This window comes from Bubalus kerabau, chromosome 4 (genome assembly GCF_029407905.1).
Source record: "Bubalus kerabau isolate K-KA32 ecotype Philippines breed swamp buffalo chromosome 4, PCC_UOA_SB_1v2, whole genome shotgun sequence".
NCBI lineage: Eukaryota > Metazoa > Chordata > Mammalia > Artiodactyla > Bovidae > Bubalus > Bubalus kerabau.
The window spans coordinates 121,879,846-122,024,024 of record NC_073627.1 but is presented as its reverse complement, the minus strand read 5'-3'; the positions used below and the strand labels follow the sequence as shown (position 1 = coordinate 122,024,024).

The following is a 144,179-nucleotide window of genomic DNA, read 5'->3' as shown; positions in this document are numbered from 1 at the left end:
AATCCAATGGATGTTGGCAATTTGATCTCTGGTTCCTCTGCCTTTTCTAAAACCAGCTTGAACATCTGGAATTTCACCATTCACATACTGCTTAAGCCTGGCTTGGAGAATTTTGAACATCACTAGCATGTGAGATGAGTGCAATTGTGTGGTAGTTTGAGAATTCTTTGGCACTGCCTTTCTTTGGGATTGAAATGAAAACTGACCTTTTCCAGTCCTGTGGCCACTGCTGCATTTTCCAAATTTGCTGTCATATTGAGTGCAGCACTTTCACAGCATTATCTTTCAGGATTTGAAATAGCTCAGCTGGAATTCCATTACCTCCCCCAGCTTTGTTCATAGTGATGCTTTCCAAGGCCCACTTGACTTTGCATTCCAGAAAGTGTAGCTCTAGGTGAGTGATCATACCATTGTGATTATCTGGGTCATGAATATCTTTTTTGTATAGTTCTTCTGTGTATTCTTGCCACCTATTAATATCTTCTGCTTCCATTAGGTCCATACCATTTCAGTCCTTTATTGAGCCCATCTTTGCATGAAATGTTCCCTTGGTATCTTGAGAAATCTGTAAGCAGGTCAGGAATCAACAGTTAGAACTGGACATGGAACAACAGACTGATTCCAAATAGGAAAAGGAGTACTGTATATTGTCACCCTGCTTATTTAATTTATATGCAGAGTACATCATGAGAAATGCTGGGCTGGATGAAGCACAAGCTGGAAGCAAGATTGCCAGGAGAAATATCAATAACCACAGATATGCAGATGACACCACCCTTATGGCAGAAATCAAAGAAGAACTAAAGAGCCTCTTGATGAAAGTGAAAGAGGAGAGTGAAAAAGTTGGCTTAAAGCTCAACATTCAGAAAACTAAGATCATGGCATCTGGTCCCATCACTTCATGGCAAATAGATGGGGTAACAATGGAAATAGTGACAGACTTTATTTTTTTGGGCTCCAAAATCACTGCAGATGTTGACTGCAGCCATAAAATTAAAAGAGGCTTACTCTTTGGAAGAAAAGCTATGACCAGCCTAGACAGCATATTAAAAAGCAGAGACTTTACTTTGTCAACAAAGGCCTGTCTAGTCAAGGCTATGGTTTTCCCAGTGGTCATATATGGATGCGAGAGTTGGACTACGAAGAATGCTGAGTGCCGAAGAATTGATGCTTTTGAACTGTTGTGTTGGAGAAGACTCTTGAGAGTCCCTTGGACAGCAAGGATATCCAACCAGTCCATCCTAAAGGAGATCAGTCCTGAATATGCATTGGAAGGACTGATGTTGAAGCTGAAACTCCAATACTTTGGCCATCTGATGTGAAGAACTAACTCATTGGAAAAGACTTTGATGCTGGGAAAGATTGAAGGTGGGAGGAGAAGGGGACGACAGAGGATGAGATGGTTGGATGGCATCACTGAGTCGATGGATATGAGTTTGAGTAAACTCTGGGAGTTGGTAATGGACAGGAAGGCCTGGCGTGCTGCAGTCCATGGGGTCACAAAGAGTCGGACATGACTGAGTGACTGAACTGAGCTGGTGAGATTACTTGTACCTCCACCTCTCGACCACTGCTACCCTGAACACTAAATGAGCCTGCCCAGTGCCACCACTCTGGTTAACCGAATGGCTCCTGATCAGTCTAGTTCACATTCTTGATTTGTTCTCAGACATTCATTCATATAACTCCTTGGGACTCATATGTACTCTACCCCACCACTCATTACACCCTTCACCCCCATCAGAGCCTCTGAGGACCTCCACGTTACCCAGAATGCCTGTGATTGATCTCTGACTGTTGCTTCCATTCTTCCCTTCACTCTATCCCAGGCTGTGGTTTCTTCCCTAATTTTACTGTTTCTTTCTGGCGGACTTCCTATGAAAGATGCTTTCTATGCAATCTCCTTGTTACTAAAAACCCCAGCTACCACCAGCCACTCTGCCTTCCTCCTGGATGCACTCCATTTAAGCAGGTTCCTCTCTACTCCTGATAACCCCTAGTGGGGATCAATCCAACCTCAGTTTGGCAGTCCAGTCTGACAGCACCCTTTATATAAAAAGCCTGAACAGAGACTTCCCTGGTGATCCAGTGGCTAAGAATCCACCTCCCAATTTAGAGGACAGAGGATTGATCCCTGGTCTCAGAAGTTTCCACGTGCTGCTGGGCAACCAAGCCAATGAGACACAACTACTGAGTCTGTTATCTACAGCCTGTGCTCCACAACAAGAGAAACCACCGCAATGAGAAGCCTGCACGCTGCAATTAGAGAGTAGGCCCTGCTCACTGCAACTAGAGAAGTGTCGTGTGCAGCAACAAAGATCCAGTGCAGCAAAAAGCAAATGAATAGCACATTTACTAAAAAGACATAAACCAAACATTAAAAAAGTAGAAACAGAATGTGCAACAAACAATATTCCCATGGCTGGTTTTAGTTAATTCATTCACCATGGGCTGCAGGGTCAAGAGAACAGACAGAACAGTGGACCAGTGTCCTTTTCTGCCTGTTCTTATGGTCATAGAACAACCAATGCTAACTAACATTTTCAATTTGGAGGAAAGAAAACCCCAAGAAGTCAGCAGCCGTGATCTTAATAAAGTGTATTTATCAACATGGAGCTTCCATATAATGTACTAGCATTATTCATAAGGGAAGCAAGGCTACAAAAGCAGTGGTGAGAGGAAATAAGTATTTTAAAAGAAGCTTTCCCCAACATATAAAGTAAAATCATGAATATTAAAATATTTTATTGTCTATCCTTTTTTATAAATTTTAGAAATGGCATTGTCCCCTTTTAGTATCCATATTAATCCATTCCTTCAACAGTAATTTACTGAGTCCCTACTGTGTGTTTGGAATATCTTTAATACTATATAAATAGCAAATGCTAAACAAAGTAAGTGAATCCAAATATTTATAAAGCTTTCCTTTGCAGAGTAAAATGCTTATCTTAATTGCCAAATGGATACATGTTACACTGTTTTTCTATTTCTCTCCAACTCATCTGAATATTCTCTATTGTCCAAGTGGCCACATCCTTCATGATCATCTGCAACATTCCTTTCCTCTTCTTCCATTCCTTATCACACCACTGCAAGACATTAACATAAGTCACTAAGGATTAGTTTTGATGCCAGAAGTCACTCTCCTGTGAGGTGGGCTGGAGAAGGGATACAGCATTCTTTCAAAGTATGGGGAGAGAGACTTCCTCATAGACGATCCAGAATCCAGATGGAATTCCAGACGGAATTCTAAAATATGATGCTGTTAAAGTGCTGCACTCAATATGCCAGCAAATTTGGAAAACTCAGCAGTGGCCGCAGGACTGGAAAATGTCAGTTTTCATTCCAATCCCAAAGAAAGATAATGCCAAGGAATGCTCAAACTACTGCATAATTGCACTCATCTCACACACTAGCAAAGTAATGCTCAAAATTCTCCAAGCCAGGCTTCAACAATACCTGAACTGTGAACTTCCAGATGTTCAAGCTGGTTTTAGAAAAAGCAGAGGAACCAGAGATCAAATTGCCAACATCTGTTGGATCATCAAAAAAGCAAGAGAGTTCCAGAGAAAATTCTACTTCTGCTTTATTGACTATGCCAAAGCCTTTGACTGTATGGATCACAACAAACTGTGAAAGATTCTTAAAGAGATGGGAATACCAGACCACCTGTCCTGCCTCCTGAGAAATCTGTATGCAGGTCAAGGAGCAGCAGCTAGAACTGGACATGGAACCACAGAGTGCTTCCAAATTGGGAAAGGAGTACATCAAAGCTGTATATTGTCATCTTGCTTGTTAAACTTATATGCAGAGTACATCATACTAAATGTTGGGCTGGAGGAAGCCCAAGCTGGAATCAAGATTGCCAGGAGAAATATCAGATACACAGATGACACCACCCTTATGGCAGAAAGTGAAGATGAACTAAAGAGCCTCTTGATGAAAATGAAAGAAGAGAATGAAAGAGCTGGCTTAAAACTCAACATTCAGAAAACCAAGATTATGGCATCTGGTCCCATCACTTCATGGCAAATAGATGGAGAAACAATGGAAACAGTGACAGACCTTATTTTCTTGGGCTCCAAAATCACTGCAGATAATGACTGCATCCATAAAATGAAAAGATGCTTGTTCCTTGGAAGAAAAGTTATGACCAACCTAGACAGCATACTGAAAAGCAGAGGCATTACTTTGCTGACAAAGGTCCATCTAGTCAAGGCTATGGTTTTTCTAGTAGTCATGTATGGATGTGAGAGTTGAACTATATGGAAAGCTGAGTGCCGAAGAATTGATGCTTTTGAACAGTGGTGCTGGAGAAGACTCTTGAGAGTCCCTTGGACTGCAAGGAGATCCAACCAGTCCATCCTAAAGGAAATCAGTCCTGAATATTCATTGGAAAGACTGATGCTGAAGCTGAAAGTCCAATACTTTGGCCACCTGATGGGAAGAATTGACTCACTGGAAAAGACCCTGATGCTGGGAAAGATTGAAGGCAGGAGGAGAGGGGACGACAGAGGATGAATTGTTGGATGGCATCACCGACTTGATGGACGTGAGTCTGAGTAGGCTCCAGGATTTGGTGATGGACAGGGAAGCCTGGTGTGCTGTAGACTATGGAGTCACAAAGAGTAGGACATGACTGAGTGACTGAACAGAGTCCAGAATCCAGGTCCTAATCAAGAACTATGGACAAGCTTCAAAACTGCCCCATGCAAAACAACTGCACCCTAAAAACAGGAGTAGTAGAGTTTTGTATTGTAAAGTGCTGAAGCTTTCAGAAAGAACTCAGAATTAGACCAGCTCTGCAGAGCTCAGAGATCAACAGGATGGCTTTTCCTCTACATTTGATTTGTTAGAAACCAAATCCAAGGAGATTTTATAGCCTTTTAGTGCTTATAACTCCTTTCATTCTGTCCCTGTTTTATAGCCCTCCTCGCTGAGACCATAATGCACAGGGGAGACCTGCCAAGATGCCTGAGCTTATCCGTTGTGTGCGTCTGTTGACAGGAATCCATTCAGTTGTCAGTTGCCACTTTTGCAGGAGGAGGAGTGGTGACTTTAGGAGATCAGGCAGCCTGAGGTGATGAGAAGAGACAGGCTTCAGAGCCCAGAGACTTGGCACCAAATCTATGTAACCTTTACCTGCCACCTCTTACAGCATTTTTATCGCACTCGATTTGCTCCTTTGCAAAATGAATAGATAATACTGTGCATCTCACAGACAGCTATGGGAGCCTAATGAGGCACCACATGCTCTTGTCAGGTGTGCTCCGCTAGGTTTGTTTCTGTAAAGGGGAGCTAGTAATAGGACCTGCTTCAGAGGGTTATTGTGAGCAGTGAGTGAGTTATTATGTAAAGTACTTAGGATAGCACCTGGGGTGCACATTATGGGCCCCATAAATACTATTTTAATTAAGTCGTATCAGGACATTACCACCATCGTACTCCTCCTCTGTTTGGGATAAGGACTTCTATTTTCTGAGGGATTTTTAAAAAATTACATGGTACCTAGTACATTGCAGACCTCATGTTTTCTCCCCATAAAGTGACCCAACTGATTTAGTGAGTTTCAGTTTGGTCCATGGCACCTGCTGCTCACTAAACCAGCCTACTTGAGTCAGAACATTCATTAACCCCCAGACTACTCAAGCAGCTCATTTTGCTTTGATTCAGTAGCTGTGGTTTTTGCTATTTATGGGCTGTTTACTGCAGATTGAACTTTCGTGTAAACTATTAATATAAAGATGGTCATCTCCATGGTGGGACCACAAAGTATTGAAGGTCTGAAAATACCTCCTCAAGCTCTGTCAAAATGTCCCAAATTCTCAGCATTAGAGCCACAGTATTGGGATAACAAGAATGTGTGTTAGCTGGAAAAGGACAGAGAGTCAATGTTCATAAACATGTGTGTAACTTAAAATTTCCTTCTTAGAGAAGGTGGCTGTCACTCAGCCCCTAGGGATTGGGATATAGGACAGCTATATTTTGAAAGGAAGTAGAGATCCATGGTTGGCTACAGTCCATGGGGTCACAAAAGAGTTGGACATGACTTAGCAACTAAGCAACAGCAACAACAGTAGGTCCATGGATTGGCCAGGGAGGGGAAAGAAAGAATTAGTCACTCAGTTGTGTCCAACTCTTTGGGATCCCATGGACTGTAGCTCACCAGGATCCTCTGTTCATGGGGTCTCCAGACAAGGATACTAGGATAGAATACCTATCCTTTCTCCAGGGGATCTTCCTGACACAAGGATTAAACCCAGGTCTCTTGCATTGCAGGCAGATTCCTTACTATCTGAGCCATAGGGGAAATCCCAAGGGAGGCCTGGGTAGAATACCAGGCTGGCGTGGGGAGGAGAGCATGATGGGACCCATTGGCAATGGGGAACATCAAAGAGCAGTGGGAAGCCATTGCCAAAGCCAACTTTTGAAGCCTCACTGGGCCTCAGTTTGGCCTTAGCTTTAAGTCAGTACATTGTACATATAGTCTATTCAATTTGTACAGGCTGACATGCAATTCTGTGTTCTAGTTTCCAGAGGTGAACACAGAAAACTTAACCAGTCTTGATGGACCCAGATCCTCTCTCTCCTGCTTTCACCTCACATGCTTGTCTTCTATCTCTTCAGTGGTTTTTGTAAATCACAGATCTACTCCTTTTAGAAAGAGGCCAGGAAAAGAAAAGAAAGGAATAAGATGAGGCTCCTCAAGTCAGCTTGAATGCCTGGGTCTCATCACTTCCTTCTACCCCTCTGTCTCATGGAGAGTTGAGTCTCAATGTGAGAAACCCTGCCTGGGCCAGACTTAAGCAAAGGCAACGTAGGCAGCTGTCTGATATTCAACTTTGGGGTTCTATCCACATTTACTGGGCTTTGACCATCTGCCAGGTGATGGTCAAACACATCTGCTGATGTGTTCTCACAAACATCTTTTGTTTCATCCTCATAATAGGCCTGAGGCCACAGGAAGTGAACTGCCTCCCTCATGGTCACACAGCTACTATGTGAAGGTTCCAGGTTGGCCTGACCACAGAGGCTTTGACCTTCCTTAAAAGTGGCAGGTGTGGCATTTTCTGGGTGGCGAGAGTGAATCTCAGGGGGAGGTGAGGGTCTGAAGAATGTGAAAATGGAAAAATTCTTGAGGGAGCTGTAATCCTCTGAAATGAGACATTAAGCAGTGAAGGTTTGGTTGAAGTTAGATTAGCAAAGTTTCTTGACTTTTCTGTAATTCTTTTGCTTAGTAGTAGAAATAGACAAAATGGTGAATGACCAAAGAGTTAGGATTTGTATAGAAATATGAGGTCAAGATGAGATTCATAAGCAAAATAATTGGCAAATTTCAAGGAATTGGACTTTTTTTGAGTCTGAGAGAGTGAACAAGACAGAAATTAAGGAGGTGCTGGTTGGAGAAATAGAATTTTGAGTGAATATTGGACTCCAAATGTGGATTTACCAGTGAGCAACTTTCATGGTACAGAAATCACAGTAACTAGATTTCAGGACGATGACAAACTGAGAGGTCAGGATGCCGGGGGAATTGGCCATGTATTGATAGATAAACTGAAACCGTGGTGAATTACAAGCCAAGTAGAAAACAAGTCAGAAACTAAAGACATTGCTTATATTTCTATCACATATTTCATCCACTCTAAGAAATACATATCATTTTCTTCAAGAGAAGCAGGACACATATAGCAGCTTATTTAATGTTGGAATTCTACACTGTCAATTATTTAGGTTTATGTGATAGCCACAAACACATGTATCCCTTTCAATATTTACACAGCATCCCATGTATCTGAGGTGAACAAAGGATGGTATTGTTTAGGTCATTTGTATCTAAACCTCTTTGTTAGGTAGACCTAATGTCTCTGTTATCTACTATAAGCTGATGACCTAATGCTTACTTATCTATTATGAACTAAAGCTGTTCACACAGATCATGTAACTTTTGAGACTTGGAGTTGATGAATGAGGTATTGTCTTTTTCTTTTCTTCTTACTAGAAACTAACTAAACCTTGTTTCTTTCATCACAATTAAGCTACAGATTTAAAGCCACTGACTAGAATATGCATGCAGATTAGTATTTGTAGTACCATCATAATTATTTTTCAAATCTATACATAAAGACTAGAAGGAATTATGTAAAAATACTAATAAAGTAGATGAGGATAGTAGACTATTACATAAATTTTATTTTCTTTAACAACTTTTAGATTTTTAAAAAATATTTTCTATAATGGCAGTGTGCTATTTTTATAACATCAAACCAGCAGCATTTATACATGATATATAATAAATGTATAAATAAGATACTTTCATTTTCATGCAGATTCATTATGCCTTGCAAAGGATGCTATCAAGAATTAAGATGCTGTTCAAGTATGGAGATTCCTTTAAAAAGTAGGAATAAAACTACCATATGACCCAACAATCCCACTATTTGGCATATACCCTGAGAAGACCATAACTGGAAAAGACACATGTACTCCAGTGTTCATTGCAGCACTATTTACAATAGCTAGGATATGTTAGCAAGTTAGATGTTCATCAAAAGATAAATAGATTAAGAAGCTGTGGTACATATATACAATGGAATATTATTCAACCATAAAAAGAAACACATTTGAGTTAGTTATAGTGAGGTGGACAAACCTAGAGCCTATTATACAGAGTGAAATAAGTCAGAAAGAGAAAAACAAATATATATTAATGCATATATGTGAAATCTAGAAAGATGGTACTGATGAACCTATTTTCAGGGCAGCAATGGAGATGCAGACATAGAAAACAGACTTGTGGACACAATGTGAGAAGAAAGGGGGGATGAATCGAGAGAGTAGCATGGAAACATATAAAGTACCATATGTAAAATAGATAGCCAGTGGGAATTCAGTGTATGACTCAGGAAGCTCAAACCAGTACTCTCTGACAACCTAGAGGGGTGGGATGGGGTGGGATATAAAAGAGAGTTTCAAGAGGGAGGGGGTATATGTTTACCTATGGCTGGTTCATGTTGATATGTGGCAAAAATCACCACAGTACTGTAAAGCAATTATCCTAATTAAAAATAAATTAATTAAAAAATAAGATATTACTCAAAGAAAAGGAATCAGAACCTATTTAGAGCACTTGCTGGATTAATAACTAGTCCTTCAGGGTGAGACTGCATATGGGAAGAGTAGCCAGTAAATCTTCTCTCACTTGGTACATGGTGCCTCATTTGGAAACATAAATGTTTGGGAATGACACACCTTTGCAAGCAGATGAATGATCTGAGACAAACCTCTCATACAGTGGAGCATCATCTCCCTTAATTAGGCTCTGATTCAATATGTTATCTTAGAGAATTAGAACTATATTCAAAACTATGTTATGGGTTGAATTGTGTTGCCCCACTGATCTAATTCCTGGTACCTGTGACTGTGACCAGAGAAGGCAATGGCACCCCACTCCAGTACTCTTGCCTGGGGAATCCCATGGACAGAGGAACCTGGTAGGCTGCAGTCCATGGGGTCGCTAGGAGTCGGACACGACTGAGCGACTTCACTTTCACTTCTCACTTTCATGCATTGGAGGAGGAAATGGCAACCCACTCCAGTGTTCTTGACTGGAGAATCCCAGGGACGGGGGAGCCTGTTGGGCTGCCGTCTATGGGGTCGCACAGAGTCGGACACGACTGAAGCGACTTAGCAGCAGCAGCAGCAGTGACTGTGACCCTACTATCTCTGCAGATGCAATCAAGTCAAGAGGAAGTCTGTCAAATGAGCCCTAGTCCAGTATGACTGGTGTCTTTATTAGAAGAGGGGAAGACACACAGATATATAGACACAAGAGGAGAGAACACCCTGTGATGGAGGCAGAGATCAGAGCACTGCAGTTACAAGTTAAGGAGCCCCAAGGATTGTTGGCAAATGACCAGGAGCAAGAGACGGTTTAGAGAAGATGCTCCCCTATAGGTTTCAGACGGAGCATGGCCCTGTCAATGCCTTGATTTTGAACTTCTAGACTCCAGAACTGTAAGATAATACATTTCTGTTGTTTTAAGCTATCCAGACTATGGTACATTGTTAGGTGAGACCTAGGAAATTAAAACATTATGAAATTACAATGGCTTATTTAGAACCCCAGATATTTATTTGATAAAATTATTCTATATCTCTGCTCAAAACTTTGATGCTTGCAAAGGTGTAGAAAGGAAATATTTAAATGAACCAGGAGTCTGCTAAAGATATTAATAGTGTTGCTGTAAGTGTCTATGTGGATTGAAATATTTAAAATAAAATAGGGTTTCAAAATCTAGGCCCAAAATGCAGTTAACCAAGATATTGAATGGAAGAAAACTCACTAAATTAAAATCAAGTGATGGGTAAATCATATTTTATATGGATAGAAAGGGTCAAGTTGTGAGCAAAAGGAAAATAACCTGGAGAAACACCCCAGAGACTAGGTAAGGTAAAGTTTGATCACAGGTAGCTATCATGGTGTCAAAGAGCTTCCAGTGATTACTGGGACCAAGATGGCAGCTTCCACTTCTAGTTCTACCTCCAGCCTGATTTCCGTCAGTGGTAGGCTACTGCCAGGAGCACTGTGTGGAGCAAGATTCTAAGGCTGACTTTAAGGATGGAAAGACAGAGTGCTGAGATTGACTGTTAATGTCTGCCATGGATATGGTGTGGGGAAATGATGATCAAAGGGCTACAATATATTTAAGTCTGTTAGGAGTTATTTCGGAGAAGGCACTGGCAACCCACTCCAGTACTCTTGCCTGGAAAGTCCCATGGACGGAGGAGACTGGTGGGCTGCAGTTCATGGGGTCGCTAAGAGTTGGGCATGACTGAGCGACTTTACTTTCACTTTTCACTTTCATGCATTGGAGAAGGAAATGGCAACCCACTCCAGTATTCTTGCCTGGAGAATCCCAGAGAGAGAGGAGCCTAGTGGACTGCCATCTATGGGGTCGCACAGAGTCGGACACGACTGAAGTGATTTAGCAGCAGTAGCAGGAGTTACTTTATCAGCTAAATGATCACAGATCATGTCTTATAGATGCACATTTAGACCCTGTTACATAGTGTCTCTTGACAGAACTGGGAACCCTTCAAGACCAGGGCTTTTTCACAACTATATTATGGTAAGGGAGAGAAATAGTTAAATATAATCTCTTGAGTGAGTTAAAAGAAATAAAAAAAAATTAAGATAATTCCTTAGGGTTACCTTGGTTTTTGAGTTTATTTAGATGCTGGTCATTTTTTTAAATGAAAAGTAATAGACTAGGGTTAATAGTTGTTGAACTATTATTGAATTGTTGAACTTCTAGAACTAACAACCAAAAAAGATGTCTTTTCATTATAGGGGACTGGAATGCAAAAGTAGGAAGTCAACAGATGTTCTGCTCAGGCTCCAGGCAGCGTCTCTGCCCATGGCTGCCACCACCATCCTAGACTGAGTGTCGTGAGCAGCACTTCTCCAAATGGCCTGGAGCTGAGATGTCAGTACTAGGAGTTCTGGCCCCCAGTGCCTGGGGCAAGGCGTCTACAGGCAGCCCTCTATGAGCAAGTGAACGGGACTGAGAGCAAAGGACTAAAAAAGATGTTTTATCAACAGTGCTGTATAGAAGGAGAAGTCTTGAGACTACTGTAAAAATAAGACTGAAAATCAGAAGCAGGAGCCTTAAGTCCAATTTCTGAGAACATCATAGAACACCTGACTCCAGGGAACATTAAGTGATAGGAGTGCATCAAATGCCTCCATACCTACACTGAAACCAAGCACCACCAAAGGGCCAACAAGTTCCAGAGCAAGACATACCACTCAAATTCTTCAGCAACACAGGAACACAGCCCTGAGCTTCAATATACAGGCTGCCCAAAGGTACTCCAAATCCATTGACATCTCATAACTTGTTACTAGACACTTCATTGCACTCCAGAGAGAAGAAATCCAGCTCCACCCACTAGAACACTGACACAAGCTTCCCTAACCAAGAAACTTTGACAAGCCACCGATACAACCCCACCCACAGCAAGGAAACGCCACAATAAAGAGAACTCCACAAACTGCCAGAATACAGAAAGCCAACCCCAAACTCAGCAATATAAACAAAATGAAGAGACAGAGGAATACCCAGCAGATAAAGGAACAGGATAAATGCCCACCAAACCAAACAAAAGAGGAAGAGATAGGGAATCTACCTGATAAAGAATTCCAAATAATGATAGTGAAAATGATCCAAATTTTTGAAATAAAAATGGAATCACAGATAAATAGCCTGGTGGCAAGGATTGAGAAGATGCAAGAAAGGTTTAACAAGGACCTAGAAGAAATAAAAAAGAGTCAATATATAATAAATAATGCAATAAGTGAGATAAAAAACACTCTGGAGGCAACAAATAGTAGAATAACGGAGGCAGAAGATAGGATTAGTGAAATAGAAGATAGAATGGTAGAAATAAATGAATAAGAGAGGAAAAAAGAAAAATGAATTAAAAGAAATGAGGACAATCTCAGAGACCTCCAGGACAATATTAAACGCCCCAACATTTGAATCATAGGGGTCCCAGAAGAAGAAGACAAAAAGAAAGACCATGAGAAAATACTTGAGGAGATAATAGTTGAAAACTTCCCTAAAATGTGGAAGGAAATAATCACCCAAGTCCAAGAAACCCAGAGAGTCCCAAACAGGATAAACCCAAGGTGAAACACCCAAGACACATATTAATCAAATTAACAAAGATCAAACACAAAGAACAAATATTAAAAGCAGCAAGGGAAAAACAACAAATAACATACAAGGGGATTCCCTAAGGATAACAGCTGATTTTTCAATAGAAACTCTTCAGGCCAGGAGAGAATGGCAAGACACACTTAAAGTGATGAAAGAAAATAACCTACAGCCCAGATTACTGTACCCAGCAAGGATCTCATTCAAGTATGAAGGAGAAATCAAAAGCTTTACAGACAAGCAAAAGCTGAGAGAATTCAGCACCACCAAACCAGCTCTCCAACAAATGCTAAAGAATATTCTCTAGATAGGAGACACCAAAATGGTGTATAAACTCGAACCCAAAACAATAAAGTAAATGGCAACAGGATCATACTTATCAATAATTACATTAAACATAAATGGGTTGAATGCCCCAACCAAAAGACAAAGGCTGGCTGAATGGATACAAAAACAAGACCCCTATATATGTTGTCTACAAGAGACCCACCTCAAGACAGGGGACACATACAGACTGAAAGTGAAGGGCTGGAAAAAGATATTCCATGCAAATAGAGATCAAAAGAAAGCAGGAGTAGCAATACTCATATCAGATAAAATAGACTTTAAAACAAAGGCTGTGAAAAGAGACAAAGAAGGGCACTACATAATGATCAAAGGATCAATCCAAGAAGAAGATATAACAATTATAAAATATATGCACCCAACATAGGAGCACCACAATATATAAGACATATGCTAACAAGTATGAAAGGGAAATTAACAATAACACAATAGTAGTGGGAGACTTTAACACCCCACTCACACCTATGGATAGATCAACTAAACAGAAAATTAACAAAAAGACACAAACTTTAAATGATACAATAGACCAGTTCGACCTAATTGATATCTATAAGACATTTCACCCCAAAACAATGAATTTCACCTTTTTCTCAAGCGTACATGGAACCTTCTCCAGGATAGATTACATCCTGGGCCATAAATCTAGCCTTGGTAAATTCAAAAAAATTGAAATCATTCCAAGCATCTTTTCTGACCACAATGCAGTAAGATTAGATCTCAATTACAGGAGGAAAAATATTAAAAATGCCAACATATGGAGGTTGAACACCACACTGCTGAATAACCAACATATCACAGAAGAAATCAAAAAAGAAATCAAAATTTGCATAGAAACGAATGAAAATGAAAACACAACAACTGCAAACCTATGGGACACTGCAAAAGCAGTGCTAAGGGGAAAGTTCATAGCAATACAGGCCTACCTCAAGAAACAAGAAAAAAGTCAAATAAATAACCTAACTCTACACCTAAAGCAACCAGAAAAGGAAGAAATGAAGAACCCCAGGGTTAGTAGAAGGAAAGAAATCTTAAAAATTAGGGCAGAAATAAATGCAAAAGAAACAAAGGAGACCATAGCAAAAATCAACAAAGCCAAACGCTGGTTCTTTGAAAGGATAAATAAAATTGACAAACCATTAGCCAGACTCATCAAGAAACAAAGGGAGAAAAATCAAATCAATAAAATTAGAAATGAAAATGGAGACATCACAACAGAAAACACAGAAGTACAAAAGATCATAAGAGACTACTATCAGCAATTATATGCCAATAAAATGGACAGCGTGGAAGAAATGGACAAATTCTTAGAAAAGTACAACTTTCCAAAACTGAATCAGGAAGAAATAGAAAATCTTAAAGACCCATCACAAGCATGGCAATTGAAACTGTAATCAGAAATCTTCCAGCAAACAAAAGCCCAGGTCCAGACGGCTTCACAGCTGAATTCTACCAAAAATTTAGAGAAGAGCTAACACCTATCCTACTCAAACTCTTCCAGAAAATTGCAGAGGAAGGTAAACTTCCAAACTCATTCTATGAGGCCACCATCACCCTAATACAAAAATCTGACAAAGATGCCACAAAAAAAGAAAACTACAGGCCAATATCACTGATGAACATAGATGCAAAAATCCTTAATAAAATTCTAACAATCAGTATCCAACAACACTGAAAAAGATCATACACCATGACCAAGTGGGCTTTATCCCAGGGATGTAAGGATTCTTCAATATCTACAAATCAATCAATGTAATACACCACATTAACAAATTGAAAAATAAAAGCCATATGATTATCTCAATAGATGCAGAGAAAGCCTTTGACAAAATTCAACATCCATTTATGATTAAAAAAACCCTCCAGAAAGCAGGAATAGAAGGAACATACCTCAACATAATAAAAGCTGTATATGACAAACCCACAGCAAACATTATCCTCAATGGTGAAAAATTGAAAGCATTTCCCCTAAAGTCAGGAACAAGACAAGGGTTCCCACTCTCACCACTACTATTCAAATAGTTTTAGAAATTTTGGCCACAGGAATCAGAGCAGAAAAAGAAATAAAAGGAATCCAAATTGGAAAAGAAGAAGTAAAACTCTCACTGTTTGCAGATGACACGATCCTCTACATAGAAAACCCTAAAGACTCCACCAGAAAATTACTAGAGCTAATCAATGAATATAGTAAAGTTGCAGGATATAAAATCAACACACAGAAATCCCTTGCATTCTTATACACTAATAATGAGAAAATAGAGAAATTAAGGAAACAATTCCATTCACCATTGCAACGGAAAGAATAAAATACTTAGGAATATATCTACCTAAAGAAACTAAAGACCTATATATAGAAAACTATAAAACACTGGTGAAAGAAATCAAAGAGGACACTAATAGATGGAGAAATATACCATGTTCGTGGATTGGAAGAATCAATATAGTGAAAATGAGTGTGCTACCCAAAGCAATCTATAGATTCAATGCAATCCCTATCAAGCTACCAAAGGTATTTTTCACAGAGCTAGAACAAATAATTTCACAATTTGTATGGAAATACAAAAAACCTCGAATAGCCAAAGCAATCTTGAGAAAGAAGAATGGAACTGGAGGAATCAACCTGCCTGGCTTCAGGCTCTACTACAAAGCCACAGTCATCAAGACAGTATGGTACTGGCACAAAGACAGAAATATAGATCAATGGAACAAAATAGAAAGCCCAGAGATAAACCCACGCACCTATGGACACCTTATCTTTGACAAAGGAGGCAAGAATATACAGTGGAGAAAAGACAATCTCTTTAACAAGTGGTGCTGGGAAATCTGGTCAACCACTTGTAAAAGAATGAAACTAGAACACTTTCTAACACCATACACAAAAATAAACTCAAAATGGATTAAAGATCTAAACATAAGACCAGAAACTATAAAACTCTTAGAGGAGAACATAGGCAAAACACTCTCTGACATACATCACAGCAGGATCCCCTATGACCCACCTCCAAGAATATTAGAAATAAAAGCAAAAATAAACAAATGGGACCTAATTAAAATTAAAAGGTTCTGCACAACAAATGAAACTATAAGCAAGGTGAAAAGACAGCCTTTAGAATGAGAGAAAATAATAGCAAATGAAGAAAAAAAATAGCAAATGACAAACAACTAATCTCAAAAATATACAAGCAACTCCTATAGCTCAATTCCAGAAAAATAAACGACCCAATCAAAAAATGGGCCAAAGAACTAAATAGACAGTTCTCCCAAGAAGACATACAGATGGCTAACAAACACATGAAAAGATGCTCAACATCACTCATTATCAGAGAAATGCAAATCAAAACCACAATGAGGTGCCATTTCACGCCAGTCAGAATGGCTGCAATCCAAAAGTCTACAAGCAACAAATGCTGGAGAGGATGTGGAGAAAAGGGAACCCTCTTACATTGTTGGTGGGAATGCAAACTAGTACAGCACTGTAGAGAACAGTGTGGAGATTCCTTAAAAAACTGCAAATAGAACTGCCATATGACCCAGCAATCCCACTGCTGGGCATACACACTGAGGAAACCAGAATTGAAAGAGACATGTGTACCCCAATGTTCATCGCAGCACTGTTTATAATAGCCAGGACATGGAAGCAACCTAGATGTCCATCAGCAGATGAATGGATAAGAAAGCTATGGTACATATACACAATGGAGTGTTACTCAGCCATTAAAAAGAATACATTTGAATCAGTTCTAATGAGGTGGATGAAACTGGAGCCTATTATACAGAGTGAAGTAAGCCAGAAAGAAAAACACCAATACAGTATACTAACGCATATATATGGAATTTAGAAAGATGGTAACGACAACCCTGTGTGTGAGACAGCAAAAGAGACACAGATGTATAGAACAGTCTTTTGGACTCTGTGGGAGAGGGAGGGGCAGGATGATTTGGGAGAATGGCATTAAAACATGTATAATATCATATAAGAAACGAATCGCCAGTCCAGGTTTGATGCAGGATACAGGAATCTTGGGGCTGGTGCGCTGGGATGACCCAGAGGGATGGAATGGGGAGGGAGGTGGGAGGGGGTTCAGGACGGGGAACGTGTGTACACCCATGGCAGATGCATGTTGATGTATGGCAAAACCAATACAATATTGTAAAGTAAAAAAAATAAATAAATAAAATAATAATTAAAAAATAAATAAACTTCATATGGTTTTTTTTTCTTTCTTTATTAATTAAAAAAATTATTATTATTATTTTACTTTAAAATATTGTATTGGTTTTGCCATATAAATATAAAAAACCTCACATATGCAGATGACACTATCCTTATGGCAGAAAGTGAAGAACAGCTAAAGAGCCTCTTGATGAAAGTGAAAGAGGAGAGTGAAAAAGTTGGCTTAAAACTCAACATTCAGAAAACTAAGATCATAGCATCTGGTTCCATCACTTCATGGCAAATAGATGGGGAAACAGTGGAAACTGTTGCAAACTTTATTTTTGCGGGGCTCCAAAATTACTGCAGATGGTGACTGTATCCATGAAAATAAAAGAGGCTTACTCTTTGGAAGGAAAGTTATGACAAACCTAGATAGCATACTAAAAACCAGAGACATTACTTTGCCAACAAAGGTCCATCTAGTCAAGGCTATAATTTTTCCAGTAGTCATTTATGGATGTGAGAGTTGGGCTGTAAAGAAAGCTGAGTGCTGAAGAATCGATGCTTTTGAACTGTGGTGTTGGAGAAGACTCTTGAGAGTCCCTTGGACTGCAAGGCGATCCAACCAGTCCACCCTAAAGGAAATAATTCCTGAATATTCATTGGAAGGACTGATGGTGAAGCTGAAAGTGTAATACTTTGGCCACCTGATGTGAAGAACTGACTCATTTGAAGAGACTCTGATACTGGGAAAGATTGAAGGCAGGAGGAGAAGAGTTGACACAGAGGATTAGATGGTTGAATGGCATCACTGACCTAATGGACATGAGTTTCAGTAAACTCCGGGAGTTGGTGATGGACAGGGAGGCCTGGTGTGCTGCAGTCCATGGGGTCGCAAAGAGTCAAACACGACTGAGTGACTGAACTGAACTGAACTGAACTCAATAATTGTTGGCATTTCCTCTGTTAATACCTATGTTCTTATTTTTTTTTCTTTTTTTGGGAAAAATCACATAAATGGAAGAGCTTGCTCAATTAATTTGGATGTGTTTAACCATGAATATGGGAAGCCAGATTATATGGAATACACGGTTGGGATTTGTTTACGACATACACGTGGTAGCAGTGTGTCCAGTTTTTTTTTATTATATTATCGAGGAAGAAAGGAAATATTCTTTTGACTGGTGCCTTGTAAATTGAAGCTCTAACATGGAAGATCAAAGTGAGAATTAATTCCAAAATGTCAACCTAACAGGGGTTAAGGAAGCAGCTTATAGATCTCTTAACATGAGCAGGCACACAGACTCCTATTTCTTGGTGTCCTGAGTACAGGCATTTTGTGCCAGGGTCTGGTGTAAGCTTGGTGGTTGTGGTATCAGGGTGAGACCCTTCCCAACTCCCTTCCACTCTACTTTTGTGGAGTAGTTCAAGTTTGAGAGGAACTTCATCAGTGGGGGATCAGAAAGACTGGATGCTAAACAGACTTAAGGGACAGGTGTTTACAGTAACGAATGGAAAAACCAGTTATGCCATCCATGGAGACCACAAGAGATGTGTGAAGTTTCAACATCTCCTATCACAGGGAAGATACCTCGAGTCTTAACTAGCAATTTCCAGTTAACCCAGAATGCTCATGGAGACAGTTTTGGAGTTTACAGAAGACTATATTTCTGTTAAAAGACTTGGGTCCTTTACTACCTAGTTTGTCTCTGTGGGAGGATTATAATTTCTGCTCCACTGGTATGTCATTTGGCATTGTGACGTGCTTTGACCAAAGGTCCAGGTGTGAAAGTGACATGTGACACCTGTGAGTAGAGACGCCAAGAGCATTTTTGGTTTTGCCACCCCTCTTTCTTCTTGGTCTTGAGCCCAGCATGTCCCAGGTAAGGGCTTCTCCTTCAGACTCTGTTCCCAGACAAGGATGGCATGAAGTAGGGTTACAGCCAACATGTGACATTAGTGAGTGAAAATTTAGCCTTTGTTGAAGTAAGCTGTTGAAATGATGGGTTTATTACTACAACCCAACGTAGCAAAGCAAAGTGAAAATGAAAGTCACTCAGTCGTATCTGACTATTTGCTACCCCATGGAATTCTCCAGGCCAGAATACTGGATGGGTAGCCTCTCCCTTCACCAGGGGATTTTCCCAATACAGGGATTGAACCCAGGTATCCTGCATTGCAGGCAGAATCTTTACCAGCTGAGCCACAAGGGAAGCCAAAGAATACTGGAGTGGGTAACTTATCCCTTCTCCAGGGAATCTTCCCAACCCAGGAAACAAACCTGAGTCTCCTGCTTTGCAGGTGAATTCTTTACCAACTGAGCTATGAAGGAAGCCCCACCCTAGCATAAGCTGACTACAACACCGCTCCACAAGGGCACATACCAATTAAGGTAGTTATGGACTATCTCCCATTCAGTTCAGTTCAGTCACTCAGTCTTGTCTGACTCTTTGCGACCCCATAAATTGCAGCATGCCAGGCCTCCCTGTCCATCACCAACTCCCGGAGTTCACTCAGAGTCACGTCCATCGAGTCGGTGATGCCATCCAGCCATCTCATCCTCTGTCGTCCCCTTCTCCTCCTGCCCCCAATCCCTCCCAGCATCAGAGTCTTTGCCAATGAGTCAACTCTTCGCATGAGGTGGCCAAAGTTCTGGAGTTTCAGCTTTAGCATCATTCCTTCCAAAGAATACCCAGGGCTGATCTCCTCTTGAATGGACTGGTTGGATCTCCTTGCAGTCCAAGGGACTCTCAAGAGTCTTCTCCAATACCACAGTTCAAAAGCATGAATTCTTCCGCACTCAGCCTTCTTCACAGTCCAACTCTCACATCCATACATGACCACTGGAAAAACCATAGCCTTGACTAGACGGACCTTTGTTGGCAAAGTAATGTCTCTGCTTTTGAATATGCTATCTAGGTTGGTCATAACTCTCCTTCCAAGGAGTAAGCGTCTTTTAATTTCATGGCTGCAGTCACCATCTGCAGTGATTTTGGAGCCCCCAAAAATAAAGTCTGACACTGTTTCCACTGCTTCCCCATCTATTTCCCGTGAAGTGATGGGACCAGATGCCATGATCTTCGTTTTCTGAATGTTGAGCTTTAAGCCAACTTTTTACTCACCTCTTTCACTTTCATCAAGAGCGCAGTGGCTGCCACTGTGCACAGAGCGCAGCAGAGAGGAGCTACCCCACGTCCGAGGTCAGGGGCAGAAGTCGGGAGGACCCCATGCCCGAGGGGTGGCAGCAGAGAGGAGCTACCCCGCGTCTGAGGTCAGGGGCAGCGGCTGAGAGTGCCAGGCTGCGACAACGCAGGAGCAGCTGAGAGGAGCTACCCCTGCCCAAGGCTAGGGGCCGCAGCCGGGAGGAGCAACCCCACATTCAAGGAGCGGTGGCTGCGCAGGCGCCTGAGGGCCTAGAGGAGCTATTCCAAGTTCAAGGTCGGGAGGGGCGGCAATAAGGAGATACCCCTCGTCCAAGGTAAGGAGCAGTGGCTGTGTTTTGCTGGAGCAGCCATGAAGAGATACCTCAAGCCCAAGTTAAGAGAAACCCAAGTAAGACAGTAGGTGTTGCAAGAGGGCATCAGAGGGCAGACACACTGAAACCATAATCACAGAAAACTAGTCAATTTAATCACACTAGGATCACAGCCTTGTCTAACTCAATGAAACTAAGCCATGCCCTGTGGGGCCACCCAAGACGGGCGGACATGATGGAGAGGTCTGACAGAATGTGGTCCACTGGAGAAGGGAATGGCAAATCACTTCAGTATTCTTGCTTTGAGAACTCCATGAACAGTATGAAAAGGCAAAATGATAGGATACTGAAAGAGGAACACCCCAGGTCAGTAGGTACCCAATATGCTACTGGAGATCAGTGGAGAAATAACTCCAGAAAGAATGAAGGGATGGAGCCAAAGCAAAAACAATACCCAGTTGTGGATGTGACTGGTGATAGAAGCAAGGTTGGATGCTATAAAGAGCAATATTGCATAGGAACCTGGAATGTCAGGTCCATGAATCAAGGCAAATTGGAAGTGGTCAAACAGGAGATGGCAAGAGTGAACGTTGACCTTCTAGGAATCAGCGAACTAAAATGGACTGGAATGGGTGAATTTAACTCAGATGACCATTATATCTACTACTGTGGGCAGGAATCCCTTAGAAGAAATGGAGTAGCCATCATGGTCAACAAAAGAGTCCAAAATGCAGTACTTGGATGCAATCTCAAAAACTACAGAATGATCTCTGTTTGTTTCCAAGGCAAACCATTCAATATCACAGTAATCCAAGTCTATGCTCCAACCAGTAATGCTGAAGAAGCTGAAGTTGAACGGTTCTATGAAGACCTACAAGACCTTTTAGAACACCCAAAAAAGATGTCCTTTTCATTATAGGAGACTGGAATGCAAAAGTAGGAAGTCAAGAAACACCTGGAGTAACAGGCAAATTTGGCCTTGGAGTACAGAATGAAGCAGGGCAAAGACTAATAGAGTTTTGCCAAGAGAACGCACTGGTCATAGCAAACACCCTCTTACAACAACAACAAGAGAAAACTCTACACATGGACATCACCAGATGGTCAACACCGAAATCAGATTGATTATATTCTTTGCAGCCAAAGATGGAGAAGCTCTATACAGTCAACCAAAACAAGACCAGGAGCTGACTGTGGCTCAGACCATGAACTCCTTATTGCCAATTCAGACTTAAATTGAAGAAAGTAGGGAAAACCACTAGACCATTCAAGGATGATCTAAATCAAATCCCTTATGATTATACAGTGGAAGTGAGAAATAGATTTAAGGGACTAGATCTGATAGATAGAGTGCCTGATGAACTCTGGACTGAGGTTTGTGACATTGTACAGGAGACAGGGATCAAGACCATCCCCATGGAAAAGAAATGCAAAAAAGCAAAATGGCTGTCTGGGGAGGCCTTACAAATAGCTGTGAAAAGAAGAGAAGTGAAAAGCAAAGGAGAAAAGGAAAGATGTAAGCATCTGAGTACAGAGTTCCAAAGAATAGCAAGAAGAGATAAGAAAGCCTTCCTCAGTGATCAATGCAAAGAAATAGAGGAAAACAACAGAATGGGAAAGACTAGAGAGCTCTTCAAGAAAATTAGAGATACCAAGGGAACATTTCATGCAAAGATGGGCTCGATAAAGGACAGAAATGGTATGGACCTAACAGAAGCAGAAGATACTAAGAAGAGGTGGCAAGAATACACAGAAGAACTGTACAAAAAAGACCTTCATGACCCAGATAATCACGATGGTGTGATCACTCACCTAGAGCCAGACATCCTGGAATGTGAAGTCAAGTGGGCCTTAGAAAGCATCACTATGAACAAAGCTAGTGGAGGTGATGGCATTCCAGTTGAGCTATTCCAAATCCTGAAAGATGATGCTGTGAAAGTGCTGCACTCAATATGCCAGCAAATTTGGAAAACTCAGCAGTGGCCACAGGACTGGAAAAGGTCAGTTTTCATTCCAATCCCAAAGAAAGGCAATGCCAAAGAATGCTCAAACTACCCAACAATTGAACTCATCTCACACGCCAGTAAAGTAATGCTCAAAATTCTCCAAGCCAGGCCTCAGCATTACGTGAACCATGAACTTCCAGATGTTCAAGCTGGTTTTAGAAAAGGCAGAGGAACCAGAGATCAAATTGCCAACATCTGCTGGATCATCGAAAAAGCAAGAGAGTTCCAGAAAAGCATCTATTTCTGCTTTATTGTCTATGCCAAAGCCTTTGACTGTGTGGATCACAATAAACTGTGGAAAATTCTGAACGAAATGGGAATACCAGACCACCTGACCTGCCTCTTGAGAAATTTGTATGCAGGTCAGGAAGCAACAGTTAGAACTGGACATGGAACAACAGACTGGTTCCAAATAGGAAAAGGAGTACGTCGAGGCTGTATATTGTCATCCTGCTTATTTAACTTCTATGCAGAGTACATCATGAGAAACGCTGGGCTGGAAGAAGCACAAGCTGGAATCAAGATTGCTGGGAGAAATATCAATAACCTCAGATATGCAGATGACACCACCCTTATTGCAGAAAGTGAAGAGGAACTAAAAAGCCTCTTGATGAAATTGAAAGAATGAAAGAGCTAGATGTCTACAAATTAACTGCGGCTCCAAACTAATGATTCAATGGATGAATACATTTGAATAGAAATTCTGAAAGTAAAGAATAAGCCAAAGAAGTGAAAATTGAATGTAGGGAATAATTGATAATATTATTAATAAAGGATCAATACTAATCTGTCAGAGAAAAAGAGAAAGAGAGAGAGAGAAAGCAATAATGCTTGTTTAAGTGAATTATAGAAGAATTTAAGATGGGTTGGCTTAACAATGGCTTGTTTTACAAAAAGACTGGAATTTAAGCATGTAATCACCAAATTAGTTGGTGAATGGGATAATCATTTCATTTAAAGAATGGATGAATCCAGTTATTGGGATGCTATAAATGGGAAGTGGGGCAAGAAAGAAATGTAGGAGAAAGAAAATATGAGATGATAACTGATTTATAGGAGAAATAGGGGTTGAGGCAAATATTTGGCTGGTGAGAAATAAGGCAAGACTCAGTCATACAGATCAGAATGAAACCCAATCTCTGAGCTACTGAGATTTTGAGCTTAGAGCTGAACTGGGGGTTAATTGCATCAGTAGTAAAGCCATGCAGTACCAGCTTTGTATTTTCCCTCCAGAAAACTACATGGAGTCTGGAGGGGTCAGAAGCTGCAGACAGAATGTAGATAGTTCTATCTGGGTAGGTTATAGGGTGGAATTACTATGCTCTGATGTTTGTGATAGAATAAAGGAGCAGGCCAATAATTATCTCTGTCTTTTAACAGATGTAAAAAATTGTTTTCTGTCTCCCTAACTTTAGACATGTTTCCCAAAGCTGGAGCTCCAATACTTTGGCCACCTAATGTGATGAGCTGTCTCACTGCACAAGACCCTGATGCTGGGAAAGTTTGAGGGCAAGAGGAGAAGGGGGTGACAGGATGAGATGGTTGGATGGCATCATCAACTCAGTGGACGTGAGTTTGAGCAAACTCTGGGAGATAGTGAAGGACAGGGAAGCCTGGTGTGCTGCAGAATTCATGGGGTCATAAAGTCAGACACAACTGAGTGACTGAACAACAACAACAATCCAAAGCTATAGAAATTCTGAACGTAAAATTCAAGATGGCTGGTTTGTAGGATAGCTTTTCCTGTAATTTACAGACTTCTAGAGCCAAATAATGTGGTCTAATGTGCCCCCATCAAATGAATGATCAGAGCTTTTCATAACACAGAGTTTTTTTTTTCTTTGTATTTCAGCATCAGTGGGGATTTACAACTGGTTAGTCTGAATTAGAACTGCATTTAAACTCTTACTGGAAGGATCAATCACATTTAAAGGAAACGGTGTGGCAGAGAATGATATCTATCCCAATATCCATACTTCTCTTCATCTCATTGTTTAATCAAATTTTTAATTTTAGCTAGAAACATAGCCACCTAGAGCAAAGGCAATATTTCCCTTTCTTAGGGTTTGATGTGGGCACCTGGCTAAATTCTGGGCAATAGAATGCATGAAGATGGGACATCTGCCAGTTCCTAGGAATAAAGGGACATTCCTCTATTTTTCTTTTCCCTTCTGCAATATTTGCTGGCTGGACTGGGACAAGGGATAAGCCAACTTGGACCATGCAGTTGAAGGCAGTGCTTTAGGGTAATGGCAAAGAAACAAGATTGAATAGCTGAATCCATAGCCCAGTTAATATCAGTGGCAAATCAGTATTGGAGAAGGAAATGGCAACCCACTCCAATATTCTTGCCTGGAGAATCCCAGGGAAGGGGGAGCCTGGTAGGCTGCTGTCTATGGGGTCACACAGAGTTGGACACGACTGAAGCGATTTAGCAGCAGCAGCAGTAGCAGCAGCAGAAGGTTGAAGCATGCTGCTACATGAGTTAAAAAGTTAGAACTGACTTTGGAGAGAAGGAGACACAACTGAGTATTTTGTCTTCTCAATCAATGAGGAGAGGGCTTCCCAGAATTCCTCTGCCAAGAGGATTCCCAAGAATCCACCTGCCAAGCAGGAGACATGGGTTTGATCCCTGGGTCAGGAAGATGCCCTGGAGAAGGAAACAGAAACCTACTCCAGTATCCTTACTTGGGAAATCCCATGGGAATAGGAGCTTAGCAGACTGTGGGATTAGAAAGTGTCAGGCATGACATAGCGACTAAACAACATCACTGAGGAGTGGACAGAGGAAGGATGTTGTCCTATTCACTGTTTCCTGCTGCAACCACTCCATTCCTGACCATCATCACAGAGTTGTATTTGCCTTTGTAGGAGGTCTAAACTGAATTTCATTATCAAACTTCCCATCTCTTTAGGTTGATTGGAGCCTGAGGCATTCACCCAAACTTGCCCGATTCTCTGTTACCACTGCCCTCATAAGGAAGAATTACTGACCCAATATATACATGTCTGCTTCTTTCCCCTCCTCTTCTCCTAGTTAATTACTCATCACAAGTTAGCTTAATTTTCCACAAGGAAGCCTTCAATGATTAAGCCTAGACTCCTGCTATGTGTTCTTAAAGTAAACCCTACTTCTCCTATCATAGCACTAATAGAACTTTAAAATAGCTCAATCCTTGAAGGGGTGATACACTCCACAGAGCATAGATTGGATCTATCCTGCTCTCCACTGAGTCTCTAATACCTAGTGTGGTACTTTCCCCAGGTGGCACAGTGGTAAAGAATCTGTCTGCCAGTGCAGGAGATGCAAGAGATGCAGGTTTGATCCCTGGGTTGGGAAAATCCTCTGGCGTAGGAAATGGCAACCCATTCCAGTATGCTTGCCTGGAGAACTCCATGGACAGAGGAGCCTGGAGGGCTATAGTCCATGGGGTCACAAAGAGTCAGACATGATTGAGCACAAGCACACCAGTGTAGTACTTACACATTTGTGCACATTGTTTGAATGAATGATTGGATAAATCAGATGGCTGGCTATAAAGTATGTAATGGCTAAACTCTTTTAGATTCTTCCTGGCAGTCAAAGTTCTTATGATGCATCTTAGCTCCCCCAAGGTAGTTTCATGTCATGCTCTACCTAGGAAAGATCTATTGAAAAACTCTGAGCACAACTCCCCTTCTACCTTCTTAAAGAAAACTTAACCAGTCTACTGTCCCACCCTTTCAAATGCTTAAGTAAGTAAGTGAAGTCGTTCAGTCATGTCCAACTCTTTGTGACCCCATGGACTGTGGCCCACCAGGCTTCTCTGTCCATGGGATTCTCCAGGCAAGAATACCGGAGTGGGTTGCCATTTCCTTCACCAGTGGATCTTCCCAACCCAGGGATTGAACCCTGGTCTCCCACGTTGCAGGCAGATGCTTTAACCTCTGAGCCACCAGGAAAGCCCAATTTGTACTAATGTGCTGAGGACTGTTGTTGTTGTTTAGTTGCTAAGTCGTGTTCAACTCTTTGCAACCCCATGGACCCTAGTCTGCCAGGTTCCTCTGTCCATAGGATTTTCCAGGCAAGAATACGAGAGTGGATTTCCATTTCCCTCTCCAGGGGTGCTGAGGGTTATAAAAGGCAATTTAGGCACTACTAGGCTAATATTGTTTTGCCAGTTTTGAATTTTGACTGAATAGCTTGACAGTGAAAAGATTTGAAAAAAGTGACCAAGATTTAAAGATATGTCATTTTCATTGGCAGTAGTAAGCTGCACCATCATCTTTCATTTCCCAAAGATTCTAGAAATATAATTTTCAATATTTTCATTCTAAAAGGCTATTTTCATTCTTCTCAGAAGTACTGAGGAAGGGAAAGATTGAAATAATGCTGGAATCTCCTCTTGGGCTCTGATGAACTTTCTTGTTTGTTTGTTTAGCAAGTGGTATGTATAATTTCCTAGCTTGGCTCATAAAATCTGCCTTGTGTGCTCCTCCAGACTCTTCTCCTTCCAGTTGTCTGGGGTGGTAACCCCACTTTCCCAACCCAAAAGTGGCCTTAGAAGCCATGCATTCAACATGGGAGAGGTGCCACCAATCTGGATTCCTGAATTATACCCACTCCCATGTTCACCTCTGAAATGATGGCAGAAATTCTACATGCGTCTTGTGTTTCTGTAGATTTCTAAGCAGAGGTACAGTCAGTATTTTTTCAAGATTATATTTTTTAATAAATCCTTTTATTTCAAGGTAATTGAACATTCACATGAAGTTGTAAGAAGTGATATAGAGAGACCCCACACACTGTTTACTCAGTTTTTCCATGTAGAACCATGGTGCATATCACAGCAAGGATACTGACATTGATACAACTGACCCATCTCATTCATATGTCCCCAGTTTTACTTGTACTCATTTGTGTGTGTGTGGGTGTGTGTATTTCATTCTATTCAATTTTACCGAATTAGTAGGTCATGTAGCCACCACCACCTGTCAAGATAACAGAAGCAGTTCTATCATCAAAAAGATCCCTCTTGTTGCCTTTACAACTCCATTCCCTGTCTTCTCTCCTCCAGCCTAAAACCTAGCAATATGTTTTCCATGTCTACACTTATGTTGTTTCAAGAATGTTACACAAACTGTAATTGTACAGTATGTAACTTTTGGGGATTGATTATTTTTGATTCAGCAAAATTTTCTTGTGATATATCCCAGTTACTGCGTGTATGAAGGGTTTGTTCCTTTCTTATTGCTGAGTAGTGTTCTAGAGTATAGATATATATCAGTCTGTTTAACCACTCACCCATTAAAGAACATATGAGTTTTTTCAGTTTTGGCTATTAAAAAGAAAGCTGCTATGCACATTCATGTACAGGTATTTGTATAAATGTAAGTTTTCATTTCTCTTGACTGTATGCCAAAGAGTACAACTGCTGACTTGTATGGTATAGTTAGTTTTGCAAAAAATTGCCACATTCACTTTCAAAGTGGCTGAACCACTTTGTATTTCTACTAGCAGTGTATGGGTGATTCATTTTCTGCATTTTTGCCAGCATTTGGTGATACCACTATTTTGAGTGTTAAGCATTCTGTGATATCTCACTGTGCTTTAAATTTGCATTTTCCCAGTGGCTAATGGTGCTGAACATATTTTCATATATTTATTTGCCATCTGTATATCCTCTTCAGTGAAATTTCAGTTTGTGTATTTCACTCATTTTCTAATTGGATTTTTTTTTTAATGACTGAGTTTTGAGAATTCTTTATATATTCTGGATACTAGTCCTTTGTTGGATATATGATTAGCGAATGTTTTCTCCCAGGCTTTAGCTTGTTTTGTCATTTTTTTATATCTTGTTTTTTTTTACAAAAAATTTCTTAAAATTCTCTTTTAATTGAATGAATGACTTTAAAAGAACAGAGATGATTTTAGGACACTTCTGTTCCAAATAAGCCAATTTTAAGGTATATAATGAAAACAGTATTATTGCAATTGTACACATTATACCCTTCACTTAATCAACTTCATTATATTTTGGAGATACATAATTGGAAATTTTGAATGACTTCCCATTACCTACAGGCTAAACATTCCATCCCCAAACTGAAACACTAGGTTTTTTTTTATAGTACTCATTAATCAGATTTTTTTTTTCCCTGCTGTCCTCTCAACACATTGTGGGCCTTCTGGACATCTTATCTTTTGCTACTATCATTGCCCTTGCCAAACCTAACTCCCACCTGTGCTTTGGGAATGAGTGCAATGGCCTGAAGTAGAGGTGCAGGTGGATAGGGAGGAGAAGAAGAGACCCATGTGGGTTTCTGGTTAAGAACTAGATTTGCTGATCCAAAGAGAGACTGTCCCACCTGAACTCAGGAAATGGTTTTAGAGGTAAAATGATGAACCAAAGTTCTGGGAGGAGGCCTGATTGACCAAGTGGTTTTGGGCTATGGGAGGTTATCAAGAAATCTCTTAACAAGAGAAATTAGGACATTGCACTGAGAGAAAAAGCGACACACTAAGTTTTTAGCTCTGCTTCTCTCACCCTGTCTTTCCTTTCTTGGATGTTGAGGCCTCGGCACAGAGCAGGCTGTGGCATCTGCGCTGCACACTGGTCCATATGCTCCCCCATCCTCCCCTTTTGAGGATTCCTTAAATCCCACTGCTCCTGCATCTAGACAGCTGTTCTCAAGCTCTAAGCCAGCTATAAGCAAGGCACAGAATACTCTCAACTTATTCATTTCTCTCTCTTCCCCTTTTCCACTCTAGAGGTAAGCAGTATTGCTTTTGCCACTCTCTAGGTCTATTACAATTAATAGGATGGCCTGAATTGACCTCCTACTAATAACTTTTGAAAGGTGACAACTCCCTTTAGCCTCAATCGTCTATGCATAGAGCAGCGCATGGCCTATTAACGCAGGGATAATGGAGCTACAGATCCGAATCACACCATAATCCTAAAGTATCCCTCAGATGACATACTCTCCCAACAACAGTTAATGCAGGGAATTATTACAACAGTTAATGCAAGCCTGATCCTCAGTTCAAATAACCAGGGGTCATACTAGCATCCGTTGTATGTATGTATGTGCATTCTCATTCATGTCTGACTGTTTGCAACCCTAAGGACCCGCCAGGCTCCTCTGTCCATGAAATTTTCTAGGCAGGAATACTGAAGTGGGTTGCCATTTCCTACTCCAGGGGGTCTTCCCAACCCAAGAATCAAACCCACGTCTCTTTTGTCTCCTGCATTGTCAGGAGGATTCTTTACCACTAATGCCACCTAGCAAGAGTTACTGGACAAATAATAGATTTTTATGATGCTTTTAGACAAAAATTTTTCTTTTCTATTTTTATTGTTTATTTCCTCCCCATCTCCCCCAGTCCTGGTCGACATACCTTTCTCTTTAAACAGAAACTTAAGTCTGCCATTTAATAAAATCCTAATAATGATCCTTCTTGAAAGGACAAGGGCTAATAATCACTTCTCATTTAACATTCCAGTCACGTGATAATAAAGGAGAATAAATCAGTTAAACAGCAAGATACAGCACAACTAATTTTCATGTAAAAGGGGGGTGATTGCTTTTTAAAATAAACCATTGTGATTTTTTAAAGCTGTTCAAGCCCAAACATCCTTGTCTATCAGTTTATGAATTATTAATATAAAAAAGAAGAGAAAAGAGGCTTTCTTTCTCTAAATATCATCTGTTAAGCCACCAAGGCCTGAAGAGGCTCACACTGATTTCTGATTTACATAGTCCCAGTTGGAAGTTAATGACGACCGCTGAGCCACCTTTCAACGTGCAGATAAACCTTCATGTATTTAAAAGCAGGGAATCTGCGCTTGTTCCTGGCAAATTATTCATCTAAGATCTGAAGTTTCTGACACCGCCTGCGTCAGATAAACTGTCACCCAAATTGCAAACTAATTAGTGATTCAAACATTTTCGAGCTGATTGATGACAGAATAATTTACGCTTGTTTCTCAGTTTCCAGCTGGCACGGGCTGCTGACTGGAGCCCTAATTAACGCAAGTACATCAGTCATGTTCTGCCAAGGCAGCACGTACAATTAAAAGGCAGTTTAAATGGAATATCACATTAAAAAGGCTGGGAGATGCAAATGTGAGGAAACAGCGCTTTAGGAAGAAATGACAACAAAAACCCACAAACCAAAACAGAATGGAAAAAAGATTTTTTTTAATGGAGAAGTAAATTGTACTCTGCATTGAGAATTTAACAAAAAAATAACTGAGAGGAGCCAGACTGGGCATACTAAATATTTTTGTATTTAAGGAATTTTATTGAGATGAGTGTTTACTGCTCTTTTTAGTGCCAACAGTTCAGATAATAGCCTTTTGAACTTGTTCTTGGATAAAAGGGGCTTCCTCCTCTTCCTTCATTCTCAGCCATGTTTGGATGGGTGGGATTCCCTGTAGACCTCGAATTGAATTGTTCTGGTTCCTGGAGCCATTCCAGTTGTGTTTTTCAGGCTGTGCTCATGCTACTTTTGCATTGATGGCCCTGGTGTCTGCTGATCTCCTTGCACTTTGGTCTACCCCACACCCTAGACACTTAGGACTGCTTTGCATTATGAGTATTTTTTTAAAAATATACTTTTTTTTTTAGGGTCACAGAAAAATTGAACAGAAGGTATAAAATTCCCAGATACCCTCTGCCTCACTGCATGAATAGCCTCCCACACTATCAATACCTATCATCAGAATGGTACACTTTTTACCACTGATGAACCTATACTGACTGACACATCATTATCACCCAAAGTCCATTAGAGTTCACTGGATGTTGTACATTCTGTGGGTTTGGACAAATATACAGTGATCTATCTCTCCATTGTAGTAGCATACGGAATCGTTTCAGCTGCCCTGAAATTTCTTTGTGCTCTGCCTATTCGTTTTTCCTTCCCTCCTCCCTCCTGGCAATAACTGATCTTTTTATTGTCTCCATAGTTTTGCCTTTGCCAAAATGTCATATAATTGGAATCATACAGTATCATACATTTTCAGATTGTTTTCTTTCATCTAGTAATATACATTTAAAGTTCCTCCATGTCTTTTCATGGCTTGATAGCTCATTTAGTTTCAGTGCTGAATAGTATTCCATTGTATGAATGGACCATAGGTTTATTTATCCATTCACCCTTAGCAATTCTGAATAAAGATGCTTTAAACATGTGCATGTAGGTTTCTGTGTGAACATAAGTTTTCAAGTCATTTGCGTAAACACTAAGGAGCACAACTGCTGGATTTGTTCATTTTTAACATTCACACACAGGGATTTCCCTGGAGGTCCGGTGGTTAACGGTCCATGCTTCCGCTGTAGGGGATGTGGGTTCTATCACTGGTTGGGGAAGTAAGATCCCCCATGCTAAGTTATGTGGGCAAAGAAAAAAAAGTTTTTTTTAATGCACACACATTATTCTCTCTTTGAGATAGTAAGCTGCTCAAGGGCAAGGAATATGTATCATAGCTCTTTGTATCTCTTTGCATTTTCAACAGAGCATGGTAAGATGTTTTGTACAGAATAATAATACCACATGATTTTATAATTTCTGGTTTATAAGCTTCCCTATCGCTTGTCCATCTCCTCCTTCTTTCTTATATTTCATGATCATTTTAACAATCCAAGGGTACAATTCATACAATCATACTCATAACAATTTGTAGGGTATTTTATTGCTTTCTATTTTTGATAACAGAGAAGGCAATGGCAACCCACTCCAGTACTCTTGCCTGGAAAATCCCATGGATGGAGGAGCCTGGTGGGCTGCAGTCCATGGGGTCACTAAGAGTCGGACACGACTGAATGACTTCACTTTCACTTTTCACTTTCATGCATTGAAGAAGGAAATGGCAACCCACTCCAGTGTTCTTGCCTGGAGAATCCCAGGGATGGGGGCACCTGGTGGGAGGCTGTCTATGGGGTCGCACAGAGTCCGACATGACTGAAGCAACTTAGCAGCAGCAGCAGCAGCATTTTTGATAATGAGATAGATTCAGAGGTTAAATAAATTGCCCAAGACCACATAAGGACTTAGTGAGAGATCTGGGCCTCTTAACACTGGCTAGATAGCCTCTTCTAAGGCTGAAGATTTCTCTTTGCACTCCTAATGTTCTGAGGATTTGGGGCTGGTAACTGGATGGGAAAACTGTGGAAATAGTGTCAGACTTTATTTTTTTGGGCTCCCAAATCACTGCAGATGGTGATTGCAGCCATGAAATTAAAAGACGCTTACTCCTCGGAAGAAAAGCTATGATCAACCTAGATAGTATATTGAAAAGCAGAGACATTACTTTGCCAACCAAGGTCCGTCTAGTCAAGGCTATGGTTTTTCCAGTGGTCATGTATGAATGTGAGAGTTGGACTGTGAAGAAGGCTGAGCGCTGAAGAATTGATGCTTTTGAACTATGGTGTTGGAGAAGACTCTTGAGAGTCCCTTGGACTGCAAGGAGATCCAACCAGTCCATTCTAAAGGAGATCAGCCCTGGGTGTTCTTTAGAAAGAATGATGCTAAAACTGATGCTAAAGCTCCTTTTTTCTTTCTTTCCTATCAGTTCTGTTTTTCTGGAGGACCATGAATAAAAGACATCAATTATATATCAAGAAGTGCTTAATGAATTATGACTGTGGCAGGTGTTAATAAGGGGGGAGTGCAGTGACAAGGTAAAATGTGAAAGAGGTGTTTAGTCTGCTTGCATCCTGAGAAAGTTACTTTTCAGCACAGACCTGACAAAGGGTGTAGACTGAGGCAGGAGCACACTCCAGGGCTCCGAGTGATGGTCTCTTAGTTATCATGTTTGGAAGGCAGTTCATACAATGAGAGAGAAGTAGGAGATGACTAATCATGGATTAAAATTTCAAAAGCTATTGCAGAGTTAGTAATTCCTTAAGCAGGAAGTAGGTAAATACCAGTTTGAGGCCTACAGATCACTTTATCTAAAAATTCCAAGGCAAGGACATGTCATGGCAACTGGCTTCTTTAGGTGGACTCAGTTCTGAATGGACAGTCTAGTCAGGATCTCCTGAACATCACGTGCTACATTCTGCCTAGTGTCCTATTGTGTGCAGAGAGTAGAGAACCCACTGCAACCGTAAAGGGGAGTGACTGGTTATTTTAGCCTTAAAAAAAAGATTATATAAAATGCAACAAGCAAATAGAAAAAAATTTTAAAACCCATAATAAATAGATATTTACCAGTCAATAAAAAATGTTATAATTTTGCCACATTTACTTTCACTCTTTCTCTGTTTTAAAGAAATAACTATAAGATTTTAGCTAAGGTGCAACACCCCGTATATGCCCTTTCCCTCCCTTTTCAGAGGGAACTTTCATCTAAACCTGACATCTATGTTTTTCTAACATTTACTTAAACTTAAATTTATAATTTTACTATATAAAAATGTTCTTGAACATTTATAATTCCAGATATTTAAAAATTTAAATAAATGGTATGCTACTGGGTATTCTTTTTGCAATCGCTTGTTAATTCATCATCATGTTTTTGAGATATATCCAAGTAGAAGTGGTCAATTCATTTTAACTCATATAATTTTACATGTATGAATAATCCCTGGTTCTATTATCCAGTTCCCTACTAACAGAGGCTGTTTCCATTTTTCTCTGTTAAAAACAGGGCTGCAGTGGACATCTTTGGACAATCTCCTTATGCTCATACGTGAGAATTCCTGTAGGGTACATTTCTAGAAATGGAATTGCTGGGTTGTAAGAAAGTTATGACCAACCTAGATAGCATATTCAAAAGCAGAGACATTACTTTGCCAACAAAGGTCCGTCTAGTCAAGGCTATGGTTTTTCCCGTGGTCATGTATGGATGTGAGAGTTGGACTGTGAAGAAGGCTGAGCCCCGAAGAACTGATGCTTTTGAACTGTGGTGTTGGAGAAGACTCTTGAGAGTCCCTTGGACTGCAAGGAGATCCAACCAGTCCATTCTGAAGGAGATCAGCCCTGGGATTTCTTTGGAAGGAATGATGCTAAAGCTGAAACTCCAGTACTTTGGCCACCTCATGCGAAGAGTTGACTCATTGGAAAAGACTCTGATGCTGGGAGGGATTGGGGGCAGGAGGAGAAGGGGACGACAGAGGATGAGATGGCTGAATGGCATCACTGACTCGATGGACGTGAGTCTGAGTGATCTCCGGGAGTTGGTGATGGACAGGGAGGCCTGGCATGCTGCGATTCATGGGGTCGCAAAGAGTCGGACACAACTGAGTGACTGCACTGAACTGAACTGAAGATGTGTATGCAGGGAGCCAGCCTGCCTTGGAACTACCAAATTATTTTCCAAAGTAGCAATAAAAATTACACGCCCACTAATAAGAAAGTTCCTGCTTTACCACGTTCTCACCATGATTTGAGATTTTCAGATTTTAAAGTGTTGCCAGTCATTTGGATGTTGAATGAACTCGTTATTGCTTTAACTTGCATTCCCATTTTCACGTGTTTATTGGACATTTAGATTTTGACTTTGGTGAACTGCCTCTGCCTATCCTTTTTCTATATTCTTATTAATAACTTACCTTTTTTAGATTGGCTTGTAATTCTGTATCTATTCCGGACACTAATAGTTGAGGAACAAATATTTTCTTCTAGTATATAATTTGTCTTTTAACTTTATTAAAAGACTTAGGGTATAAACTACTGAATTTTTACCAATCTCATGGAGCATATATTTTCATGAGTAATATTTTTCAACATCATTTTCTTAGGGGTTTCTATAATTGGTCCTACAATGTTTACACACCTAAAATGTTTTGTAATTTCTATTCTGGAGGAGGGTACAGCAACGCACTCCAGTATTCTTGCCTGGAGAATCCCATGGACAGAGGAGCCTTGTGGGCTACAGTCCCTGTGTTCACAGAGTCGGACACGACTGAGTGACTAACATACAAACACATACATTTTGGAACTGCGTTCAACATCAATTAAAAAAGAAAATGAATTTTGTTCTTTTAGAGAAGAGGTCAACAAAATTTTCTATAAAGAGCCAGATAGTAATTATTCTAAATTTGCCAACCCAGTGGCAACTACTCACTTCTGCTCCTGTAGTGTGTGAGAACATCCAGACCATATGTAAACGGTGAGTGTGGCTGTGTACCAATAGGATGTGGGCAGATTTACATTAAAGTCATTGCTTTAGAGTCACATATTAATTTTGATTAGTAACTTTACTGCTTTTTAAACAGATTTTTGTAGTTTGATTAAATCTTCAGTTACAAAATTTGGCATCAAATTTCATTCGCTTGTTGCCAATATTCAAATTCATCCTGGACAATAAAGAGCCACCTCAACTGAGAACATGAACTTTAAAAATAAAGTAAGATAGTATCCAAAGGAAATAAAATCAAATAGCTGGAAATATTTAAGCTGCTTCAATGGAATCGTTTTTGGATCTTTACAGCTGACTAAATTCTATGGAAATCTCAGTGAATAACACATTTAGGATGCCAAATCTCAGTGAATAACACATTTAGATAGAGGGGGCCAGAGGGACATGCGCTGCTTCATGCTGTCACTTAGGGATCCAGTTTCTTTCCCTTCAGAGGCTCAGTCACCTCTTAGATGGTTTGAAGATCTTCAGCAGATTGTCTGTCTGTGGTCAACAGTTCAGGAGAAAGGCAATATGGATGATTGTGCAGAGGGTTTATTGGCTGACCTGGTGGGGAATGGTTCCCTTCTGCCCACATTTCATTGGCCAGAGCTCAATTACATGGCCGCACTTAGTTGTAGTGGATGCTGGGAAATGTAGTCTAGTCATAAGGATAGGCAGGAGAAGAAATGGGTTCAAGGTGAACATCTAGCCAATCTCTGATATATCCTTTCACGTATGAGTACAGGACCTTTGAAGGGTAAAAGTTATAGAGAACATGTGTGTGTGTTTAAATGGATATATTACTATATAACCACATTGTAAAACTAATAAATGGTCAAGAGTTTAAGTACTAAGGACCAGATTAACATGTACGCCTGAATTTTGTGATGAAAATAAATGCTTCATTGGTTTGGCCTGCTGCTGCTGCTGCTAAGTCGCTTCAGTCGTGTCCGACTCTGTGCGACCCCATAGAAGGCAGCCCAACAGGCTCCCCCGTCCCTGGGATTCTCCAGTCAAGAACACTGGAGTGGGTTGCCATTTCCTTCTCCAATGCATGAAAGTGAAAAGTGAAAGTGAAGGCGCTCAGTGGAGTCCGACTCTTCGTGACCCCATGGACTGCAGCCTACCAGGCTCCTCCGTCCATGGGATTTTCCAGGCTAGAGTACTGGATTGGGGTGCCATCGCCTTCTCCGTGGTTTGGCCTAGTGTGTGCCTAATGTAGGAAAGCAAGTAATGTATTACTGCCAGATTTTTACCTCGTGTCCTTCTGAAAGGGAGTCAACATTTCTAGATGTTTGCTGCTGCTGCTGCTGCTAAGTTGCTTCAGTCGTGTCCGACTCTGTGTGACCCCATAGACGGCAGCCCACCAGGCTCCACCGTCTCTGGGATTCTCCAGGCAAAAACACTGGAGTGGGTTGCCATTGCCTTCTCCAGTGCATGAAAGTGAAAAGTGAAGTCGCTCAGTAGTATCCGACTCCTAGCCACCCCATGGACTGCAGCCTGCCAGGCTCCTCTGTCCATGGGATTTTCCAGGCAAGAGTACTGGAGTGGGGTGCCATTGTCTTCTCCGTCTAGATGTTTACCATGACCAATTTAATCTTAGGCAAGAATGACATAAGGCAAATCTATAACTGACCAATGTTATTTTATGAAGTTTGCCAGAACTATTCTCAGGGTGAGATGCATGGAAAAGAAAACCAATTTTTCTGGGCAATATCTGACTTTGAAGCTGGATAACCTTATTTTTGGAAGTAGGTGATTCATGTGCACTAGGATAAAAATATTTCTACTAAAGATCTCTAGAAGATTCTAAAGTAGAAGAATCAGAGGATTTGGAGTCTAAGTTTTAGTTTCTAGCTTCTATAAATAAAAAGTATCTGTGGGTAAGTTTTCTTTACTTTCTTTAAGCTTCAGAGTGTTTTTTTTTTTTTTTTTTGAAAATGGAGATAATATCCACGTTGAAGGGCTATTGTGAAAGTTAAATTAGAAAATGCAAATGGAAGAAGGATTCTATCACAGGTCCTTTCTCTGCCTCTACTACTAGCTCAGTCATTGACTAGTTGTCTGAACTTGGGAATTATCTTTACCTTTCAGGGTTCAGTATTTTCATCCATAGAATGAAAGCATTAGATTATATAGTGTCTAAATTCTTTTGAGCTCTAAAGTTCATGGACAGTATATGAGAGTTTCATATACATGACTTTGGTGCAATTGATATATTTTGGGATAAAAATAGAATTTTGAAAATAAGGTCACCCCTGAAAAAATGCCTTTTGTGATCTCTCATGTGTATGTATGTGTGTGTGCATGTTTGAGGCAGAGTAAAGACAGACAAAGGGCCCAATGTGTACTAACCCTGATTTTTAGTTATTATATAAAGTAGGATGAGGATACAAGATAGACCACAAGCCTCCATCTCCATGCCTTTTTATATCTTCCCCTACTTTGAATATTCACTGAACTTGAACATCTTTTACGACACTGATCTTGGTTAATCTGTCCTCAGAATACTTGCACACATCCTATTCCTTTCCTGTATTGTACTTTCCTGAAGAGCAGAGTCTGTGTATCATCTGGTCACAGTAATAGATCCTTCCACAGTGACTGGTATAATTGGGTTTGCCAAGCTTTTTCTGTAAGGGGCCAGGTAGTAAATTTTTGGCTTTGCAGGCCAAAACTATTGTCACAGATACTCTGCTCAAAGCCACAGGCAGTACATAAATGAATGATGATGGCAGTGTTCCAAACAACAACAACACAACAACAAACACCCCTTATTTATGGACACCGGAATTTGAATTTCATATAGTTCTCACAAAATAGTCTTCTTATTTTGATTTATGACTTTTAAGCTTTCAAAAATGTAAAAAACATTTTGAGCTCTTGGGTTGTGTAAAAACAGGCAGCAGGCTGGATTTGGCCCACAGGTGATAGTTTGCTGACCTCTGTTGCAAGCTGTAAAATCTTAGTGTTCTGCTGAATACAATTAAGTATGGATTTATGTACAATTTTTTATTTTCAAAAGATGACATGTAAAATGATATTCTTTCCCTATCCTGTTAGACCCAGGATTTCTTACAAGTGACTCAGATATCTACAGATTATTAACCTAAAGATCCAGGATTTCTTACACGTGACTCAGATATATCTACAGATTATTAACCTAAACAGAAATAGAAACAATAGTTTCATATAATTTTTGCAAACAATAAGAGCAATTACCAGTGACTGTAATAAGCTTTTCTCATGAATATAATGAGAGTGGGTGTTGGGTTTAGCTTTTATGTAGCTGATTAAGTGAAAAATATTAATGTTTATGACAAAAGAGAAAGAGAGTAGACTTTGGTGTCTAGAATAGAATCCTAGTTCTACTTCTTGCCAGCTGTGTTCTTGGGAAAGCCATTTAACTTTTCTGAGTCTCTGTTTCCTCTTCTGGCATGTGGGTATAATAATACCTTTCTTACAGAATTGGTTTGAATTAGAGCTAATATATGTGTACATCTAACAGTTCCTAAAGCATGGTTCATTTTTAACAAATATTACTTACCATCCTTATTCTCTCTTCTGCTCCTTCTGAAGAGATCCCAAAAGTCTGAAACATCTTTGTACAATAAGAACAGGTATTGAGAATTCCCCATGGATATTTGAACCTAGAATGCAAACATGGGAGTGTTTCATGACTTTGTTTTTACAACTTGCCACCCTATGCCACTCCATCCAAGCAGAGCTTGGCACTGGGGTAAACTGAATAGAAACACCACACCCATGCTGTAAACAAGTTAATTTGGAAACAAAAGCAGACGACCTCTGTTATGAACAAAGTCTTGGTTCTCATCTATTGTTAGTTATTAGAGAATTTCTTGTGCCCAGGAACTTTCTGCTTTTGCATTTCATGGGGGAGAAAAAAAAGGAAATTAAAGAGAATGCATGATTGATACAGGAAAATGCACTAAATGAGTAATCTATAGTGTCTAGAAAAGGCTATGAAAACTTTGAGGTCAAAGTATACTCCATTGATTGGGGATATAAATCAATTCTTCACACTTAAAATTAAATTATTAAAGGCAAACCTGTCTTGAATTGTGATTCAGCCACCAAGCATCCACTCCATTCAACTCTCTACTTAGCTAAATTGCAAATTCAGTTGCTGAGGGTTTACAGGGTGGGGGTGATTCTGCGAGGGAACAGCTGCTTTAACAGCAGGTTGTGGGAAATGCCACCACAGGAGGGTCAACCTAGATGACTTGTCTAGGTCAAAACGCAAATCAGAAAAAAAGCCAGCTTGACTTATAGATGGAGTCAATTTACTCATCAGAATGTACAGTACTGGCTATAGATTTAAAACATCTGTGGCCAAACATTTTGATTTATTAATTGCCCAGTTACAAAAACATTTTTCCTGAACCCACTCAGAGTATCTGGTGAATGAAATGTTTGCTGCCTACATTTACTGTGCCCTCTTTTGGACGGACAAATATGTTCTATTTTTTCTGTCTTATAGGTTTGGGTTTATTTCAGTCGCTCAGTCATATCTGACTCTTTGCGACCCCATGAATGGCAGCACGCCAGGCCTCTCTGTCCATCACCAACCCCCGGAGATCAGTCAGACTCACGTCCATCGAGTCAGTGATGCCATCCAGCCATCTCATCCTCGGTCATCCCCTTCTCCTCCAGCCCCCAATCCCTCCCAGCATCAGAGTCTTTGCCAAGGAGTCAACTCTTCGCATGAGGTGGCCAAAGTACTGGAGTTTCAGCATTAGTATCATTCCCTCCAAAGAAATCCCAGGGCTGATCTCTTTCAGAATGGACTGGTTGGATCTCCTTGCAGTCCAAGGGACTCTCAAGAGTCTTCTCCAACACCACAGTTCAAAAGCATCAATTCTTCAGCGCTCAGCTTCCTTCATAGTCCAACTCTCACATCCATACATGACCACAGGAAACACCATAGCCTCGACTAGATGAACATTTGCTGGCAAAGTAATGTCTCTGCTTTTGAATATGCTATCTAGGTTGGTCATAACTTTCCTTCTAAGGAGTAAGCGTCTTTTAATTTCATGGCTGCAGTCACCATCTGCAGTGATTTTGGAGCCCAGAAAAATAAAGCCTGACACTGTTTCCGCTGTTTCCCCATCTATTTGCCATGAAGTGATGGGACCAGATGCCATGGTCTTAGTTTTCTGAATGTTGAGCTTTAAGCCAACTTTTCACTCTCCTCTTTCACTTTCATCAAGAGGCTTTTGAGTTCCTCTTCACTTTCTGCAATAAGGGTGGTGTCATCTGCATATCTGAGGTTATTGATATTTCTCCCGGCAATCTTGATTCCAGCTTGTGCTTCTTCCAGTCCAGCGTTTCTCATGATGTACTCTGCATAGAAGTTAAATAAGCAGGGTGACAATATACAGCCTTGATGTACTCCTTTTCCTATTTGGAACCAGTCTGTTGTTCCATGTCCAGTTGTAACTGTTGCTTCCTGACCTGCATACAGGTTTCTCAAGAGGCAGGTCAGGTGGTCTGGTATTCCCATCTCTTGAAGAATTTTCCACTGTTTATTCATGCACAGATGGGCTCGATAAAGGACAGAAATGGTATGGGCCTAACAGAAGCAGTAGATATTAAGAAGAGGTGGCAGGAATACACAGAAGAACTGTACAAAAAAGAGCTTCACGACCAAGATAATCACCGAGAGCCAGACATCCTGGAATGTGCAGTCAAGTGGGCCTTAGAAAGCATCACTATGAACAAAGCTAGTGGAGGTCATGGAATTCCAGTTGAGCTATTTCAAATCCTGAAAGATGATGCTGTGAAAGTGCTGCACTCAATATGCCAGCAAATTTGGAAAACTCAGCAGTGGCCACAGGACTGGAAAAGGTCAGTTTTCATTCCAATTCCAGAGAAGGGCAATGCCAAAGAATGCTCAAACTACCACACAATTGCACTCATCTCACATGCTAGTAAAGTAATGCTCAAAATTCTCCAAGCCAGGCTTTAGCAGTATGTGAACCGTGAACCTCCAGATGTTCAAGCTGGTTTTAGAAAAGGCAGAGGAACCAGAGATCAAATTGCCAACATCTGCTGGATCATGGAAAAAATAAGAGAGTTCCAGAAAAACATCTATTTCTGCTTTATTGACTATGCCAAAGCCTTTGACTGTGTGGATCACAATAAACTGTGGAAATAGGTTTGGGTAGAGTTTTGCAATTTATAGAGCACAATTAATTTCAGCTCAATAGATGTTTATTTAGCATCCATCATAGAAAAAGCAAGAGAGTTCCAGAAAAACATCTATTTCTGCTTTATTGACTATGCCAAAGCCTTTGACTGTGTGGATCACAATAAACTGTGGAAAATTCTGAAAGAGATGGGAATACCACACCACCTGATCTGCCTCTTGAGAAATCTGTATGCAGGTCAGGAAGCAACAGTTAGAACTGGACATGGACCAACAGACTGGTTCCAAATAGGAAAAGGAGTTCATCAAGGCTGTATATTGTCATCCTGCTTATTTAACTTCTATGCAGAGTACATCATGAGAAACGCTGGACTGGAAGAAACACAAACTGGAATCAAGATTGCCGGGAGAAATATCAATGACCTCAGATATGCAGATGACACCACCCTTATGGCAGAAAGTGAAGAGGAACTCAAAAGCCTCTTGATGAAAGTGAAAGTGGAGAGTGAAAAAGTTGGCTTAAAGCTCAACATTCAGAAAATGAAGATCATGGCATCCGGTCCCACCACTTCATGGGAAATAGATGGGGAAACAGTGGAAACAGTGTCATACTTTATTTTTCTGGGCTCCAAAATCACTGCAGATGGTGACTGCAGCCATGAAATTAAAAGACACTTACTCCTTGGAAGGAAAGTTATGACCAACCTAGATAGCATATTCAAAAGCAGAGACATTACTTTGCCAACAAAGGTCCATCTAGTCAAGGCTATGGTTTTTCCTGTGGTCATGTATGGATGTGAGAGTTGGACTGTGAAGAAGGCTGAGCGCCAAAGAATTGATGCTTTTGAACTGTGGTGTTGGAGAGGACTCTTGAGAGTCCCTTGGACTGCAAGGAGATCCAACCAGTCCATTCTGAAAGAGATCAGCCTTGGGATTTCTTTGGAGGGAATGATACTAATGCTGAAACTCCAGTACTTTGGCCACCTCATGCGAAGAGTTGACTCATTGGAAAAGACTCTGATGCTGGGAGGGATTGGGGGCAGGAAGAGAAGGGGACGACAGAGAATGCGATGGCTGGATGGCATCACTGACTCAATGGACGTGAGTCTGAGTGAACTCCGGGTGTTGGTGATGGACAGAGAGGCCTGGCGTGCTGCCATTCATGGGGTTGCAAAGAGTTGGACACGACTGAGCGACTGATCTGATCTGATCTGATGGGTTGAATTGTGCCTTTCCAATTCAAGCTCTAATTCCTAGTACCTATGAAAATGATCTCATTCAGGCATAGGGTCTTTTCAGATGATCAAGTTAAGATTAGGTCATTAAACTGGTTCCTAATCCAGAGAGGGAATTTGGACACAGATATAGATATGGGCACGGGGAGAACTCCATGTGATCACAAAGGCAAAGGTTTGGGTGAAACATCTACAAACCAGAGAATACCAAAACTTGCCTGCCAGCACAATACCAAAAGATAGATATGAGTTTGAGCAAACTCTGGGAGATATGAAGGACAGAGATGCCTAGCATGCTGTAGTCCATGGAGTCACAAAGTGTCAGACCTGACTTAGCAAATGAACACCACCAGAGAATAGGTGGGGGCCATGAACAGATCCTCTTTCACAGCCTTCAGAAGAACCAACCCTCCCAACACCTTGGTCTTGGACTTCTAGCCTCCAGAACTGTGAGACAATAAATTGTTCTTGTTTAAGTCACCCACTTGGTGGTACTTTGTCACAGCAGCCCCAGCAAGGTAATACAGCATCTATGTGATGATACACACAATATTCCTGTGTCATCATTGCTCCAATTCTGAAAAAGGTGGTGGAAGAGACTGGATAAACCACTATAAGTTTTGGAAGAAAGACAAAAGCAAAGATGTATGCTCTTTAGTCTTCAATAGCCAAGGGGGTTTTAAAGACTATATCCAAATATATACAGAAGAGTATTGAAGCTGAGGATTCAACTGATATGACAGCATAGCTTCTTAAAAGTTTAAAAGTAGGTAAAACAGTAGCAGTGACCAAACCATTGTTTGATCAGGTCACACTCACAAGACGGAGATGAAGGCAATAGTTGTTTTTGACCACTGATAAAGAGTAAGAGAAAAACATTTTTTCATAGCTCTAATCATGAAACCTGGTGGCTCAGATGGTAAAGAAGTGGCCTGGAATGCATGAGACGTGGATTCAATCCTTGGATCAGGAAGATCCCCTAAAGAAGGGAATGGCAACCCACTCCAATTTTCTTTCCTGGAGAACTCCATGGACAGGAGCCTGATGGGCTACAGTACATGGGGTTGCAAGGAGTTGGACAAAACTGAATCACTAACATACACATACCTCATATTATGTGAATCAATTTTTATTCCTCTAAAAATTGTAGTTAATAGTATTAAGCATATTTTTATAATCAAGAAGATACTAAAAGAACTCACTTGAGACTTCCCTGGTGGCACAGTGGACAAGAATCCACCTGCCGATGCAGGGGACACGGGTTCAATCCCTGGTCCAGGAAGATTCCACATGCTGCAGAGCAGCTAAGCCCATGTGCTACAGCTTATGAGCCTGTGCTCTAGAGCCTTGGAGCCACAACAAGAGAGAAGCCACTGCAATGAGAAGCTCACACACCACAACAAAGCGTAGCCCCTACTTGTTGTAATGAGGGAAAAGCTCACATGTAGCAATGAAGACCCAGCACAACTAAAACAAAAGAACTGCTTGAATTAAGATGTGCTTTTATCCATCACTGTACATCATGCCTTCTGCATGTGTAACTTGATTGACCTTTTCAAAGAAGCAGATTCTTGTTGCATTAACATGGGATCATGCCCACCCCCCTTTCTTTTGCCACCGATAGCTTATATTTCAAATTCCCGATACATTTCTGTGGAAGCTACAATTTCTGGAATCAGGAGTTAGGTTCTCAGGTAAAGGTGCAGAAAAATTGACCTCACTAAAATACAGAGCCCTAGTTCACATGATGGAGTTGATGGTCACAAAGGAGATGACAGCCAACATGGATTTCCATGGATTCATAGTCAAGGGTGTCTGGGGACCAGGCGTTCTTTTCTATCACAGTCAAATTGGTAAAGCTGAAGAGGAAACAGGAGGATGACCCCAACTTTCTGTTAACTTCAAATCAATTGTCTTCCCTCTTGAACTCTTGCAATTTCACTGACCAGCAAGTCTAACCTGCTTGAGTTTCTGTGTTTTTGTTTTTAGAACTGTTTTTCAGAGTCCACATTGAAACAATGACAGAGCAGGCACCTATTCAGAAGAGAGAAAAAAGATCACTCATGATTCTCAAGAGGCTTGTTTGTCCAAGTCTACAAGGCTGATGAGGTGTTTGCCTCTGAAACACTCTGCAGTAGCCAAGGGCTGTGAAATGTGACTCATAACAGCACTTGAACTCTGGCTCACCGGTGCACAATGCCAACATGTTTCCCTCTACAAGAGGGAAGCACGTGGAGCTGCTGCAGCCAGGCTCTCCAATTCCACAAGCCCTCTTCCTTTGCATTACAGATGATTTCAGCATTACTGGCTGCTCCTCTGGGCAACTGCACTTCTACGGAGCATGCTTTAGGGATGGGGTTTTTGTGTGAAGCAAGATGGAAAATCATGTATTAAATAAAGTTAGATAGAGAAACATGCAAAAAAAAACAATTGTGAACCAGCCTAACCAGAAAGCACAGAGTTTTTTCCTTCTAAAGCCATGTGCTTTAGGGAATCGATCTTAAGAAGGTGAGTTCTTCTTTGGGGCAATTACCTGCCCCACCTTGTTGTCCTCACTGTGTTTACAAGCTTCACCTGTGCTGACTCGTGGCTGCCAGAGGCAATTTTCATAATGCTTGTTAAGTCACTTACGTCAAAGCCTTTGCCAGTGGCAGCTGATTGTCTCCTCTGTATGTATCTATAGTGCCCTGTTAGCATAGCTGGCTGTCTTTCCTTCTGCCACCTCAGTGACATCCTGTAATCTGCATTAGGACTCATAACTGCTACTCACTGGAGCTTTGATTCTGAAAATTGAACTCACACGGTGATGGTACTTGTATGCCAACCATAACTCTATTGTAAGTGTTTTGAAATATGTTTTCTAAATGTTTTACCAATAATAAAAATGCACACCATTTGAAAGTTGCTCTTTAATCAATAGTATTTTCCTGAGATACAATCACTAAAGTTATGGCTTTTCTTTTTGACTTAAGCCATTTTCTCTAACTTTCAATGAACACTGGGGGGGAAAGTGTATATGAAATGGGCAGAGTCCACAAATAATTCTTAAGGAATATAGTATAACTAACTTTATTTTACAAAGATGGGGTGCTGCATTAAAACCAGAGGTTTTTCATGTTGATGTTTGGTAGAAACCAACACAACACTGTAAAGCAATTATCTTTCAATTAAAAAACAAACAAAAAAAATCTAGAGACTTTATCCTTTTGCTGAAATGAAAGATTTGTGTGTATAGAGGGGGAAATACATGACTGAATGAAGGAAGGAAGGAATGAGTTAATCTAAAAGTGCCAGCTTGACCTTCTATAGAGCTTGGTTTAAGTTAATATTTTTGAAGTTGCTTTAAGTCTTTCAAGTAATCCCTAGGAGGCTGGTTGATGGTGTTAAGTCCTAAAGTATTCTGGCGGTACTCAAGCACTGATGTAATTTCCATAGTCTACTACAAATTGTTGTCAGGATAGGAACTCACATGGAGGAGCAACTTCTATCTTCCTTCCTCTGTGAGCTGAGGTTATGAGCTGATGACATTGGAAACCGCATGACCTTGGAGAAGTCCTTAATTCTCATAAATGTACAAGAATGTATCAACAAAGAAAGACTGGTTTGAATGTGTTAAAAAAAAAAGACTGTCTTCAACCATGTTATTTTGCAAATAATTAAATTTAGAAGAATATATAGTTTCGGAGTGGTTGTTTACAAAATAAACAGTGCTTTTCCCTTTGTTTTTCCCCCACTAGTGTGTGTTTGTAGACACAACTGAAGTGCCTGCGTATGTGGCTCGCTGAGAAGGAGGCAATGGCTGATGGTGAGAGGGCTTTAAGTGTTTATTGCTGTGATGATAGACTAGCACACTTGAAGAAATGGTTTACTAAAGAGACCCTCCTGGCTGGAGAGAGTGGCTGCACACGTTGTGTGGGGCACACCTGATCCATTACTCTGACCTGGTTCTCATGCCAGAAAGATTGTGATCTACCCTAATTGTCTGGGGAGTTTGGTCACCAAACCACTAAGTATATCTTAAGGGTTTTGATGTTCAAAAAAAAAAAATAGTGAAATTAGGTATACTGTTTCGACAAGATCACCAAACTTTATTTTAAACTGTTATAAAAATCCATACATATAAGGGAACCAAGAAAGATGCTTTCATAACCACAAAGCTGAGGGAATGATAGGAGCGGGTGTAAGTAATTGAAGATAAATCCCTGGTATGTGCATACACTGAAGCCAGTTTAGAAGGAAGCTAACAAAACTTGTCTGTTCTTTGTGTCCTGAAAAATTCTTAAGATGCAACAGAGCGATGGCAGCTTTGTCAGAGGGAGGTAAAAATGGACAACTATAGATTCTTCACCAAGTGTCTAAATACAGTGCTCAGATTTCCACCTATCAACCAGAGGAAATGAATAACTGAAATCATATTATCCCTATATTTTCTGAAGTTAAACCTGTCAACATTACTGTCATTGACAATGTTCCGACTGAGCTGGAAAGAGAGTTTTGGCAGTTCACAATCTGTTAGCTCATATTTCCACACTTTTGGGAAAATGGCCTCAATACTTCAAGACCCAGGATACCTGGATTGTCAGGGAGAAATCAGGGTCAGAAGTAGAGCCACTGATCTAGTTCTTTCAAAGTTCCAGAAGAAAGACACAGCACATGGTGTCACCAGATCTGGTCAAGGAAAAGGAACAGATCTGATCTAAATAAACTTGTAAGTCATGTTGCATGCATAGAGTATGTTTTTTACATGGAGAACTGTTTGATGTTCATTTATTTGATGTCTATTTATTAAACACTATTCCATGCACTCTTCTAAAGGTTGTAAATTTAACAGTGAAGAAGCACATACCCTACTCCTTCGGAATTTACTTTCATATTTTGTGTGGTGTGGGGACAGGAGGAGCAGAGATGATATGGACATGTATGCAAGCTAAGTTGCTTCAGTCATGTCTGATTCTGTGTGACCCCATGGACAGCAGCCCACCAGGCTCCCCTGTCCATGGGACTCTCCAGGCAAGAATACTGGAGTGGGTTGCCATTTTCTTCTCTGTGGACATGCAACTCACAGGGAAAAAATAAACAAGCTACTTCAGATTGTAATAGGTGCAAAAAGGCAATAACAGATTTAGCAGAGAGCGATTAGTGAGATAATAGTTCTTCAGAAAGAAAATAGAAAAGCCCCCTTTGAAGAGGTGGCCTTTGAACTCTGACATAGGTCACTGTATAAGTACACTGGACACACACAAACATACTTGTGTGTCTAAGCCTTTAGGGATCTTATTATAGTGAAATCAGTCAGTGATAAGCTTGATGTACCAGGGAGCTAAAGTTGGATATTTTGTTTGAGGAACTAAGGGCTGAAGCAGTCATTTCTTTGATCTTACTTTTGGTTTTATGCATAATTTATGTATGTACCCAGGGAAGTATTTAATGACCATGTTTTAAACATGAACATAGGGAATTTTGTGACTGTGTTTTCTTACATGTAGAGATTATGTCTTTTTTTTTTTTTTACATGTTGAATTTAGTGACCAAGCTTTATACCTGGACATAAAGACCTCTGCTTTTTAACGTGTCTCTACATAATATATAAAACATTCACAAAACTAAAACTATAGGGTAAACACTCATAGTACAATGCCTAACAATGCCCATGGGATGGTATCGCTATCATCTTTGTTTCATAAAGAGAAAAACATTGGGTTGGCCAAAAAGTTCATTCAGTTTTTCCATGACATCTTATGGCGAAACCCTAACAAACTTTTTGGCCAACTCAATTAAACCCAGACAGGTATGTTAAATCTGCTGCAGATTTGGGAGAGGAGGCATCCAAACCGTATGAATTTAAATCTGATTTTCTTCCCACTGAACATGCTGCCTTGTTTGGATACTATTAGGAGAAGAACTCTGTATTCAAATATTTTCAGGCTTGTATATAAAGAGTTATATGATATAGATATGTAAAACTAAGGTAACAAGCAAAATCTAAATTTCAGAGGTATTTTGATTTTCATTTGGCAATTACTTTGTAGAGTGATGAGGCTCAAGCTTAGATGAATGATGCCTTCATTTGATAAACATTAGAATATTGCTGAGATTTTCATTTGTAAGATTTGCAATTTAAATGAATAAACAATCTTCCTGTGTATTAATATCATGCAAAATATTATTCATTAAATTGCCAACACATTAAAAATACAATCTAACTTTTTAAATGGGAAAATCTGTCTGTCTATCTATCTATCACATTCTTTTCTTTCTCCAAGGACTCAAAATGCTTCAGGAACTTTCCCTCAAACATTCTCAAAATGATGCACCTTTAAACTGAGATTATGGATAGCACACTTGTTAAAAAATACTGACAAGGACTTAATTTCCAAAATATACAAACAGCTTATGCAACTCAATAACAAGACAAAAGAATGCAATAAAAAATGAACAGATAATACAAATGGACGTGTCTCCAAAGAAAACAGATGGCCAATAGATACATGAAAAGATGCTCAACATAGCTAACTATTAGAGAAATGCAAGTCAAAGCTATTCTATCCCTTGAAAGTATCATCTCCACGGGTCAGAATGGCCATCATTATAAAGTCTACAAAAAAAAAAAAAAATGCTGGAGATGGTGTGTTCCCTCTACACTATTGGTGGGAATGTCAATTGGTGCAACCACTAAGGAAAACAGAATGGAGGCTCCTTAAAAAACTAAAAATAAAGTTGCCATATGATCTACTGATTCCATTTCTGGGGATATATCCAGAGAAAATTAATTTGACAAGATACATGCACCCCTATGTTCGTAGAAGCATCATTTACAATAACAAGACATGGAAATAACCTAAGTGTCCATTGACAGATGAATGGATAAAGAAGATGTGATACACAAACACACACACACACACGTGCACACACACATATACACACAGTGGAATACTACTCAGCCATGGAAAAGAATGACATAATGTGATTTGCAGTGACATGGATGGACCTAGAGATTATTATATTAAGTGAAGTAAGTTAGACAGAGAAGGAAAAACATCACATGGTATCACTTAACTGTGGAATCTAAAATATTAATACAAATGAATTTATTTATAAAATAGACTTACAGACATAGAAAACAAACTTATGGTTCTCAAAGGTGAAAGGGGCGATGGGGAAGGGATAAATTAGGAGTTTGGGATTAGCAGATACAAATTACTTATAAAAACTAGGTAAGCAACAAGAACCAACAGTACAGCACAGGGAACTATATTCAATATGCTACAATAAACATAATGGAAACGAACATTAAAAAAACATATATATGTATAATAAATCACTTTGATGTATACCAGAAACTGACACAACATTTTAAATCAACTATATTTCAATTAAAAAAAAATGCACCATCTGTTGCCTCTAAGTAGGCCTCCTGTGAGATACAGTGATGTGCTCAGAGTCAATGTTTATTGAACCCAGATTCTTGGGTTAAAATTCCTTTTCCTTTGGGTAATTTTTCTCCTCTCACTTTCAGAAATTTAGTGACCTGGTGCTTCCTCTCCTCTGCCTGACTTATCCAAACAATCTCAGGACAGACTCTGACATTCACTAATTCAAAGATACAAATGAACATGTTCACAGGACAGATTCTGACATTCATTAACCCTAAGGTACAAATGACTGAAAACAGCTTAAAATATTTATTTCCCAATGGACATTATATTTTAATAAGGGCCATTTTTGGTCCTTGTTTTTACAAACTCAAACAATAGAATTTCAGATATCTTGAAGGGTGGATAATATTAATAGGAACCTCTGTGGGCAGTTTTATAATCTATATTTATCTGAAGTCAGTTGCTTCTATGCAACTTAAAACATGCTTTCTGTAAAATGCCAGAAAAATGTAACTACCCTTATCTGTTAATAATGAACAAAATAAAATGTATGTCTGCTAGATTTTCTCACAGCACTAGCTCTTTAGCTCATGGCCACACAAGTTCTGACATGCACTCAAGTAATTAAATGCCATGAAGCATCCTCAAATTTTCTTTATGCTCAGTCAAACTCGTATCTTCTTCCACACCTCTTAGCAGGTGTGGAGCCAGAGCCTGAAGGAAGATTGCACACATTATTCTCTTCACAAATGATGAGCTAGCCATCATCAAAGTAATGTTCCTTCCTGCGTGGGGCAATCTCCACAGTCATAGTCTACGTGGGGACTTTTCATCATTTTATCCTACTGAGTTTTGGTTGAAACAGACATCAAAGGAAACCTTGAAATAAATGGAGACATAGTAAGAACAATCACCACAGTGTTGAGTATTTTATTCCCCCACATCTCACAGAGTGCTTACAGTGAACCTGTGAGGAAGGTGGTGTCATACCTCCACCCAGCTTACACATGAGGAAATAGAGACACAGGGCAGGGATGTCAGATCACACAGGTAGGCAGCAGATAAAGGGATTGTGACCCAGGTGAGGCTGACTCCAAAGTCCTTTTCCTCAGCCTCTTCCTATGTGTTGAGGAAGTGAGCATCAGCAGAAGGAAATAATACATGTTTTAAAACACTTTATGTTGGAATATAGCCGATTAACAATGTTGTGATTGTTCCAGGTGGGCAGCAGAGGGACTCAGCCATACATGTACATGTACCCATTCTCCCCCAAGCTCTTCCCATCCAGGCTACCACATAACATTGATCAGAGTTCCCTGTGCTATACAACAGGACTTGATGGTTATTCATTTTAAATACAGCAGTGTGTACATGTTGATCTCAAAGTCCTTAACTATCTCTTCCTCCCATTCTAGAAGGTGATAATATTTTTGCCAGGTGTTTCTAAGTGGGGACTTGCTGTCATGAGTCCAGATATAGCTTTCTGTTTTGGTTGCTTCCTTAAAGTAATTTCTTAATGAAGATCTCCTTAGCATCTAGTTCATATTTTGTGATAGCAGTTGTCAAAATCACTTACCATTGGACTATGAACTTATTAAGAGCAAGGATCAAATTTTTATTTCCTTTCTTCCTTTTCCCCTTCCTTTCTCTTATTTTCCATTACCACTCACCCTTTGTTCTTTCCTCCCAGCCTTCTTTTCTTCCTTCTACTAGGGAGGCTTGTATGAATCTATGATGGGCACACAACTCCAGAGCCAATGGGTTTTCAGTGATAATCTTGAATCTAAAACTCATTGTTTACATTGCACTTTTTTTCTTTTTATTCCTCCAAAAGGTCCCTGTATAATTTCAAGATGGTTAATATGACACCTGCTGACCTCTCCTGATTTTTTCCCTGAGTATTTGAGAAATTGATACTATGATTGGAGTATCATTTGATAGAATCAGGATTATTTGATTTTCTTATATTTGATATGTAAGGCCTATTAAATTTAATGAATATCAAGGGTTATTATTATAGAATAGGGCTTTCCTGGTGGCTTAGATGGTAAAGAATCTGCCTGTAATGCAGGAGACCCAGGTTTAATCTCTGGGTCGGAAAGATCCCCTGGAGAAGGAAATGGCAACCCACTCCAGTATTCTTGCCAGGAGAATCCCATGGACAAAGAAAGGATCTTGGTGGTCTGTAGTCCATGGGGTTGCAAAGAGTCGGACATGACTGAGCGACTAACACACATATTATGGAATAATATGGCTCAGAATATTCCTGAGGCCAAGTTACTGTGAGGGTTTTGACCCCTAACTTTCAGGTGTTGATTGGTTGTGATGCATGCCAATGCATAGGAAGGACCTATGGAGAAGATGAGACCACTAGATGAGTACTAAGAGTTCAGGCATCCCCAAGTTATCCCTGCAATTAATGGTCCCCATTGCTTATAATGGGAAAGGTGTTGTTATGGTGATGGGAGTAATAATATTGCAAAATGAAGGCATCTGACCTATTAAAAACTTCTCAGAAAGCCTATCCCTATGAGATATCTGAGATGTGACTTGGTATCTAGTCTCATGACTCTAGTGAGAATTTTTACCACATTTTCCTGATAACCACAGGAGGTCAAAAGCACTCAGGGTATAGATATGATGAGGGAAGGGTCCATCTGATTATATAGTCATTCACTTAAAGAAAGTAAGCAGGAAATTACAACACAGGATGATTTGTAATGATAAGTGAAAGGTTGAGCATGCACACATCAGATGGAAGCATAATGTACTTGTGCAGAGTTATAGAAGGCTTCTGGAAGAGATGACATTAGAGCTAAGTTCCAAGGATAATGTAGGAATTAAGCAGGTAAAGGAAGAGGAATGGGGCTTAGAAAGGTGTACCAGGCTTTGAAAGGGAATAATTGAAAGTTTAAAATACTCCTGCGAGTCAAGTGATAAAGAATGAAATGAGTCCTCTGGATTTATCAACAAAGAGCTTGTAATGATCTTGGGCAGGTATTATCATTAGAAATAAGGAAGTAGAAGACATATGATAATGGTTGAAGACTAAATGGCAGATAAAAGAGTGGAGGTGAATCCTGAAAGTTTACCTATGAAATAAATGATAATGTTAACATGGCAATGTTTTTGAGGGAATTAAAATAGCTTTTTTTCAGCACAGTTCTGTTTCATATGTATTGGGAGGACATAAAAGACCTAGGGATTTGGATTATTTGAAAGAGTACCATAGAGACAATGGACCATGCAGGTTGGGCTAGAAAGAGATGGAAGTGCAGAGAGAGAGAGAGAGAGCAGAGATGGGAGAGAGTGAAGGGTCCAAAGAGGACACATCTCAGTAAGGTCTAAGTATCTGTGGTGAGTGAGTGAGAAGGCTGGAGAGACAGGAGGGGGTGGTAGCATGTTTGAAACAGAGACTTCTGTTGTAGAAGAGTCTTGATAAGGTTCAAGTTGTGGTCCTGGGTGTTGGGGACTGAAGCAGGGCTGGATGGGTGTGGTGACGATGAAGTCAAAGGAAGTCAAAGAAGAATTGCATTATTAGGTTGTTAAAAGATGGGTTCTCCATTGGGAAAGTGAATACATACTGGGTATTGAGAAGTCAAGGATGGAGAGGAAGACTACCAGTCAAATCTTAACTAAACATGGGAAGAGGTTATGAGTTTTGTAAATGACTTTGAAAGAAGAGAAGTGGGTGTTACAGTCAGATGATGCGAAGTGCAAAGGAACAAGATTTTTAAGTGAGGGTGGAAGAATAACATTTGAGAAACTGCCTTTCTATGTTTGAGCTGATTTAGCACAACTTCTGGCATATAGTAGATGTCAGTCAATGCTTGTGGAAGTGAATTAAGAAGGAGTAAAAAGGTAGAAGAAACCTCAAGTGTTCTGAGTAGACAAAAGAAAGTCACAATGGAGGAAAGACCAAAATCAGTGGTAGAGTAAATTAGAGAACAGATAAAAGGCCAATTCATTTGTTAATAATTTCCTCCTGATTCTGGTTTATTGCCTTTTAGTGCTTTTTGAAGAGAGATTAGAGAGTGCAAAGGTATTCCTTTCACATCACAGCAAATCTTGGCAACGAACAGGTCTTATCAGCGTCTTCTAAACCTGGGGCCTAATCTTATTAAGGACACCACAACCAGCACACACAGCATCAGGCACTGTTTGGAGTGCTTTTCACTTTTAGCCCATTTAAAATCTCCTCAGGAATGCTCTGAAGCCATTCAGCTCAGGAACTGATGTGGCAAAATCAAGGAAAAATGCATTTTCCTGTGCATATACGAGGGCTTCAGCTCTTCTCAACCATGACACATGGGATGTTGTTAAGTGAAACACACTCTCAGACTAAAATTGTGATAGAAAGTTCAGACAAGTAAAAAAACCCACACTACATTTCAAGTAGCTTCTCACTAAGGTTCTTGCATGGACAGCAGAGGAGAGGTTGGGTGGGGGGATATTTTCAGTGACTTCCTGGTGATTTATATGGCCACTTCATTCAGGTTTACTCCGGAAAACTGAGATGTAAATAAGGAAGATAGACATTACTTTAGGAATGCCTTTGTAGTTTGTCAGACCCATAACAAACAAATGAACCATTTACAAATGTTGGTACCTTAGCTTTTATTAGAAACGTCATCCTTAAAGCTATTATGAAAGTGAAAGTCGCTCAGTCGTGTCCAACTCTTTGTGACCCCATGGACTATACAGTCCATGGAATTCTCCAGGCCAAGAATACTGGAGTGGGTAGCCTATCCCTTCTCCAGTGGATCTTCCCAACTCAGGAATGGAACCGGGGTTTCCTGCATTGCAGATGGATTCTTTACCAACTATCAGGGAAACCTGATAAAGCTATTATATGATCCAGCAATCCTACACCTGGGCATATATTCAAAAAAAGATGAAAACTCTAATTTGAAAAGATACATACACCCCTATGTTCACAGAAGCACCATTTACAATAATCAAGACATGGAAGCAACCTGAGTATCCACTGACAGATGAATGCTTAAAGAAGGTGTTGTACCTACATACAATGGAATATTATTCAGCCACACAGCAAAATGGATGGACCTAGAGATTAGCATGGGTTTATCATACTAAATGAAGTAAGTCAGACAGAGAAAGACAAATCTCATATGATATTACTTACGTGTAGGACCTAAAATGATAGAAATGAACTTATTTATAAAACAGAAATAGATTCACATACATAGAAAACAATCTTATGGTTCCTAAAGAAGAAGAGTGGGAAGTGATAAATCAGGAGTTTGGGATTAATATATATACACTACTATATATATAACATAGATAACCAACAAGGGAACTATATTCAGTATCTTACAAAAACCTAAAATGAAAAAGAATCTGAAAAATGTATCTATATAGTATATATAAGTGAATCACTTTGTTCTACACCTGAAACTAACTCAACACTGTAAATCATCCATATGTCAATTAAAGCTTTTTTAAAAAAGGAAACAACACTCCTGCATAGTTACTTCCTCTCCCCCAACCAACTGCAACTCATCTACGTGTCTGTCACATGTTGGGGTCATGTTAAGAACACCTGCCTTAAATCATCAAGACACAATCCTTCTGTTTGTATGCACCTTTTCTGACCTTTTTTACTCAAATGATAGGAATAAAGCAGGCATATGAAAACACTCTCCTCATATTTTTTCAGCTACAGCCCTCTCACTCTTGTTCACTCTTCATAAAAATAATTAAATATATGGTAGATGAAGATAATAAGTGACAGACTTCATGAAAAATTAGACCTTCTTGTTTATTTTCCTGTGAAAATAAACACTTCCAACTGTACCCCTGTCAGACTCCAAAACCTACCCTGTTTTCAGTGTTCTGGCTGCTTTCTCCGACATCTTTGCACCAGCCAGAAGGTCTATCAGTGTCTTTCTTAACATCAGGTTAAGAAATGGTGGGGTTGTATGGGGCACAAGTGGCAGGGAGCAGAGTGAGGAATGGGGATTTGAGGCATAATACTCATAACATGCCTTCCTTACTCTCTGCCTCTGATGAGGACTGTGTGTACAGCTTCTCTTCATACTATGTCCTCTCCAATCAGGATGCTGGGCAGGCTGATTCTTCCCTCTTCTTTGTCTTAATCAAACAGTGAGTCAAATGGGGATGTTAATGTAAACATGGGTCTTCTTATTTCATTTCAGTACTAGAGGTGTCTCTTGGCAACACAGGGTCCTGGAGCCCTGATGGATTGGAAAAAGCCAATGTTTATAAACCATTTCTTTTCTCTAGATGTGCATAATGGAGTAGAAATTTTCTGTTATCAGTTCAGAAAGTAGACAGCCCTTCCTTCTTTAGCCTTTCAAATGATTTGCATTTAAGAATGGAAATTTCCTCCAAGATAGCACTAGAAAATGAATTCTTCTCTTTCTTTCTTCCTTCATTTTCTTTCCTTTTTTCTCCTTTTTTTGTTCCTTCCTTCCCTCCTTTTTTTCCCATAGAAGTATAATCATTTTTTCAAGAAAAATAATATGGGACATGTAAATATATTTAGTCAATCCACACTGGACAGCTCTAGTTGAAGCTGAAGTGATGGGCATGGAAGGAACTCAGTAGCAATGCCAGTCTCTTCCTTTCCAAATTGACAATGATCAATCAAAATTTAACAGCACCTTGAGATCTCTCTTTCAGTTCAGTTCAGTTCAGTTCAGTCACTCAGTCGTGTCCAACTCTTTGTGACCCCATGAATCGCAGCACGCCAGGCCTCCCTGTCCATCACCAACTCCCAGAGTTCACTCAGACTCACGTCCATTGAGTCAGTGATGCCATCCAGCCATCTCATCCTCTGTCGTCCCCTTCTCCTCCTGCCCCCAATCCCTCCCAGCATCAGAGTCTTTGCCAATGAGTCAACTCTTTGCATGAGGTGGCCAAAGTATTGGAGTTTCAGCTTTAGCATCATCCCTTCCAAAGAAATCCCAGGGCTGATCTCCTTCAGAATGGACTGGTTGGATCTCCTTGCAGTCCAAGGGACTCTCAAGAGTCCTCTCCAACACCACAGTTCAAAAGCATCAATTCTTCGGCACTCAGCCTTCTTCACAGTCCAACTGTCACATCCATACATGACCACAGGAAAAACCATAGCCTTGACTAGACGGACCTTTGTTGTCAAAGTAATATCTCTGCTTTTGAATATGCTATCTAGGCTGGTCATAACTTTTCTTCCAAGGAGTAAGCGTCTTTTAATTTCATGGCTGCAGTCACCATCTGCAGTGATTTTGGAGCCCAAAAAAATAAAGTCTGACACTGTTTCCACTGTTTCCCCATCTATTTCCCATGAAGTGATGAGTCCGGATGCCATGATTTTCGTTTTCTGAATGTTGAGCTTTAAGCCCACTTGTTCACTCTCCACTTTCACTTTCATCAAGAGGCTTTTTAGTTCCTCTTCACTTTCTGCCATAAGGGGGGTGTCATCTGCATATCTGAGATTATTGATATTTCTTCCGGCAATCTTGATTCCAGCTTGTGCTTCTTCCAGCCCAGCGTTTCTCATGATGTACTCTGCATATAAGTTAAATACAAAAAAAAATTTCACGACCCAGATAATCACGATGATGTGATCACTGACCTAGAGCCAGACATCCTGGAATGTGAAGTCAAGTGGGCCTTAGAAAGCAGCACTATGAACAAAGCTAGTGGAGGTGATGGAATTCCAGTTGAGCTATTTCAAATCTTGAAAGATGATGCTGTGAAAGTGCTGCATTCAATATGCCAGCAAATTTGGAAAACTCAGCAGTGGCCACAAGACTGGAAAAGTCAGTTTTCATTCCAATCCCAAAGAAAGGCAATGCCAAAGAATGCTCAAACTACCACACAGTTGCACTCATCTCACATGCTAGTAAAGTAATGCTCAAAATTCTCCAAGCCAGGCTTCAGCAATATGTGAACTGTGAACTTCCTGATGTTCAAGCTGGTTTTATAAAAGACAGAGGAACCAGAGATCAAATTGCCAACATCCGCTGGATCATCAAAAAAGCAAGAGAGTTCCAGAAAAGCATCTATTTCTGCTTTATTGTCTATGCCAAAGCCTTTGACTGTGTGGATCACAATAAACTGTGGAAAATTCTGAAAGAGATGGGAATACCAGACCACCTGACCTGCCTCTTGAGAAATCTGTATGCAGATCAGGAAGCAACAGTTAGAACTGGACATGGAACAACAGACTGGTTCCAAATAGGAAAAGGAGTATGTCAAGTCTGTATATTGTCACCCTGCTTATATGCAGAGATCTCTCTTTAGGCTATTTTTATAACATGAACAACATTCAAATAATAGCAGAGTTGTCTTTCTAGGGTCCTTTGCCCCCATCTTCCTCTTGGTAGCCCCTAAAGATCACTCCTCACCTTTAAAATGTAAAAGTTGTGCCTGAGAGTAGATTTGGGAACAAGATGATTCAGATATCTCATCTACCAAAGTCTGAAAATCTTTGAAAATGTATCACTGTCTTAGGGAAATGTGACCCAGCAACTTATGAAGATAATGATCCAGACAAAAGAAATGAATTTTTTTTTGTTTTACATACATATTTATTGTGTCAACTATGTGTTTTCATTGTATCAGAAATTCCTGGTACAATGATAAACATATCAAAACCATATGATCATCTCAATAGATGCAGAAAAAGCTTTTGTTAAAATTTAGCATCTATTTATGATAAAAACTCTCCAGAAAGTGGGCATAGAGGGAGCATACTTCAACATAATAAAGGCCATGTATGACAAACCCACAACCAATGTTACACTCAATGGTGAAAAGCATTTCCTTTAAGGTCAAGAACAGGACAAAGATATCCACTCTTGCCACTTTTATTCAATATAGTTTTGCAAGTCCTAGCCATGCCAATGCTGGGCTGGAAGAAGCACAAGCTGGGCTGGAAGAAGCACAAGCTGGAATCAAGATTGCTGGGAGAAATATCAATAACCTCAGATATGCAGATGACACCGCCCTTATGGCAGAAAGAGAAGAGGAACTAAAAAGCCTCTTGTTGAAAGTGAAAGAGGAGAGTGAAAAAGTTGGCTTAAAGCTCAACATTCAGAAAACGAAGATCATGGCATCTGGTCCCATCACTTCATGGGAAATAGATGGGGAAACAGTGGAAACAGTGTCAGACTTTATTTTTTTGGGCTCCAAAATCACTGCAGATGGTGACTGCAGCCATGGAATTAAAAGATGCTTACTCCTTGGAAGGAAAGTTATGACCAGCCTAGACAGCATATTCAAAAGCAGAGACATTACTTTGACAACAAAGGTCCGTCTAGTCAAGGCTATGGTTTTTCTTGTGGTCATGTACGGATGTGAGAGTTGGACTGTGAAGAAAGCTGAGTGCCGAAGAACTGATGCTTTTGAACTGTGGTGTTGGAGAGGACTCTTGAGAGTCCCTTGGACTGCAAGGAGATCCAACCAGTCCATTCTGAAGGAGATCAGCCCTGGGATTTCTTTGGAAAGAATGATGCTAAAGCTGAAACTCCAGTACTTTGGCCACCTCATGCAAAGAGTTGACTCATTGGCAAAGACTCTGATGCTGGGAGGGATTGGGGGCAGGAGAAAAAGGGGACGACAGAGGATGAGATGGCTGGATGGCATCACTGACTCAATGGACGTGAGTCTGGGTGAACTCCGGGAGTTGATGATGGACAGGGAGGCCTGGCATGCTGCGATTCATGGGGTTGCAAAGAGTTGGACATGACTGAGCAACTAAACTGAACTGAACTGAGCCATGACAATCAGAGAAGAAAAAGAAATAAAAGGAATCCAAATTGAAAAAGAAGTAAAACTGTCACTGTTTGCAGATGACATGATACTATACACAGAAAATCCTAAAGATGCTACCAGAAAACTACTAGAGCCCAACAATGAATACAATAAAATCACAAGATATAAAATGTATACACACAAGTATGTTGCATTTCTATACACTAATGACAAAAGATCAGAAGGAAAAATTAAGGAAGCAATCTCACTTACCGTTACATCATAAGGAATAAAATACCTGGGAATAAACCTACCTAAGGAGGCAAAAGACATGTATATAAAAAACTATAAGACGCTCATGAAAGAAATTGAAGATGACACAAATGGATAAAAGATATGCCATGTTCTTTGGATTGGAAGAATCAATAATGCAAAATGACTATACTACCTAAGGCAATCTACAGATTCAATGCAATCCCTATCAAATTATCAATGACATTTTTTGCATAACTAGAACAAAAATTTTTACAATTTGTTTGGAAACATGAAAGACCTCAAGTAGTCAAAGTAGTGTTGAGAAAGGAAAACAGAGCTGGAGGAATCAGGCTTCCTCACTTTAGATACTACAAAGCTACAGTCATCAAAACAGTGTGGTACTAACACAAAAACAAAAATATTAATCAGTGGAACAGAACAAAAAGCCCAGAGTTAAAGCCATGCAACTATGGTCATCTAATCTATGACAAAGAAGGCAAGAATATACAATGGAGAAAAGACAATCTCTTCAACAAGTGATGCTTGGAAAAGTGGACATTTATAGGTAAAAGAATGAAATTTGAACATTCTCTAACACCACACACAAAAATAAACTCAAAGTGGACCAAACTGTAAGACTGGACACTATAAAACTCTTAGAGGAAAACATAAGCAGAACACTCTGTCATAAATCACAGCAATATTGTTTTTGATCTGTCTCTTAGAGAATGGAAATAAAAACAAAAAATTTAAAATGAGACCTAATTAAAGAAAATCATATACAAAATGAAAAGATGACCTATGGCATGGGAGAAAATATTTGCAAATGATGCAACCATTAAGAGATTAATATCCAAAATATAGCTGGTTCAAGATGGTGATAGAAGGTTGTGCTCTTATCTCCTGTGAGAGCACCAAAATCACAACTAGCTGTTGAACAACCATAGACAGGAGGATGCTTGAACCTACCAAAAAAAGATACCCCATATCCAAAGACAAAGAAGAAGCCTCAGCAAGATGGTAGCAGAGGCACAATAACATCCCATACCCGCCAGTTGGGTGACCCACAAACTGGAGAACAATAATGCTAAAGAAGTTCTCCCACTGTTGTGAAGGTTCAGAACCCCACATCATTCTTCCTAGCCTGGAGAACTGACAAAGGGACTGGGGATCCCCAGGGAATCTGACCTTGTAGTTCAGTGGAATTTGGTTACAAGACTTCCACAGGACTGAGGAAAACAGACCCCAGACTTGGAGGGCACAAAAAACCCCTTACCAAGACTCGGAGGAAAAGAGCAGTGACTCCACAGGAAACTGAACCAAAACTGCCTGCTAGTGTTGGAGGGTCTCTTGTGGAGGTGTGGGTCAGCAGGGGCTCACCGCAGGGCTGGGGGACTGGCGACAGCTGTCTGGGAAGGTCCCCTTTGTTAACCTGACCATAGAGCTGGGTCATCTCAGGCCAAAAAAACAACAGCAGACAATTGGATTAAAGCTTTCTGAGAAAGGCCCTGATCACCTGAGCAAGACCTAGTTTTTCCCACCACTAGTCTCTCCCATCAGAAAGCTTACACAAGCCTTTTAGCTTCCGCCATCAGAGGGCAGGCAGAAGAAGCAAGAACCATACTCCTACAGTGACTAAAACAAAACCACATTACAGAAAGTTAATCAGCATGAAAAAGCAGAAAGCTATGTCCCAGAAAAAGGAACAAGATACAAACCCAGAAAAACAACTGAAGTGGGGATAGGCAACCTTCCAGAAAAAGATTTTTAGAATAATGATAATGAATATGATTCAGGATCTCAGGAAAAGGATGGAGGCAAAGACTGAGAAGAGGCAAGAATATTTACCAAAGACCTACAAGAACTAAAGAACATACAGAGATGAACAATACAGTAAAAGGAAATCCATAGCAGAATGACTGAGACAGAAGCATGGGTAAATGACCTGGAGGACAGAATGGTGGAAATCATTGCCACAGAACAGAATATATAAGAAGAATGAAAAGAAATGAAGACAGCCTAAGAGACCTCTAGGGCAGCATTAAATGCACCAACATTCCCATTATAGGGGTCCCAGAAGAAGAGAGAAGACCCTGATGCTGGGAGGGATTGGGGACAGGAGGAGAAGGGGATGACAGAGGATGAGATGGCTGGATGGCATCACTGACTCAATGGACATGAGTTTGAGTGAACTCTGGGAGTTGGTGATGGACAGGGAGGCCTGGCGGGCTATGATTCATGGGGTTGCAAAGAGTCGGACACAACTGAGCAACTGAACTGAACCTCAAACTCTCAGACCATCCCTCTTCCTCCCCCCCATCCTTGTCCCCTTTGACAACAAGAAGTCTGATCTCTATATCTGTGATTCTTTTTCTATTTTGTAGATAGATTCATTTGTGCCATCCTTTATATTTCACCGGGGCTTCCCTGATGGCTCATATGGTAAAGCATCTGCCTGTAGTGCGGGAGACCCGGGTTCGATCCCTGGGATGGGAAGATCCCCTGGAGAAGGAAATGGCGACCCACTCCAGTACTTTTGCCTGGAAAATTCCATGGACTGAGGAGCCTGGTGGGCTACAGTCCATGGGGTCACAAAGAGTTGGACACAACTGAGTAACTTCACTTCACTTCAGAAGAAGAAAGAAAGGACCTGAGAAAATATTTGAAGAGATAATAGCTGAAAACTCCCTGAACATGGGAAAGGAAATAGTCAACTAAGTCCAGGAAGCCCAGAGAGACCCAGGTAGGAAAAACCCAAGGAGGAACGCACCAAGACACATAGCAATCAAACTGACAAAAATTAAGGACAGAGATAAAATATTAAAAGGAACAAGGGCAAAAGGACAAATAATATACAAGGAAACTCCTATCAGGCTATCAGATGATTTTGCAACAGAAACTCCACAAGCCAGAAGGGAATGGCATGACATATTTAAAGTGATTAAAGGGAAGAACCTACAACCAAGAAAACTCTACCTAGTAAGACTCTCCTTCAGATTTGATGGAGAAACCAAAAGTTTTCCAGACAAGCAAAAGTTAAGAGAATTCAGCATCACCAAACCAGCTTTACAATAAATCCTAAAGAAACTTCTCTAGGCAGAAAACAAGAGAAGGAAAAGCCCTACCTACAGAAAATAAACCAAAACAATTAAGAAAACAGTAATAAGATCATACATATCAACAATTACGTTAAATGTAAATAGATTAAATGCACCAATCAAAAGACATACACTGGCTGAGCAGATGAAAACATGTGCATGCAACGAAGGAAACTATAAGCAAGGTGAAAAGCCAGCCTTCAGAATGAAAGAAAATAATAGCAAACGAAGCAACTGACAAAGAATTAATCTCAAAAATATACAAACAGCTCATGTAGTTCAATTCCAGAAAAATAAACAACCGAATCAAAAGATGGACCAAAGAAATAAGCAGACATTTCTCCAAAGAAGACATACAGACAGCTAACAAACACATGAAAAGATACTCAACGTCACTCATTATCAGAGAAATGCAAATCAAAACCACAATGAGGTACCATCCCACGCCAGTAAGAATGGCTGCTATCAAAAAATCTACAAACAATAAATGCTGGAGAGGGTGCGGAGAAAAGGGAACCCTTTTATACTGTTGGTGGGAATGCAAACGAGTACAGCCACTATGGAGAACAATGCGGAGATTCCTTAAAAAACTGGAAATAGAACTGCCATATGACCCATCAATCCCATTGCTGGGCATACACATTGAGGAAACCAGAACTGAAAGAGACACGTGTACCCCAATGTTCATTGTAGCACTGTTTACAATAGCCAGGACATGGAAGCAACCTAGATGTCCATAGGCAGATGAATGGATAAGAAAGCTGTGGTAAATATACACAATGGAATATTACTCAGCCATTAAAAAGAATACATTTGAATCAGTTCTAATGAGGTGGATGAAATGAGCCTATTATACAGAGTGAAGTAAGTCAGAAAGAAAAACACCAATATAGTATATTAATGCATATTATGGAATTTAAGAAGATGGTAATGATGACCCTATATGCAAGACAGCAAAAGAGACACAGATGTAAAGAACAGACTTTTGGACTCTGTGGGAGAATGTGAGGGTGGGATGATTTGAGAGAATAGCACTGAAACATGTGTATTACCATATGTGAAATAGATTGCCAGTCCAGGGTCAATGCATGAGACAGGTGCTCAGGCCTGGTGCACTGGGATGACCCTGAGGGATGGGATGGGGAGGGAGGTTGGGAGGGGGGTTCAAGATGGGGGACACATGTACATCCATGGCTGATTCATGTGAATATATGGCAAAAACCATTACAATATTATAAAGTAATTAGCCTCCAATTAAAATAAATAAATTTACAAAAAAAAGAAAAAACATGTGCATGTATGCACTTCCACTTACCACATCACTCTGCTTGATCCCCCAAATTGTATGTGATTATTTTATATTGTTAGGTTAATCATGTTCCTATTGCTGTTGCTGCTGCTAAGTCGCTTCATTCCTGTCCGACTTTGGGCGACCCCATAGACAGCAGTCCACCAGTCTCCTCCATCCCTGGGATTCTCCAGGCAAGAACACTGGAGTGGGTTGCCATTTCCTTCTCCAATGGATGAAAGTGAAGAGTGAAAGTGAAGTCGCTCAGTCGTGTCTGACTCTTCATGACCCCGTGGACTGCAGCCTACCAGGCTTCTCCACCCATGGGATTTTCCAGGCAAGAGTACTGGAGTGGGTTGCCATTGCCTTCTCCCATGTTCCCATTATGGCTTGCAATTATATTTATCTTTTGCTTTTTTTCTGGTTGGTTATTGATTGTGAAAACTGATGTAACTATTGCTCACTTAATACTATTGTATCATGATTGGTCAACAGAAAAATAATAGAACTCTATTTCACCAAAACTAGGATAGAACAGAAAAACCTGTAATCACTTTTAAAAATCCAGATGCATATCAGAATTATCTTGAAATTTTTTGAAAAATATAAATGCCTAGGTATTGCTTTTTTTTCTTGACCAGAGTTCCGGATATGTTTCTAATGAGCTGCCATTTTAAAAAACAACTGGACTATATGAGAATCTTCCTTTTTTATCTAGTTTGTTTCACTTTTTCTATTTCATATTCAGTATTTCCATTTCATTTAGTTTATGTTTTCCAATCTCTCCATCTCTTTTTCTTTTGATGTCCTTTATTAAGCCTTTATTAAGTGTAGTAGAAAAGTTTTTCTATATATATATACATATATATAAATAATATGTATAATATATATATTTTAGAAAACTTACAAATTTTTGCCCAACTAAAAAATTTATGACATTTTGATTCTACTTGTTTGACTTAGTACAAATAGAATGCTTGATTTCTAATTAAAAAAATATGTAACAAGCAAGAAAGGTTTACTGTATAGCAAAGGGAACTAGAGTCAATATTTTATAATAACCTATAATGGAAAATAATTTCAAAAATAACATAGGTGTATATGTATAACTGAATCACACACACACAAAAGAATTCTACTTCCTGACATTTAGTAAAAATCTTTTTGCCAGTTTTTCTAAATATCCTATGGACATCTAATAACAACGTACAAGATACAGAATTTTAAATATATTTGTGTAGGAAATGATTAATATAAATTAAATATAAATCTATTATGTTGAAATTATTAATGACATCATTTAAGATGCTTCTATTCTTATTTTTTCTGCACTTGGTAAAATATTCTCAGGTAAATGTTAATATGTTTCACTATGATTATATATATATATATTTTCCCTTATATTTCTTCAGATTTTTGCAGATTTATGTCTTTCTTTGTTGTTCAAGTGCCTAATGGTTTATGATGTCTATCTTCTTCTTGAATTAGACCTTTATCATTAAAAATATTCATCTTTGTTTCATTTTTAAAAAATAACATGAAACAATAAAAGAGAATAATTACTAAATGCAAAAAAATCCAAATATAAACAGCTCATACAGTTCAATATAGAAAACAAACAAATCAATCAAAGAACGTGCAGAAGATTGAAACATATTTCTCCAAAGAAGACATACAGGTGGCCAAAAGGCACAAGAAAAGAGGCTCAACATTACTAATTATTAGAGAAATGTAAATCAAAACTACAGAGGAGGTATCACATCACATGGGCCAGAATGGCCATCATCAAAAAAATCTACAAACAATAAATGTTGGAGAGGGTGTGAGAAAAAGGAATCTTCTACACTGTTGATAGGAATGTAAACTGGTACAGCCACTATGGAGAACAGTATGAGGGTTCCTTTAAAAACTGAAAATAGAGCTCCCATTTGATTCAGCAATCCCACTCCTTGACATATACACAGAAAAGACAAAACTCTAATTAAAAAAGATATAGGCACCCTAGTGTTCATTGCAACACTATTTACAATAGCCAAGACATAGAAGCAACCTAAATATCCATCAACAGATGAATAAAGATAGATATCTTGAATAGATAAAGATTTTGAATAGATAAAGAGTTTGAGTAAGCTCCGAGAATTGGTGACGGACAGGGAAGCCTGACGTGCTGCAGTCCATGGGGTCGCAAAGGGTCAGACACAACTGGGCGACTGAACTGAACTGAGATAAAGATACATATTACCCAGACATAAAAAAGAAACAATGCCATTTGCAACAACATGGATGGACCTAGAGATTATCAAACTAAGTGAAGTAAGTCAGAAAAAGATAAATATGATATTGCTTATATGTGGAATCTAACAAAAATGATACAAATGAACTTATATATGAAATAGAAATAAATCTGCAGACACAAAACACAAACTTACAATTACCGAAGGAGAAAGGGTCGGGGGAGGGAAAAATTAGCAGTTCGGGATTAACATTAACACATTACTATATATAATAATAGATAACCAACAAGGACCTACTGTACAGCACAGGGAATTATACTCTATATTTTGTAATAACCTATAATGGAAAAGAATCTGAAAAAAAAAATATATATGTATATATAACTGAATCACTTTGCAGTACACCTGAAATTAACACAACATTGTAAGTCAACTATACTTTAGTTAAAAAAAATTGTTTTTGATGAGAACAAAGACAATGCTCTTGTCTTAGCAAACTTGTTGTATGATACCAGTGTTGTCAGCTATAGTCACCATGTTATACATTAGCTCTCAGACCTTATTAATCTCATAACTGAACGTTTGTACTTTTTTACCAACCTCTCTCTATTTCCCCCATGTTCCAGCCCCTGGCAACTACATTTTTTTTACTCTCTTTGTGATTTTTAATTTTTTTTTCTTTTTTGGATTCCACATAAAAGCAGTAATACCATGCAGTGTTCACTTTGCTGTCTCCCTTATTTCATTTATTTCATTTAGCATAGTGCTTTCTAGGGCTATCCATATTGTCACAATGGCAGGATTTCTTTTCTATGGCTGGATAATATTCCATTTCATATATATATACCACATTTTTATCTATTCACCTGTTGATGAAAACTTAGGTAGTTTCCATATCTTAGCTCTTGTGAATAATGCTGCAGTGAACATGAGAGTACAGATATCTCTTCCATACTCTGTTTTCATTTCCTTTGGATACATACTCAGAAGTAGGATCGCTAGATTCTTTGGTCTAACTGCACTGATGATATTAATAAGAGCCTGGGTTTTCCTCACTGAGTGCAAAGCTCAGGGAGTAGGAATGGACTGTATATATAATTGAATCTCTGCTTCAGCAAGATTTGTTAGAGAGTTTTGCTGCTTGTACACATTATATCCAGTTCACAGAAATGTAGTGTGAATTTGTAGTATAGCTACAGATGCCCATGAAGCAGGGGTAGATGAAGGTTGTTATTAACATTTGGTTTTTCTCCATTTTCACAGTGGAACTCTAGATTAAAGGGTACACATAACCACAACCAGTATAATTGCATCTGACAATTTATTTGGGGTTTATGCATATATAACCACTATTTTTCTTCCTGCTTCTCCTCCTTCTTTTGGGAGGGATTGTGGGATTGTAGCAATCTATCTGAACATGTAGGTTTGTGCCTGATATTGGCAAAAGGATATCAAAATTGTGTCTTGGTCATTACACTTTAGATAGATGTCAGATTTCTCAGCAAGTCTTTTCTCCTATTTTCAAGGAGAAATAGAAGGTTGACTCACAGTTTCATTTCTACAGAACACTGGCTGTAAGGTTAACTCTTACCTCTGTTTCTTTTCACTCATCACCAGAGGGTATGTTTTTGTCATCAATCTACAAATCAATCCACAAATCACACAAATCCACAAAATCTCTTTGTGGAATTTTGTCCCCTAACATTTTTTATATAAAGGCATTCACTGAGAACTTCCCTGGAGGGCCAGTGGTTGAGACTGCACTTCGATTTCAGGGGACAGGGGTTTGATCTCTGGTTGGAGAACTAGGATCCCACATGCCATGCCATGTGGCCAAAGAGAAAAAGGCATTCATTTTCTCCTCCAACATCTCTCTTCTCTTCTTCATATTTTTAAATAACAAACTATCAAACTGCAGTGAACTATTGCCTTTTCAGGTACATATGGAGATCCACATCTATGCAGCATGAAAGGTAATTTAGTTATATTAACATTTCTTCTTATAGCATCCATTGTAGACCTTTTTCATCTCTGTACCTCTATTGCCAAGTAAAACTTTATTTAATACTCTGGAAATAAATAATAGAACAGACTTTTCAAAAAATCTTAAAAATTCCTTAACACAATACAGTTTGGAAAAATTTGGAGAGGCAGAGATAAGAAGTGAGAAACCCCAATAGGTAATATTTGTTGCTTTTTCAGATAGACAGAACACATAATTTCTAACATCACTCTCTTCACCATAAAAAACTAGATGCTATCATGAGATGAGCTCAAAAATGAACAAACAGAATGAAAGTTCACAAGGTAAATGCATATGTGAAAATTCATTAATGTGTCGAGAGAGAGTTTAATTATGGTGTATCATATTTTATTAAAGCCTTTATCTGGGGATATGGATGTGGAATTTCTTTCCTGAGTTTCTGTTTACTTCAATCGCCTGAATGGAAAGCATGGAATGTAATCTTTTATGTCTTTATTCCATAGCTAGTGGATTTAGTCTTATGTTTTGCCAACTACTAAAGTAACATTATTGGAATAATAATGTAGGGGCTGAGGCAAGCTGGTCTGGGATGTCCATGTCTGGTTCAAGTGAGCCCCTTAAACATTTCTGGGTTAATGGTCAATTTTATCATTATGCATTGAGACCTGCTATGAGCAATAGCTGGAACTGGAGCTCTATCAAGAAGTAAGATCAGATTCCTGTCATCACAAAACCTATAATTAAACATGCAAAATGAATACAAGTCAAGACGCAACTTAGCTTAGTAATGGAAGCATGAAAAACAGCACAGTGAAAACACTGGGGAAGAAATTAATGAAGATGGGAAAAGCGTATTTTTGGTTTACTTGAAATATCTTAATAATGCTTGATCTTTCTTTAATTTCATAAGCTGCTGAGAGAAACTAGGTTTGTCCTATAGCCTAAAATTATCATATAGATTTCCCCTTAAAGGTGGAAAACGCCACTGATTTTGACTTGGAAGGGGAGAAGTTAGGCTAGGAAACAGGAATCTTTAGCTAGAGGTCTTTTTGTTGGCTTAAGGGCTTTTTTTGTTTTTTGTTTCTAGAGTCCCTTGGACTGCAAGGAGATCCAACCAGTCCATTCTGAAGGAGATCAGCCCTGGGATTTCTTTGGAAGGAATGATGCTAAAGCTGAAACTCCAGTACTTTGGCTACTTCATGCGAAGAGTTGACTCATTAGAAAGGACTCTGATGCTGGGAGGGATTGGGGACAGGAGGAGAAGGGGACGACAGAGGATGAGATGGCTGGATGGCATCACCGACTCGATGGACGTGAGTCTGAGTGAACTCTGGGAGTTGGTAATGGACAGGGAGGCCTGGCGTGTTGCGATTCATGGAGTCGCAAAGAGTCGGATACGACTGAGCGACTGAACTGAACTGAACTGAATTTAGGCTTCAGGGGAAAAGGCAATGGCAACCCGCTCCAGTACTCTTGCCTAGGAAATCCCATGGATGGAGGAGCCTGGTAGGCTACAGTTCATGGGGTCGCGAAGAGTCGGACACGACTGAGCGACTTCACTTTCACTTTTCACTTTCATGCACTGGAGAAGGAATTGGCAACCCACTCCAGTATTTTTGCCTGGAGAAGTCCCAGGGATGGGGGCGCCTGGTGGGCGGCTGTCTGTGGGGTCGCACAGAGTCGGACATGACTGACCTGACTTAGCAGCAGCAGCAGGCTTCAGGAAAAAATGATTTTGAACAGGATAACCCAAACCAGGGTTGGCAGGTGTAAGACAGGGGACTGGGTGAGTCCCTCCAGCTGCGCCTTGCTGGCTACTTCTTCTACATCTGTCCTGTCAGCAAGAAGCAAGGAGTTGCTTCAGAAGCACGACCAAGCTCTCGCATTTCCAGCAGACCAGATTCTGTTTCTTCATAGCACAACTAATTTGGAAAATCTGACAATTATTCAAACTGCATTTTCAGTATGGGCTGAGATGGAAGCTGTGTATTTATCTTAACAAAACTGCAACTGCATTTCAAATTCTACCTTGTGTGGAGGCTCTTTCAATACATACCTAAACAAATAAAGGAATTGGGAGATGTGAGTGTTCCTTTTTTTCCCTTTTCTTTTGATATCCTCTACCAAGGCCTTTTCTTGTTAATTTTGTCAGCTAGTTGCTACTTAAAGCTGACTTCCACAGAGATGTGTGTATTTGCAGGTCGGCTTCATCAAACATTTATTGTTCAATACTGTGACAGCTGATAGCAGGCATACATACTCTTTCCTTGTTTGGTTTTCTGATAAAGCCTGTCAAGGACTGGTTGACTATAACTGAATTTGTCACCCTCTCAGCAAGGTTATACCTTTTCTGACTATGAAATAAAAACAATAAAACAACATTTCTAACCCCTCTCTGCCACCCCCTCCCAATTTGACAAGCAAATAGACGAAGAGTAGATTTTCACCAGACTAACCCCAACAGAATTTATTGTGGATGAAACATTCTCACATATCTAAAAACCTAAGGATTGCTTTTGTGAGAGCACTTGCTCAGGAGACGATGGAAGATGTAGAGAAGGTCACAGAACAAGAGTACCCGGCTTGTGCTCAGTTCAAACTGAGCATCTGAAATCCGTCAATTCAGGCAACATGTCATCCTAACCAGATGCCTGGTGCCCTGCAGGGCCTTCTACATGGAATTTTTCAACTTTTCAAACTAGTTTATTGGTATGGCAAGGTCAGGTGTCCGAAGGAAAACTAATAAAATGATCTCCTATCGGAGTGCAACTTCTAAAGATGAGAGCACGTACTGAAGTTGGAGTTTGAGGTTCACTTTTATTTTTTCATTAATTTTTTAATTGAAGTATAGTTGATTTACAATGTTGTGCTAGGCAGAAAAAACCCTCAAGTTTTATATTGGCTTCCCTACATGGTGATAATTGCACCTTTCTCCAAAGCTAAAAGCTGAAAACATGGGAAACTCACCCTGTTCAGTTCCCTTCTTTCAAGGGCTGACTTTCTTTAGAATCTGTATTCTTGTTCACTCTTCAGTGCATTCAGGTAGGTGAATTCTATAGTTTGACCAGGGTTATAGTTTTTATCTGGGAGAGGGGGCAGTTGGGTGTCAATCTGGGAAGAATTTAGTTGTGCTCAAAACAGAACTTGCCACTCTTATTACTCACTTTGACATATTTATTTTACTGAGGGCTTCTTAGGTCAACATTCTGTACACTGTAAAGTCTTTTACCTGATATTGACCTAAATTGTCAAAATACGTTAACATAGTCATTTTCTTCCAGTTGCTTTTAAATGTCTCCTTTTATTCTGGCTACTCAGTGTTGCCAACAGTGTAATAGAAATGATTGAAAATATAAATAATACTGTATAAATTGTTTCACATGGTCTTTCTCACAAACTGTAATTTTCCCCACATAAAGTATAAGTTTAGAGATTAGATGAGAAAAAAAAAGTTGAAAACATCTGCCTTCTCTTACAGCAAACTCTTTGTGGTTTTTGATTCAACAACCATTCTGCATACTGAGGAATTTTGCTCCTTTCATTTTATTTAAATTGCTTACATGTAAAACTATATGTTCAGTGGTCCCTTAAAAGAACAGGTTAAGGACATATTATTTTTCAATTTAAAAAGTTATTTTAGCATTACACAAAGTTTTACGAGGCACAGTTGTCTTATGGTTTGCTTTTTATTTGTACTTTTTAAATGCTTGAAACATTTATGGTTATAATTAAGTCTAGGTAGACATTAGTTTGTGAACCCCAAAGAATAATAACCATTTGTGAACCACTTTACTGAGTCAGCTTAATGTGGCAGCTGGGGCAAGAAGGTTAAGAATTTACAGAAAAAAAAAATGTGTCAAACACTATAGGGTCCTTTTATCGGTGTCTTATTAGGTATCAGTGGAATCATCCTTCCATGATTGCCATCCAGGCAATCATGCTTGCCCTACATGGAGACTGCCTTACATGGAAACTGAGATATTTTAACAGTTGATAGCAAACATTACATATGGAGTTGTCAAGATGGTACATTCCTTAATCCTTAAAATGCCTACCTTCTGGTTGTTTTCCCAAATTAGGTAGAAAATGAATGTATCAGAATCAGCTTAATCTCTGTACCAGTGATCTGGTTGGGAGAAAGATATGCATTTCTTTTGTCTTTAGGATGTCTTCAGTTTTCTAGTCCCTTCCCTTCAAACTTTCTAGAGTTATTCTTTAAAAAAAACTCTCTTCACTTCACTACACACTTGCTCCTCAATATAATGCAAGCTGTCTTCTTCCCTTTAAATGATCTAAGAACCAATAAATTTACCCCATGACTCCTTAAAGTATTTCTAACTACAGTTTTGATCTTCATTACTAGCAGATTCCTTATTTGCAAATTTACATACATGTAAAATTTATTTGTAACCCCAGATCACTTTCATGGTCATGAGCAGAGTAGTGAAAAATTTGAGGCACTCAACATGCAGTCTTGTAAGACAGTACTCTGTTTTCTTATTTTGGCTTTCATACTGTAAACAAGTATCCTTTCCACAGCCAATTTAGTGCCATATCTTTTGCATTTCTGTGCTTCTTGTTGGTGATTTCAATGTTCAAAATGGCCCCATAGCATAGTTGTTCAAATGCTATCTAATGTTCTAAAAGCGAGAGGACTCTGACGTGCCTTATGCAGAAAATGTGCTCTGTAAAACATGAAATAGAGTGCTGCTGATCATGAATTCAATGCTAATGCATCAACAATATATATATTAAATAGGGTATCTTTTAATAGCACTATACATAAACCAAAGTTCTGTATTTATTGGCTGATGAAAATGTTGTGACCACATCAATGGTTCAGGATTCTCTAACTCAATGTTAGTGCTGACTTAACAGACTATAACAACAGTGAATAACCAAAATCAGTTGTGCTTCATTTTTTTTCTCCTTTGCAGTCATCTATTCCCTAATTTACCCTTTTAACCTGCAAGCTTTTTGGTTGGTTTTACATATAATACTTATGGTTTTGAGAAATCCCTCCTCCCCAAATCAGTTCTTCATTTGTAATTCCCAAACTTCAAGTGCCTACAACCAAGGATCTGCTAGATTTTTATATTCAGATGTCTCATAGACAAAATCAAACTATCCATCAAATTCATCATTGGTCTCTATCACCAGCTTTTCCTTCTTCTATGTTGTCTATTGTTATTAATGCTACTCCGTTGTCCAGGCTAGAAATAGGAACTTTTTCATGTTTCCTTTCTTTCTTTTACCCTAGCATTGGAACAAGTCTTAACACTATTACATTCCAAGATTTTCTCAAATTTATTACATTTTTTGCATTTTATAACCATTACTGACCATTATCAATATTTACTAGGTCAGAACTGGTAAAATATTTAAAATGATACCTTAAAAATCTATTTTAATAGAAGCTATACAAATTCATATTAATTATAAATATGAAATTCATATTAACAGTCTTTTAGCATTAGACTATAGGGTCCAGGTTTTTCTTATGGTTGTTATTGTTTCTTAATTTAATTCTTCTTATTGTTATTACTATTTTTTAATTTTTTAACTTAACTGAAGAATGGAATTCCTTGCCATCTTTCTTGCATAAACTATATCTATGATGTATTTTTTTTAATTATTTTTCATTGGAGTACAGTTACTTAACAATGTTGTGTTAGATTCAAATACATCCATAATGTATTTCTATGATTTTAGTTTTCTTTTTTCAAAGATAAATTGTTACTTCACTACATTTACAAAGCATGACCCCTGCAGCATTTTATTCTGGATCCTTGATTTACTTTAGTTCTGAGGATCTGTTAATATTCCCTTTCCTGATCTAGGTGCTGATTATGCAAGGTGTGTTCACCTTAAATTAACTGAGCTGCATAATTATAGCTTGTGCATTTTTGTGTATGTATGTTTTACTTCAAAATTAAAGAAAAATATAGTTTAAAGTAATTATGTTAAGCTTAGAGGATAGATAGAACATTGTGGGTCAAAGCAGAAATCCAATAATAGAGGATTTGAGAACTGAAGAAGGGAAGTATTTGGAAAGGCAGAGAAGGAGGAAGAGAAGAGATGGCATGAGAAAGGAGATAGAGGTGGGAACGTACAAGGTATTTGGGGGAGAAAATGAGGGAGAGAATAAGGAGGCAGTGGCCCTGGCAAAAAGAGTGCATGAGGAGGATCACCAGGAAATAGGCTTAGAGAGGAAGGAAGAGTTCATATTAATGAACAACTCTGAAGGATAGTTTAAACTAAGAAAAAAAAAATCCCAAGAAAATAGAAAAAAATTACTCTCCAGGGAATGTTTCTTATTTCCTGGATCTCACAAAACATATGTAATGGAAAACATTATAATGAATGAGACTATATCAAATTTCTTGCTAATTTTAATTTCCTAAGTACAATTTTAATTTTCCAAGGAACTGCGCATTCATGAAATCTGATGTTTAAACTTATGTATTTATTGTTTGCTCAGTTTTTAAAAATTTTCTTGAAATAAAAATAATTTTTATAACTGTAAAGATAATTTAAATTATGTTATTGGGAAGTGAAATATAAAAACAAAGCAAAGGCAACAAATACCCCTTATTAGTTGACACCAACCCCTGAAAATTCATCTTGGAAGTTTTGTGTTTGTGAACGTAGAGGAGGGTTACACTGGAAGTGTTTTTGCCAACTGCCTATGGCAGCACTTACTTGTATAAATGCCATATAATATAATGTGTACAGTCTCTGAAGGATTTCAAGCACTCAGAAATGTCTTGCACATTCCAAGCTTTTGTCGCATGAGACAGGTGATGTGCTATGAATGCAGCACCATTTTGGTATGAAACTGCCACTTACTGGGAGTATGTTTGTAATAAAAAGGGCTTTTCCCTCATGAAAGCACATCTTTAAATTTCCACTTCTCCCCAAATGTAGATGCACTGGGGGGTCTCATACGCACTCTTCACAGTTGAATTACTCTATACTGTGTTTACTCTAGAAAATCCCAGTCGCTCTCTTTCCCCTTCCCTCTCCAATTCCTGATGTAATGTTGCCCTCTGGCAATTGGTTCTGAAACTCTAAACTGTTGCCTGATTTATATGCTACAATTATCAAAATAGATATACCTTCAGAAGGAAAATTCAGGGAATGATCCCAAGACTAAGATTAACAAAGACCAATAAGGTGGCTAATTTTCTCTTGGTAAGTCCTTTTTAAAATAAAAGATATTTCTTGGGTCTGAATTATCTGTATAATGATATACTTCAAATGACTCCTAAAAAACCATATGTGACTTCGTAACTCCTTCCCCACATCTAGGTTTGTGTCTCCAATTTGCTTGCTGAACATCTCTACAAATGTTGGCTCAACACCTATCATTTGCAGAGTGCTACACTAGAATTTCCCGAAAAGAACACATAATAAATTATGATTCATGTCTGAAAGCATCTTACAACCTATTTTGTAGCATTAAAACAAATGCACAGCAGAATATAAGTGCAATATTGGAGCAATAACTGATTATTGCTGGAGTTCAGATGACAAATCAATAAATAATATTTCACGTGCTGAACATGCAATGGAGAAAAATGTGAGTAGGTGGGGGAGCAAAAGTGGTGAGATTGGTGAGATTTTGAGAAGGTAGTCAAGGAAGTTTCCTCTGGTAAGATGGTATCTGAGCAAGATTTGTGAGAAGCAGAGAGTACACAATGTAGGAAGTGCATTTTAGAGAGCAGGTAGATCAGAAACCCCGGATCAGGAGTATGTATTATATATGCTGTATACACATATAATGTATTTATTTTAAAAATTAATTGATACTTATATAGCACTTATTATATGTTATATATTGTCTTAAATGATTTACAAATATTGAGTCATTTAATCATTATAATATAATCCAAGGTTTCTCAACCACAGAACCATTGGTATTTTGAGTCAGATCAACTTTGTTTTTGTGGGGGCTATTCTATGCATTAGAGGATGTTCAGTGGCACCCCTGGACTCTACCCACCAGCTGCTAGTAGCACCTCCCAAGCTGTGACAATCAAAAATGTCTCTAGATGTTGCCAGATGTCTTCTAGGTGAAAAATTGCTTGAGAATCACTAATGTAGCCCTATGAATAGGTTCTCTTATCTCTGATTATAGATAAAGAAACACACAGAGAAAGTAAACTGGGCAAGAGCATGCATCTAGCAATCTGTGTTAGAATTCAAACCCAAGATAATAGTCCTGGTGATCATACTGTTAACTTCCATAGGTGCTTATTTACTAGGAACAAAAATATATCCTGAAGTAGTTGGAAGAGGATTAGCAATGAGGGTGGGTGGGGTAGTTCAAAGATGGGGCCAGAGAGGAGTAAGGGTTGACGTGACGTTTTAAGGACTTTGCTATTGAAGGTTTGAGCAGAAGGCTAGCAAGATCTGATTTTGATCTTAAAATGACCTCTATGTAGTCTTATCGAGGGTAGACTATGGATGAGCAGCTGCAGGAGACTAGTGGGAAATTTCTGTACCAATCCAGAAGATAGATGACTGTGGCATTGATGTAGTGTGGTAGAGATGGAGATGGTTGGAAATAGTCTGATTCTAGAAATATTTTGAAGGGAGACCTGACAGGGTTTGCTGATGGAGTTAATGTTCTCTGACTGAAAGAGAGGAGTGAAGAAAGGTACCAAGTTATTTTAGCCTAGGCGACAGGAAGAATAGACTTGCCAATTACTGAGCAGGGAAGACAGGTGGAGGCTCAATCTCAGGTTGGAACCATCAGTTCTATTCAGAAGTAGTAAGTTTAGGATGGTTATCAGACATTCAGATGGAAATATTAAGTAAACAGCTGCTTATATGAGGCTAGTGTTAGGAGATAAACCTTTTGGAGTTATCAGCATATAGATGACCTTTAGATCCATAATATATGATGATATCACCAAGGGAATTACCAAAGATTCATAAGAGAAGAAGTTCAAGGACTGAGCCCAGAGACATTAAAATGTTCACAGGTCAGGAAGATGAAGAAAGGAGGAAATAAAGAAAACTAAAATAGGTTTCCCAGTGAGGAAGGAGGAGAACCAGGGAAGAGTGAAACATAGCAAGTCAAGTGAAAAAAGCATTTCAAGGAAAAGAGAGCAGTCAATTGCTTCAAATGCTGTTGCTGTGTCCTATAAGATGAGGAAAAAAGATTGTTCATTAGATTGGACAACATAAAGATCAACACTGAACTTGACAAAAGCTATTTGTACAGAGGTAGGGATGAAAGACTGATTGGCAGTGCTTCAAAAGAATGCAGGACAAGGAAGTAGGAAAGCTATATAGTTACATATAGAGAGCTCTTTCAAGGAGTCTGGCTCTAAAGAGGAGCAGAGAAAAGGAATGGTAGTTGAAAGGAAATCTTGGAGCAAGTGTTTTGTTTTTTTTTTCCCCTTTCTTTCTTCTGGACGATTTATAAAATGTTCCATGCTAATGAGAATGAGTCAGCAGAGAGAAACAGTGATGTACAGAAGAGAAAGGATAGAATTGCTGGAGGGCTGATTTGAATAGGAGAGAGGGAACAAGATCAGCACCGAAAGCAGCAGGTTATATATAAAAAGGTGTGGAGTTTATCTACAGGAATAGGACAATACATGGCAGAGAAAGTGGGGGCAGATGCAACAGGACTCGTAGACATAATGGTGGGAACATGCTGAGGTTCTGTTTTTATTTTTCACAGAAATAAGAAGTAAAACATTAGCTGATTGAAGAAGGGGTAGGGGCTGACAGAAGTTTGAGGAAAGAAGGGAAACTATAAAATAATGGTCTAAAAGTCTGAGAGAGAGAACAAAATAAAGTAACTAGTAGCGTTGCTGGACAGCAATAAAGATACTTTTAATTTAAGGAGAACTCTTTCAGCATAGTTGTGGGTTTCTCTCCAGCTCCTATTCAACTGTCTGGGCATAGGTCCACAGTAGACAGAGCAAGGGGACCAAGCAAGATTTTAGTTTAGCTAGAAAAGTACTGAGGAAAGGAGAGATTGTAATGACAGATTAGCAACCTAAGTTGGGAGTCAGAGAACATGTAGGCACATGTAGAGCAGGGGTACAATTTGAACTGTAGGTCTCTCTGTGGCTGAAGAAATATTGGAATTGAGGTATAAGATAGATTGGGTTGGGAAGTTAGGAGGAAGAAGACAGAGGTCATGGACAAGTGCAGCGTAGGGAGTAATCACTGGGGAGAAACCATGATTATGTGCTTACTGAAGTGATTAGGAGTTATGACAAGAATTCTGGAGATAGTGGTAGCCAGTCATGTCCTAGAATGTTCAGAGGCATAAATCAAGAGGATGAAAATGTAGCTGAAACCTCAGATTTTTACCTCATAGTGCTATTCGTGGGTGCATGTAGGTACAGATTAACTATTAAAACATACAGAAAGTGACAAAAAAATCAAAGCAGAAAATATCAAAATTTAAGAACCAAATCTAAAAATTAGCATTTTTTCCTTTTTGTAATGAAATACAACATTATAGATACAGCTGAATCCCTCTTCTAATTCCCTTTCCTTCCCAAGTCTCTTTCCTCTCTCCCTTCCCTGGAGGTGGCTTTCATCCAAATCTTCAGAAGTTGTCAACACATACATAACAATAGACAGTATTGACTAAAATAAATAAGATGTGGCATACTGCAAGGGTACCCAACCCTAAAATATTACCTATTTTAATATAATTAGATTAATTTAATATCAACTGCTGTGTAATAAATTATTAATTGAACATTATATGAGTATGGCTTCCCCAGTGGTTCAGTGGTAAAGAATCCACCTGCCAATGCAGAAGACGCAGGTTTGATCCCTGAGTTGGAAAGACCCCTGGAGAAGGAAATGGCTACCCATTCCAGTATTCTTGCCTGGGAAATCCCATGGACAGAGGAGCCTGGTGGGCTATATATAGTCCATGGGGTTTCAGAGTCAGACGTGACTTAGTGACTAAACAGCAATAACATATGAGTATAGTAGTTTGTTTATCCATCTCAATGAGCATTTAGGTAATTCTGCCATTTTTGTAATTACCAATGATGCTGCTATGCACTCAGTGCCCATGTCCTTGTTAATGTACGTGAGCATCTATCTGGTATATACTTAGAATTGGAATTGCTGCATTGTAAGGGATGTGATTTTCACCTTTATTAGATAAATGCCAATTGCTCACTGAAACAGTCTGCTCATGTATAGTCTACCTTGAAGAGTACAGATTTTCCATTTTCACATTGGGAAATGTGACACTTGGCATTTCCAAATCTTTAAATTTTTGGCAATCTGATACATATGATGGGGGAAGAGGAATACCCAATGAGATATCTGAGAGGTTTTGATAATAGAGAAAAATATAAATCCTTAGATTTATTATTCACAATAAAACCTAAGTGTAATTAAGGAAACTATGCATGTTAAAATTTTAGTGCTGTAGGCTAAGTCGCTTCGGTCATGTCCAACCCTTTGTGATGCTATGGACTGTAGCCTGCCAGGCTTCGTGGGATTCTCCAGGCAAGATTACTGGAATAGGTTGCCATGCCCTCCTCCAGGGGATCTTCCCTACCTAGGGATCTAACTTCATATAGGGCATCTCTAGTATTGGCAGGTGGGTTCTTTACCACTTGTGCCACCTGGGAAGCCAGTTAAAATTTTAGGGATAACCACTAAAAGAATAAGAAAAGATTATATAAGTTACAGCTAGTCTAGGGGAAAAACACTGTAAATGTAAACTTATTTTAACTTTCAAGGTATTCAATAACAGAACTAAAATAAATTTTCAGCAAATAAGGGTTTAAGAGTGGAGGGCAGTTGTAACATATTCAGCAATAATTTCCCCTCCCATATGAGTCCATATTTCTTTTAAACTCCAACAAGGGTTTATTATATCTTCTCCATTTTATTATTAGTGCTTACATATATTAGCTAATATGCTTACATATATTTGCTAATATATATATATAAGCACTAATAATAAAATGGAGAAGATATAATAAACCCATGTTGGAGTTTAAAAGAAATATGGACTCATATGGGAGGGGAAATTATTGCTGAATATGTTACAACTGCCTTCCACTCTAAACCCAAGCTGGAATCAAGATTGCTGGGAGAAATATCAATAACCTCAGATATGCAGATGACACCACCCTTATGGCAGAAAGTGAAGAGGAACTCAAAAGCCTCTTGATGAAGGTGAAAGTGGAGAGTGAAAAAGTTGGCTTAAAGCTCAACATTCAGAAAATGAAGATCATGGCATCCGGTCCCACCACTTCATGGGAAATAGATGGGAAAACAGTGGAAACAGTGTCAGACTTTATTTTTCTGGGCTCCAAAATCACTCCAGATGGTGACTGCAGCCATGAAATTAAAAGACGCTTACTCCTTGGAAGGAAAGTTATGACCAACCTAGATAGCATATTCAAAAGCAGAGACATTACTTTGCCAACAAAGGTCCGTCTAGTCAAGGCTATGGTTTTTCCTGTGGTCATGTATGGATGTGAGAGTTGGACTGTGAAGAAGGCTGAGTGCTGAAGAATTGATGCTTTTGAACTGTGGTGTTGGAGAGGACTCTTGAGAGTCCCTTGGACTGCAAGGAGATCCAACCAGTCCATTCTGAAGGAGATCAGCCCTGGGATTTCTTTGGAAGGAATGATGCTAAAGCTGAAACTCCAGTACTTTGGCCACCTCGTGCGAAGAGTTGACTCATTGGCAAAGTCTCTGATGCTGGGAGGGATTGGGGGCAGGAGGAGAAGGGGACGACCGAGGATGAGATGGCTGGATGGCATCACTGACTCGATGGACGTGAGTCTGGGTGAACTCCGGGAGTTGGTGATGGACAGGGAGGCCTGGCGTGCTGTGATTCATGGGGTCGCAAAGAGTCGGACACGACTGAGCGACTGATCTGATCTGATCTGATATTTGCCAAAATACTTATCAATTCCTTTACTTGTCACTGCTTATGTGTCATATTTTTTTCTCCTATTATTATTATCACTATTATATTACTAATATTATTACTTTAAAGAAGTACACTCTTTAATAATTCTTGGGTGAGGGTCTCTGGGCAGTAAACTGTAAATCTTTGCTTTTGTTTTCATGATTAAACTATAGTTTAGATGCCTATAAAAGTTCAAGTTGATATTTATCTTTTCTCAGTCTTTTGGAGTCATTTCACTGCTTTCTGCTCATTTGACAACTCTAATCTCTATTAACTTAGGTATAAATCAAGCTTGAGTTTTGTTTTTTTTTTTGTCCTCATCCACTGCCCCAAAGGATAGAAGTTTCACTGCCATTTCCCTGGGACAATAGGCACAAATTTTCTTGATTCTTTTCTACAGAAAGCGTGGTTCCTTGAGTTTCCAGGTTTTAACCAGTTATTAGTATCAGGTTCTTGTCTTGCAGGCTGGGGCATGATGTCTGCTTTAGTATTTATAATCCTAGCCTTCATCTTCTTGGGTTTGTATCCAAGTTCATTTCCTATATGGGTTAGGCTGGCATCAATTTCTGCTTACTTTTTTGGCTTTTGGCTTTCTAATTCTGATATCTAGAAATTTATTTCTTTTGAACTTGTAAATTTACAACAATAGTTTTTAGTGTGTGGTCCATTTGCTCTTTCCCTCACCCTCTACCCAATGATGACATGAGGCAGTTACTCTGCTGTCAATGTTCTTTGATACTTTGTATTTTCTTCTTTGAGGGTATAATTATTCTTAATAAAATCATGGTAATTATCTCCCCTGTATACTATGAGTTATGATATGGTACAGTATTCATCCCTATTCTCTAGTGAATTGTTAAACACATAGGAAGCACTCAATAAATGTTTATTGATCAAATAAATGAAACTTCCCATTTTTTAAAAAATTTAAACAGAAGAGCTATTTTGGGCTACTGTGAGCATAGTGAAGTGAAGTTGCTCAGTCGTGTCCGACTCCTAGCGACCCCATGGACTGTAGCCCACCAGGCTCCTCTGTCCATGGGATTTACCAGGCATTAGTCCTGGAGTGGACTGCCATTTTCTTCTCCAGGGGATCTTCCCAACCCAGGGTTCGAAACCGGGTCTCCCGCATTGTAGACAGACACTTTACCATCTGAGCAACCAGGGAAGTCCCCTCTCAGACAAAAGAGAAAATTTGGATCCTTCATGTCTTTATATTTTCTAAGAGCAACAGTGGGTTTGCTTATGGTGTAGAATTTATAGAAAGGCCTTTTCTCATATTGATTTCTTCTGTTTTTCTTTTATTCTTTACTATAGTGAGGTGTGTCATTTCCAGTCTACAGTTGTATGTCTCAAAAATTTTGACTATTTTAATTTTGTGGAGCATAACACTGAAGAGGTAAAAAAATTCCAATTGCCAAGTGTAGATACAATTTCATAAAGTAATGAATCTCACTGGAAATTTGGCTCATCTCTGAATTAGTTGCTATAAATGCACATATAAATCTGAAAATACGTATATTTTCAGAATAAAAAAACCTAAGGGTAAAATCAAAACCTCTTTGTCACTTTTAAGTTCTCCCAGTTAAGAGATCATTGAAGACTTTTAGGCACCTCGTATCTATCACAAGTGAACACTAAAAACAGTTCTGATTTGAACACTGTCACTTGGTTTACATTTGTCTATTGCATGATAGTGCCAAGTTATCAGAACTCAGAGGTGAATCACAGCACTGATTGCCAACTTGACAACCTTGAATATGAGTGGCATTATTTTATCCTTTTCTTCTTAGCAGCATGTGTCAGGATTTTTAGTTGCTACAAGTTTCAAGATTTCCTATCCTTGAATAAGTGATACTGTCCAGCATTTGGACCCTAGAAGATTCTCCTGGACCCCAAATAGCCCATATGAGTCTTTATTAGCTTTACAAAGAGTTTATGATTAGCTTAAATATGGATTTTTTTCCCATCACAATCACTGCTTCAAGCTATAAGAAAAGGAAATAAATATGTTGTGTGATAGTATAGAATGACACATAGAATTTTTCTATAAGATGTTTTATTACAGGTAGTAAAAGAAACAGTACTTGGACTAGGAAGCAGGAAGCCCAGTTCATAGCTACTAGCTAGATGTGTGGTTGACCTTGGATAAGTCATCCAGATCCTTTGTGTCTGAAAGTCCTCATCACTAAAATTTCAAATTTGGAATAAATAATTTTTATAATCTATCTATATCAAACACTTAATTTTAAATCAATGCAATATATGTAATACCTATTACAACAAATTAGATCATATAAAATAGTGCCTGAAAGTCACTCTGTTTTGAGATGGTTAATTTGCAGCATGTATGTCTTTGTATTACCCTAGACATGGTCTCACTAGAACTCTTGGGGTCTTGGGTAAATCTCCATCCTCATATGTTTCCAATCATTCTGTCCATCGTGACATGTGGCTAAAAGGATTTAAACATGATATGAGTCCTCTGTTTGTAACAGTGGTAGCTACCCAGAATTATAGCCTTAGTGAGTAAGCTGACCTTTTGAGAAACTGTTGTGAAGGAAAAAGGTGGCAGGGAAATTTAACCAAGTTAAAAGGAAGTGTCTGGGCCCCAAGCTACCTGTGTTACACAAGTAGTGTCCTTGAACTCTGCATTGGGAATTCAGTTTCTATTGGGACTTCACAGAGGAACTAAGCTTACTATGGTGCCTAAAAACCACTTCCATGTAAAACCCATAGTGAGGGTAAATTCACATTAGATAATGTGAGATGTGCTACTTATTCCCAAGTTTAACAAAAAGAGAACAAAAATTCTGTGATTAGTATCTTGGCTGGTCCAAGAACTTCACTGTAAATCCATTGTTGTTCAGATGCCCAGTTGTGTCTGACTATTTGCAACACCATGGACTGAAGCATGCCAGGACTCTGTTCCTCACCATCTCCTGAAGTTATAAATCTATCAGTTCAGGTCAGTTTAGTCACTCAGTCGTGCCCAACTCTTTGTGACCCAATGAACTGCAGCACGCCATGCCTCTCTGTCCATCACCAACACCTGGAATTCATTCAAACTCATGTCCATTGAGTCGGTGATGCCATCCAACCATCTCATCCTCTGTTGTCCCTTTCTCCTCCTGCCTTCAATCTTTTGCAGCATCAGGGTCTTTTCCAATAAGTCAGTTCTTTGCATCAGGTGACCAGAGTATTGGAATTTCAGTTTCAGCATCAGTCCTTCCAATGAATATTAAGGACTGATTTCCTTTAGGATGGACTGGTTGGATCTCCTTGCTGTCCAAGGGACTCCCAAGAATCTTCTCCAACACCACAGTTCAAAAGCATCAATTCTCCGGACTCAGCTTTCTTTACAGCCCAGCTCTCACATCCATACCTGACTACTGAAAAACTATAGCTTTGACTAGATGGACCTTTGTTGGCAAAGTAATGTCTCTGCTTTTCAATATGCTGTCTAGGTTGGTCATAAATTTTCTTCCAAGGAGAAAGAGTCTCTTAATTTCATGGCTGTAGTCACCATCTGCAGTGATTTTGGAGCCCCCAAAATTAAGTCTCTCACTGTTTCCACTGTTTCCCCATCTATTTGCCATGAAGTGATGGGACCAGATGCCATGATCTTAGTTTTCTGAATGTTGACTTTTAAACCAACTTTTTCACTCTCCTCTTTCACTTTCATCAAGAGGCTCTTTAGTTCTTCTCTTTCTGCCTTAAGTGTAGTGTCATCTGCATATCTGAGGCTATTGATATTTCTCCCGGCAATCTTGATTCCAGCTTGTGCTTCATCAATCCCAGCATTTCTCATAATATGCTCTGCATACAAGTTAAATAAGCAGAGTGACAATGTACAGCCTCGACATACTCCTTTCCCGATTTGGAACCAGTCTGTTGTTCCATGTCCATTGATGTTTCCTGACCTGCATACAGATTTCTCAAGAGGCAGGTCAGGTGGTCTGGTATTCCCATCTCTTTCAGAATTTTCCACAGTTTATTGTGATCCACACAGTCAAAGGATTTTGGAGTAATCAATAAAGCAAAAGTAGCTGTTTTTCTGGAACTCTCTTGCTTTTTCCATGATCCAGCAGATGTTAGCAATTTGATCTCTGGTTCCTCTGCCTTTTCTAAATCCAGCTTGAAAATCTTGAAGTTCATGGTTCATGTACTATTGAAGCCTGGCTTGGAGAATTTTGACCATTGTTTTGCTAGCATTTGAAATGAGTGCAATTGTGCGGTAGTTTGAACATTCTTTGGCATTGCCTTTCTTTGGGATTAGAGTGAAAACTGACCTTTTCCAGTCCTGTGGCCACTGCTGAGTTTTCCAAATTTGCTGGCATATTGAGTACAGCACTTTAATAGCATCATCTTTCAGGATTTGAAATAGCTGAACTGGAATTCTATCACCTCCACTAGCTTTGTTTATAGTGATGCTTCCTAAGGCTCACTTGACTTCGCATTCCAGGATGTCTAGCTCTAGGTTGGTGATCGCATCACCATGATATCTGGGTCATGAAGATCTTTTTTGTATGGTTCTTCTGTGTATTCTTACCGCCTCTTCTTAATATCTTCTGCTTCTGTTAGGTCCATACTAGTTCTGTCCTTTATTGTGCCCATCTTTGCATGAAATGTAAATCTTTGCTTGAAATGTAAATCTATAGTCAAGCTCAAAAGAAGAAAACCCTACATATCAGAAATAGAGACCTAAAAGCCAAAGATGAATACAGAAACTGATATCAGAATGATCCACTGATGATCTGAACTTCACTAAGAATCCAAAATCTTGGGGATTAGTATTTAAATAAAACAAAGTTTTTTTTAATTAAATTCAGTAAATACTGCAGAAATCAATGTTAAGAATTTAGAGCACAACCCAGATATTTTCCAAAGAACTCAAAAGAGAAAGCAAAATGAGATTTAAAAGATGAGGCAGAAATGTCAATTAGGGCTCAGATACTCTGCATAGTAGGAATTTCAGAATAAGAGCAAACATTGAAGAGAATAAATATCTTAAGATAGAACAGTAGAAAATTTTCCTAAGGTAAAGAATGCATGAGTTTAAAATAAAAAGCTATAGTGAATGACAGGCAAAATTAATAACTATGACACACAACTAGATGAATCTTCATGAATTTTTTTTGACTGCCAATATTAAAGAAAAAAAATCCTATGAATATCCAAGCAAAAGAAAGAGGTTATCAACAAGAAAAAAAATGAGATTGGCAATAGAATTTCATGTAACCCATAATGTCAGAAAACAACATAGAAATATCTTTGGAGTTTCAGAATAAAAGTATCATTATAGGAGAACATTATACAGTGTATTTATCATTCAAGTGTAAGGGCAACACAGAATTTTTCAGATTCTGCAAAAAAAAAAAAATAGAACACAAGTAACATTCATGAAGAGAAGTTATAAGCAACTGAAAAATGAAAGATTTATGAAAACCTAAGTAACAAAGAAAACACAGTCCCCTTGGGAGAGGAGGTCTGAGGCAGATGTATAGCAGCTCTTTTAAACTAAGGGGGAAGGCTTGATGTTCATTTCCATCTCAGGGCTTGTGTCATCTTATTCTGCTCTATGAACTGTAATAGTCAGCCTTAAGAAACAAGTACTCAAATATCATACCCACTGAAAGTTAGTTGTGGTACCTTGATCATAATTAACTTGAACTCTCATTAATCTGAATATTAGCCGGATAAACTGAGTAGTAAAATGTCACTTGAGTTTTGTTTTGCTTTGCTAGTAATTGGAGGTTATTTGTGACCCTATGGCCCACATTATACTTATTAATCTTGAGTTAGTTTTATATCATTTATAAGAGCTCAAAATAAAGTATGTTAGTTTCCCATGTTACTCTACCACAGACTTACAAGATAGATAACAGAAATTTATTGTCTGTTTTGGAGGTTAGAAGTTCAAAATCAAGATGTCAACAAGGTTTATTCTTTCTTTAGTTCAGTTCAGTTCAGTTCAGTCGCTCAGTCGTGTCTGACTCTTTGCGACCCCATGAATCGCAGCACGCCAGGCCTCCCTGTCCATCACCAACTCCTGGAGTTCATTCAGACTCACGTCCATCGAGTCAGTGATGCCATCCAGCCATCTCATCCTCTGTCGTCCCCTTCTCCTCCTGCCCCCAATCCCTCCCAGCTTCAGGGTCTTTTCCAATGAGTCAGCTCTTGCCATGAGGTAGCCAAAGTATTGGAGTTTCAGCTTCAGTATCAGTCCCTCCAATGAACACCCAGAACTGATCTCCTTTAGGATGGACTAGTTGGATCTCCTTGCAGTCCAATGGACTCTCAAGAGTCTTCTCCAACCACAGTTCAAAAGCATCAATTCTTCGGCACTCAGCTTTCTTCGCAGTCCAACTCTCACATCCATACATGACCACTGGAAAAACCATAGCCCTGACTAGACGGACCTTTGTTAGCAAAGTAATATCTCTGCTTTTCAATATGCTATCTAGGTTGGTCATAACTTTCCTTCCAAGGAGTAGACGTCTTTTAATTTCATGGCTGCAGTCACCATCTGCAGTGATTTTGGAGCCCAAAAAAATAAATTCTGATACTGTTGCCCCATCTATTTCCCATGAAGTGATGGGACCAGATGCCAAGATCTTCGTTTTCTGAATGTTGAGCTTTAAGCCAACTTTTTCACTCTCCTCTTTCACCTTCATCAAGAGGCTTTTGAGTTCCTCTTCACTTTCTGCCATAAGGGTGGTGTCATCCGCATATCTGAGGACATTGATATTTCTCCCGGCAATCTTGATTCCAGCTTGTGCTTCTTCCAGCCCAGTGTTTCTCATGAGGTACTCTGCATATAATTTAAATAAGCAGGGTGACAATGTACAGCCTTGACGTACTCCTTTTCCTATTCTTACATAGTAAGAAAAAATGTTCCATGTCTCTTGCCCAGCTTCTGTTGGTTTGCTAGAAATCTTTGATGTTCTTTGGCTGGCAGAAGCCTCACCTTAATCTTTCCCTTCATTTTCAGATGGTATTCTCCCTGTGCGCATGTCTGTGTTCAAATTCCCCTTTTCATAAGCCGACTAGTCATGTTAGATAAGGGACCCATCCTGCTCCTTTATAACCTCGTCTTTGTTAATTACATCTATAATGATCCTATATCTAAATAAAGCCACATTCTGATATACTGGAAGCTATAACCCCAGATAGGCAGGTAATTAAAAAATTGAATAACATGTAATACTTTTACTAATTAAGTAGAAAATACTTTATAAATGGATTACTTTCCCGGGATACTAATACTTAATAGTATTAAGAAAAATATTTCTAGGTTTTACAAATAAATATGTATAACAAAATAAAAAAAAGTTCTCATATGTTTTAAATACTATAAAAGATAAACTAGAAAGATGTTGGCAAGTCATACATCAATTTCTCTCATTAATTAAGAAGGAAAAGATTTATGAAATATAATAGGCTACTTACAAAAATATGAATAAACAAAAAAATCGAAACTCATTCTAAACAAAGAAATCATGTGATTATCAAACTGGACAAGAACTATTTTTTAAGTTATAACACCCTTTATTGAGGAATACTAAAAATGTATATACACCTGTTGCTCTGTTGGAAGAGCAAATTGGTAAAATTTTCTAAAGAACTATTTGGCTAATCTTTATGCTGTGAACAAAACATTCTTTTTCAAGTAACATATCTCAACAAAAATGTTTATGGTGAAGCACAAATACAGAATCAGAGGCTCTTGCAATACAGTTTATAATACTAAAGAACTGGAGGTAGACTAATTTTTCCCAGATTGGAAATTGGCTAAATAAATTGCAAGAAAATCACAGAAAGAAGCATCCACAGAAGACATTAAAATCAACATGAGTTTGAGAATCTGTCATTAATGAAAAAAGCAGATTCCAAAAGAACATGTACTTTATTACTCATGTATTTCTGGAAGAATAAAATGAAAGCTAATAAAGTAGTATACTTGTGTGCATATCATTCAATTTTGTATAGGATAAAAGTATTACTTTTAGAATAAAAATAAAAAAGAAGTCATGGGTTCCATAAAGATAATAACCTCGAGAAAACTGGGTAAATGAGAGGGATGTACTGACCTAAAATGTTTGAGCACCACCGAAGGAATGTAGGGTCCCACTTCAGAAGGCTCCATGTTCAAGTTTCAGCTCCATCCCTTTGGTAGTAAGTGACCTAGAACAGATTATTTAACATTCCTTTGCTTATTTTCCTACCATAAATTGGAGACTGAAAGAATGTTTACCTCATAGGGTGACTGAGGATTAAAGGAGATGAACACAAAGCCTATTTGTTTCAAATAACATTCTCAACATGAAATGACTTAAGAAGGCACCAGGTAAGGAGAAACGCAGGGTTCCAAGAAAAGAGACCTTTAGAAATATTGGAAATGTGGGACAGTTTTCTTACAAATTTCTAATCCCAGAAGAAAAGAGAAAAAAAAAAAACATGAATGATGTCTAAAAGGTCATAACTAAAAATGTCAATTGGAGATTTTAGAAGGAAGATCTGCCTATGAATAAGAAAATCGAGCACGGTTTTGGGAAAAGGCGATTCCTTTACCATGAAGACTCACTGTATAGGTGGATGGAGAGTTTACTCCTGGTAGAAGTTAATCTTTGGCAGCAATATGCAGTGAGATGCATGGAGGGAAATGGAAACAACAAGGTCCAAGATACAGAGGTTATTGTCTGTTGTTTAAAGAAGATAAGAGAAAGGTATTAAGGACTGAAAGTAACTGATGATATTGAGTCCAGATACTGTATCGGGAGTTTTATTTCTCAGTTGTGGGGATAATAGTAGATAGATATAAATGAATAGGATAGAGGACTTAGGCACTCTTTCCTAAAACTTGGATAAGTGCGCTAAGAAAGAAAGGCATCAGGCAGCTGCTTAGGGAAGGGGTCCATGAGTGAAGATTAACTTTGCATTCACTATACCAACTGTAATTTTAGCAAAAACTAAAATCTAGGAGGCTTGGTACCCAGCATTGGCATCAGGAAAAAATATTCCCAGAAAAGAACTGACTTTTAATAAGGTTTAGAGGCAAGAGGTGGAGAAGGCAATGGCACCCCACTCCAGTACTCTTGCCTGGAAAATCCCATGGATGGAGGAGCCTGGAAGGCTGCAGTCCATGGGGTTGCTGAGGGTTGGACACGACTGAGCGACATCACTTTCACTTTTCACTTTCATGGATTGGAGAAAGAAATGGCAACCCACTCCAGTGTTCTTGCCTGGAGAGTCCCAGGGATGGGGGAGCCTGGTGGGCTGCCGTCTATGGGGTCGCACAGAGTCGGACACGACTGAAGTGACTTAGCAGCAGTAGCAGCAGCAGAGGCAAGAGGAAATAATGAATATCAATGTTGAAAAAGCAAATGTGTATATATTTGTATTTTTGGTGACATTTCTTATTCTGTGCAGTATAAAAGAGTCTGATTTTCAGATTTGGAACTGTCATTGATTATTTTGAAAATTGGTTGGCAATGTAAAATGCAACATCTGAAAATCTTCCAAGACACAAAAGATACCACTATTCATTATGAAATACATTGTTGAGTAATAGCCACTTAAATTATCTCATATAGATATTTTCTTAAAGACTAACCACATGTTATGGCCTTTTATGTTATCTTTCAACTCATATCAGATATCAGACTGGCTATGTCAAGAGACAACTACAATCAACCCTCAAAAGATCATTTTATTGGTTAATCAGGCAATGCTTAGAATAAATATGATAACTTTGACACCAGTTTGACTGATGGCCTGTTTCAGCAGCTGGAAGTTCTAATTTGACTCTACAGTGGTCAACTTTGGCTAGTGTTTTCATGGTTTTAGCATATTTTACTCTAACATACTTGTCTAAATTCATTACTACTTCATTATTATTCATTATCTTTTACACCACTAGGTCTGCACCATGCTAGAGTAATCCATCTCTCATTTTTAAGATAATTCTACATGTGTGTGTTCTTTTCTGCATACAGAGTTTGTACTAACAATTATTTACTTCCCCAAGTATCCAGTTTTGATTACCAGAACTAAGAGCCACACCTCAAATTTCTCATTCATTCAATAAATCTATAGAGAGTGCTTTCTTATTCATTCATTCAACAAATACTTATTGAGTATGACAAATATATTACTAAACATAAGTAGGTGGTGTGCTAGGCTCTGGATGTTTAGCTGTGAATAGAATATCCAAGACAGTCACATTCCCCCACCCTCAACTCCTTCTTGAACACACTATCTTAACAGGGATGTTGACCTCTTGTAGATACTCCCTTGTCTTTCTCCCTCACTTAATTCAGTTTCTGTTCAAAACTCATGTCTTCAAAGACACTTGCCCTATCTATACACTCGCTTCACACCCTCCATCTTTGTCTATTTTTTATATTGCTTTAATTTTTATTTATCCTTCTTATTATTGAAATTTTATGACATTTATTTTCTGTCCTCATCTAGTACAACTTAAGCTCAAGAGAACACATTCTGTCTGGTTCAATATTATATCTAGAAGATCACTTGAGAAATATAGGAGACAGAAATACTTGTGGAATGAATAAATGAGTGATCAACCAGTCTGTTTAATGAATTATGGAGGAGGGGACTCAGAAAGACCAGTGATTGCCATGAATGAGTTGAGAGATGATGGTGACCTGGATTAGAGTGATTGCCATGGGAACAGAGAGAAGTTGACTAAGCAGGAATGTGATTTTGAAGTAGAGCACATCAAAATGTGCTGATAGGGGCGTCCCTCGTGGCTCAGTGGTAAAGAATCTACCTGCCAATGCAGGAGACATGGGTTTGATCCCTGGTCTGGGAAGACCCCCTATATTGCAGAACAACTAAGCCCATGTGTCACAACTACTGAGACTGTGCCCTAGAGCCCAGGAACTGCAACTAATGAGACCATGTGCTGCAGCTACTGAAGCCCATGTGCCTTAGAGCCTGTGCTCCACAACAGGAGAAGCCACCACAGTAAGAAAGCCTGCATGTCACAACTGAAGGTAGCCCCTACTCACCACAACTAGAGCGAAAGCCCGTACATCTATGGAGACCCAGCACAGCCGAAAATAAATAAATAGGTAATTAAAAAAAACAAAAAGACTTGCTGATAGATTGGAGATGATTTGAAGATTGAGGGCAATGGAGGCCACAATGAAGGTGGGTTTTTGGCTTGAATCTCTTTCAGAAGACAATGTCATTTACTAATATGCAATTTGTTTGGGGTCTACATTGGACAGTAATTATGTTGGCTTATAATGCTTTCCATTTCACATTGGGATTATTTTGCTTTTTGTCAATTTGGAACTTGGATCAGTTTCCATTGTCACTGCTAACCTCAACAACTTGAGTTGGTTGTTGATTCAAGAATGCTGCTTTTCTTCCTCCTGAGGCTTAATTTTAGATCAAGATACATGCAATGGGTACTTCCCTGGCTGTTGAGTGGTTAAGACTTTGTGCTCCCATTGCAGGGAGAGTGTGTTTCATCCCTGGTGAGGGAACTAAGAGCCCATATACCCTGTGACATGGCCCAATAAAATAAAATGATGGAGCATTTGCATGAACAAAGTTCTCCTCTTAAAAAAAATACATGTAATGTATAGAAATGAAAATGGAAAATACATTTTGCTAATTTTTCTTATCTTTGGCATGGCATTATGCTTGATAGAGAATGTTGAAGTTACTGACCAAACATATCTGAAATGAAAGATTGGCTTTAATTTCTCACCTCTTCCAGCCAAACATTGCTATTAGTGATATAGTTTTAATTCACATTGTCTTCCAGAAATTGGCCAGTTATAGAGGGAATTGTATTATTATATTCACTAACAGAGGTACAAATTTTAATTAAAATAGTTCCTTAAACAGGGCCTTGAAACCTATGGATACAAGTTTCATAGTTGTTAAGATGAAGAAATAGCTTTTCACAAACAGTTGAGTTTTAACGCTCTCTTTTGTTCTAGAATAAACAGGATTGGAACTCTTTGTGGCTTTTCATCAGTTTGTCTAGTATTCAATAGCTGTTAGAGTAGAGAGTGTGCTTTTTGTTGCCCTCTTCATCTAAAAATAATATTATAATAAACCTCTCTTGAGACTGTGTCTTGAGATTTACAAAGGATAATTCTATTTCTCATGCGATTGGCAATATTTATTTTCTTCATAAAACTGTTGCTCAAGAGCAAGAGGCTGTTCTAATGACAATTTAATGATAGACCCTCCAATGACAGTTTATATTGTCAAATTATTCATTTTAACACTACCCACATCCCTTAGCTCGTTTGCCGTGAGTACTTAGTTACCCTTTTGGGTAGTATGTGTAAATTTTTCATCCCTTCCCTAATCTTGGAGGCTAATTAGTTCATCGATCATAATTTCATTTTTAGGAGCAGTAATTTAATTCTACTCTTTCTGGTAAAGGAAGTATTTAATCATTTCTTTCTTTTAAAGTGAATTCACATATGATGCTTCCATGGTTAGATCAAATGTCATGGTATTTCCTACCTAAAAGGGCATTGTTACTGAGGCTATTGGGCTGAAGCTAAAGATAAATTGATTGTTTCAGAAACCAACTTTGACAAGTTATCTTTCTGGTAAGAAGATGTCACTTGAATGATTCTGTCATTTTTGAAAATGTGCATGACATTTACTACAACACACTAAGTGTAAATAGGGGATCTTAGGCTATGTCTGTAAATTGGTTATAGAACTGATAGAACTAAAATGACTATACCTAAAATGTCTAGTTGAACCAGCTAGTGGTGGGTAGACATGAAGTGAGCAACTCATTCTGTTGCAATAGACTGCAGCTGAATTTTTAAAAATCAGAATTAACAGTCAGAATGGGTCCTCCATTTTGAATATATCATGAATATTTTGATTAGGCTTATAAATTCCATAACTTAGAGTTTTAAAGCGTAAAAATAGCAACAAGTTTACATAGTGTATTCATGTTTTTATTTATATTATCAAAAAGCCTAAGGATAACCATGTATTCAAACTATGTCTTTGCAATTGTGGAAAGCATTGTCAGTATCGCTATTAGCTCAGATGACAAGACTGATCACATAATTAGTAATCTGTTTAAGATGAAGATAAAACAAAATGCCAGACGAGATACAGGAAAAGGAAAAACAGAACAGTGATAGAGATATTAATGAAGATAAGAAATGGAAAAAATGGTAATGTTCAACTGCCTCACTTCCTTATACTTCCTCCATCCCAACTTTGGGTTTAAACGATTTGTGCAAATTAGAATCCAGTCTTAATAAAGAAAAGCTGAGTAGCCCTGGCTAAAATAAACCCACTGGCAGTGCAAGAAAATAAAGCAAGCAGAACAGAAGGTGTGTTCCTCTTGAAAGGTTAAGTCACTCCCAGAAGTTGCAGCCTGACCTGGTAGTGAGGTTGAAAATTGGAGCCAGTATCCCCATACTTAAGCTCTCAAATATCCTACCCCAGTAAATGCATTCATATTAAATCCTCTCAAGGAATATTGGAGAAAAGTTTTTAAACGGATTAATGGATGTAAGAAGTGGTGTAGCAAATTGGAGTAAAATAGAAGTGTACAGGTGAAATGGACATACATTTTGTTTCCACTAAAGCATTCTTAAGCTTTAGTTTTATAGTTCTGCATTACTGGGCACCAAAATTTTTGTGGGACAGAAAAATTTTTTATTTCAAATGCTGGTGCTTGCTAGAGTTGGAGATGGCTGAGAGGTATAGTGAGAATTAATTTTATTGTCTCCATTCAGAGTTAATTTAGTGTGCTGCCATCAAACTGAAACAGCTGAGCTAAAACCACCAGTAGCAACAGCAGCAGCATTTAAAGCTGTCTCTTAAATGGTGTGGGACATATCTGAATGTAAAGGAAGAAATTAAGATGAGGGTTCAGGGCTGTTTAATCCCAGGTTGAATATCTGATAGACTAATATCCTCAAAGGATAATATGATGTGCTCTTTAAAAACGTCCTTCAAACACAATATCACCAAGCTAGAGAGAAGAAGATTTCTACTTAGGAGAGGAGATCAGATTTGGATAAAATTGGAAACACACCTTTGTGTTTAAAATTAGAGAATTTAATTCATTTCTTTGTTGTTGAAGAAGTTATATTTGTTATAGACAACATTTGTGAGTAACACCCAAATTAATGCTAATCAACTATTCTTATTGTTTTAGGACAAAGGTAATTCTTAATTAAGATTTTTGAGACTTAAGCAAGATTTACAAGTCCAATAAGCACTTTCCATTAAATTTGCTAAGGTAGCATTATTCTGAGTAGGTATCTTAATAGTTAGAAACAGTAAAGTGTAAATTGAATCTATGAAGATAATTTCAGATTGTAGATTCTCCCTGTTACATCAAGACAACATCTGAGTATGCTATACAGATGATGATAATTATCATTTTATATGATGTTAGAGTAAAATTTTCAAAACAAATAAGAAAAATTTGTTTTGAAATACATACTTAACTTGGTCCTTTCAATCAGTTTACAATGTCTTGTGCACTCAAGTTAGTCACTACAAATTGTTTTTTTCGTGGCAGAATTCTGGCAACTTTTACATATTGATTGTATTTACTAATATTAATCACCCTTTTCAGTAAAAGCTTCATTTAGTTAGATCAGAGCTGTTCTCTCTGGTCCAAACTCAACTTTTTAGTATGTCTTATAAGTCAAACTACCATAAATGTTTCCCCTACATCCTGTCTATCCATCTATCTTCTCAGTCACTTCAGTTCAGTCACTCGGTCATGCCTGACTCTTTGCGACCCCATGGACTGCAGCATGCCAGGCCTCCCTGTCCATCACCAACTCCTGGAGTTTACTATATTCTCAGAGGGCAATATATTTTAATTTTCAACTAGAAATTCTGTTTACAAACTTGCTGAAAATGTCATTGTGACTTCCTGCTTTAAGTGCTCACCCACCTCCAATTAAAAGACATATATAAAATAAGAAGACAGGTATTAAAATACATGATGGAAAAGAAATGTGGCAGAAGCACATAGGAGCTAACATCACAGATTGTCAGGTTGTAGGATCCGCACAGACAGAGATGGCTACGGATGAAATCACTGCAGGGTGTGCAGATCAACAGTGTCCTGTACATAGGGCTGGAGTTATAAATTGAGCCCACAGTGCAAAACTGATAAAGAAGAATGGTGAAAGCTGTGACTGCTACCCAGGGAGGTTGCTTTTATTCAATGGTCAGAGGGTACAAAGTGATGATGTAACGAGGAAGTATGCCAAGGTGCCTCCTGGCCCAGTGGCTGGATTTTGTGTACACCCATATAGGACAGAATTCCTGGAATGGCAGTGTAAGGCTCACCTCTACACTGGGGCTCTAGGAACTAGGTAGAGGCATCTTCAAAACTACCAGACAAGAAGGGATAAAGGAGAAGTCTTCAAAATTACTCATAAAATATTTTCAACATACATTAAAAAGTACACCTTGAAAATCTAGCAATAAATGCAACAACTGGAAGAATTCATGCCATAAAAAAATAATAAAGCAATCTGATATTAGCTTTAAAATTTGTATGTAAGTTCAAGATTCTCAAAAAGATAAAAATAATAATAATAACCCATAAAAAAGACAAAAGAAACTATCCTTAATCCAGAATAGGGAAATACACATTGGAAATCATGGATATAAAAAATACAGTCATTGAAACATTATCAATAGATAGAAACAATAATGGACTTGAAATCAAAGAACTAATTGATAGATTGTTATATAACAATGGAGAAATCACCCAGAAAAAAATTTCAGAGAGATGAGAGGATAAAATATATAAAGAGAATTTAAGTGAAAAGGAGGATGAAATAAGAGGTTCCAACATATTTCTAATGGGAGTTCCAGTGACAGAGAACAGGGAGTGGAAGCAAAACCACATTCCAAAAGAAATAAGAATTTTAATCTAATGAAGACAGATGAATCTTCAGATTAAACATTTATACTAAATGTTGAGCTAGAAAAAAACAATAAATCTACATGTAGATATATTAAAAATATAGACCTCTAGAATGCAGGTTTGATAAAAGAACTACAGTGGAAAATTGTAGATTATCACATAACTAGAAATCAGAGATCAATGATTTATAGCACTAAAAATATTGAACACTCAAAATTCTATACCCAGGTCATCAAGGGTTAAAATGGTTGAATGACATTGTGATAATTGTTTTGTTAGATGTATTTTTCACATAATCATATGCCTTGGAGAATATTTCATATTCCAATATATTTCATACTCCAATATAGTACATAGAGATCAAATCATCTTTTTAAATTCTTGTATCAGTTCAGTTCAGTTCACTCACTCAGTCATGTCTGACTCATTGTGATCACATGGATTGCAGCACACCAAGCCTTCCTGTCCATCACCAACTCCCAGAGGTTAATAAAATTCAGGTCCATTGAGTCAGTGATGCCATGCAACCATCCACTATCCAACTATCCTCTGTCGTCCCCTTCTCTTCCTGCATTCAATCTTTCACAGCATCAGGGTTTTTCCACTGAGTCAGTTCTTCGCATCAGGTGGCCAAAGTATTGGAGTTTCAGCTTTAGCATGAATCCTTCCAATGGATATTCAGGACTGATTTCCTTTAGGATGGACTGGTTGGCTCTCCGTACAGTCCAAGGGACTCTCAAGAGTCTTCTCCAACACCACAGTTCAAAAGCATCAGTTCTTCGGTGCTCAGCTTCCTTTAGAGTCTGACTCTCACATCCATACATGACTACTGGAAAAACCATAGTTTTGACTAGGTGGAATTTGTTGGCAAAGTAATGTCTCTGCTTTTCAATATGCTATCTAGGTTGGTTGTAGCTTTTATTCAAAGGAGCAAGTGTCTTTTAATTTCATGGCTGCAGTCACCATCTGCAGTGATTTTGGAGCCCACCAAAATAAAGTCTGTAACTGTTTCCACTGTTTCCAAATCTATTTGCCATGAAGTGATGGGACTGGATGCCATGATCTTCGTTTTCTGAATGTTGAGTTTGACGCCAGCTTTTTCACTCTCCTCTTTCACTTTTATCAAGAGGTTCTTTAGTTCTTCTTCGCTTTCTGCCATAAGGGTGGTGTCATCTGCATGTCTGAGGTTATTGATATTTCTCCCGGCAATCTTGATTCCAGTTTGTGCTTCATCCACTCCAGCATTTCTCATGATGTACTCTGCATATAATTTAACTAAGCAGGATGACAATATACAGCCTTGACACACTCCATTCCCTATTTGGAATCAGTCTGTTGTTTCATGTCCAGTTCTTACTATTGCTTCTTGACCTGCATACAGATTTCTCAGGAGGCAGGTCAGGTGTTCTACTATTCCCACCTCTTTCAGAATTTTCCACAGTTTGTTGTGATCCACACAGTCAAAGGCTTTGGCATAGTCACTGAAGTAGAAATAGATGTTTTTCTGAAACTCTCTTGCCTTTTTGAAGATCCACTGTATAATCATAAGGGATTTGATTTAGGTCATACCTGAATGGTCTAGTGCTTTTCCCTACTTTTTTCAATATAAGTCTGAATTTGGCAATAAGGAGCTCATGATCCGAGCCACAGTCAGCTCCTGGTCTTGTTTTGCTGACTGTATAGAGCTTCTCCATCTTTGGCTGCAAAGAATATAATCGATCTGATTTTGGTGTTGACCATTTGGTGATGTCCATGTGTAGAGTCTTCTCTTGTGTTGCTGAAAGAGGGTGTGTGCTATGACCAGTGCGTTCTCTTGGTGAAACTCTATTAGCCTTTGCCTGCTTCATTCTGTGTTCCAAGGTCAAATTTGCCTGTTACTCCAGGTGTTTCTTGGCTTCCTACTTTTGCATTCCAGTCCCGTATAATGAAAAGGACATCCTTTTGGAGTGTTAGTTCTAGAAGGTCTTGTAGGTCTTCATAGAACTTTTCAACTTCAGCTTCTTCAGCATTACTGGTTGGAGCATAGACTTGGATTACTATGATATTGAATGGTTTGCCTTGGAAATGAACAGAGATCATTCTGCCATTTTTGAGATTGCATCCAAGTACTGCATTTCAGACTCTTTTGTTGACTCTGATGGCTACTCTTCTAAGGGATTCTTACCCACAGTAGTAGATACAATGGTCATCTGAGTTACATTCACCCATTCCAGTCCATTTTCACTGATTCCTAAAATGTCAACATTCACATTTGCCATCTCCTGTTTGACCAATTCCAATTTGCCTTGATTCATGGACCTAACATTCCAGGTTGCTATGCAGTATTGCTCTTTAAAGCATTAGACTTTACTTCCACCACGAAATTATCACATCCACCACTGGGTGTTGTTTTTGCTCTGGTTCTGTCTCTTCATTCTTTCTGGAGTTATTTCTCCACTGATCTCTGGTGATTGACATCACCAGATAGTCAATACCGAAATCAGATTGATTATATTCTTTGCAGCCAAAGATGGGAAGCTCTATACAGTCAGCAAAAACAAGACCTGGAGCTGACTGTGGCTCAGATCATGAACTCCTTATTGCCAAATTCAGACTTAAATTGAAGAAGTAGGGAAAAGCACTAGACCATTCAGGTATGACCTAAATCAAATCCCTTATGATTATACAGTGGAAGTGACAAATAGGTTCAAGGGATTAGATCTGACAGACAGAGTGAACTATGGCAGAGGTTTGTGACATTGTACAGGAGGCAGTGATCAAGATCATTGACAAGAAAAAGAAGCACAAAAAGGCAAAATGGTTGCCTGAGGAGGCCTTACAAATAGCTGTGAAAAGAAGAGAAGCGAAAAGCAAAGGAGAAAAAGAAAGATATACCCATTTGAATGCAGAGTTCCAAAGAATAGTAAGGAGAGATAGGAAGCCTTCCTCAGGGATCAGTGCAAAGAAATAGCAGGAAGGAATACAAAGAGAAAGACTAGAGATCTCTTCAAGAAAATTAGAGATACTGAGGGAACATTTCATGCAAAGATGGGCACAATAAAGGACAAAAATGGTATGAACCTAACAGAAGCAGAAGATATTGAGAAGAGGTAGAAAGAATACACAGAAGAACTATACAAAAAAGATCTTCATGACCCAGATAATCATGATGGTATGATCATTCACCTAGAGCGAGACATCCTGAAATGTGAAGTCAAGTGGGCTATGAACAGAGCTAATGGAGGTGATGGAATTCCAGTTGAGTTATTTCAAATCCTAAAAGATGATGTTGTGAAAGTACTACACTCAATATGTCAGCAAAATTGAAAATCTCAGCAGTGGCCACAAGATTGGAAAAGGTCAGTTTTCATTCCAATCCCAAAGAAAGGCAATGCCAAAGAATACTGAAACTACCACGCAATTGCACTCATCTCAGATGCTAGCAACGTAATGCTCAAAATTCTCCAAGCCAGGCTTCAACAGTACATGAACTGTGAACTTCCAGGTGTTCAAGCTGGTTTTATAAAAGGCAGAGGAACCAGAGATCAAATCTTCAGCATCCATTGGATCTTCGAAAAGGCAAGAGAGATTCAGAAAAACATCTATTTCTGCTTTATTGACTGTGTCAAAGCCTTTGACTGTGTGGATCACAACAAACTGTGGAAAATTCTGAAAGAGATGGGAATGGTAGACTACCTGACCTGCCTCCTGAGAAATCTGTATGCAGGTCAAGAAGCAATAGTAAGAACTGGACATGGAACAACAGACTGGTTTCAAAGGGAAAGGAATGCGTCAAGGCTGTATATTGTCATCCTGCTTAGTTAGCTTATGCAGATGTACATAATGCAGAGTACATCATGAGAAATGCTGGAGTGGATGAAGCACAAGCTGGAATCAAGATTGCCTGGAGAAATATCAATAACCTCAGACATGCAGATGATGCCACCCTTATGGCAGAAAGCGAAGAAGAACTAAAGAACCTCTTGATAAAAGTGAAAGAGGAGAGTGAAAAAGCTGGCGTCAAACTCAACATTCAGAAAACGAAGATCATGGCATCCAGTCCCATCACTTCATGGCAAATAGATGGGGAAACAGTGGAAACTGTGAGAGACTATTTTTGGGGGCTTCAAAATCACTGCAGATGGTGACTTCAGCCAAGAAATTAAAAGATGCTTACTCCTTGGAAGGAAAGTTATGACCAACCTAGATAGCATATTCAAAAGCAGAGACGTTACTTTGCCAACAAAGGTTCGTCTAGTCAAGGCTATGGTTTTTCCTGTGGTCATGTATGGATGTGAGAGTTGGACTGTGAAGAAGGCTGAGCCCCGAAGAATTGATGCTTTTGAACTGTGGTGTTGGAGAAGACTCTTGAGAGTCCCTTGGACTGCAAGGAGATCCAACCAGTCCATTCTGAAGGAGATCAGCCCTGGGATTTCTTTGGAAGGGATGATGCTAAAGCTGAAACTCCAGTACTTTGGCCACCTCATGCGAAGAGTTGACTTATTGGAAAAGACTCTGATGCTGGGAGGGATTGGGGGCAGGAGGAAAAGGGGACGACAGAGGATGAGGTGGCTGGATGGCATCACTGACTCGATGGACGTGAGTCTGAGTGAACTCTGGGAGTTGGTGATGGACAGGGAGGCCTGGCGTGCTGTGATTCATGGGGTCGCAAAGAGTTGGACACGAATGAGCGATTGAACTGAACTGAACTGAGACAGCTTATTAAAAAGCAGAGACAATACTTTGCCAACAAAATCTGCCTAATCCAAACTATGGTTTTTCCAGTAGTCATGTATGGATGTGAGAGTTGGACTCTAAAGGAAGCTGAGAACCGAAGAATTGCTGCTTTTGAACTGTGGTGTTGGAGAAGACTCTTGAGAGTCCCTTGGATTGCTAGGAGACCCAACCACTCCATCCTAAAGGAAATCAGTCCTGAATTTTCACTGGAAGGACTAATACTGAAGCTGAGACTCAAAAGCTTTGGCCACCTGATAGGAAGAACTGACTCACTGGAAAAGACCCTGATGCTGGGAAAGATTGAAGGCTGGAGGAGAAGGGAACGACAGAGGATGTTTGGATGGTTGGATGGCATCACTGACTCAATGGACATGAGTTTGAGTCAACTCTGGGAGTTGGTGATGGACAGCAAGTCTTGGTGTGCTGCAGTCCATGGGGTTGCAAGTGGTTAGACATGACTGACTGAACTGAATTTAACTGCCAAACTGGCTTTGAAGAAACTGAACTGGTATATTCTCTCATCAGCGGCATGGGGAATACATCTGTCCTGTTACCATAATCATCATTTGATATAATTAGCCATTTTATTATTAGTTTTTAACCAGTTAAACTATTATTTTAGTTGTTGCATAGTTATTACAATTAGTATATTATAATGTTTTCAAACTCTTCAATAGTAGTTAAATATCATGATAAAAAATGTTTGTTTTATTTTGTAATTTATTGACTCCTGATGAGATTAAATTTATGTTCATGTGTTTCTAAGCTAGGAACACATTTGTACATTTTCTTCTATGAATTATATGCTCAACTTATTGTTTACATTTATTCTAATTTTTCTATATGTTGATTATTGATTTTTAGGTTTTACACATTTGTATTCTTCATGTTCTTCATTAAATGTGTGTTTTACAGATGTTTTTTCCACTTTGCAACTTGTATTTTCAATTTTTTTTTGTAGTCTCATTGACCCAGGAATCCCAACTAATCTCAACTTTGAGTTAATGACAAGATTTATAATATTGGAAGAGTATCTGATGTAAAACAATCTTTTGATTGATGGTAACCGTTTATGTCACCAATGCTAGCAGAACGTAAACTATTTGGAAAGCACATACTAGAAGCAATATTGCAAAAAAAAAAATGGCTTATATGACTGGCATCAAATGTTTCTCAGAAATGCTCAGTGTAATTGATTTAATCATACACATTTTGAAAATAAAATATTATATGTTTTCAAATATAAGTGTGACTGTATCCATTTAGACTTGGTCTTTCATTGAACGAACTGTCTTTACTCATTTACATTATGAGGTTTATGTTTTTAAATGAGTCTGGTCATATGATGAATCTGGGTAAATTGATTTTAAACTCAAATTAGCTATCGTTTGAAACTTTTGGATTGCAAGAGAGAAACTAAATTGAGAACAGCTTAGACCAAAATGGGACTGTATTGGTGGCTCACATTGTAACTTTGCAAGAAGGGCAAAGTTGTTTAAGCCTGGGCATAGGAATTTAAATTCTGTCAAAGGCAGTTATCTCTTTCCTCTCTGTTTCTGCACATGCATAAGCTTTATTTTCTCAGTCTAGATTTTCTCATGTCAGTGGAAACATACTGCCAATAAATTTGAGGCTTACATCTTCTAGACTACCTGTAACTGTAAGAGGACTGAAACGCATTGTCTTCAGCATGAGGTTCCCAATTCCAATCTCTGCGGCCAGTGAAGTTTGAGGTTGTTTAAGTAATGTCAGCCCGGAATGCCTGCAACAGGGCAATTAGTGTGTCCCAGAATTATACGTACATTTCTGAAAGGAATTTTTATATAGATGAAACAGCTGATCTCCGCTACCATGATAATTATAAAGCTAGAGATATAAAGTCATGGAGGGAAAACCCTCAAAAGATTCTGCTTTAAAAATTATAGGGGAAAGAATTAAGAAAGTGACTGTTTTTGTTAAGATGTGAATTATGAGTGAAACAAAATTTTACCTCCTAGTTTTTGTCCTTCTAGCTGTTCACTTTGTTTTTTTTTTTTGCATCGTGTATATTTCCCCCTCTTCAGAAATTCTTATTTCTTTCAAAATCTCAGTCTATTATTGATTTAGATCATGTTTAACTTTACCCACTTACATTTCCATCAACAGTATTGAGTTGCTATTGTGCCACATTCTCATTTCACTAAAATCTGATACTATCATTCTTAAAAATCTATGCCAAACTGGAGTGCCTGTAAAGTGATGTCTCATTAATTTCCACTTCCACTACTACTTCTGAGGTTGTACATTTTTCTGTACACCAATAGCCATTCCTGTTTCCTAGTCCATAAGTTGTCCATTCATGTCCTTTTAGTCGTTTTTCTAATAGGAGTTCTTTTGGCTTCCTCGATGTCTCAGCATATAAAGAATTCACCCACAGTGCAAGAGACACAGACGTCTCGGGTTTGAAAGGAGGGCATGGCAACCCACTCCCATATTCTTGCCTGGAGAATCCCATGGACTGAGGAGCCTGGTGGGCTACAGTCCAAAGGGTTGCAAAGAGTCAGATGTGACTGAGCAACTAAGCACATAGATTCTAGAAATTAATTCTTTGCCATCTATATGTGCTACAAACATCTTTTCCAGGGTGGTAAATTAAAAAAAAAAAAAACTTTAAAAAATGGTGTCTTTTGATGAATAACATTTTTTTTCAATTTAAAGTAATTGAGTGTATCACTATTTTCCCACTATGATTTGTGTTTTTATATGTTTTATTCAAGGAATCTTTTCCTGGGTTGATGACAAACTTTTTTTGTATACTGTTTTTCTAAAGGTTTTAAAGATTTGCTATTCACATTTTTCTCTTATCCATTTGGCATTAATTTTAATGTTAGGAATGAGGAAAGGATTCAATTCCACGTTATGATATGATACCCAACTATTCCAGGACCAATTATCAAGAGTCTTTCCTTACCCACTAGTCTTCGATGCCACGTATTTTTCTGCTTTAAGAATGTCTTTGTTATTCTTTTCCATTTGTTTTTATACACAAACTTTTAAGTAGGTTTGTCAAATTCCTATTGGAATTTAAATGCAAAATTCACTGCATTCATTAATCATTGTGGGGAAAGCTGACATCTCTACAATAGTGAGTCTTACTATTTATAAACTAAGTATATCAATACCTTTATTAAATTATCTTTAATGTAATCATTATAATTGTATTATTTTCTCCTTTAAGTCCTTAAACATATTTTATAAGATTTATTCCTCATTTTATTAATTTTATTGCTATTGCAAATGCTCTTTTTAAATTATCTTTTCTATATATCTATTACTGGAAGTGAAATGCTTTTGATATTTATATATTGATTTCATATTCAAGAATATTGCTAAACTCTCTTATTAACTAATAATAATACTTTGTCTTAGATTATTTTCTATTTTCAATGTAACTCTGGGCAAGAATAACATTTTCTTTTTCTTGACTTATTTTTGTTGACTAAATATCTATTTATTTGTCTTCATCCCCTAAAATATTGTATCTTGAGCTCTTCTAAAATTTACCTTTTTAAAATAGCATTTTCAGAGGATATCTTGCACCTCAGCATGAGTATACCAGAATGTACTGATCCATTTTCTTGTTGGGGATATTTGATATCTGTATAATTTTTATTTATTTTTTACTAGTATAAAAAATGTGGAGATTTGTTTTGTACACAAATCATTGCCCAGATTTCTCAACAATTTCTCATGATACATCTTAAGAGTAAAACTAAAGTACCAAAGAATAGTATCATTTTAAGAGTCTCAATATGTATTGCCAAACAGCACTTCAGAAAGGTCATCACAGTTTACTGACAACCGGTAGAGTATGAAAACATCTGTCTCACCACATCCTCGTCGGTATATGGGATTATCCTTAATTTTATTTGGCTGATTTGATAGACAAAAATGGTACCTCATTTTAATTTGCATTTATTTGATTACTAGTGAGGTTGATCATTTTCATATAGAATTTTTCAAACTTTTGGTGTTTTCTGGCTTTTGACTTTAGCAGGGTCTCATCAATAAGTGTGTGTCATCAATATGGAAAGCTGATAATGCATATTAACTTTAAAATCTATTTGTCTTTATATTGTACAAGATTTTTACTTACAATCTCTTGTTTCAGAACTCAGTGAAGGTTGTTAATCTTATGCTATTAAATATATCAGTATTCCTTGATCAAAATCTTTCATTCTTTATATGCATTATTAGAATGTTGGCTCATTTTTTTTTCTTGAATATTTATAAAATATAGTGCAACTTACTTGCATTCTAAATTAACATATCATCAGCTTGTACTAACTCAATGCTATAAATGTCTCCTTGAAAAATGAAAATTCTAAATTTTGGATTATGGCATTTATAGTTTGTATCCATAGGATATGGCATGGTTCCTGGTGCATAATAGCTATTCAAGAAATACTTGTACTGAATTTCAAGTTGAAGTGTTTCAACTTAAAATTTTCCTATGATCTTAGTTTTAAATAAAAAATAGAATAAAGAGTCTCCTGATTAATTGATTTGGTAACTTCCAAGTATTGTAGAAAGATAATACTTGTGATCTCTACCTTTTTTTAATAATTCTAAACTCTTCCTGGGTTTAACCTACCCCATTAACCCTCAAACAGCCCACTGATCTTCAGTGTCCATTAAGTAAGGTTAAGGGTAGGGCTTACGGTCATAGAATAGCAATTTTCTTTGTGTGAAGTGATATTTCTACATTAGACACAGAGGCTCTAATTTTCACTCTAATTTTGACCTCTGATCTCCATGCTCTGACAAGGAGAGAACTACTTGACTGAGTGAGTTGAGCTGAACTGATATATTCAGGCTCTTAAGATCATCACTTTCAGAGGGAAATTTTACCCATATTTTAAAACTTAGCTCAAATATTATACCTCCTTACTTCAGCTCTCCTCCCCCCATGGAATGAGATGCTTCGTTATCTGTGTTCCCATAACTCTTTACACATTAAAATAGCCAATAACAATGAACATTTGTTGAATGTTTAGCATAAACTTTCTCACACTTAGTCTAAGACAGATCCTGTTGTTACCTGCAGTGTTTCAGAAGACATACAAGCTTAACACAGACAACCTGCTCACATTTACACTGCTGGTAAGTATCTATACAAGGATCTGAAACAGGTTATTTGACCTCCAAACTGAGGCTCCTAACTGCCTCTTAAATTACTGCTCTAATAAATTCCTTTTAAGGACTGGAATCACAACCTGTGGAATTTTGTATTTCTAGTACCTGATTCAGTTCCTCAAACTTAATAGGCATTCAACAACAACTTAGTAAATTGGAAAATGGAATATGATTCTCAGAAGGCCCCGTAATAAGGCTTGTTTGGCTATTTATTTGCTCAATTTCTGTGATCTATAGCCCTGAAGTCATTTGGATGTTTGAAACCTGTCCAAACTAATCACATGTGTACATAGAACCTGTACTTAATCAGAGACGGTTTCATCCAATGTGACCAGAGAGTAGTATTAATTTTTTTAGAGATATTCTCCTGACACACATTTCTGGCAAGAGCAGACTAATGGATTCACTATAAGTCATTAAAGACATACGAACAAATTGTGAGTCATATGATCCAGGTGGTTGTGGCAGGGTATCTTCAGGTTCAGTCTACCTTATGTTTCTTGTTCTCCATTTTGTTGTTGCCTGCATAAGAATCTCTGACAGGCAAACAGAATTAACATGTCATTTTCTCACTGAGAAATAGGTGGAACCAAAAGGCAGCATTTTCTACCCTTGTTCTTCTTTCAGGGACAAGACTAACACACATATACAATAAAACCATTGAGCTATTTTAATACCTTTCCTGTCATGCATTCAGGACCCTCTAAAGTTGTCATCCGCTACTGTTTCATTTAATTCTCTGGCCTTCAGGGTAATGTAAGAAAATTGAAGAGATTAGGAGGTATCTCTTTCCTGTTCAATGCATTTGTGTTGCTGTAAATTGGCACCAGCTTTCAATCTCACGGTCAGGGCTCTCCAGGGTCCTCCCACTGATATGACAGCCAGTCAGCATGATAAATGGCACATACCCTCTGGCAGGACAGACAGTTGTTCTTCCCTTCCTGACTGCCGCACCAGCCAAGAGGCAACATCTCGCCATCTTACTGCACTGAGTAACCACCCCCTTAACATTGATGTTCTTCAAGTTAATTAAAGGATCTAGTTTCCCTGATTAATTATTTTATGTCCACTGACAAAAATGACTTTGACAAGTAGTGAATTAGGATAAAAGAAACCTCCCATCTAGGAAACTGTATTTTAGCATGATATAGATATATTTTTCTTTTTCACCTATTCTATTAGTGGAAAATTATCTAATTGAAGGGAGAGACAATTCTATCGAGTGAAAATGCAAAAATCCCAATAAGTCAGATGACTCTAAAGAATTTGCAGTTTACAACCTTTTTGCCTGTGTATACATGATAGAAAAAAAAAAAATAGCGACACTAATACATAAGCGGAAAAGGAAGAAATAACTACACACAGAGAGAAATAGTCCTTTTAAAATAAAAAGCACATCATTTGTACAAGGTTATGAATTTATATTTGTACAAGGTCATGAATTCATGTTTACATACATATGTGCTTAATCAAAAAGAAAAGTTTCTAAATGATTGACCATGGATACAAGGAGTAAATGATTTGACCTTGCTCAGAGTCATTTATTATTTTACTGTAAGAGCTGAAGTTCTGAGGGGTGTGAAGATATGTGGCAAGCGTGTCCTCAAAAAGGTTTTGATTTTTTTTTTTAGGGACATCTGTTGTAGAGACATCAGTACTAATAAAATTTGAGTGCTGCCGTTTTCCCTGACACCACATACTTTCACCATTTACATGAAGAAGACCAGAATTTATCAGTAAATGAACTGCCCACTCCTCCGTACTTCAACCCTTTCTTCTCCCCCATGGATTAAGCTTGGGACATCTGTGATGCTCTGACCGTTCCTCACCCACCCCTATGCCCCAGTGCCCCCCATGACTGTTGCTACCACTGAGGAATTCGTGAGCAACACATGCCATCACTCCCACTCCCCACATACCAGCATGCTGTATTACAAAGTTCAGGCTGCCAAAGAGAGTGAAGCTGTAGAAGCCACTCCTCAAGACACCTTGGGTAAGAGCATCCCAGTGTGCATCCCACTTAAATGTGGTTTGAACATACTGTTTTTACCAAGAAATTCTTCTGATTCTCTCCAATAATTAAAGGATAATAGCATTCTCTAATAATTAAAGAAAACTCTTTAACATGGCATTTGAGACTCTATAATATCTTCTTTCTGATCTTACAAACCTGTTCTGTGTTCCTCCTCTCTTTCCCAGAACCAAATGCTTTGGCCACACAGGAACCTAACCGTATCTTTTCAGTTTATCCTGTCCGTCTCCCTCAAGTTTTTCCCTCCATTCTCACTGATGCTTCTTTATTTACAAATCTGATATTTTGTTCAACCTGAATTTTTGGCATTAATTTTGATTTTAAAAAATATTGCACTTAATATTACTTGTCTTGATTAATGAGCTTTTTACTCAGCCTCTTAAATAGGGGTCTAAGGCATGGGCCTCACTCCCCTCACCATAGCCCAGGTTCTGCCCCAACATGAAGCCCCAAATTATCTTTCCAGACTTGAGCTTAATTTCTCACTCCTTTACATTTCTAGTTCACTTAATATCTATTTCCTGGCATTTGTAGCAGGATGTAGTTTCTCATTGGTCTTGAGTTTCAGGTATCCAATAGACCCTTCAGATTTTTGAACAGGCCATCTCTCAAAAGTGCTCCCAGAGTGGGGCTATATGAGAGAAACTCTCTCTACCATTACAACCCTTCTGTCCCTTATCTAGCCTGAGAAGAGAGGAGGAAGTGGACTCTGAGGAGTACAGTTTGGGAAGGGGTTTCTTCTCCTGCCTGCCTGCTAAGTCACTTCAGTCGTGTCCTACTCTCTGCAACCCTATGGATGGTAGCCCCCCAGGCTTCTCTGTTCACGGGATTCTCCAGGCAAGGATACTGGAGTGGGCTGCCATGCCCTCTTCCAGAGTATCATCCCAATCAAGGGATTGAACCCATGTCTCTTATGTGTCTCTTATGTCTCCTGCATTGGCAGGTAGGTTCTTTACCACTAGCGCTACCTGGGAAGCCTCTCTTCTCCCCACCTATCAATAAATATTTCAAGTGCCTGAGTCTTTTTTTCCCCGAGTTGGGGACTGCTGCTGCTGCTGCTGCTAAGTTGCTTCAGTCGTGTCCAACTCTGTGTGACCCCATAGATGGCAGCCCACCAGGCTCCTCAGTCCCTGGGATTCTCCAGGCAAGAACACTGGAGTGGGTTGCCATTTCCTTCTCCAATGCATGAAAGTGAAAGTGAAGTCGCTCAGTCGTTTCCAACTCTTCATGACTCCATGGTCTGCAGCCTACCAGGCTCCTCCATCCATGGGATTTTCCAGGCAAGAGTACTGGAGTGGGGTGCCATTGCCTTCTCCAGAGTTGGGGGCTAATGATTGTTTATTGCCTGGGAATTGCCAAGTTAGTGAATCGGCAGAGTCCCTGAGGATTGTTGGTGCCATGAGAGAGGTGCCAGTGAGCCGCCAGCACAGCCACATACATGTCCTGCGGATCCAGCGTGCAGTGCCAATGTCACCTGGGCAGAAGCTTCTGGTTGGTATGACTTCTGCTTCCCACCCCCACCCCAGCGGGATGCCTGCTGGGCATAAGAACCTCGGCAGCAACAGGGTGCCAGGTGGGCCATTGGTGGAGTCATGAGAGACACGAGGAAGAGGTCCCTCTGAAGCAAGCCCACTTCAGGGGGCTGTGCAGTGAGGGGTCTGCATGGGCCCTTCCAAGAATGAGTAAGTGAGCTTCCAAGTTGACCCAGACATTGAACACCTGGTGCGGAGTGACAGGCTCAGTAAGATGGAGAGGGGAGTGAGGGAGTGCGCCCTTGCCTGCCTGGGTCTGGGAGAAAGCTGTGCAGTCTGCCCATGATGGAGGAGGTGGGCAGGACATGAATCAAGTGTTAGATTTAGGTTTTAAGAAGACCAAATCCTGAAGAACCAGCATAAGATTATTCTAATACTCCAAAGAGATGAAAAGTCTATGGAACTGAACTGAGTTTTCATCAAGAGAACTGATGGCTCAGCCTGGGAGTGGGTTTGAAGGAGCAGAACTGGATATTAGTTATTGGGAAAAATAAATAGACGGGGAAACAGTGAAAACAGTGTCAGACTTTATTTTATTGGGCTCCAAAATCACTGCAGATGGTGATTGCAGCCATGAAATTAAAAGATATTTACTCCTTGGAAGGAAAGTTATGACCAACCTAAATAGCATAGTTAAAAGCAGAGACATTACTTTGTCAACAAAAGTCCGTCTAGTCAAGGCTATGGTTTTTCCAGTGATCATGTATGGATGCGAGAGTTGGACTGTGAAGAAAGCTGAGTGCCAAAGAATTGATGCTTTTGAACTGTGGTGTTGGAGAAGACTCTTGAGAGTCCCTTGGACTGCAAGGAGATCCAACCAGTCCATTCTAAAGGAGATCAGTCCTGGGTGTTCATTGGAAGGACTGATGCTGAAGCTGAAACTCCAATACTTTGGCCACCTCATGCGAAGAGCTGACTCATTGGAAAAGACCCTGATGCTGGGAAATATTGAAGGCAGGAGGAGAAGGGGACGACAGAGGATGAGATAGCTGAATGGCATCACTGACTCTATGGACACGAGTTTGAGTGAACTCCGGGAGTTGGTGATGGACAGGGAGGCCTGGTGTGCTGCGATTCATGGGGTTGCAAAAAGTCAGACACGACTGAGCGACTGAACTGAACTGAAGACTGATTCAGAGTAGAGGCCCTCAACCATCCAGCCTCAGGCACCCTCATTAGAAGGTGAGAATGGAGATTTGCTCATGTCTCCATTGGAAATTGCACAAGAATCATGCTCTGTGACGAAAAGCAGGTAGGTGGATTAGAACAAACCCTGCACATGGAGTAGAAAGCACTTGGCTGTAGTTTTCTCTTCCTCATGGGAATTAAATGACCTCACGGGAGATAAATATAACATATTTATCTTTCTCTTCCCTTCCTTACTGCTGGCCGTGATCTTCTATTCTAATGTCATTTTTCAGTAGATCCAATATCTAATTATTTACCCATTTCTTTTTTATTGTAAGGTAAAAGGGAAGGATACTGTAAAGGTATTATAGGATGTTGAAAGATAATTTTCTCTAAATTATTGCAAATCCTTTATAAAGTGGAACAGGTTATGTATACCATAAGCCAAGAACAATAGCAACAACAAAGACACAATTCAATACTTGTGCCTTTGTACAGGTCACCTAATTCTTTGCACTCTAGTTTCCTGTGTTGTTAAAGATGGGTGATAACGGTATATGAAGTCCACAGGTTGTTAAGAGGGCTAAGTAAGATGAAGGGAAAAATTTAAAAAGCTGTCAAACACCTTTCAAACATATTATTATTATTATAAGTATTTGTTGAGTCATATTGCACAGGGATGATGAGATGAATTTAATAAGAATAGAAATCATGTGATATTGCTATGGTGTAGACACACTGGTAAACATTAATGTTGGAGAAACAATTTGCATTTAACATACTGGAATAAAAATCATAGCCAATACCACCAAAGACACTCGGAGTGGGCAGAGATCTTTGAGGTTGTCTGACTGGTCTCAAACTGCATCTTGCAGAGCCTGGTTTTAGGTGTTAACTTATGGCTGGTAAAGGGGAAAAGGTGAGGCCCACTGCTCTGAGTCCTGGCCCCTGATCTACTGCCAGAACATTTTCACTAGTGTTAATTACCAGATAGAAGTCCTGGTAAGATTTCATTTGAAATAATGTTCAACCACTCTTCTTTATACCAGGATTCAGAGGGTGCTGAGATTTTCCTGTGACCATGAACTTAACCACGAAAAGATCAGACCTTGAGTCAGTTCTCCAGCCCATGAACCACTCTTCACATCATACATCAACTTTCCAAAGGCTCAGATCTAGAGTCCTTGGTTGCAGAGCAACCATTGGCCACACAAGCTAGGTGCTGAACTGTTTCCCTATGCACTTTGGTAAAAACAGAATACTTTAAGAGGAAGAAGATTATCTTTCTAAGTTAAACAGAACATGGTACAAATGATGAGCATTCAGAGCAGTTCCTGGTGGGAGCACATGGATTCACAAGTGGAATTCCATCAGTTTCATACATGGGATTTTCCTGGGACTCAGTTCTAGATAGCTGCCACTCACAACCAAAAGAAACTAGATTTGCCAAAATTGATTGGATGTAACATGAATTATTTGATTAAGTCACATTATTTGTTTGGGATCCTGGCTTAACATGGAAGAGAGAAGCTTGTACAGAAGTAAAATGACCAAGAAGTGGCCCTTGTTCATGAGAGGACTAAAAGGCCTTCAAGAGTTATGTCCAGGAAGTACTCTTACTTATCAGTAAAGATAAACCCACTCAACTGGCCATGAAACGATCTCTTTTCTGATCTGAGTTCATAATAATCTTCTAGTTAAGGCAAGTCTGATACTGGGATTACCAAGCCTAAAATTGCTCTTCCCCACCCATTTTTCACCTTTCAGACAATCAGAAGAAGACTTCTCCGAGGTTGCAACTTTTGAGTTGTCCCCATTATCTCTGCACATCTGCTCTCATGACATGAATATTTTATTGTGGTAACTTATGTGACTTGGAAATTCATTGCCATTTATAACAGTGGATACTTTCCAAGTGGCTGAGTCTTATTCAAATGAAAAGCCTCCTGATCCTGTGAAGTGCCTTGATGGGTGTGGACAATCAAAACTGAGGCTGGAGCTGAGCTACATTTAGGGTTTAGGATGATTTGATCTGTTCTGCAAAAAAAAAGACACAGAAGTTTTTGTTTTGCTTATTTCCTGTGACAAATACACTGAACACTTACTATGCGTAAGGCCTGGTCTAAGTGTCTCCCACATATTAACCCACTATTGTTACAATAGCACTCATGGAGATACTATTTTTATCCCTTGAGAACCCCATGAACAGTATGAAAAGGCAAAAAGATAGGACACTGAAGATGATCTCCCCAGGTTGCTAGGTGCCCAATATGCTCCTGGAGATCAGGGGAGAAATAACTTCAGAAAGAATGACGGGATGGAGCCAAAGCAAAAACAACACCCAGTTGTGGATGTGACTGGTGATAGAAGCAAGGTCTGATGCTGTAAAGAGCAATATTGCATAGGAACCTGGAATGTGAGGTCCATGATTCAAGGCAAATTAAAAGTGGTTAAACAAAAGATGGGAAGAGTGAACGTTGACATTCTAGGAATCAGCGAAATAAAATGGACTGGAATAGTTGAATTTAACTCAGATGACCATTATATCTACTACTGTGGGCAGGAATTTCACAAAAGAAATGGAGTAGCCATCACAGTCTACAAAAGAACCCAAAATGCAGTCCTGGGATGCAATCTCAGAAACAATAGAATGATCTCTGTTTGTTTCCAAGGCAAGCCATCCAATATCACGATAATCCAAGTCTATGCCCCGACCAGTAATGCTGAAGAAGCTAAAGTTGAATGATTCTATGAAGACCTACAAGACTTTTGAAAACTAATACCCAAAACAGATGACCTTTTCATTATAGGGTACTGGAATGCAAAAGTAGGAAGCCAAGAAACACTTGGAGTAACAGACAAATTTGACCTTGGAGTACAAAATGAAGCAGGGCAAAGGCTAATAGAGTTTTGCCAAGAGAACGCACTGGTCATAGCATACACCCTCTTCCAACAACACAACAGAAGACTCTACACATGGACATCACCAGATGGCCAACACCAAAATCAGATTGATTATATTCTTTGAAGCTAAAGATGGAGAAGCTCTATATAGTCCACAAAAACGAGACCGGGAGCTGACTGTGGCTCAGATCACAAACTCCTTATTGCCATATTCTGACTTAAATTGAAGAAAGTGGGGAACACAACTAGACCATTCAGGTATGGCCTAAATCAAATCCCTCACAATTATACAGTGGAAGTGAGAAATAGATTTAAGGGACTAGATCTGCTAGACAGAGTGCCTGATGAACTATGGATGAAGGTTTGTGATATTGTACAGGAGACAGGGATCAAGAACATTTCCATGGAAAAGAAATGCGAAAAAGCAAAATGGCTGTCTGGGGAAGGCTTACAAATAGCTGTGAAAAGAAGAGAAGTGAAAAGCAAAGGAGAAAAGGAAAGATATAAGCATCTGAATGCAGAGTTCCAAAGAATATCAGGGAGAGATAAGAAAGCCTTCCTCAGTGGTCAGTGCAAAGAAATAGAGGAAAATAATAGAATGGTAAAGACTAGAGAGCTCTTCAGGAAAATTAGAGATACCAAGGGAACATTTCATGCAAAGATGGGCTCAATAAAAGACAGTAATGGTATGGACCTAACAGAAGCAGAAGATATTAAGAAGAGGTGGCAAGAATACACAGAAGAACTGTACAAAAATATCTTCATGACCCAGATAATCACAATGGTGTGATCACTCACCTAAGCCAGACATCCTGGAAGGTGACGTAAAGTGGACCTTAGAAAGCATCACTATGAACAAATCTAGTGGAGGTGATGGAATTCCAGTTGAGCTATTTCATATCCTAAGAGATGATACCGTTAAAGTACTGCACTCAATATATCAACATTTGAAAATCTCAGCAGTGGCCACGGGATTGGAAAAGTTCAGTTTTCATTCTAATTCCAAATAAAGGCAATGCCAAAGAATGCTCAAACTACTGAACAATTGCACTCATCTCACACGCTAGTAAAGTAATGCTCAAAATTCTCCAAGCCAGGCTTCAGCAATACATGAACCATGAACTTCCAGATGTTCAACCTGGTTTTAGAAAAGGCAGAGGACCCAGAGATCAAATTGCCAACATCCGCTGGATCATCAAAAATGTAAGAGAGTTCCAGAAAAACATCTATTTCTGCTTTATTGACTATGCCAAAGCCTTTGACTGTGTGGATCACAACAAACTGTGGAAAATTCTGAAAGAGATGGGAATACCAGACTACCTGACCTGCCTCTTGAGAAATCTGTATGCAGGTCAGGAAGCAACAGTTAGAACTGGACATGGAACAACAGACTGGTTCCAAATAGGAAAAGGAGTACGTCAAGGCTGTATATTGTCACCCTGCTTTTTTAATTTATATGCAGAGTACATCATGAAAAACGCTGGGCTGGATGAAGCACAAGCTAGAATCAAGATTGCCGGGAGAAATATTAATATCAACCTCAAATATGCAGATGACACCACCCTTATGGCAGAAAGCAAAGAACTAAAGAGCCTCTTGATGAAAGTGAAAGAGGAAAATGAAAAAGTTGGTTTAAAGCTCAACATTCAGAAAACTAAGATCATGGCATCTGGTCCCATCACTTCATGGCAAATAGATGGGGAAACAGTGGAAACAGTGACAGACTTTATTTTTGGGGGCTCCAAAATCATTGTAGATGGTGACTGCAGCCATGAAATTAAAAAACACTTGCTCCTTGGAAGAAAAGTTATGACCAACCTAGACAGCATATTAACAAGCAGAGACATTACTTTGCCAACAAAGGTCCATCTAGTCAAGGCCATGGTTTTTCCAGTAGTCCTGTATGGATGTGAGCGTTGGACTCTCAAGAAAGCTGAGCACCAAAAACTTGATGCTTTTGAACTGTGGTGTTGGAGAAGACTCCTGAGAGTCCCTTGGACAGCAAGGAGATGCAACCAGTCCATCCTAGAGGAGCTCAGTCCTGGGCATTCTTTGGAAGGACTGATGTTGAAGCTGAAACTCCAGTACTTTGGCCACCTGATGCAAAGAACTGACTCATTGGAAAAGACCCTGATTCTGGGAAAGATTGAGAGCAAGAGGAGAAGGGGAGGACAGAGGATGAGATGGTTGGATGGCATCACTTACTCAGTGGACATGAGTTTGGGTAAATTCCGGGAGTTGGTGATGGACAGAGAGGCCTGGTGTGCTGCAGTTCATGGGGTCGCAAAGAGGTGGACATGAGTGAGCAACTGAACTACTATTACTACTAGTAAGGAAACAACATTTTTCCTAAGGGGTTCGTATGTAGTACATGATGTAGCTGGAATATGTTCTTTAGTAGGAATGGGCACAAGAGCAATCAAAGTGACCACAGAGACAGAGAGAAAATAATGCTTGAAAGCAGCACAACACAAGGGAGGGGGATCGTTAAGAAGATGCTGTTGAGATGCCAAAGGGCTGGATTTCAAGCAGTGGGATTTCTAACTTTTTAACTTTAAGTTCGTTTACTCTTCAACAATTTTTATTGAGCTTCTACTACATGCTCAGCACTCTTCTTGGATCTGTTTTCAAAGGTAGGGGTAGGAAGCTTTTTTCTAAACTGATAATTATACAGAAACCTGGAGAAAACAAGGGAACAAGTCACACATACATTTGGGGGAGGGTGACCCAGCCAGAGGTAAAGGAAGATGCAAAGACCCAGAGGGGTTAGCATGCTTGCTGTTTCTGAGGAAGCTTCTAGAAGCCATTGTGTCTGGAGCAGAGCAAAAAGTATAAAAATTCTAGAGATGAGCTCAGAGGGAATTGAGAGTTGTGAACAAGACTAAGTCCCTCTAGACATTTATGCTGAGTGAGAGAGGAAAGTGTTTGGAGGGTTTGGAGCATAATGGAACTTGTCTAATTCATATTCTAAAAGAATCACTCTGGGACCTATGCAAATACTCTGGAGGCAAATGGGAGATCAATTAGGAAGGCTGTTGCAATAATTCAAATGAGAGATGATGTCAACTTACAGGTAGTAAGAAGTGGTAAGATTCTAAATATATTTGGAAGATGCACTTGTCAGATTTACTGTTATGCATTTCTCCATTTCTTAAAACTTCCATTGTCTTGCTCACTCACTAAAGCAGTGCTATAAACGGTATGTGTTTATGTGTGGGTGTGTAAACTAAAGAAGAGGGCTGAGTCTCTGGTCTAGTGAAAATATGATACCAATAGTGAAAAGTTTCCTAAACTCAACTACTGCAGCAGAAGGAGATGCTCAGAATCAGCCATGGAATAAACAGGTCAACATCTTGGGTGGTCTCACACTCCTGGAGCAGATACTAGAGTTTCCACAATATAGGAATGAGGTTCAAAGAATGCTTAAACAACCCCAATCAAAATCTACCTTAGTTTCCACTTGACCCACTAGACCAAGCCTCCTGAGGGCTGGGGTTGGGGTATGCTTTTATTATTTGTCATCATACACCTAGGACTAATTGGCCTATAGTAGATGCTCAATAATTAGTCCTTGAAGAAAGAAAATGAACAGCTTTCACATCCAAGGGAGACCAATGCTGTTCCACAGTCCCTGTTCAGGCTAGAAGTCCAGAGCTTTAGCTGAAACTAAAATTTAAAAACCATGTTCTTCCTTAAAAACTCAGTATTCAGGTGAGTATTTTTCAGTCATCATCATTAGCAGCAGTAAATACTTCTTTTGTCTATATTATGTGAGAGGCATCCATAGGGAAGAGGGATGCCAACAGAGGGACAGAAAGTTCAAAAGTGACAGAGGAGAACCCTAGATCAGGTGTCCCCAACCTCTGGATCTTGGTCCAGTACCTCCTGTCAGATCGGCAGCAGCATTATGTTAGAAATAAAGTTCACAATAAATATAATACACTTGAATTATCCTGAAACCCATCCCTTTCCACCCTTGGTCCATGAAAAACTATCTTCCATGAAATCGGTCCCTGGTGCCAAAAACGCTGGAGACCACTGCCTTAGAACATGTCACAGCAAGACATGGTGGGGGATTTCCTAGTTCTTCCACAAACACACTGGTTGTATCTAAGCAAGAATTTTACTCTCCAAGTTGAAGTACTAAAGGGCAGCTGTTGATAAAAATGAGGGCTGTGCGAACATTAAGACCCTATGAGTTAAGAGAGATTCTGTTTACGAATAGACTTTTAAGAAGTTTAAAGCACAATGAATATGCATATTCTAATTGGGTTTACAACACCTTTGGTGAAGATATAGAGACTAATAGAATGCATGTGATGATGCTAGATGCTAGTATAAAGGATAAACACTTTGAGAGACACATAAGAACACTCATTTTTCTATCCCAGGTAGCATAATTGTACTGGTCCTTGTCATTATGCCCCTGTGTTCTTCAACATGTGAGATCTACAGGTAGGTGCCAGGCAGAACCAGAGAATGCACTTTTCATTCTTAGCTTTCCATTTGCTCCTTTCTAGACTTGGGGCATATTATGGAATTACTGTAAGTCAACGAGTCTCCATCTGCAAATGAGGGATAAAATTTGCCAGCTGTCTCCTAACCTCCCTGGGAGTAACTGGGATTTAATAAGATAATGAACATTATTCTCTCCGTATGCACTCTATACCCTTGGCTCCCCTGGCCTTCCAAGGTCTCGCCATAGGCATAAATGCAGATCCTCTAAAATCAAATTCAGATGGTCAGAAGGCCATCCACAGAGACTCTTGGCAAATGACTATTCATCACAAATTAATATTAATATCCATTAGTTAATGTTTTCTATTAGTGGTTGTACAATGAATCAGGAACAATATGTCACTAGGCAGTGCCAGCTGTAGGTGGGTAATTGGGATGTGGGTGGCTTGCTTTCTGTGACCACCACATCACCTCTGCAGGTGGGTAATTGGGATGTAGGTGGCTTCCTTTCCATGACCACCACATCACCTCTGCTTGTTCTTTCAAAACTCATGATCCCTTCTATTGCTTCTTTCTCTGGTCATCAAATCTCATAAAGAAATCCACATAAAAATATTGGGAAAGCACAGAAATATTTTCTGAGCATAAACAGGACTTGCAGTTTGCAAGAGAACTGCAGGCAGAGAATAATACTTGGAATACATAAAATCAAACAGCAGTGAATTGTGATAATGAAAAGAAAAACAGAAACAATACCAACTCTCACTCAGTTAGTGCTGAATGTGTAAACATTGCGAAGGATAAAGACTCTCAGAAACAGTCTATGATTTCAAAATCTCACATTTTCCTTGGGTTGAACAGGAGTAAGTCTACAAAAGTAAAATGATGACACAACAAATAAGAACACAAACTTCAAACCATAGCAGGAGTTTTCAAAAGGGTAAGTGCAGACTCCCGGCTTAGATTAGCTGAGTCTGAAAAATAGGTCTGCTATCTATCAGCCTTGATATCTTAGCCAAGTGATGTAGCCTCTGTGTGCCAGTTTCCTCACCTGTAAAGTGAAGGGAACAATAATTCCTTTCACATAGGGCTGCTGAGAGGACTTTATGAAACACTACATTATTATGAAATAATTCTGCCTCTGGCATATGATAATAATAAATTATAATGCATTATTAATTGCAAAACCTATTGTGAAACAGGAAGGCAGCTACAGAAGAAGGAGGCAATACCATGGAGAAGGTGGAATCTGAGCTGGGTGTAACTGTGAATGACTTTAGAAAAGCACACAGCATTCTAGATGGAGTATGATATGAGCAGGGGAATAGATACGGTACTCAGAAACCAAACCAAAAGGGAGACTTGAGACCTCGGTGCTTTTGGAAGATTAAGATGGCAGTGCTTTGCGGAGGACTGGAATGAGAAGAGACGGGTGGCAGTAAGTGAAGTTAGAAGAGAAATTTTAGGCATCAATGAGAAAGAAATTTTGGGTCCCAAGGAACCCTTTAAATCTGATTATGCACAAAGAAGTTTCTTTGTAAAAGAGCTAAATGTGAAGGGAAATGCTGATGCCCTCTCTGGAACACAGAGCTAATGGGGTGCAGGCTGGAAGTGCTGAAAGAATTTCTAAAGGAGCTGCATAGTTGGTACACACACTCAATGATAGTAAAAATGGGATATGTGTGACTCAAAATCAGAAATGTCCTTCCTGAGCCACAGAGACTCTTCACATTAAGCTGTACATTTGCAGCTTGTGGGGACTTCCCCACTCTCTTCTGAATACTCAGCCATCAATCTTTAGGGTGGAATTAGTAGCACTTTAAATTCCTGATAACACCTAAGTTAAGAGTTCTAAATACTTTATTAGTAAAGTACAGGCTCAGTTATAGTTCAGTCAATCAGTTGTGTCCGACTCTTTGAGACTCCATGGACTGCAGCATGCCAGGCTTCCCTGTCCATCACCACCTCCCGGAGCTTACTCAAATTAGTGTCCATTGATGTCATCCAATCATCTCATCCTCTGTCAGCCCCTTCTCCTCCCACCTTCAATCTTTCCCAGCATCAGGGTCTTTTCAAATGAATCAGTTCCAAGGGACTCTCAAGAGTCTTCTCCAACACCACAGTTCAAAAGCATCAATTCTTTTGTGCTCAGCTTTCTTTATACTCCAACTCTCACATCCATACATGAGCACTGGAAAAACCATAGCTTTAATTAGATGGACATTTTGTTGGCAAATAATGTCTCTGCTTTTTAATATGCTGTCTAGGTTGATCATAGCTTTTCTTCCAAAGAGCAAGTGTCTTTTAATTTCATGGCTGCAGTCACCATCTGCAGTGATTTTGGAGCCCAAAAAATAAAGTCTCTTACTTTTTCCATTGTTTCCCCTTCTATTTGCCATGAAATGATGGGACTGGATGCCACGATTTTTGTTTTCTGAATGTTGAGCTTTAAGCCAACTTTTTCACTCTCCTTTTTCACTTTCTTCAAGAGGCTCTTTAGTTCTTTACTTTCTGCCATAAGGGTGGTGTCATCTGCATATCTGAGGTTATTGATATTTCTCCTAGCAGTCTTGATTCCAGTTTGTGCTTCATCCAGCCCAGTGTTTCTCATGATGTGCTCTGCATATATGTTAAATAAGCACAGTGACAATATACAGCCTTGACACATTCGTTTCCCTATTTGGAACCAGTCTGTTGTTCCATGTCCAGTTCTAACTGTTGCTTCTTGACCTGCATACAGATTTCTCAGGAGGCAGGTCAGGTGGTCTGATATTCCCATCTCTTTCAGAATTTTCCAGTTTGTTGTGATCCATACAGTCAAAGGCTTTGGCATAGTCAATAAAGCAGAAATAGATGTTTTTCTGGAACTCTCTTGCTTTTTAGATGATTCAGCGGATGTTGGCAATTTGATCTCTGGTTCTTCTGCCTTTTCTAAAACCAGCTTGAACATCAAGAAGTTCACGGTTCACATACTGTTGAAGACTGGCTTGGAGAATTTTCAGCATTACTTCGCTAGTGTGTGAGATGAGTGCAATTGTGCGGTAGTTTGAGCATTCTTTGGCATTGCCTTTCTTTGGGATTGGAATGAAAACTGACATTTTCCAGTCCTGTGGCCATTGCTGAGTTTTCCAAATTTGCTGGCATATCGAGTGCAGCACTTTCATAGCATCATCTTTTAGGATTTGAAATAGCTCAACTGGATAATTAATAGAAATTACTTTTCTGGCATGTATTATTAAAGGATATGTTCCAACATGCCTTTTCATGTTTTCTAATTTACTTGCTTAGAAAACTGGCTGCTGTCCCCACATCTACCTGAACCTCTTCCTAATCATCTGTGTATAACAAATGGGAGGCGAAATCTCTCGACTCCTGACTGGAGAAGAAAGCCTTTCTCAGCTATCTGTCATGTTCTCTTTTGAAATCATATCTTGTTAAAATAAGTTTTGCTGTAGATATGTTTGAAATTGAACTCTTTGGGCCCCAAATTTTATTCTTCCAATGACTTGTTCTTTACACTTTCAGCTTGTAGCTCCATTCCTCAAATCTGAGAAGGACAGTTGGAATTCAGTCTTGGATTTTTTTTTTCCCTTTCATTAGGCTGCCTACTGTTTTTTTGTTTTCCCAAATGGAAAGTCTTAGAGTTCAATATTTCTGATGTAGCTTTTTTTTTTTTTTCCTTTAAAGTGGAATTAGCTCTATTTCTAACCTAGTGGGAAGTAATCAGAGAAAGTAGGAGACCTTGAGAGAGTCACTGGAGTGGCTTAAAAGCATGGGCTCTGCAGCCAGTCAGTAGAGTTTAAACTCAGATACTGACACTTCCCCAGTATAGAGCAAGGACCACAGTCCTTAGGATCTGTCTCTTCATTCTCTCATCTGGAAAATGGGCATGGTCATGCCGGCTCAGAGTTATCCTGATGATCAAAAGAGTTGCCATGTGTGGAGAAAGTAGATCAAAGCTTCAGTTTAGTTCTGTTCAGTCGTTCAGTCGTGTCTGACTCTTTGCAACCCCATGAACCGCAGCATGCCAGGCCTCCCTGTCCATCACCAACTTAGTGCAAAGTAAATACTCCACAGATCCTATCAACATTGCTTCTTAGGCATCCCTTTTCCTATCTCCATCCCCAGCTCAGAGGACTTATGTCCCAGTGCTCACACTGAAGCCAGGTCAGAGCCCCTGATCTTTTCCCACTTAATTCCAATTAGAGCATGTCAAATGTCTGGGAGGACCTGTCAGGCTGTCTGAAGTAGTGGTAAAGGGCTCAGGTTTTTCAGAGAATTGAGCAAGAATTGAGCAAAGAGAAGCCCTCCTGTGTTTTTTGTCCCACTAGCTTTAGAGATGAGAGACCACCCTGTACCATCTTCTGTCTTGTTAATAGGCAACCTAGTTTACAAAAAAAAAAAAAAAAAAAGAAGAGAAGCAAAAGGCAGAGGAGAAAGGGAAAGATATACCCATCTGAATGCAGAGTTCCAAAGAATAGCAAGGAAAGATAAGAAACACTTCTTAAGTGAGTAATGCAAAGAAACAGAGGAAAACAACAGAATGGAAAAGACTAGCAATCTCTTCAAGAAAATTAGAGATATCAAGGGAATATTTCATGCAAAAATGGACACAATAAAGGGCAGAAATGGCAAGGATCTAACTTAAGCAGCAGATATTAAGAAGATGTGGCAAGGATATGCAGAAGAGCTATACAAAAAAAGGTCTTAATGAACTGGATAACCACAATGGTGTGGTCACTCACCTAGAGCCAGACATCTTGGAGTGTGAAGTCAAGTGGGCCTTAAGGAGAATCACTAAAAACAAAGCTAGTAGAGGTGATGGAATTCCAGTTCCTAATCCTAAAAGATGATGCTGTTAAAGTGCTGTGCCCAATATGCCAGCAAATTTGGAAAACTCATCAATGGCCACAGGACTGGAAAAGGTCAGTTTTCATTCTAATCCCAAACAAGGGCAATGCCAAAGAATGCTCAAACTACTGCACAATTGTGTTTATTTCACATTCTAGCAAGGTAATGCTCAAAATCCTTCAAGATAGGCTTTAACAGTATGTGAACCAAGAAGTTCAAGATGTTCCAGCTGGATTTAGAAAAGGCAGAGGAACCAGAGATCAAATTGCCAACATCCGTGGGATCATTGAAAAGCAAGGGAATTAAAAAAAAAAAAAAAGAACTACTTCTGCTTTATTGACTATGTCAAAGCCTTTGACTGTGTAGATCACAACAAATGGAAAATTCTGAAAGAGATGAGAATACCAGACTATCTTATCTACCTCCTGGGAAACCTGTATGCAGGTCAAGAAGCAACAGTTAGAACCAGACATGGAACAACAGACTGGTTCAAAACTAGGAAAGGAGTATGTCAAGGCTATGTATTGTCACCCTGCTTATTTAACTTTTATGCAGAGTAAATCATGTGAAATGAAGGGCTGAATGAAGCTCAAGATAGAATTAATATTGTCAGGAGAAATATCAGCAATCTCAGATATACAGATGATGCCCCATTAATGGCAGAAAGCAAAGAGGAACTAAAGATCCTCTTGATGAAGGTAAGAGGAGAGTGAAATTGCTGGTTCAAAACTCAACATTCAAAAAACTAAGATCATGGCATCTGGTACCATCACTCATGGCAAATAAATGGGAAAAAAGTGGAAACAGTGACAGATTTCATTTTCTTGGGCTCCAAAATCACTGTGTATGGTGACTGCAGTGAAAAAATTAAAAGATGCTCGCTCCTTGGAAGAAAAGCGATGACAAACCTAGACAGTATATTAAAAAGCAGAGGCATCACTTTGCTGACAAAGGTCAGTATACTCAAAGCTATGATTTTTCCAGTAGTTATGTATGGATGTGAGAGCTGAACCATAAACAAGGCTGAGCACTGAGGAATTAATGCTTTCAAACTCTGGTGCTGAAGAAGAGTCTTGAGAGTATTTTGGACAGCAAGGAGATCCAACCAGTCAATCCTAAAGAAATTGACCCTGAATATTTATTGGAAGGACTGATGCTGAAATTGAAACTCCAATACTTCGGTCACCTGATGCAAAAAATTTCAATTCATGGGAAAAGATCCTGATGCTGGGAAAAATTGAGGGCAAGAGGAGAAGGAGGCAACAGAGGTTGAGATGTTTGGATGGCATCATTGACTCAATGGACATGAATTTGAGCAAACTCAGGGGGACAGCAAAGGACAGGAAAGTCTGGTATGTTGCAGTCCACGGGGTCACAAAGAGTCAGATACAACTTAGCAAGTGAACAACAACAACAGCTTTCAAAAGTAGTGACCTCAGTCTACGGAGAGTCTGTACCAGCACAGACTCCACAGCTGTGACAGGTCCATTGAAGTGTTTATGTGCTGGTGCCTTCCTCTTCCCCGTCCTGAATCCAGACACTCAGCAGATTCCCACCCTAGTAACTGGTCCCCCTTCTCCAGTCAAGTGTGTGGTGGTATAAGAGATATTTGCTGCATATCAATTTTTCTCTAATAATTAGCAGAGGCCATCTTCTTTTTATTTTTTCCCCAGAAGAATGTTTTGAATTTCAAGGCCAAGGCTTGGCAGTAACTCCCTGGTATTGTGAGAGTGAAGATGGATTTCTCTCAAGAGACCTGAGGAGACCATCAGTGCAATTTATTTCCATCTTGGTGCTCAGTAATGGATGTGACCTTGAGTCTCAGAGGGTTCTCCTAACACCGGGGCCTTGGATGTGAAGAGTTAAAACATTCCACTCCTCTGTGGAGAGATGTAGCTACCTTGACATTCAGAGGCGCAGTTCCCAACCTAATCCTTTCTAAATCAGATTAGCCCATCCCATCACTCACAGTTCACTGGCGAGTGCATTCCTCAAAGAGTCTCATCTGAGATGCAAGGCACTCGTTGCAGTTTTATAGTATCAGAGTAGTAATTCATGCCCTGAGTAATAAAGAAACTCATTAAATGTAGAAGCTCGGCTCTTGCTTTGTACTTAGACCTCCCAGCAGTTTAACTTATGCATAATGAGTCTAAATACTTTAAGGGATAATATAAAAATTATCTACTATTCTTTCATATCTAAACTTGTGCATTTGTTTCTCTTCACTACATGGCGAACATAACTAGGAAACAATATATTACCCTAATTACTTGTTATTTATTAGAAGGGAAGCAAATAAGTCATTTGGAGACAAATCCCCGTAGTTATTCATGAAACTGCTTTAGATGACAAAGATAGAGTAAAGCCAGCAGTCTTTCATTATATTTATTACACACTCTTTGTGCTAATGAACAATCACAGGCTTCACTGAAATAATGGTCTAGGCTCCAAATTGTGCAGAATGTTATAAGGGCCATATTTATCAAGTGCAAGTCAGGGCTTTCCTTGTTTTTTGTGTCTTTGGTTTCCATGAAGAAAGTGGATGGAAGACAAACAAAAATAGCATGTGGGATTTTAATAAATACAATGAAAACTAGTTACCAGAGCTTTTTTTTTTAAGTCTTCTTGCAACCTTCAATGGCAGTTCATGAAAGAAAACCATCATTTATTATCCCTTTTAATTCTGATTTAATTTTAAGCCTCATTCCTTACCTCAAAGAAGCAGGAGTATGTACACACAAATACATATACTCAACATTTTGAAATCTTGATAAAATAGTTTCTGTGATTTCACTTAAGATGCTTTAGACATTTATTTTCTAATATCACAAATTGGGGCAAAACAAATTGGCTCAAATCTTTGTTTCAGAGTGGGAAACAAAAGTGTATTTTAGGAAATCCAACCTGAGAAAAGATAGGGATGTTATTTTAGTTCAGCTTTCAAAAATGGTATACACAAGTGAAACAGATTTTCTCTACACATCTCATATTTTGATCACGGTCTCTGTCATCTCTTGGGGAGAAGAAAGTGTTCAGCATGGAGGCAAGGGGCAAACCTTGTATGTGTGTTTTTAAGCAAGCCATCCAGACTTGGACATTTGGTAGCCACAAGAAGAAAAACGTTTTTAGTTCCTTTCTTTTGGGATAATTGAGCCAATATGTTAGCATTTAGAAACATTGCCTCATGGATCACACCAGAACTGTACTTGAGGATTAAACCACAGATAACAAAGGAGCACAGGAAAATCTAGGAGGGAAGGAAGCCAAGAAAGTCAGCTGGGACCCTGACTTCGGAATTAGCAGTTACCCTTCAGTTGCTTTTATTCAAACATTTGTCTAGTTCATCTTCAGAGTTGTTTAGTGCACTCTCTCCTGCATAGGCATATACAGTAGGATTTCCCATTCCAGATCAGACCATTGGTGCATGTAGCTGGTATGCTAACATTGGCAACCTTCCAGTAATGAGGCATCAACAAGGCAAACCAACAACAAAGCATGTTGCCAATTATGTCAGGCTGTGAACAGGGTTCCGCTTGAGGGTGGTACAGGCAGGGTAGGGAGGAGAGGAGGCAAGGGGAGGTGGGGTGGAATGAACAGTTTAGAGCTGAGATGTGAAATTCCACTGCTGAAGAACTAGCTTACCCATTCCTCCACTAAATCCCCTCTAAGCTTTTCACGGACACCAAACAAAGTTAGCTTGCTAAATATGTATTTTGGAAAACCTGTCTCTGGTTAGCCCTGTAATTCCTGTTAGAAGGTCAAAGCCTGCTGAATCTTTGCCATGTCTTTCCTTTCTGGCCTCTGGTAACATGTTTTAGAGTCTTGTGAAGTGAGCTATGTGTAATTAAGGTGACCATACCACATAGCCTGCTTGGAATTCCTGTTCACAGCTGCTGTCCTAGAGCATTTTTTAATAGCAACACTCATTTGTTCTCAAAACTGTCATAGTTTGGACAACAAATCATATGGTGATCCTGAACAATTCAGTTCAGTTCAGTCGCTCAGTTGTATCTGACTCTTGGAGACCCCATGGACTGTAGCACACCAGGCCTCCCTGTCCATCGCCAACTCCCAAAGGTTATTCAAACTCATGCCCATCGAGTCAGTGATGCCATCCAACCATATCATGCTCTGTCATCCCCTTCTCCTCCCACCTTCAATCTTTCCCAGCATCAGGGTCTTTTCAAATGAGTCAGTTGTTCGCAGCATGTGGCCAAACTATTGGAGTTTCAGCCTCAACATCAGTCCTTCCAATGAATATTCAGGACTGATTTCCTTTAGGATCGACTGGTTGGATCTCCTTGCAGTCCAAGGGACTCTCAAGAGTCTTCTCCAACACCACAGTTCAAAAGCATCAATTCTTCTGTGCCCAGCTTTCTTCACAGTCCAACTCTCACATCGATACATGACCACAGGAAAAACCATAGCCTTGACTAGATGGACCTTTGTTGCTTTGTTGGCAAAGTAATGACTCTGCTTTATAATATGCTGTTTAGGTTGGTCATAAATTTTCCTTCCAAGAAGCAAGCATCTTTTAATTTCATGGCTGCAGTCACCATCTGCAGTGATTTTGGAGCCCCCAAAATAAAGTCTGTCACTGTTTCCACTGTTTCCCCATCTATTTGCCATGAAGTGATGGGACCAGATGCCATGATCTTTGTTTTCTGAATGTTGAGCTTTAAGCCAACTTTTTCACTTTCCTCTTTCACTTTCATGAAGAGGCTTTTTACTTCCTCTTCACTTTCTGCCATAAGGGTGGTGTCATCTGAATATCTGAGGTTATTGATATTTCTCCCGGCAATCTTGATTTCAGCTTGTGCTTCTTCCAGTCCAGCATTTCTCATGAGGTACTCTGCATCTAAGTTAAATAAGCAGGGTGACAATATACAGCCTTGATGTACTCCTTTTCCTATTTTGAACCAGTCTGTTGTTCCATGTCCAGTTCTCACTGTTGCTTCCTGACCTGCACACAGGTTTCTCAAGAGGCAGGTCAGGTGGTCTAGTATTCCTATTTCTTTCCGACTTTTCCACAGTTTATTGTGATCCACACAGTCAAAGGCTTTGGCATAGTCAATAAAGCAGAAATAGATGTTTTTCTGGAACTCTCTTGCTTTCTCCATGATCCAGCGGATGTTGGCAATTTGATCTCTGGTTCTTCCACCTTTTCTAAAACCAGCTTGAACATCTGGAAGTTCATGGTTCATGTATTGCTGAAGCCTGGCTTGGAGAATTTTGAGCATTACTTTACTAGCATGTGAGATGAGTGCAATTGTGTGGTAGTTTGAGCATTCTTTGGCATTGCCTTTCTTTGGGATTGGCATGAAAACTGACCTTTTCCAGTCCTGTGGCCACTGCTGAGTTTTCCAAATTTGCTGGCATATTGAGTGCAGCACTTTCACAGCATCATCTTTTAGGATTTGAAATGGCTCATTTGTAATTCTATCACCTCCACTAGCTTTGTTCACAGTGGTGCTTCCTAAAGCCCACTTGACTTTGTATTCCAGGATGTCTGGCTCTAGGTGAGTGATCACACCACTGTGGTTATCTGGGTCATGAAGATCTTTTTTGTATAGTTCTTCTGTGTATTCTTGCCACTTCTTCTTAATATCTTCTGCGTCTGTTAGGTCCATACCATTTCTGTCCTTTATTGTGCCCATCTTTGCATGAAAAGTTCCCTTGGTATCTCTGATTTTTTTGAAGAGATCTCTAGTGTTTCCATTCTATTGTTTTCCTCTATTTCTTTGCATTGATCCCCGAGGAAGGCTTTCTTATCTCTCCTTGCTATTCTTTGCCTTTTGCTTCTCTTCTTTTTATAGCTATTTGTAAGGCCTCCTCAGACAACCATTTTGCCTTTTTGCATTTCTTTTTCTTGGGGATGGTCTTGATCACTGCCTCCTCTACAATGTCATGAACCTCAGTCCATAGTTCTTGAGGCACTCTGTCTATCAGACCTAATCCATTGAATCTATATCATCTAGAACTCAGCTTCAGGCAAGTGAGCACACAAGGGAATTTCTTAACTGTGCTTCAGGCTCCTAGAAATACCCATCTCTACTCTATAGCTGTTTTGAAATGTTTTGAATAAATATTCCATCTTATATATTCAGATGAACTGCTTGGTGGGGTGGGGTGGTTAGAATTCTGAGACTGCAACTCTCAAAGATATTAGGAACCTGCTACCTTTCAGAGTAACTAGGACAAAACCAGGAGCCTGTTACATGTGTGATATATTTGCAGAAATAATTTGATCTTTGTTGCTTTCCCTTTGTTTTATTATCTTTTAAACTTTTGAGTGATGTCAAGGACACTCAATATTGCAGATCCATGACAGAGCAAACAGATGCAACTTCTACTGTGTCTTTTGTTTGTTTTAGAGGTACATCCAAATTGTGTTGATCTTGACAACTGGTAGAGCAAGGGATCCATCAGCACAGAGGATCATAGAGTTCTGGGCTTGCTCAAGAGTCTTATTTGTTTTAAGGTTAGCATGAAGGTGGGAAGTTAGAGGGAAATACACACAGGTCTATGTCTACTCTGGCTAACATCCAAAATGTAGTTGAATGCTTTCTTCTTGAACTAAAATTAGGTTACCTGATTATTTCTGTGTTTCATTTCATGTTCTGCCATCAAGCCTAGTTGAGATTTCAAAGCCATAAAACTATCACATAAGATAAACTCAAATTTTTGGCCTATGGAAAAATAATTTCTGGTAGATTTTAATTGGGGTAAATAAAAATAACCATCAGTCAGAGGTTAGAGCAGGTGTCTCATAACCAAATGCCTATGAGGGTCAAGCAGATAATAGAAAAAAGAGAAGAAGGCTAAGTTAAACATACAGCTCTCTTGGCCTGACTTATTTTCTAGTTTCAATTCTTTATTTAATGAAAATAAGAATACAGTAAGACATTTACTTATTGGTTAGGTCTGTTTTAGAAAAGACAACTCATAGCAAGCAGAAGTTAAATGGGATCCCTGTTACAGGAAGAAGAGAGGATATGGTGGAGACTGTGGAGAAATAGAAACTCTAGGACCCATCGAAATGGTTGCAGCCAGACTCAACTTCAGGCTTCTGTTAACTTATGGAGAAGGGATCCCTTGCAATGAAACTTCTAATTTTTTTCCAAAAGAATTTAAAATCTGAATTTCCATGTGAATAGCCTGTATATCTTTGGGACTGGAGTTGTTTTCTCCACTCCTCAGGGTCTCTTCAGGACCAGCATTCACCTAACTTCCTTTACCCTCACTCCCCTTCTAATGTATTCCTTTGAAGCATAAGCCAGAGGAACCATCTTAGTCATTCCTCTGTTATTCCTTTTTCATTTGCTGAAGAAAGACATTGGCTCGTGGCCATCATACTCATGCAGGGTTTTGGGAAGTCAGCTATTGTAGATGGTTCATCCAACAGTCTTGTCCTCTGTTCCTTGAACTAGTCAAATACATATATCTTCCACTCCTCTATAGTCACCTACTTCTTCTACCATTCCCCATACTTTGTCAATGCCACTCTTTTCAATTTCAAACATCCCATTCTCTGGCTACCACTTTCTTTTTTCCAGTTGATTCTCCCTAATAATCAGGTTCCAGGTTATCAGGATTACCAATTCATTGATACAGATCCTTACTAAGCCAGATATAATGATCCATTATCATTACTCTGCTGAATACAACTTCATCTCTCTAACCCATTCACTCCATCATATTGCCCTGGTTATTAAAAAAAAAAAAGTCAGCCCTGGAAAAATTCAGTTTTACACCTATTCTGCACCTGAATGAAGGAGCTAAATGTGGCTGAAGAAAATTACACAATCATGAAAAAATGGTCTCACTTGAAATTTATGACTTTAAAACTAAGTGTTCTTAATGTTGTAATTACTCTGTCTGTTCAACCCTTACTATCACAGGAAATCAATTTGCATTTTCTCCTTTCTCCTCAAACTTCCAACCCCTCCATCTCCTGCTTGTCTCAGATATTGATCTTGATTTTCATTTTACTGGATAATAATCAAAAAGAAAGCGCTTCCACATTCTCCACCAAAAATACACCAACTCCTTTGCATCTGTCCCTCTGCACTATTTCTTTTCCTCTTATAAGAGACAAGCTGGAATGGCTCCAACCTGATATTGTGGATTCTGTCTTCTCTCAACCATATGAGGACAGCCTCCTACCATTGATCCTTTTGTTCTATTCCGCTATCTCATTCTTTTCTGGGCCACTCCTCTGAACATGTAAACATGCATGTGAATATGTAAACATGTGAATATTATAATATCCCTCACCTTACTTACCTCCCTCTTCTTTGTCCCAGTATACCCTTACAGTAACTGGCCTATTTCTATGCTCCTTCCACTTCTCATTCCATCTGAACACAATCCGAACAGACTTTTTTCAAGATATATTCATAAGACAAATCTAGTGCTTTGACCTATGGTTGCATTTTCTGACTTGGAGACCATGAAATAGTATACTTTGTAGTACTTTGTGAATCCTATATTCCTAATCCCATTTGAGTTTAACATTAACCTATGAAGTAAAAAGGGGAGAAGTTCATTTCTCCATTATGCAAATGAGAAGAATGAAATATGTGGAGATGGAGTCATTTTTTCAGATTAACATATATAGTAAGTGGTAGCTGCAATGCCAGGAATGGCAGCTCTCTCGTGAAGGTGAAATAGAGATAGCCTAGACTGGTCATGGTAACTGAGAATTCACAGTATCTAAGGTTTTTCCAGTGGTCATGTATGGATGTGAGAGTTGGACTGTGAAGGAAGCTGAGCGTTGAAGAATTGATGCTTTTGAACTGTGGTGTTGGAGAAGACTCTTGAGAGTCCCATGGACTGCAAGGAGATCCAAACAGAGATCAGTCCTGGGTGTTCTTTGGAAGAAATGATGCTAAAGCTGAAACTCCAGTACTTTGGCCACCTCATGCGAAGAGTTGACTCATTGGCAAAGACTCTGATGCTGGGAGGGATTGGGGGCAGGAGGAGAAGGGGATGACAGAGGATGAGATGGCTGGATGGCATCACTGACTCCATGGACATGAGTCTGAGTGAACTCTGGGAGTTGGTGATGGACAGGGAGGCCTGGCGTGCTGTGATTCATGGAGTCGCAAAGAGTCAGACACGACTGAGCAACTGAACTGAACTGACTGAAATGTTTTAAGCTTCAGAGGCCTTTGAAAATTATTATTTCAATGGAATATTAGAGAGGCTAAATAATAAATAACATAGTTATTTAGTAGCAGAACCTGGGCTCAGGATTCCTGACTGATGCTGTATTCCAGACACCATGCCTCAGACTTGCAAATTCACCACCACCAGCAGCAAACAGTGAGTTAGCAGGTGCTTGGGGACAGATGAAGAGAACAACTGTTGAGAACAGCAGTGGCAGCCGCAACAACTTCACAGCAACAAAGGTGACTGGCAAAAGCTAATTGCCAATTCTCAGAGTGAGGTCCAAGGATCTCTTGCATCAGACACTTACCTACCTGTGTTTAATAAAAATATTGATTCTTGGGCCGTACACCCTGTGTGCACTATTGGGTTCTCAGGCCATGAGGCCTGGGAACTCACATTTTGAACAGTTTTATTATGTATGATTCTTACAGACCCACTGCTGTATGAACAAGAGTAAACCTATTCAGAACAAATTTCAATACGTAATTTCCTCCTTACAAGAAAATAGTCATGTGTTTTGACTTTTCATTAATGAAACAAACCAAAAAGGTAAAAAAAAATCAAGCTGTCTCTCCCTAATAAGCTCTTAGAATCTCATTCACTTTTGTTGTCTTTTGCAGTTGAATAGTCTTTGGTGTTCGGTACCTTAGGGGTCTTACGCAACTGGGGCATTAGGAGTACAACTCATTGGTCAGGGAAAGGACTCACATTATGGAAATACTAGGGATGAGGGTGGTTCATTTGCCCTGGCCTCTCAGCAAAGGTCATGCCTTTAGGTCAGGGTGAGAACCTCAGTGGAGCAGTCAGCAGACTTGCCTGATGATGAATGGGATGGAGCAGAAGTTACACAAGGATTCATCACTCCAAGTGATTTATATTTGTGGACACATGTAGAGGCTGCTGGCTCTAGAAGTAGGCTGGATGCCTCAACATCCCAGAAAATCTAATAATGCATGTAATACTGTAGATATGATATTCCTAGAATATCCAACCTTCTTGTTCTTGTCTTCCTCTTCTTCTGGTTAAAGTTTCAACTTAGAAAGAACCCATGTGCAGGCCCACATCATAGACTGGTTTCATTGTTTGAGTTCAGGTGTAACTTTGATGTAGAAAAAATATTTAGGGTAATGAAATTTTTCTTATATACCAGAACATGGGTATAATAAGAACTATATCTTTTGTAAGGTAAGAGGAAAAGAGCTTACCAATAACTAGTAGAATATTCAAACAAATGTCATTCTCATATGTCTTGCCAGTTGGGGAAAATAAATACCTAAGAGCTGAAATATCCTATCCTTTCCTGAGCATCAGTGAAAACTCCCTATTTAGACTGTTAAAATTTTAAGAGCTTTATTCTTTTAAGAGTTTTATATCACCTAGTTCAGAATCAAATATATCAAGGAACCAAGTAACAAAGATTAATTAATTGGCAAAACTAATTGGTTGTTTGTTATTACTTTATTTTCATTATTTAGATCATGTGATCATAATATTAAAAAAAACCCACACCTAGACAAAGTTAAAGTGATTCAATTCAACCCAAATCCATTCTAGCAAGTGTTACTTGGGTGTCTAGGTTATTAGGGGTTGTTTCTTTCCTTCTGCCTATATATGCTTTCATCCCAATATTCCCAAAAGTCTTGGAGAAGAAGCCCAGGAACTCAGGAGAGAAGTACAGATGCCTGTACTTTCCTGCAGCATTTTCTAAATAGGTTGATGTGTCTCTTTGCAACTCATGCATGGTTCTTCCCAGGGCCACTGTGAACAAATAGTGGGGCAGACTATACCCTGCTCAAGGGTGGCTGAATAAAGGGTGGGTGGGACTGGGCTCCTTTTACCAGGATATGCTTTTTGCTGGGGGCCTGCATTACCCTGGAGCATGGGATATTCATTTCTAATTGGCACAAAGATTAAGAGAATCTAACAGTAGACCTAATCTTAGCGACTTTATATATTCAGTTTCTGTTTCACTTTTACCAAAGTGTAAACTTGCTGACTTATATTTGTGCACACAGCCTCTGCTGGAGGTAAGCCTAGAAATTTAAATGGGTTGCTCTAGAATTTCATGTTTATGGGTCTGATGAGGTGGAGGTAATATTCTGGCTACACAAATTGAAATATCCCTTTTTTCATGGGGTTGGATAAACTGAATTAGTTTTAACTTGTATATCAGCCTTATAAGACTCAGAAATATTCAGATATGGAAAGGACATAGCTCTTAATTGCACATCACCTTTCTCTGAAAAAGAGGCACAATGACTGGTGAACTTCTTTGGATTCTGGAAGAAACACTTTCAATGTTTGGGGAAGCTGTTCTGACTCAGTTTCACATGAAACCACCTGTTTTGCATGTGGTCCAGAACAGGAGATAGGATGACGTATGAAGCATCTGTCAACCCCTGATAGGAGAATCACAGCACAGGAGCCATACTGTTTAAATATATCTACTTTCCTTTTTAAAAATATCTTCTGTCTTGCTATAGACAGAAAATTAACACTGAGCTCTATGGATCCTAAGTTGCCTATTGTGAACTGGTGTTGTTTGTCCAGACATCAAATTGGGAATGTGCAGTAGTCTTTCATCAGTGAGTAGAAGATCAATCTTAAGTAGGTCCAGAAGGTTACAAATAAACCTCAAAGGCAAGTGACAAACAGACTATCATGGTGCCTCATTATGGGCTCAGTTGTGTTCCTTCTAAATTCATATGTTGAAACTCTAAACCATAATATCTGAAAATGTGAATGCATTTGGAAATGGGGCCTTCAAAGAGGTGGACCTAATCCAATCTGACTGGTGTCCTTATAAGAAGAGAAAATGTAGACACAGACACCAAGGATGTGGAAGCACAGAGGAAAGGCTGTGTAAGGACACAATGAGAAGGCAGCCCTCTGCAAGCCAAGGAGAGAGCCCTCAGAGGAAACCAAACAAGGGGCCAACATTTTGATCTTGGGCTCAAGCCTCTGAAAGTGAGACTATAAAATTCTGTTCTTAAAGCCACACAGTCTGTGATATTATGTTACTGCAACCCTAGCAAACTAATACTAACCTTGTCTTGCTTCATTGCCAATACTCCCTCTACCACAACCTCTGGTCTCATGGGAGTTCCTATCATCAACTGACTGAGGAATTTTAAAAATTACACAAAATAAATCATGATATTCTGGTACCACATGGAAAATCATGGCTAGATCCATATTTAGGAACTGTATTTGTTTTCTGTTGCTATCTGACAAATTATCACAAACTTAGCTGGTGGCTCAGACAGTAAAGAATCCATTTGCAATGCAGGAGATCTGGGTTCAATCCTAGGGTTGGAAAGATCCCCTGGAGGAGGGCCTGGCAAGCCACTCCAGTATTCTTGCCTGGAGAATCCCAAGGACAGAGGAGCCTGGTGGGCTACAGTCCATGGGGTCACAAAAAAGAGCTGGCATTACTGAACAACTAACACTTCAGCACATTAAGTTCAGTTCAGTTCAGTCACTCAGTTGTGTCCAACTCTTTGCAACCCCATGAACCACAGCACACCAGGCCTCCCTGTCTGTCACCAACTTCCAGAGTCCACCCAAACCCACGTCCATTGTGTCGGTGATGCCATCCAACCATCTCATCCTCTGTCATCCCCTTCTTCTCCTGCCCTCAATAGCACATTAAAACAACACCTATTTATTATCTCACGGTTCTATAGGTCCAAAGTCCATGTGGATTTGATTGAGTTCTTTGCTTTGGATCTCACAAGGTGAAAATTAATTCATTTACCACCTTGGCTGGGATCTTGTCTGGAGGTTCTAGGAAAGAATCTGCTTGAGAGCTTGTTTAGTTGGTTGGCAAATCCAGTTTTTTGTAGAGTGTCTGAAGTTCCCATAATGGCTCCGGCTGTCAGCTAGAATGCCTTTCTCTGCTTTGAGAAGCCACCTGTACTCCTTCTCATATGTTCCCTTCATCTTCAAAGCCAGCAGTGGCTCAACAAATCCCTCTCAACTCTGGAATCTTTTTGACTTCTATGTTCCCTCTGGAGAAACTCTGCTTTCTAATTCAGGTCCACCTGGATAATCTCCTCTTTGCCATAGAAGCTAACATAATCATGAGTGATCTCTTCATATTTACAAGTTCTAACCACTCTCAAAGGAGAAGGGATTGTAAGAGTGTGAGAGTCATTGGATGAAGCTTGCTCTTGGAATTCTGCCTACCACAGAAGTGACCCTGAAACATGTTGGGGAGGGAAATGATCCCAGTGAGCAGTACATCTTACCCTTGTTCATTCATCTGGAAGAAGATATGGCAAAAGTACAGATCTCTACTGATTTATGGATAAATAGAGTCCGATAGTTTGGCTAGATAGGGATTTGGAAGGAAAAAAAAGTCTGAGGAAAGAAATCTGTGAATGGAAGCACAGGGTTGAGGCTTTTTAGTCCCTATGAATGTTAATAAAGGAAAACCACTAGAGAGGAGACTCAATCATCAAGTGGATAAGATGACCTATTGCGTAGTATCAGTCAACCTCTTCTCCAGTCACCCAACCTTTGTTTCATGGGATCATATACAAATTGGCCAGCAATAGAGATTTCCATTATGGAAAGGGCTTTGATTTTTCTGGAATATACTTTGGATTTGCCTTCCTGCCTATAGTTTGCAGCACCACTACATGGACTTTATTTCTAGCCATGGTATCTCATACTGCACTGTTTCTGACCGGGGGCTCATTTTACAGTGAAGTACTGCAGCAATCAACCCAATCCACCAGTTTATCGTACACTGGGCCATCCAAAGTGGTCAGCCTTGTAACTAATGGCATGGTCTAATGGGGACTCAGGAATGACGCTGGGTGAGGAAAACCTTTCCAGCAAATTTGGAAAACTCAGCAGTGGCCACAGGACTGGAAAAGTTTAGTTTTCATTCCAATCCCAAAGAAAGGCAATGCCAAAGAATGCTCAAACTACCACACAATTGCACTCATCTCACATGCTAGTAAAGTAATGTTCAAAATTCTCCAAACCAGGCTTCAGCAATATGTGAACTGTGAACTTCCTGATGTTCAAGCTGGTTTTAGAAAAGGCAGAGGAACCAGAGACCAAATTGCCAACATCTGCTGGATCATGGAAAAAGCAAGAGAGTTCCAGAAAAATGTCTATTTCTGCTTTATTGACTATGCCAAAGCCTTTGACTGTGTGGATCACAATAAACTGTGGAAAATTCTTCAAGCGATGGGCATACCAGACCACATGACCTGCCTCTTGAGATACCTGTGTGCAGGTCAGGAAGCAACAGTGAGAACTGGACATGGAACAACAGACTGGTTCCAAATAGGAAAAGGAGTACATCAAGGCTGTATATTGTCACCCTGCTTATTTAACTTAGATGCAGAGTACCTCATGAGAAACGCTGGACTGGAAGAAGCACAAGCTGAAATCAAGATTGCCGGGAGAAATATCAATAACCTCAGATATGCAGATGACACCACCCTTATGGCAGAAAGTGAAGAGGAACTCAAAAGCCTCTTGATGAAAGTGAAAGTGGAGAGTGAAAAAGTTGGCTTAAAGCTCAACATTCAGAAAATGAAGATCATGGCATCCAGTCCCATCACTCATGGGAAATAGATGGGGAAACAGTGGAAACAGTGTCAGACTTTATTTTTTTGGGCTCCAAAATCACTGCAGATGGTGATTGCAGCCATGAAATTAAAAGATGCTTACTCCTTGGAAAGAAACTTATTACCAACCTAGATAGCATATTCAAAAGCAGAGACATTACTTTGCCAACAAAGGTCTGTCTAGTCAAGGCTATGGTTTTTCCAGTGGTCATGTATGGATGTGAGAGTTGGACTGTGAAGAAAACTGAGAGCCGAAGAATTGATGCTTTTGAACTGTGGTGTTGGAGAAGACGCTTGAGAGTCCCTTGGACTGTAAGGAGATCCAACCAGTCCATTCTGAGGGAGATCAGCCCTGGGATTTCTTTGGAAGGAATGATGCTAAAGCTGAAACTCCAGTACTTTGGCCACCTCATGCGAAGAGTTGACTTATTGGAAAAGACTCTGATGCTGGGAGGGATTGGGGGCAGGAGGAGAAGGGGACGACAGAGGATGAGATGGCTGGATGGCATCACTGACTTGATGGATGTGAGTTTGCGTGAATTCCGGGAGTTGGTGATGGACAGGGAGGCCTGGTGTGCTGCGATTTATGGGGTCGCAAAGAGTTGGACATGACTGAGTGACTGAACTGAACTGAGGAAAACCTTTTCATGGGCTGGTACACCACCCTATAAAATATACTATATGTTATGATTCAGGGACTTGTATGGCATCATCTCTTTCATAACCAACTACTCAGACCAGAGAACCAAGAGGTAGAGATGGGAGTGGCTCCTCTATTATTCCTAATGATACTTTGGCACCATTTTTGCTTCTCTTTATTGCAACTTTGAGCTTTGCTTATTGAGAGATCTTGTTGCTAAAGAATGAATGCTTTCACCGGGAGATACATGGGTTCCACTGAGCTGGAAGCTGGGACTTCTATCTGTCTGTTTTGAGCTTCTCATAGTTTGAACCAACAGAGAGGGTTACTGTACTGGTTGGGGTAATTTTTCCTAATAATATATGGGGAATGTAGATTGCTTTTACATAGTAGAAGAATGAATATGTCTGAATGCAGGGCATTCTATAGGAATTCTCTTATTAATTCCATGTTCAATGCAAAACTGTAGAGCTCAGTATTACCAGGACCATTAATGTTTATCCTCTGGAATGATGGTTTGAGTTATGAGCCAGGTAAAGAATGAAAGCAAATGAATGAGAAAATGTGTCAAAGTCAATCCCTCCGTGTTGTAGAAATCCAACTCCTTCATGCATGTGACATTTGGACATACAAGCCCATGAATAGTACTAGTATCAATCTTCATGTTAAGTATTCAGGCAAGAATACTTGTGTGGGTTGCCATTCCCTTCTCCAGGGGATCTTCCCAACCCAGGGACCGACTCTACATCTCCTGCTTTGCAGGTGGATTCTTTATCATCTGAGCCACCAAGGAAGCCCATTGTTAAGTATTAGGAAAGCTTAATTTCTTTCTTAAAAATATAGCTTAATCACTTCTCAGCCTTTTGGCTAAGATCAAGTATAGTATGGGGGCTTCCCAGGTGGCACAGGAGTAAAGAACCCACCTGCCAATGCAGTAGATAGGGGTCCTATCCCTGGGTTAGGAAGATCCACTGGAACAAGGAATGGCAACCCACTCCAGTATTATTGCCTGGAGAATTCCATGGACAGAGGAACCTGGCAGGCTAGAGACCATGGGGTTGCAAAGAGTTGGACATGACTGAGCACAGAGTACAATTTCTTTCTTACCTTTTAAGATCAATATAGATAAAGAGTTCAATATTTTCTTTCTGCCCCTCAGTGGGATATTTTATATAGCCCCAGGGATGAACATTCCTGACAACTTTGAAGATCATTGACCTAGACTGTGGATGATTTTACTAATTAACTGGATAGAAGAGTGATTTCAGAAATGCCAGAAAGGTCTCCCTGTCCAAAATAATGTCTGACTTTCTGAGTATCTGACCCTGAAATTATACAATTTCAGACCCAGAACTCGGTGAAAATTAAAATCATTAAGCATCATTGGCAACTCAGGATGGATTTAGTTCATCAGGCTCTTATAGATTTTGTTGAGGGTAGGAGAAAAAGAAGATTATATATCAAGTGACACGGTGGAAAGGTCTTTAGGGATGGAAATGGGATGAACAAATCTATTTGGCGCCTTATTGTGCTAGGAAATTTCACTTATTTATCTCATTCAATTTTTGGAATAACTCAGTGAGTTGGTATTATCCACACTCTATAGATTAGAAACTGAATTTCAAGAAATAAAGTTCTTTGTCCAAACTCATACAATTTCTAAGTGGAAAAACTGCTTCAAACCCAGAACCATCAGATCCTAAAACAGATGTGCTCTATGCTACAGTATTTGAAAACAAACTTCACTGACTTTTTATTGACTTTGTTTCTGATTCTGATTATTTTTCTTTGTAGAGAGTCTGGATTCACATAGATAAGTTTACAGATAGAAACAGAGTTTTGTTGTTTTATTTTTGTAAGTAGCTTGTTTTTCAGCCTCAGAAGAAGCTTTAATTGAATTGTTGCAGAAGCTTGGAAAAGGAATAGTGTGGGGCATTTTTGTCTCAAAGCTGAATCATCCACTGAGTCAAGATCTGGGAGAGTCAGTCCTGGCCTTCTACTTTCCCCTATGAAGTTTTTCTGCTCTGGCAACTTTACCCTGTTCATCCATGCTTATCCTGACCCTGTATCTTCCCTCCCCGCTACTTTTTTTCTGGGAGGGTGGGGAAGGTGGCAATGGCCTGGGGAGGATTCCTCCAAGTAGGAACTTGTCCGGCCCACTTCACACACCATAGGGTGGTTTGCCCTTTCCAACCCACAACTTGAGTGGCCCAAATATTTGGATACTAGCCAGGATTCTGAGAATTGGCTGTCACTTGGATCATGGCAGGGCCTGTCACACCCTCAGTTTCCCTTAACTATAACACCCAGCTTGGTTAGACACTGTAGCTCTTTGACCCCCTTCACCTTGGCTCCTCTTTTTCCACAAATTCCTGCCCTTCTAATCATAAGTAAAAATGTCAGGATGGAAAAAAAAAAAAAAAATGTCAGGATGGAAACACTTCAAAAACTATGGAAACTATCAAAAACTTTTGAAACCATCTACAATACGGGTTTAGCAGGATGTATCCCCAAATCATTGTACAACTATTTGCAATGCTATGATTTGGAGATGGGTTGAGCCTGGTATTTAATTAAGAATGGTACATACACTGTGCATGGTTGCAGCCTCATTCCATCTGGTGCACATGGGCCTGAATTCAAAAAGAAAAAGTGGTGGTGGGGGAGAGGTGGAGGATGAGGAGGAGAAAGAGAAGAGGGGATGGGGAGAAGGTGGGGGGAGGAGGAGGGGGAGAAGCAGAAGAAAAGTACAGATTTCCTACCCTCTCAATTGTTCTCTAATACACTAAATGTTGGAAAGTAGCATATTTGGGGTGTATGGGTTTTTATTAGTTTTAGTTTAAACTAGATCAATATAAGAAAACTATCTAATCAAATATTTTTAGAACTCCTGATGGTCTTCTGCAGGAGCCTCTCATTTGGTCAGTACATTTAAAACACTCATGGTGTGATGCTACAGGACAACATGGAGCTCTACTACTTGCTGGCTAGGTGACCTTGGACAATTCACTTAATCTTTTGGGACTTTAGTGTCCTTATCTGTAAACCAATTCTAACCAAACCTCCTCATGTTGAAGCTGTAAGATTTTTATCAAAGTAGCAAAGACACTGTACCAGGCAAACAGTAGACACCCCATAAATGTTAGTTCTCTCCTCACCACTTGGAATGTGCATGCACAAACCCTCCAGGATCCTCGAGAACTTGCTGCTTCCTCAGATAGCCCACTCTTTAAGGGTCTCTTTGAGGGTCTGTTTCTCAGCCCTAAAGAAACAGTGCTATTCTATGTTAATACAGTTGCTTTATATTCATAATAGAGTTGCTTTATATTCAGAGCACAGAACTGTTCCCCTTCTACAGGAGAATTACCATATAAGAAATGTGTGGGATCTGGGTGTTCCTGCCCATCCATCCCACAGGTGTTCAACACTTCTCCAGGGACAGAGACTGGTGGGCGAGGCTGGAGCTCCTGCTGAAGACAAACCACTTATGCACCACAGGAGCCCCGGGAACCCCCAGATGTGGAAGCCTGGAGGCCTTTGGAGCTCCTAAAGTGGTAGATGAGATTCAGAGTAAGTACTGAATTTATCTCAAGTAATTGAGGCTGGAGGAAAGACAGCTTTCAGAAGCTTTCCACATACCCCACCTCCCTTTAAATTCTTCTTTCTCTTCTCTTTCTTCTAAGGTGATTTTGTCATTTTTGGTTTGGTTGAAAAAGCACTTATTTGGTGGTTGGCAACTTAGGCTGGGCCTACTGTTTATCTCAGCCGGGCCCATTTATGCTTCTGCAGTTAGATTTTGGGTTAGCCGAGAACTCACCAATCTAGGACAGCCTCAGCTGGGATGCTTCCCTTCTCTTCCACATGGTCTTCCATGACCCAACAGGCCAGCTTGGGCTTGTTAACATGGCAGGGCAGGGCATGGCTAAGAGTGAGAGAAAATGGAA

At 39.3% G+C, this 144,179-nt stretch overlaps 2 long non-coding RNA genes across 4 annotated transcripts; one reads left to right on the top strand and one right to left on the bottom strand.

The window, feature by feature from the left end:
* Nucleotides 1-44,602: 44,602 nt before the first annotated feature.
* Nucleotides 44,603-45,716, bottom strand: LOC129651585 (uncharacterized). The gene is made up of 2 exons (XR_008714216.1): nt 45,408-45,716; nt 44,603-45,254 (listed from the first exon to the last, which is right to left on the bottom strand). It is a non-coding gene; the product is annotated as an uncharacterized LOC129651585 (long non-coding RNA).
* A 156-nt stretch (nt 45,717-45,872) lies between these two features.
* LOC129651586 (uncharacterized) lies at nt 45,873-65,777 on the top strand. 3 transcript variants are annotated; one of them, XR_008714217.1, is made up of 3 exons: nt 45,873-46,057; nt 46,958-47,025; nt 65,041-65,777. It is a non-coding gene; the product is annotated as an uncharacterized LOC129651586 (long non-coding RNA). The 3 variants fall into 3 exon arrangements; XR_008714219.1 differs by lacking the exon at nt 65,041-65,777 and adding an exon at nt 50,737-50,848; XR_008714218.1 differs by lacking the exon at nt 65,041-65,777 and adding an exon at nt 47,505-49,365.
* Nucleotides 65,778-144,179: the final 78,402 nt, after the last annotated feature.